Genomic DNA, 143,811 nt, shown 5'->3' with positions numbered 1-143,811 from the left:
GTAAGATTGTCCGCCTTCACGGTGTGCCCGTGTCTATTATTTCAGATCGAGGTACGCAGTTTACCTCACATTTCTGGAGGGCTGTACAGCGTGAGTAAGGCGCGCGGGTGGAGTTGAGTATAACATTTCATCCACAGACAGACGGACAGTCAGAGCGCACTATTCAGATATTGGAAGATATGATTCGCGCTTGTGTTATAGACTTTGGAGGTTCTTGGGATCATTTCTTGCCACTTGCGGAGTTTGCTTATAATAACAGCTACCAGTCGGGCATTCAGATGGCTCCATATGAGGCATTATACGGAAGGCGATGCCGATCGCCAGTTGGTTGGTTTGAACCGGGAGAGGCTCGGTTGTTGGGTACCGATTTGATACAGGATGCCTTAGATAAGGTCAAGATTATTCAGGATCGACTTCGCACAGCTCAGTCTAGGCAAAAGAGTTATGTCGACCGTAAAGTTCGTGATATTGCATTCATGGTTGGAGAAAGAATATTGCTCCAGGTTTCACCTATGAAAGGTGTAACGAGGTTCGGAAAGAAGGGCAAGTTGAGCCCTAGATATATTGGACCTTTTGAAATTCTTGAAAGGGTGTGAGAAGTAGCCTACAGGCTTGCATTACCACCTAGTTTATCAGTGGTTCATCCGGTGTTCCATGTGTCTATGCTCCGGAAATATCATGGTGACCCGTCCCATGTGTTAGATTTCAGCTCAGTCCAATTGGACAGAGATTTGACTTATGAGGAGGAGTCGGTGGCTATTCTAGCCCGGCAGGTCTGACAGTTGAGGTCTAAGAGTTATCCTTCAGTTCGAGTGCAATGTAGAGGTCAGCCGGTAGAGGCATCTACCTGGGAGTCTGAGTCAGAAATGCGGAGTAAATATCCACACCTTTTCTCCAACTCAAGTACTTTTTCTAACTCCGTTCGAGGACGAACGTTTGTTTTAGAGGTGGAGAATGTGATCACCAAAAATGTTATCTTTAAATTTAATAAGTAATTCTGTATTCTAAGACCTCAAAAAGTACCATTTATCATTCCTCGACTTGCGTGCGCAGTCCGTACAATTTTTTGGAAAGTTTTTATGTGAAAAATGGATTAAAATGTTAAATAGAGCTTTAAAAACTCAACTGAGTTGACTTTAGTCAACATTTTGAGCAAACGGACCCGGATCAGTATTTTGACAATTCCGGTAGGTCCGTATCGTGATTTAGGACTTGGGCGTATGCCCGAAATCGAATTCTGAGGTCCCTAGCTCGAGATATGGAATTTTAAAGAAAAATTAAAAGCTTGAAAGCTTAATGATTTTTAAGAAATTACTGATATTGGATTTATTGACCTCGGGTCCGTATTTTGGTTTCGGAGATCGGTGTAGGTCCACCATAATATTTATGACTTGTCTGCCGAATTTGGTGGGAATCGGAGTTGATTTGACGTGATTCAGACGTCCGGTTGTAAAAATATAAGTTTTAAAATTTTCTTGAATACTTCCTTTGATTTGGTGTCCGATTCGTAGTTCTAGGGAAAAGCCTTCGTGAACGAAAAGTAGGACTCGCGAACGTGAAAGCCACAGGCTGCTACTCAACGTGAACATGACAGGCCCTTCGCGAACGCGAAGAAGGCCTGACCCATGTGACTTAAAACAGAACCAAAACGGGATGTTTCCCATTTTTCACAAACCCTCCATTATAACTTGGCTTAGGGGCGATTTCAAATGAGTTTTTCACGATTTCGAACTGGGTGAGTGTTCTTTATCATATAGTGATTGTATTTCATAAGTCTAAGCCTATATTCATAATTTATTTCGGATTTAGATGGAAGAAAATGAGATTTTTATAAAAAAAAATTCAAAAACGAAAAATTTAGATTTGAAGGTCCATTTGACATCGGAATTGGATAATTTCTGTATGGTTGGACTCGTCTCAGAATGGGTGTTCGGATTTCGTAAGTTTTTCCGAGATTTGAGATGTGGGTCCCACTACCGAATATTTTAATGAATTTTGAATTTTTATCCGAAAAATTAGTTAATTCATATGGAATTAATTCCTATTATTCATATTGAATATATCGAATTGTTTGTGAATAGATTTGAAGATTTTGAAGACAAATTTAAAAGGAATAGCTGTGGTTGAGTAATTGATTGAAATTTATAAAGCGAAGTAAGTGTCGTGGTTAACCTTGACTTGAGAAAATAGAACCCTTAAATTATTTGTTAGGTGAATTGCATGTGAACGACGTATAGGCGAGGTGACGAGTGTCTATACGTCGTCAAATTAATTATTTTCCTGCTTACTCGAAAAATCATAAATTATTTTAAATCATGAATTAATTATTATAATAATTGTTTCTCTCCTATTCTTTGTTAAATATTAATTCTTGAATTCCTGCATTAATTGTTACATGTTATTTGAATTATGTGCCTTAATTGTTATTTGACATTTAGCATATTAAATATTAAACTGCATATTTTCTCTTTGATTTCTATAATAATTTGCTATTTGCCTTTGTTTGTTTCATAATTAAATCATAATTATTGTATGCTTGTTGTCTTATAATTTTATATTAATTGTTATAATAATTGAAAAAATTTCTTCTATAAGAGTTGGTAAATGAATATGTTGGAGGAGTGGGTTGCACACCGCAATAGGCTTATTAAAAGTTCATATTGGAGGATCGGGTTGCACGCCGCAACAGACTAATTTAAAAGTCGACAGACATATATATATATATTGGGGGATCGGATTGCACGTCGCAACAGACTTGATTAAAATTAATATATTGGAGGAGCGGGTTGCACGCCGCAACAGAACCGAATGTGAATATATTGTGAGAACGGGTTGCACGTTGCAACAGAATTGAATATGAATATATTGTGAGAGCGAGTTGCACACTGCAACAGAATTAAGGAAAATGATAATTGGTTATGACTGCTGAGTTGGCTTCAATTATTATAAATGAATTACCTGATTTATTTCTATTGTTGTTGTTGTTACTAATTTTGCGTACAGGTTAATGTAAGTGACTCGCCTTAGCCTCGTCACTACTTCGTCGAGATTAGGCTCAGCACTTACCAATACATGGGGCCGGTTGTACTGATACTACACTCTGCACTTCTTGTGGAGATTTCGGAGTTGGTCCCAGTAACGCACCATAGACTTGCTCGGATTTCAGCTACCAGAGGAGACTTGAGGTATAACTGCATGGCGTCCGTAGTTCTGAAGTCCCCGTCTATTTTACTTAAGCTGTGTGTTTATTTTCAGATAGCTTTATTTTATTTAGGCCTTTAATTATATTTATTCTAGAAACTCGTGCACTTGTGACACCAATTTTGGGATGGTATTTAGACATCGTTGTTTTTATGGGTTATTTCACTATATATCAAACTTTGCTTCCGCATTTGTCTCTTTGATTATTAATAATTTAAAATTTGTTTTAAAATTGGTTAATATTATTCTAACGTTGGCTTGTCTAGCAAGTGAAATGTTAGGCGCCATCACGGTCCGAAGGTGAGAATTTCGGGTCGTGACATAATGCAATGCATAAATAACAACAGGGAGATAGAATAACAAGTACAAACCTTACTTCAACATTGGGTTCCATAACATCAATCTCAACTTTGAAATAAAAACTTAATTATCACCAGAAAATCCGTAAACATGATAGGAACGATAAATTGAACAACACTAGTATAACACATAGCAATTAGGCATAGGAATGAGACAATATAAGAAAAACTGAGAAACATGGAAAAACAGGTAAATTGGCGGCGCATAAGTACTCGTCACCTCGCATATACGACGCTCACATGAATTTCACTTAGCAAGTAATCTAAGGTTCCTAATTCCCTCAAGTCAGGGTTAGACACAACACTTACCTCACTACGAAGGCCACTTAATTCTCAATCACAGCTTTTTCTCTAGAATTCACCTCCAAACCACTCGTATCTATTCAAAAATGGCTCAATAATATCTAATATTGCTAAAGGAATCAATTACATTGCATAAATTTAGATTTCTCAAATTTTCCTCCAAAAAGTCGAAAATCGACCCCGGGCCTGCTTGGTCAAAACCCGAGGTTCGGACCAAAATCTATTTACCCATTCACCCCCGAGCCCGAATATATAATTGGTTTTGGAATCCGACCTCAAATTGAGGTCTAAATCCCCAAATTTCTGAAATCCCTAGTTTCTACCCAAAACCCCTAATTCTACCATGAAAACCTTAGATTTTAGGTTGAAATCTTGTAAAATGTAGTGAAAGATTAAAAGAAACCAGTTTAGAATCACTTGCCTATGATTTGGGGAAGAAATGATCTTTGGAAAATCGCCTCTTGTGTTTTAGGTCTTGAAAATTTGGGAAATGAATTAAAATTCCAGTCCAAAAGTTATTTTGATCAGCTGCAGACATCGCATTTGCGACCTAAGCTTCACAAATGCGAAGATAAGTTCGTAAATGCGACCTTGAATCTTCACAATTGCGAGTAAATGATCGCATTTGCGATCACTGCCCTTCCCCGACTCCCTTCTCAAATGCGAAAGAAAACTCCCAATTACGAGAACTGCTGGCCTAGGCTTTTTTCGCAATTGCTATAAAAACCTCGCAATTGCCATACCTACTTGGTTCGCATTTGCGATGCCTGATCTCGCAATTGCGAGATCAGAGGCCTGCAACAGGTTCAGTTATACCAGCAAAATTTTCTAAGTTTAAAACATCCTGTGGCCTATCCGAAACTCACCCGAGCCCTCAGGGCACCAAACCAAACATGCACGCAAGTCTAAAAATATCATACGAACTTGCTCGCGCGATCAAATCGTCAAAATAACACCTAGAACAACGAATTTAGTACCAAATCAAATGAAATTCTCAAGAACACTTTAATATTTCTATTTTCTAAACTGGACGTCTGAATCACGTCAAATCAACTCCATTACTCACCAAATTTCACAGACAAGTCTTAAATATCATAATGAACCTGTACCAGGCTCCAGAACCAAAATACGGACCCGATACTAACAATGCCAAATATCAATCAATTCTTAAAAATAATTAATTTTCAGACTTTTAATTGTCATCAAAAATTCATAACTTGAGCTAGGGACCTCCGAATTCGATTCCGGGCATACGATTAGGTCCCATAATTCGATATGGACCCACCGAGACCGTCAAAATACGGATCCGTGCCCGTTTACCAAAAATGTTGACCGAAGTCAACTAAAATCAAATTTTAAGGCATAAATTCATATTTTCATCAAATTTCAACATAAAGGCTTTATCGAAAACTTGCTCGGATTGCGCACGACAATCGAGGAGGGTAAAATAAGATTTTTAAGGCTTAAAAGTGCAGATTCGAGTTCTAAAACATAAGATGACCTTTTGGGTCATCACATTCTCCACCTCTAAAATAATCATTCGTCCTCGAACGGACATAGAAAAGTACCTGGGCTGGTGAAAAGGTGGGGATATCTACTCCGCATATCGGATTCAGACTCCCAAGCAGCTGCCTCAATAGGCTGACCTCTCCACTGCACTCGAACTGAAGGGTAACTCTTTGATCTCAACTGGCAAACTTGTTGGGCTAGAATTGCCACCGGCTCCTCCTCGTAAGTCAAATCCTTGTCCAACTAGACAGAGCTAAAATCTAACACATGGGACGGATCGCCGTGATACTTTCGAATCATGGACACATGGAATACCGGATGAACAGCTGCTAAACTAGGTGGCAACGCAAGCCTGTAAGCCACCTCTCCCACTCTCTCCAGAATCTCAAAAGGTCTGATATACCTAGGGCTCAACTTGTCCTTCTTTCCGAACCTCATTACACCCTTCATGGGTGATACCTGAAGTAACACTCTCTCTCCGACCATGAATGCAACATCACGAACTTTACGGTCGGCATAACTCTTCTACCCGGACTGAGCTGTGTGAAGTCGATCCTGAATAATCTTAACCTTATCCAAGGCATCATGTACTAAGTCTGTGCCCAACAACCGAGCCTCTCCCGGCTCGAGCCACCCAACTGGACACCGACACCGCCTACCATATAATGCCTCATAGGGAGACATCTGAATGCTCGACTGGTAGTTGTTGTTGTAGGCGAACTCTGCAAGGGGAAAGAACTGATCCCACGATCCTCCAAAATCTATAACACAAGAGCGGAGCATATCCTCCAAGATCTTAATAGTATGCTCGGAATGCCCGTCCATCTGAGGATGGAATATTGTGCTCAACTCAACCTGCGTACCCAACTCACGCTGTACTGCCCTCCAAAAATGCGAGGTAAACTGCATGCCTCGATCAAAAATGATAGACACAGACACACCGTGAAGACGGACGATCTCACGAATATAAATCTCTGCTAACCGCTCCGAGGAATAGGTAACTGCCACAGGAATGAAGTGCGCTGACTTAGTCAGCCTGTCCACAATAACCCAAACTGCATCGAACTTCCTCTGAGTCCATGGGAGTCCAACAACAAAATCCATAGTGATACGCTCCCACTTCCACTCAGGAATATCTAACCTCTGAAGTAAACCACCAGGTCTCTGATGCTCACACTTTACCTGCTGGCAATTTAGGCACCGAGCTACATAGGCAACTATATCCTTTTTCATTCTCCTCCACCAATAATGTTGCCACGCAACTTGATATATTTTGGCGGTACCTGGATGAATAGAATACCTGGAATTGTGTGCTTCTTCAAGAATTAATTCACGAAGACCATCTATATTAGGCACACAAATACGACCCTGCATCCTCAAAACTCTGTCATCTCCAACAGTAACATGCTTGGCACCACCGTGCCGCACTGTGTCTCTAAGGACAAGTAAATGAGGATCGTCATCCTGCCGATCCCTGGTGCGCTCAAACAAAGAAAACTGAGCAACTGTACAAGCTAGAACACGGTCTCAGAAACATCCAACCGCACGAACTGGTTGGCTAAGGCCTGAAAATCCAATGCAAGCGGTCTCTCACCAATTGGAATATTTACAAGGCTACCCATACTGACTGACTTTCTACTCAAAGCATCGGCCACCACATTGGCCTTCCCGGGATGATACAATATGGTGATATCATAGTCTTTCAATAGCTTCAGCCATCTCCGCTGCCTCAAATTGATTTCCTTCTGCTTGAACAAATACTACAAGCTCCGATGATCAATGAATACCTCACATGGCACGTCGTAAAGATAGTGCCTCCAAATCTTTAGCGCATGAACAATGGCTGCCATCTCTAGATCATGAACAAGGTAATTCTTCTCGTGAACCTTTAACTGCCGCGACGCATATGCAATTACCTTGCCATCTTACATTAATACTGCACCAAGACCAATACAAGATGCGTCACAATATACTGTATAAGATCCTAAACATGTGGGTAACACCAATACCGGTGTCATAGTCAAAGCAATCTTGAGCTTCTGAAAGCTCGCTTCACACTCGTCTGACCACCCGAATGAGGCACCCTTCTGGGTCAATCTAGTCAACGGGGCTGCTATGGATGAAAACCGCTCCACAAATCGATGGTAATAGCCCGCCAAACCTAGGAAACTACGGATCTCTGTAGCTGATGTGGGTCTAGGCCAATTCTGGACTGCCTCAATCTTCTTAGGATCCACCTGAATACCCTCTACTGATACAACGTGACCCAAGAAAGCAACTGAACTCAACCAAAACTCGTATTTTGAGAACTTAGCATATAACTGGCTGTCTTTCAGAGTCTAAAGAACGATCTGAAGGTGCTGCTCATGCTCCTCTCGACTGTGGGAGTAGATCAAGATATCATCAAAAAACACAACCACAAAGGAATCCAAGTAGGGTTTGAACACCCGGTTCATCAGATCTATGAATGTTGTTGGGGCATTTGTCAGCCCAAATGACATCACTAGAAACTCATAATGCCCATACCGAGTCCGAAAAATTATCTTAGGAACATCGAATGCCCTAATCCTCAACTGATGGTAGCCAGATCTCAAATCAATCTTTGAAAATACCTTGGCACCCTGAAGCTGATTAAATAAATCGTCAATACTCGGCAATGGATATTTGTTCTTGATGGTGACTTTGTTCAACTGCCGATAATCTATACACATCCTCATCGATCCATCTTTCTTCTTCACAAATAACACGGGTGCACCCCAGGGCGAGACACTAGGTCTAATGAAGCCCTTATCAAGCAAATCTTGCAACTTCTCATTAAATTCTTTCAACTTTGGCGGGGCCATGCGATATGGCGGAATGGAAATAGGCTTAGCGCCCGGAGCCAAATCAATGCAGAAATCAATATCCCTGTCGGGTGGCATCCCCGGCAGGTCTGCAGGAAACACCTCTGGAAACTCACGAACAATCGGTACCGAATCTATGGAAGGAACCTCTGCACTAGAATCGCGGACGTAAGCCAAATAAGCTAGATACCTTTTCTCGACCATATGCCGAGCCTTCACATAATAGATAACCCTGCTGGTAGAATGGCCAAGATTCCCTCTCCACTCTAATCGAGGCAACCCTTTCAAGGCTAAGGTCATCGTCTTGGCGTGGCAATCTAATATAGCATGATAAGGTGACAGCCAATCCATACCCAGTATGACATCAAAATCAACCATGTCAAGAAGTAGAAGATCTACACGAGTCTCAAGACTCCCAATGGTGACCACACACGAATAATAAACGCGATCTACAGCAATAGCATCTCCCACTAGTGTGGACACATACACAGGAGCACTCAAAGAATCACGGGGCACAACCAAATAGGAAGCAAAATAGGATGACACATAAGAGTAAGTAGATCTTGGATCAAATAGAACTGAAGCATCTCTACTGCAAACTGAAATAGTACCTCTAATAACAGCGTCAGATGAATCAACCTCAGGTCTGGCTGGGAAATCATAACACCGGGGTTGGGCCCCACCACCCTGAACTACGTCCCTGGGATAGCCTCTAACTGGCTGCTCTCCACCTCTAATGGCCTGACCTCCACCTCTAACAGTCTGGCCTCTATCTCTGTCTTCCTGACCCCTGCCTCTGGCTGGCTGAGCAGGTGGTGCAGAAACTGGTGCCAGAACCATGGCACGAGAACTCTGATGTTGTGAGCTACCCGTTGCTAGAGGGCAAAATCTAGCAATATGTCTCGGATCACCATAAGTATAACATAACCTCGGTTGCGCTGACTGCTGACCCTAAAACTGACCCTGTCGACCCGAATATCCACCCTGATAACTCTGGAGTAGAGATGCACTAATAGGAGATAGTGGTGCACTATAGGCTAGCTAGTCGGAATAATTCATCTGAGGACCACGACCACCTGAGGCACCGTGGGATGCCCGAAGCGCTGAATGAAACGGTCTGGGAGGATGGAATCTACCAAAAGTACTCTTGCCTCTAGATGAGGCACCGCTGAACTCACCGGAATGACGAGGTCTCTTGTCAGACCCCTGATCTCCCTGAGTAAGAACTATTTCGACCCATCTTGCGACATTAGTAGCCGCCTGAAAAGAAATCTCACTCCCAATCTCCTTAGCCATCTGCAATCTGATAGGCTGAGCAAGTCCATCAATAAAACTCCTCACCCTCTCTCTTTCTCTCGGTGGGAAGCAGAAGAATGGCATGAAGAGCCAAATCCACAAATGGGTCTTATACTAAGTAATAGTCATACTGCCCTGCTGGAGATGCTCAAACTGACGGCGACGCTCCTCTCTCAATGTGATAGGCAGAAACTTCTCTATGAAGAGCTGAGAGAACTGGTCCCAAGTAAGAGCAGGCGACCCAGCTGGTCTGGTCAACAAGTAATCTCTCCACCATTTCTTGGCGGAACCAGTCATCTGAAATGCAGCAAAATCGACCCCATTGGTCTCTACTATACCCATGTTTCGTAGAACCTTGTGACAGCTGTCAAGATACTCCTGGGGATCCTCTGAAGGAGCACCACTAAAGTGAACAGGAAAGAGTTTGGTAAACCTGTCCAATCTCCATAAAGCCTCAGAAGACATAGCTGGCCCATCTCTGATCTGTGCCGCAATAACCGGCTGAACTAATCTGACTAGCTGAGCTGCTAGAGCCTGATACTGGGAAGTTATCTGCTCCAGAGCGGGAGTAGTAGGAGTCTGGGCTCCTCCTCTATCTTGAGAGAATGTGGTGCAATGGGAAATGCGGCAGTCTGGGCCACACTCTCCATAAGGCCCACCAAACGGACCAAAGCGTCCTGAAGTACTGGGGTAGCAATGAACCGCTCCGGAACCTGAGCTGGTTCGGCAGGAACAGTTTGGGTTGGAACCTCCTCGTCAAGCTCTATCTAAGGTTCCACTGCTGGGGCTGCTGCTGGGGCTCTAGTCTAAGCCCTGCCCCTACCTCGGCCTCTGCCCCGCGTAGGAGCTGTCACTGGAGGCTCTGGCTGCTGCTTAGCTGATGAAGCGGTACGTGTTCTCTCCATCTGCGAGAGAATAAGAGTAGAAGAGTTTCATAAGTATTGAGAAAGCAAAATCGTACGACAGAGAAGAATAGAAGTGAAATTTGTTCTTAAACTTCATAGCCTCTGGAAGATAAGCACAAACGTGTCCGTACCGATCCTCCAGACTCTACTAAGCTTGCTCGTGAATTGTGAGACCTAGGCAACCTAGTGCTCTGATACCAACTGTCATGACCCGGAATTTCCCACCGACGAGACCATGATGGCGCCTAACATTTCACTTGCTAGGCAAGCCAACGTTAGAGAATTATTAAACCAATTCCTTATTTCCATTCAGTAATTAACAATACTCAACTAAGATGAAATATAATAAGTGCAAAATATCATAAAAACTGTATTAATTACTACCACTCGGATCTGGAGTCACAATTCATGAGCATTCTAGAATTTACTACAAGTAATAGTCTGAAAGAAATATAATTGTCTGAATGAAAGAAACAGTAGAACAAAAAAGATAGACGGGGACTTCAAGGTCTGTGTACGCCGACAGATCTACCTTGAGTCTCTGGACAGCAGACCAAAAGTAAAATCTCGATCAACCCGAGCCGGTATCAAAATCTGCATAGAAAGTACAGAGTGTAGTATCAGTACAACCAACCCCATGTACTGGTAAGTGTCGAGCCTAACCTCGACGAAGTAGTGACGAGGCTAAGGCAAGGCACCTACAAATCAACCTGTGTAATTTAACAGCGTATATACACATAACAGAAATAAAGAACTTAACAGGAAATGTCAGGAGGGGAACATACTGAGGGGAATACAAGATAAAGGACTATAACAAAATGATCACAGGAGCAGACAATATACCATGAATTAATAGGAATATTGAATACAGTAAGGAAAAATGCACGGCATCACCCTTCGTGCTTATTCTCTCAATCTCACCATAAAATTAATAGAAACGACACGGCATCACCCTTTATGCATTAACAGTCACAATATGGCACGGCATCACCCTTCGTGCATTAACACTCACAATATGGCATGGCATCACCCTTCATGCATTAACACTCACAATATGGCACGGCATCACCCTTCATGCATTAACACTCTCCCTTACCATAATGTGTGATGACCCAAAATGTCATCTTTAAATTTAATAAGTAATTCTGTATTTTAAGACCTCAAAAAGTATCATTTATCATTCCTCGACTTACGTGCGTTGTCCGTACATTTTTTCAAAAAGTTTTTATGTGAAAAAAGAATTAAAATGTGAAATAGAGCTTTAAAAACTCAACTGAGTTGACTTTACTCAATATTTTTAGCAAACGGACCCGGATCAGTATTTTGACAATTTCTGTAGGTCTATATTGTGATTTGGGACTTGAGAGTATGCCCGGAATCGAATTCTGAGGTCCCTAACTCGAGATATGGAATTTTAAGGAAAAATTAAAAGCTTGAAAGTTTAATGATTTTTAAGAAATTACTGATATTGGATTTATTGACCTCGAGTCCGTATTTTAGTTTCGAATCCTGGTGTAGGTCCACTATAATATTTATGACTTGTCTGCCAAATTTGGTGAGAATCGGAGTTGATTTGACGTGATTCGGACGTCCGGTTATAAAATATAAGTTTTAAAGTTTTCTTGAAAACTTCCTTTGATTTGGTATCTGATTCGTAGTTCTAGGTATTATTTTGGCGATTTGATCACACGAGCAAGTTCGTATGATGTTTTAGGACTTGTTTGTATATTTGGTTTGGAAACCCGAGGGCTCGCGAGGGCTCGGGTGAGTTTCGGATAGGCTACGGGATGATTTCGGACTTAGGAAATCTGGTTTACTGCAGACTTTGGGCTTCTGGTATTTAGTTCATTGCGTTCGCGAATGTAATCTCGCGAACGCGAAGAGCAAACTGAGTTGGCCGAATTTTTCTTCTTTACGAACGTGAAGATTGGACCTTGAACGCGAAGCTATGGGGACTTTACCCTTCGCGAACGCGACCAGCTCAACGCAAACGCGAAGCTTTAGAGGCCTGGGGGGAGGGTTCAGTTGTCATTATACGCGAACGCGAGCACTGGCACGCGAACACGAAGGCCAAGGGGGAAAAAGGCTTCGCGAACGCGAAGGAGGACTCGCGAACGCGAAAGCCCCGGGCTACTACTCAGCGCGAACGCAATAGGCCCTACCACTCGGATCTGGAGTCACAATTCATGAGCATTCTAGAATTTACTACAAGTAATAGTCTGAAAGAAATATAATTGTCTGAATGAAAGAAACAGTAGAACAAAAAAGATAGACGGGGACTTCAAGGTCTGTGTACGCCGACAGATCTACCTTGAGTCTCTGGACAGCAGACCAAAAGTAAAATCTCGATCAACCCGAGCCGGTATCAAAATCTGCATAGAAAGTACAGAGTGTAGTATCAGTACAACCAACCCCATGTACTGGTAAGTGTCGAGCCTAACCTCGACGAAGTAGTGACGAGGCTAAGGCAAGGCACCTACAAATCAACCTGTGTAATTTAACAGCGTATATACACATAACAGAAATAAAGAACTTAACAGGAAATGTCAGGAGGGGAACATACTGAGGGGAATACAAGATAAAGGACTATAACAAAATGATCACAGGAGCAGACAATATACCATGAATTAATAGGAATAGTGAATACAGTAAGGAAAAATGCACGGCATCACCCTTCGTGCTTATTCTCTCAATCTCACCATAAAATTAATAGAAACGACACGGCATCACCCTTTATGCATTAACAGTCACAATATGGCACGGCATCACCCTTCGTGCATTAACACTCACAATATGGCATGGCATCACCCTTCATGCATTAACACTCACAATATGGCACGGCATCACCCTTCGTGCATTAACACTCACAATATGGCACGGCATCACCTTTCGTGCATTAACACTCACAATATGGCACGGCATCACCCTTCGTGCATTAAGACTCTCCCTTACCATAATGCAATCCATAAATAACAATAGGGAGATAGAATAACAAGAACAAACCTTACTTCAACATTGGGTTCTATAACATCAATCTCAACTTTGAAATAAAAACTCAATTATCACCAGAAAATCCGTAAACATGATAATAACGATAAATTGAACAACATTAGTATAACACATAGCAATTAGGCATAGGAATGAGACAATATAAGAAAAACTGAGAAATATGGAAAAATAGGTAAATTGGCGGCGCATAAGTACACGTCACCTCACATATACGCCGCTCACATGAATTTCACTTAGCAAGTAATCTAAGGTTCCTAATTCCCTCAAGTCAGGGGTAGACACAACACTTACCTCGCTCTGAAGGCCACTTAATTCACAATCACAACTTTTCCTTTAGAATTCACCTCCAACCACTCGTATCTATTCAAAAATGACTCAATAATATCAAATATTGCTAAAGGAATCAATTACATTGCATAAATTTAGATTTTCCAAATTTTTCTCCAAAAAGTCAAAAATTGACCCCAGGCCCGCTTGGTCAAAACCCGAGGTTCGAATAAAAATCCATTTACCCATTCACCCCCGAGCCCGAATATATAATTGATTTGGAATCCGACCTCAAATTGAGGTCTAAATCCCCAAATTTCCGAAATCCATAGTTTCTACCCAAAACCCCTAATTCTACCATGAAAACCTTAGATTTTAGGTTGAAATCTTGTACAATGTAGTGAAAGATTGAAAGAAACCAGTTTAGAATCACTTACTTGTGATTTGGGGAAGAAATGGTCTTTGAAAAATCGCCTCTTGTGTTTTAGGTCTTGAAACTTTGGAAAATGAATGAAAATTCCCGTCCAAAAGTCATTTTGATCAGCTGCAGACGTCGCATTTACGACCTGAGCTTCGCAAATGCGAAGGAGTCATCGCAAATGCAAAGCCCTTCACACTTATGTTGTCTTCACAAATGCGAAGATAAATTTGCAAATGCGACCTTGAATCTTCGCAAATGCGACTAAATGATCGCATTTGTGAGCACTGCCATTCCCCGACTCCCTTCACAAATGCGAAAGAAAACTCGCAATTGCGAGAACTGCTGGCCTACGCTTTTCTTCGCAATGGCGATAAAAACCCTCACAATTGCCATACCTGCTTGGTTCGTATTTGCGATGCCTAATCTCGCAATTGCGAGATAAGAGGCCTGCAACAGGTTCAGTTATACCAGCAAAATTTTCTAAGTTCAAAACATCCTGTGGCCTATCCGAAACTCACCCGAGCCCTTGGGGCTCCAAACCAAACATACATGCATGTCTAAAAATATCATATGAACTTGCTCGCGCGATCAAATCGCCAAAATAACACCTAGAACTACGAATTTAGTACCAAACCAAATGAAATTCTCAAGAACACTTTAAAATTTCTATTTTCTCAACTGGACGTCCGAATCACGTCAAATCAACTTTGTTTCTCACCAAATTTCACAGACAAGTCTTAAATATCATAATAAACTTGTACCGTGCTCCGGAACCAAAATACAGACCCGATACTAACAATGCCAATCAATCAATTCTTAAAAATAATTAATTTTCAGACTTTTAATTGTCATCAAAAATTCATAACTTGAGCTAGGGACCTCCGAATTCGATTTCGGGTATACGCCCAGGTCCCATAATTCGATACGGACCCACCGGGACCGTCAAAATACGGATACGGGCCCGTTTACCAAAAATATTGACCGAAGTCAACTAAAATCAAATTTTAAGGCATAAATTCTTATTTTTATCAATTTTCAACATAAAAGCTTTCCGGAAACCTACACGGACTGCGCACGTAAATCGAGGAGGGTAAAAATGAGATTTTTAAGGCTTAAGAGCACAGATTCGAGTTCTAAAACATAAGATGACCTTTTGGGTCATCACAATAATTGTTGTTGGATAAATTTACAATTAAAAAAATGCAACTGAACTAATATATGAAGAATTTGAATGAAAAGAATAAACTATTTTCTTTAATATTGAGAACAAATAATTAATTTGAATTAACTAAGTAAGAGAAGAGTTTAATTTAATTATTTTTCAAATTCATCATGTAAGGTAAATTATTTTTCAGACTGACAAAACTCTTAGAATACATTAATTTGTCTACATAAGAAAAGCATTGGTGGTGAAGGAAATTAAAATAAATAAAGCAAAATTAGTTATAATATAGTATTAAGAGTCAAATTGATAAACACACAAACTTGAAGTGATAAGGATAAAAACGTAGAGGGAAATATATATTTTAAATGAGTTGTCATTAATTATTATTACTATTAGTAGTAGTAGTATTAGTAGTAGTAGTAGTAGTAGAATTTACATTTGTTCCAACAAATGACAAATCCCTATATTTATATATGTTCAGTTATTTGTTGTAAAATGTTCACTCAACACTAGTCATTTTTAAACTTTATATTGTTACTTATTGACCACAAGACCAAATGACGCATTTCATGAGCTATAAGGCAAACCTCTTCTTTCCAAAAGACCAAAAAAATAATTTTTTTATTTTCTTTATTTACTCGTTGGTAAAAGTAATTTTTTATAATATTTGTTTGTTCTGATATTAAGTCATAAAATAAAAATAATTTTCATAAGATATTCATGCACAAGTCCTTAGAAACACAATAAGGTATATAAGAATTTATTTGGCAGGATTCCTTTCCTTATTGAGCTAACTAAATGAAATCAACATTCAAACTTCTTAGAAATTATATGTAACGACCTGGCCGGTTGTTTTACTTGCTAGAACCCCGTTCTCCTAAATAAGACTTCCCGTACTTGCTTTTACTGATTTATGACTTGCGGGGATGGTTGATTCGGGATTTAGAAGAATTTGGGGTTGAAATCGGAACACTTAGTTCCTTAAGGTTGGCTTGAAAGACCAAATTTGACTTTGCTCAATACTTTTAGTAAACGACCTCAGAATCAGGATTTGACGATTCCAATAGGTTTGTATGATTATTTTGGACTTGGGCCTATGTTCGTATTGATTTTTGGGTGATCCGAGGGCGTTTCGGCGCCTAATAGTGAAAGTTGGTTCTTGAAAGTTTTTAAAATTCTTTAAATTTGGTTTGGAGTAGGTTTTGGTGATATCAAGGTCTTAATGGAATTCCGAGATCGAGAAAGTTCTGTAATGTCATTTAAGACTTTCACGCAAAATTTGGTGTCATTCCGAGTAGTATAAGTATGATTTGACGCGTTCGGAGTGATTTAGAAACTTGAAGTTCAAAGTTTGATTCAATTTGGTTTTGGGGTGTGATTCTTGGTTTTGTTGTTGTTTTACGCATTTTGAGAGTTCGAGCAAGTCCGTATTATATTTATAGACTTGTCGGAGTAGTTGGACAAGGTCCCTAGGGGCTTGAGTGCATTTCGGAACTCCCGGAGTTGAGTTGCTACACACAAGATTTCTACTATTGGTTTCCTTCTTCGCGAACGCGGTCAGACCCTCGCTTTCGCGATGAAGGATTTGGGGTACTGTGGGCTGGGGAGTTTTTTCCCTTCGCGTTTGTGTTCTCAGGACCGCGATCGCGGAGGTCTGGGCCCTCTAGCCTTCGCGTTCGCGTGACCTGGCCCGCGTTCGCGTAGAAGAAGCTGAGCTTGGTGGGCCCTGTTCGTTCTTCGCATTCGCGAAGAAGCCCTCGCGTTCACGTAGGGTAGGCCAAGCGAGCCTTCACACTCACGTTGCTCCTGTCGCGTTCGCGATGGGTAAATTTTCCTGGGCCTGGGCCGTTTGCCTTCGCGATCGCGAGGCCTCTTCTGCGATCGCGAAGAAGGCAGACATGGGCAGTGAGTTTAAAATCGGGACTTGGGCATTTTTGGGGTCATTTATTACAATCTTGGGCGATTTGGGAGCTCTTAAGGAGGGGATTCCAACCTAGGTTTGTGAGGTAAGTAGTTTCTAGCTCATGTGAGTTTAATACATAGTTTATGGGTAGATTATGACATGTAAATTAGTAAAAATTATGGGTTTAGAGGAACACCTAGGTTTTTGATAAAAATGGAATTTTATCACGAAAATGGTTATGTAACTTAATGAGAATCATATATTTATGTTCCTAAGGTTATGGGTAACAACTTTCTTCGAAAATTTTCGGAATCCGGGCACGTGGACCCGGGGGTAAATTTTAGGAATCTTGCATTTAGAGTTGGAAAATTACTTAAATAGTAGGGATATGAACTTTTAAGCCTATATTGATTAGTTTCTACACTATTTGGATAGTTTTGGATTGTTCGGCACCAAATTGAGGGTTTGGGCATAAGCTTGGATCGGAAAGTAGGCCTTAAAGCAAGATAAGTCTCATTTCTAACCTTGTAAGAGGGAAATTTCCCCATAGGTGAACTTAAGTAATATATGATTATTTATGGAGGCAACGTACGCACGAAGTGACGAGAGTCCGTACGTAGCTACTATTCTTATTCTGTCCGGGTAGTTCTAGGCTTACACCATGCTTTATGGGTACCGTTATCTGAACATAATTGTTTATTTGCATTGAATGGAACTATGTTGAGGATTTCAAGATTTCAAAGGTTTCAAGTAAATTAATATTTTGAAAAGAATTGAGAAAACTTACGTTATATTTTGTCGCAAGTATATTCCGTGAGCGGGGTGACTATTTCCACTACTCTCATAGGAGCGGGTTGTTCGCCTCGGCAGGTTAATAGATGCATATATGGTTCGCGACGTTCGACCCTCGGTGGTGCACAGTTTACATTTTCATGTTGGATCGGGCCGAACGTCCTTGGTGGAATTTGTGTGTGATAATAGAAGTGGAAGCCCTTTTATAATTGGTATAAATTTACTGTTTTAGAAATCATTTGTTTAAAATGAAGGAATTATTTTGGTTTCTTAGATATGATGGAAGAACTGTACATTTATTTCTTATTATGAGTTTATTGTTGGTTCTGTGTATCATGCTTATTTAGAATCACATGTTATTATATTGTTGGCCCTAGTGAGTGTCGAAATCGACCCCTCGTCACTACTTCTTCGAGGTTAGACTAGATACTTACTGGGTACATATTTATATGTACTCGCACTACACTTATGTACCTGATTGTACAGGATTTGAGCCAGGTGCATCTGGCCACCAGTCCAGCGCGTAGACTGATTTCCCAGCTCGAGACTTCCCAGTGAGTTGTCCTTTTTAGTCATTCTCTAGCAATTGGAGTCTCTCTTATGTTCTTTTATTTTATGTCTATTTCCTTTCAAATAGTAGGCTAGCATTGTTTTGTATATTCTACTAGATTTCTCACATACTTGTGATATCAGGTCTTGGCACACACACTAGTAGACTTATGGTTTTGGTTTGCTCATATGATTACGATTAGTACTAATTGCTTCCATTTATTTATGTTAAAATTGCAAACTCCTAAATCTTTTTTTTAATAAGAAAAAAGCTATCGTTTACAAATTTATCTAAGCGGGAAATAACTAGTTGATCTGTGTTGGCTTACCTGAAAACGTTGTTGGGCGCCATCACGGCCTATAATGGAATTGGGTTGTGACAACATGGTGTCAGAGCACGAGGTTCACGTTGGTTTCACAAGTTATGGGCAGGCGTGTTGATTCCCAATTTTTACCTCATATTTTTTAAAAATGCATATATAATTTCAAAATGGCATATTTGAATCATCATTTAGTTTACAAACTTATACAAGCATTTTCTATAATTTTCCATAATTTTTAAAGCTCTAAATCAATTCCTTTCTACATTTTTATTATATAAATATCTAATAATTATCCTTTAAATTATTTTGTGATCACTTAATCATACAAACTTATTATTTACACCAACATGTATATTTTATAATATTTTACTTCATTTTTTCTATAATTGCATTTGCATTTTTAGGCTAATTGCATATTTTTGCAATAATAGCATATATTCATGTATAATTACATTATTTGTGCCAAAATAGTTTTTTATATTTTTATAATGTTAAGTTATTATATTCAATTATTTTAGTACACAAATAATATTTTTTATTATTTATTAATTACTTTTATAAATTATTTTTGATAAATTTTGTGTATTTAAACAACAGCCCAATTTTTAAACCAATTTCAGACCAAATGAATGGCCCAAACACTCAAATACCTAGCCCAATTACCCCCAGCCCAAAGCCAAATGACCCATGTCTAATACCCGGTCGCGACCCGCTTCTAAACGACCCACCCGTCCAATTTTTTATCTCAGCCGTTAATCTCTCAAGATCAACGGCCATCGTTCACTCCCCCCCTCTTAAATTAACCTAACCCAGAACCCTACCCATTTTCCCTTAATCTGCCGCCCCTAAACGCCCAACTCTCATATTCTCTCTTCTGGAGAACCCTAGCCCCCCTCCCCCTCTTAATCCTCTCTCCTAATCCCACTGATAATGGGATTCGACTACCATTCTCTTGCCATATTCGAATCCTTTTGGTACTGGTTATCCGTTTGTGGTGTTACCTAGGTGCTTGCCTAAACATAGCAAGAAATATCTTCCGAAATCGAACCAAAGTGGTTCGAATCTTTGATTTTGAGCACTATTTCGTCTACATACGTTCAATAATATACTATGTGAGTTCGATTTTGTTTGGATTTTGTTGATTTACACTTACCCTAAAAAAACTAGGGTTTACAGATTTTCTCTCTTAAATTGATTTCAAATCGATTTGCATGTTTTTTTACCTTGTTTGTTGCTTTAATTATTCTGTTTCCTTATACGTTTGCTCGATTTTGACTGCTATATAGACCCCTCCCCTATTCCCTTTTGGACAGACTTTTAATCAAAAAATTTCAGCTAAAAAGAAAAGATCTTCACTCTGTTGTTCGCTTATTCTTTTGTTCTACTTTGGCTCTTGGCCGGCTGAAAGCCAAGGCCACCGGAATTTCTATTTCTCTCTACCTTCCTTGGGTGTGAGCATTGCCCTGGGTTCCTTGAAGCCCTTGGTAACTTGACGCATCTAAGGTCCTGGGTTATACTGCTTTGTTGACGTTCAAAGTGATTCTGTTCTTTTCTTGTTTGTCTACTTGTCAATCAGTAACTGATGAGTTCTTAGCCTTTGCAATGTTCATTCTCTTATGTTCCTGATTAGTATATTCATGCCTCTGAAATTGCATAACCTAATGTGTTTTTAGACTATCTCTATGTGTAACTCTGCTTATGATGTGAACCTCTCTAGCATTTGCTCATGCCTAAATTGTCAGTTCTAAAATGTATTTGTGTTTAACCTAAGCAATTTAGACTGTTTGAAGTTCGTTTAGCTTAATGTATTGGTACTTTGAGTGTTTACATTTGTTATATGACATCAGTTTGTTTCCTGCCTTGTCTTGGATTTCAATAGTGATTGATTTGTATCTGTGATATGCCCCAATCCATGCTAAGATCCTTATTCTAGCTATGATTTGCTCCTGTGATCATTTTAGTCACTTAGTATGTCCTTACCCTGCCTAACTCTGTACTCTCTAGCAACTAGTTGGAACATTTTAGAATAGCTTCTTAACTTGTGTTCCCTATAACATTTGGTTCTATTTGCCTTATTGGTGTGAGTCGCATTGTTCAACCCCTGGTGCTTAGCATAATTTGACCCTTAGGCTTGAACCTATTAAATTGATGTTCTGTTGTTTGTCTCATTTGGAATAATGCTTTGCTTATTAATTTCGTAATCCCAGAAGCCATAATCCCCCTTTGCTTCTTACAGATTTACCCTGCCCCAATGTGCTAAATGTGGACTTGTGACATTAACTTGTCTCTTGAGTTTGTTTACCCTCTGTGTTGATATGTTCATTGTGTGATCACTTTTGCAATGCATGTTCCTAAAATGCAAATGCACTTCTTCAAACTCTGCTATTTGACTACTATTTTTATTATCATTGGTTGTTCACCCTATTCTGAACCTATAATTCTTGGCCGACTGAAAGCCAAGGCCACTAAAGCTTTCTCTATTAACCTCCCTAGTGTGAGCACTGTTCGGGGTCCATTTTTGAGATCCTTGTGAACTCTAACACACTAGGGCATGAGGTTCTTTAGCCATTTTCCTTATTACTCAGTTCTGTCCTACTTTTTGCCTATTGAATGTGCAAATTGACTTGTCTAATTGATTATTTCCGGGATCTTATGATCAAATCATAGTTGTTGGGTTTAGTTCGAGTTCTCCTATGGTTTTTTGGGCTATGTTGAGATCTGTGTAGAGAAAGAGCTTAGTTGAAGGCTTGTCAGTGCTGGGTATCTTTTGGGCCTGTCTTGGGCCTACTGTTATTGCTTGTACTACTTTGTAATTTATTCATTATTGGGCCTGTAATAATTCTGTAATAACAATTGGGGTGCTAGTGAAATTGGGAAATGGGTATCTCTTAATATTTGCATGAAAAAAGGTAAAAAAGCATGTTTATAGGATTTGTGTGATCTATTTGCTATCCGATTTGTTATATGTGAATCTCTTTAGGCACTATTAGAAATCATGTCATTAGGGGATCACACACTCACATAATTAGTATTTTGTCAATGCATGAGTATTCTATCTATTCTTGTGTCTACTGCTATGTGTTGCTAGACAACATGCCTATAGGAAATAATTGCTAACGACTGCTACTTAATTTGTTCAGTAGATATCACGCCCATAGGATTTTAACTAATTAATTCATTATTACAATCTCATCGTTCATCTAGAAAGCATGCCTATAGGAGCCAATTGTATGAGAATCAATTCCAATCGCCAAGCTTTAGAAATTATGCCTATAGGACATCACTACTAGCTTTTCAAACGCTTTTTTATTGTTTATCCGCACGATTATTAGGAAGCGTAATAATTTTGAGCATTTTCAATAAGTTCTAATGTTCCTTATTGTATAAATCACTTAGAAATTATGCCTATAGATGTGTCCACTGATAATTTTTAATAAGCCACTTAGCAGCATCTGGCATTTACCAATTGGTAATTTAGAAATCATTAGGTCTAAAAATGGCTTGCGCATCTGAATCAGATCATCTAGAAATGATGCCTATAGAGTTTAATAACTGCAATCCCTTCCATTCTGAAAACTGCCTAATATGTAAAATCTGTTTGCGTGCATATTTTTGCCTAATTACGGAGGCTAATGTGAGCCTTTAATTGGATCTAATTGCAGTCCTACTTGTTTTGAATTGTCGCCTAGTTTTAACATTTTTGAATATCCTAAGTCAAGTCTAGAACCACCCAAAAATAGAGGTCCAAATGCCTCATGGACCATAGGCATGGGACGGGTAGTGCACGCATAAGGCACGATTTAGAATCAACTAGTGCGCTTTAGGTAATAACTTAAAGATAGTAATCGGGTAGCAGGAAATGATAGTCTGTGCCCGCTAAATAATATGAGTAACACCCTATCTTGAGAGAGTTACGAAGTATTATTTATGTTGCACGGGGTGATCCTTTAGGCTAAAAAACTTAGGACCTCCCATCTTATCTTTGAATCAAGTGTTTCTATTTATTCAAAGTCTTTGATAATCAAACTTCCCAAACTTCTTGTTTTCTCTGTCTTTGTTTATCTGACTAATTCATATAATTCAAGTTCGGCTGGAACCCACAGTTGTGGACCTCGAAAAGTGTCTAACACCTTCTCTTCGAGGGAATTTCGAGCCCTTACCCGATCTTTGGTGATGCAAACTAGTCAAACCCGAGTCATATGCAAATAGGTGCCCTAACGTACCTTAAAAACCGTTAGGTGGCGACTCTCCTCTTTTAATACCTCCTTAAAAGAGTTGTCATATGTCGAAACCTGATTTTGCGAGAAAAATGGTGCGATGGCATGGCGACTCTGCTGGGGATGTTTAGGCTCTTACCATAGCAAACTTGGTTTATATGAATTAGTCTTCTCTGATAGACGTGTTTCCTTGTCCTTTTATTATTCTGCTGCTACACGAATATCCCGCTCTTGTTTCCCTTTTTATTGTTGCATGTACACCATTTCCCTTATTCTCCCTCTATTTGAATTCGTATTAATATGCAAATCCCTTCCCTTATTTTCCCTTCTTTGCTCAAATTGGCTCTAACATGCGTGTTCCTTTCTTAGTCGTACTTATTTGCTCCAAGTAGCCTTCTAAATTACTACACCATGTTTCTCCCCACCCTTACTCACTCGCTTACTTTTTACGATTTTCACATTGCAAGAACTAACTTCTTCTTGTTTTCCTTTCTTTTCATGTCTTTTATGTTTCATTTTAATACTGCATTTACTGTTTTCATCATACAAAATATTTGACAACGTGTTATTTATCTTTGCATAAAGCATGCTCCACATTATATTCTACTCGTGCCCAATTAATACCATAGCGGCGCTTGATGAGTGTCCGCGCTCTTTCGAAATCACCCTTTAAATTTGGAAAGACTTATTTGCGGTAAAACTAGTCGATCAACGGTGTAGTCGACGGTTCCATTCCTTTCCCTCTCAAGTTGTCTGCTTGAGGGTACCGGTCTAGACTCTTCTAGAAACCCCACTCTAATATTAACTGTGCATGCATCATGTCCAAACCTAGTATGGGTTAGAACATTGTCCGAGTGATAACCCGCTAACACAAGCCTTGTCCAAAGTCCGCTGGGATTTCCGTAATCCTAATGGATACCATTACGATATGTGCATTATTTGGAGAAAACATGCCCGTGTACCGATCATTAATGTGTAAATAGTCAAATTCGGAGGGGGAAAGGGCTAACTTTATTTGTTTTCCAGAAATGAGGCACGAAGTCCCCAGGTTCGGCATGGTTCAAAATATCCCACCTTTGTTGTTGGATTGGTGTAAAAACCTCTCACTAAGTGACAGAAACCATGTAAAAAGAGTCCTCAAGAATTTACCATGTTTATTAGACATTCAGCCAAACAATGCATTAATTGAGGCTGCCACCATGTTTTGGGATGAGAAGAGAGCCATCTTCCATTTTGGCGACATAGAAATGACTCCTCTTTTAGAGAAAATAGGAGGCTTCGCCGGACTCCCATGGGATAGCCCTAGTTTGTTGGTACCGAAAAACCGCACTTCCCGAGGTTTCTTGAAAATGATGGGTTTCAAGAGAAATGATGAGTTACTCTGTCTGAAGAAGTCTTATATACCATTTGAGTTCCTTTATGAGCATTATGGGCACAACAAGTCATATCTCATTTACCATGACGAACTTGCCATTACTTCTTTGGGTTGGACACACCGCCGGCTTTTCGTATTCATTGTCTGTTTTCTGGGAATGCTGATATTTCCGATGAAGGGAGAAAGGATCCACACTCACCTAGCTATGGTCGGTAGGATTTTAATGGAGGGAATTGAGGGGCAAACTTATACCATTGTCCCTATGATCTTGGCAGAGATGTATCATGCTTTAGACCGTTGCAAAAAAGGGTATGGGCACTTCGAGGGTTGCAATATGTTGTTGCAAGTATGGTTGTTAGAACACTTTCAGAGAGATGAATACCGTCAAGAACTTCCGCGACGACCATGGAATGACCACATAGCCTATCATCATCCGAAGAGAATGACTTTTGTCCCAAACAGGTTTGCGCAACTGGGAAATGCTATGAGTTGGGTACGTTTCTTCAGCAATTTGACTGATGAAAGAGTGCATTGGATGTTCGAATGGTTCCCTAGCAGCGAGTTCATCATCAGGTCAAGATAGACTCCTCATCTAGTGCTAATCGGGTTGAGAGGAATCTATCTTTATGCTCCTATAAGGGTTATGAGGCAAGCTGGGAGAAAGCAAGTTATACCTCGGGTTTCCAGCATGGTCCAGTACAAAACAGACTTCAAGGGGAACACCATTCCATTCAAGTTCGAGGCATAGCATATGTGGCATCAAAAGATCATTCTGGAGAAAGATACCATCGAGCCAGATCGGTATCACGCCGGCCATATGTACTTCTATCCATCATGTTTGGTAGATGATATAGCGGGAGATGTCAAGCCAGGGATTAATCTGAAGAATAGCGTCATAGACGACGCTGCTGAAGCACAAGTCAAATACAGGATGTTGCACAAAAGCGTTTTCGAGTCTAAAGCCAGGCATTTGGAACATCATAAAGTGGACATGGAAGCAATCAACGAGTGGAAAGGAATCTCTACTAAATCAACAGAGAGGTTGGAATATTTGGAGCAGGGGTTGATGGAGCTTGAGGGAAAGATGAGGAAAAGGATCTCAGACTGTCAGAATACAGAGGGCAACGAAGGAGGGCATCTAGCAAGGGCTAATCTGTTGTTGGACATGCGCGACCTGGGGAACCTTATTGATGGAGCTAAGAAGGCCAAGCATGGAGAAGGTCCCTCTGGGACCAAATAGATTAGGAATAATGTTTTATTTGCTTTCTAGACTCATTTTAGACTTTGATTGTAATAAGGCAAATGCCATTAGTAACTCTTTATAATTATTGTCGTTTTAGTAGAATTTGGTTCATTTATCACATTAATGAAATGACAAAATTATTAGCATAAATTTTCTCCAAACCTATATGTCGCTTAGGCCTACCTCGGGCACAATGAGGTCCCCAAAATTAGGACACGAATTTATAATACTACAAATATCCTCTTAATAACCTTTTATGTTTTTCTTTTCTTTTGTTTATTCCCATTCCCCAAAGATTGGTTCGTGCATACTGGCATCATCCGCATATCACACTAGATCCATAAATCATCCGCCTCCTCCTCCACCAAGTGATCCTAAAGGCAGAAGCAAAGGGAAAGAAAAAATGGACGATTTAAGCGGTATTAGAAAGGACAATGCAGAGAACGTTGAAACCTCGGACGGTCGGAATACCCCAGCACAGAACGAATTGGTCCTACGTCTGGAACAGAAAATATAGGAGCTGCAAGGGGAACTTGAGAAGGTCCGGAACTTGGCAAACCTTTCCCTCACCCTAAACGTCCCCGACCTTAACCAACAATACACAAACGCCCAAAACACATAAAATCCGCCAAATCCTCCTGCACCACATCAATACGCCACACCTCCTTAGAACCACAACCCTCCACCGATACCTATTCCTCAACAACGCCATCACCACCCAACTCAATACCCATAAACAATCACATACCACACCCATCAGAATGCACCACATCCTACTCCTGACCCGCAAAACTCAACCAATGACCACTATTACGCCCAGATTCCCGGAGTCCACCAAAGTAATCCTTTATATGTGGAAACCTTACCCCACACCCCACAACAGACCCTATATATATTCGAATCCACCGAGAAGGACCTACTCATCAAGAACATGGCAGAGGAACTCAAGAAACTTACTGGGAGAGTTCAAAGTGTCGAAGGGGGAAAAGGCATTAAGGGTTTGAATTATGAAGATTTGTGTATTGACCCAAATGTAGAATTGCCAGAGGGTTACAAACCTCCTAAGTTTGAAATGTTCGACGGAACTGGTGATCCGAAGGTGCACTTGAGAACATATTGTGACAAGCTTGTAGGAGTTAGCAGGGATGAAATAATCCGCATGAAGTTGTTCATGAGTAGCCTCACCGGAGACGCCCTATCTTGGTACATCAGACAGAACCCAAAGAAATGGGTTAATTGGGTGAGCATGGCATCAGATTTCATGGATCGGTTCAGGTTTAACATAGAAAATGCACCAGGCGTTTTCTACATTCAGAATCTCAAGAAGAGGCCAACAGAAACTTTCCGCGAGTATGCTACTCGGTGGAGGTCTGAAGCTGCAAAAGTAAGGCCAGCACTGGAAGAAGAACAGATGAATAAGTTCTTCGTCAGAGCTCAGGATCCGCAATGCTACGAAAGACTGATGGTTATTGAAAACCAGAAATTTTCTAACATCATCAAATTGGGAGAAAGAATAGAAGAAGGGATCAAAAGTGGAATGGTGACAAATTTTGAAGCACTCTAGGCTGCAAACAAAGCCTTACAATCAGGCGGTATTTCTAAAAAGAAGGAAATAGGGGCAGTAATGGTGGCCCAAGGTCCAAAGTCTCCTCTCGCATACCAAACACCCTCACCCACATATCAGCCTTTACCTCCCAGATACCAACAACCTACCGCCATTTACCATACTTATAACACCCAGCCAGCATACTACCACTCACCACCAGCCCGCCAAAACTACCAAAAACATAGACCAAATTTCGACTGCAGACCACCTAGACAATACACCTCAATTGTTGAACCTATAGACCAGTTGTACGAGAGACTGAAGGTTGTCGGTTATATCACTCTTATTCCCGTTGTTGCTATGGAAAACTCTTCCCAGTGGATTAATCCAAACAAGACATGTGTCTATCACTCAGGCATGAAAGGTCATACTATTTATGAGTGTCGTACTTTGAAGGATAAGATTCAGACATTAATTGACACTAAAGTCATACAGGCAAAGGAGGCTGCACCCAATGTCTGTAACAATCCTCTCCCAGATCACAGGGGTGGAGGAGTAAACATGATAGAGACCGATGAAGAATGGGACTCAGAGGGATAGACTCATTCGAGAAGGGGATAATTCTGAAACATCTCCGGTCACTCTCACACCTATCATGGTACAGACTCAGGCACCAATTGAAGTTGAGGTAGCTGCACCAACTCCGTTTGAGGTTGAATTAACAACGCCCTTCACCGTGATGGTAGCACCTACACCGTCTTATAAGTCTAATGATATACCATGGGATTATGTTGCGAAAGAAAGAAGGAAAGGAAAGGCAAAAATAGAAGTAACAGGTGCAGAGCAAGGCATGACCAGAACTGGTAGGATTTATACAACCGAGTATTTGGGAGGAACAAGCAAAGAAGCCGCCTCTAAACCGCCTATCATTGAGACTGGCCCAAATGATTTTTGGAGAAAGGTACAGGCAAGAGATTATTCTGTGGTTGATCATATGAATAAAATCCCTGCTCAAATATCCATGTTATCACTGCTGCAAAACTCTGATGCACATAGGAATGCCCTGATAAAGGTGTTGAATGAAGCCTATGTACCCAACAACATCACCAGTGGAGAGATGGCCAACATGGTAGGGCAAGTGTTGGAAAGCCACAAGATCACTTTTCATGAAGACGAGTTGCCACCAGAAAGACTAAGTCACAACAGGGCACTGCATATCACAGTGCAGTTTGAAGATAAGTTCATTCCCAGAGTCCTGATAGATGGGGGTTCGAGTCTCAACATATGTCCACTAACTACTCTAAAAAGATTGGGTAAAGGCCTGCACGAGATACGAGCATGAAGTATGAATGTGAAAGTATTTGATGGGTCTCAAAGGGCCACAATTAGGGAAACCAACCTCAGCCTACAGACGGACCCAACCTGGTTTGATATTCAGTTTCAAGTGTTGGACATATCTGTTACCTACAACTTATTATTGGGATGACCTTGGATACATGCCGTTGTGGCCGTAGCTGCTACTCTACATCATGTCGTGAAGTTTGAGTGGAACCATCAGGAAGTGATCATCCATAGGGACGGAGGTAATCCCATTTACACCAGTCAAACTGTTCCGGTCATCGAGAATAAAAGGAAGTTGGGTGGAGAAACATACCATCGCATTGAGCGCGTCAACGCAATTGAAAAGGACAAATTGTGGAGCAGTAAGATAGAAGGCATATTGGCATGGACAGGGTATGAGCCTGGCAAGGGTCTCTATAAGAATCTCCAGGGGATTACCAAACCGATACAGCTAAAGTGTCACGGCACAACTTTTGGGCTAGGGTATGAATACACCCGGCACGAGTATCAGAATTGGTCGCCACCGTGGCGTGATCCTTATTACCCTCTAGAGCAACCAGTACCACATTTGAGCCAGTCATTTCATCAAGCTGACATGATGTGGGAGTCCGAAGAAGATGAAGTTCTAGCTGGCATAAGGAATCTATTTTTGGAGGATGAAGACATAGATTGCGGTGCGATAGTTGAGGAGGGGGAAGGCCTCATTATTCAGACCGTGGAGGAGGGAGTTGTTCTCAAGAATTGGACTGTTGTACCATCAAGGGCCCGTCGAGTTCCTGGGTAGACTGGAAATTAGCATCGTTTATTTTGAAAGCAATTTTATGAGCATCTACGATATTTTCAGTATTTGTTTTTGAAATAATTTGCTCGAGTCATCAAGCCGTACGTGTTTGACATTTTCAAGATTTTTCTAATGCATTGTTATTTTTAGTATTTATTATTATTCCTTACATTTTTCTCTACAGCATTATTATTACCTATCCCGGTGAACCTACGCCTGTGACATGTCATGAGACAACGCAACATAAGGATAATGATTCAGAGGATCTGGAAGAGGATATAATACCCGAGGAAATTGTCAGAGAAGTAGAAAATTTTGAGAACAAGCCTAAGTCCAATCTGGACGAAACCGAGATAGTCAATTTGGGAAATTCCGAAACAGTCAAAGAAACTCGTATAAGCATTCACCTGTCACCATCAGAGAAAGAAGAGTACATCTGTTTCCTGAAAGAGTATGAAGATATTTTTGCATGGTCATTTGATTATATGACTGGTTTGAGCACATCTATAGTTGCTCATAAACTACCTACCAACCCTATGTGTCCGCCTGTAAAGCAGAAGCTCAGAAAGTTCAAGCCAGATATGAGTCTGAAAATAAAAGAGTAAGTCACCAAGCAGATCAAAGCTAAGGTTCTCAGAGTGGTTGAGTATCCAACCTGGTTGGCTAATATTGTGTCGGTTCCAAAGAAAGATGGGAAAGTCAGAGTATGTGTCGACTATCGGGATATAAACAGAGCAAGTCCTAAAGATAATTTCCCATTGCCCAATATACACATGTTGATCGACAATTGTACCAAGCATGAACTCCAGTCTTTTGTGGACTTCGCGGGATATCATCAGATCTGGATGGATGAAGAAGATGCCGAGAAAATAACCTTTATTTTGCCATGGGGAGTATACTGCTACAAAATAATGTTGTTTGATCTAACGAATGCTGGAGCTACCTATATGAGGGCCATGACAACCGTTTTTCACGACATGATACACAAAGAGATAGAGGTGTACGTGGATAACGTCATCATCAAATCCAAGAGAAGCACAGATCATATAGCAGATTTGAGGAAATTCTTCGATCGACTTCGAAGATACAACCTGAAACTAAATCCTGCAAAATATGCTTTCGGAGTCCCTGCCGGAAAGTTGTTAGGGTTCATCGTCAGCCGCCGAGGAATTGAGCTAGACCCGTCAAAGGTCAAGGCTATCCAAGATTTGCCACCTCCGAAGAACAAGAAAGATGTGATGAGTTTCTTGGGGCGTCTCAATTACATCAGCCGTTTCATAGCACAATCAACTGTGATTTGTGAACCGATTTTCAAAATGTTAAAGAAAGACGCTGCAACAAGTTAGACTGAAGAATGCCAGAAAGCTTTTGACAAAATCAAGGAATATTTGTACACACCACTAATACCGGTCCCGCCGGAACCTGGTAGACCTCTGCTACTCTATTTATCTATACCGGATGGGTCTTTCCGCTGTGTCTTGGGACAACACGACGAGACAGAAAGAAAGGAACATGCCATATACTATCTAAGTAAGAAGCTCACACCCTACGAAGCACGATATTCTTTGCTGGAGCGCACCTGCTACACTTTGACGTGGATAGCTCAGAAGTTGAGGCACTACTTCTGTGCCTACACCACATATCTTATATCAAGAATGGATCCGTTAAAATATATCTTCCAGAAACCCATGCCTACGGGAAAGTTGGCAAAATGGTAGATACTACTGAGTTTCGACATTATCTATATAACTCAGAAAGCGGTCAAGGGACAGGAATTAGCAGATCATCTGGCAGAAAATCCTGTAGGAGGAGAATACGAACCGTTAAAAATGTATTTTCCTGATGAAGAGATATCATTTGTAGGAGAAGAGAACACCGAAACCTACGACGGTTGGAGAATGTTCTTCGATGGGGCTGCAAATTTTAAATGAGTGGGTATCAGAGCTGTTTTGGTATCAGATACATGTCAACATTACCCGGTATCCGCAAAACTCAGATTTTCGTGCACCAACAATATGGCAGAATATGAGGCTTACATCTTGGGGCTCAATTTGGCCATTGACATGAACATTCAGGAATTGCTGGTAATTGGTGATTCAGACCTTTTGGTACATCAGGTTCTAGGAGAGTGGGCTGCAAATAATACCAAAATATTACCATATATGTACTATGTGCAAGAGTTGATGAAGAGATTCACAAAGATAAAGTTCAAACATGTTCCGAGAATCTAGAATGAGTTCGAAGACGCATTGGCCACCCTGTCTTCCATGATACAACACCCGGATAAGACGCACTAGGGCACTGCTTGAGGTCCATTTTGAATGAGTTCGCAGACGCATTAACCTCCCTAGTATAAGCACTGCTCGGGGTCCATTTTGAGACCCTTGTGAACTCTGACACACTAGGGCCTGAGATTCTTTGGCCATTTTCCTTACTACTCAGTTCTGTCCTTCTTTCTGCCTGTTGAATGTGCAAATTGACTTGTCTAAGTGATTGTTTCCTGGATCCTATGATCAAACCATGGTTGTTGGGTTTGGTTCGAGTTCTCCTATGGTTTTTTGGGCTATGTTGAGATTTGTGTGGAGAAAGAGCTTAGTTGAAGGCTTGTCAGTGTTGGGTATCTTTTGGGCCTGTCTTGGGCCTACTGTTATTGCTTGTACTACTTTATAATTTATTCATTATTGGGCCTGTAATAATTCTGTAATAACAATTGGGGTGATAGTGAAATTGGAAAATGGGTATCTCTTAATATTTGCATGAAAAAAGGTTAAAAACATGTTTATAGGATTTGTGTGATCTATTTGCTATTTGATTTGTTATATGTGAATCTCTTTGGGCACTATTAGAAATTATGTCATTAGGGGATCACACACTCACATAATTAGTATGTTGTCAATGCATGAGTATTCTATCTATTCTTGTGTCTACTGCTATGTGTTGCTAGACAGCATGCCTATAGGAAATAATTGCTAATGACTGCTCCTTAATCTGCTCAGTAGTTATCATGCCCATTGGATTTTAACTAATTAATTCGCTATTGCAATCTCATTGTCCATCTAGAAAGCATGCCTATAGGAGCTAATTGTATGAGAATCAATTCCAATCGCCAAGCTTTAGAAATCATGCCTATAGGACATCACTACTCGCTTTTCAAACGTTATTTTATTATTTATCCACACGATTATTAGGAAGCGTAATAATTTTGAGCATTTCCAATAAGTTCTGATGTTCCTTATTGTATAAATCACTTAGAAATCATGCCTATAGATGTGTCCACCGATAATCTGTAATAAGCCACTTAGCAGCATCTGGCATTTACTAATTGCTAATTTGGAAATCATTAGGTCTAAAAATGGCTTACGCATCTTAATCAGATCATCTAGAAACCATGCAAATAGAGTTTAATAACCGCAATCCCTTCAATTCTGAAAACTACCTAATATGTAAAATCTGTTTGCGTGTATTTGTTTACCTAATTACGGAGGCTAATTGCAGTCCTATTAGTTTTGAATTGTCGCCTAGTTTTAACATTTTTGAGCAGCCTAAGTCAAGTCTAGAACCACCCAAAAATAGAGGTCCAAATGCCTCCTGGATCATAGGCATGGGACGGGTAGTGCACGCATGAGGCACGATTTAGAATCAACTAGTGTGCTTTAGGTAATAACTTAAAGATAGTAATTGGGTAGCAGGAGATGATAGTCTGTGCCCGCTGAATAATACGAGTAACACTTTATCTTGAGGGAGTTACGAAGTATTATTTATGTTGCACGGGGTGATCCTTTAGGCTAAAAAACTTAGGACCCATCATCTTATCTTTGAATCAAGTGTTTCTATTTATTCAAAGTCTTTGATAATCAAACATCCCAAACTTCTTATTTTCTCTGTCTTTATTTATCTGACTAATTCATATAATTCAAGTTCGGTCAGAACCAACAGTTGTGGACGTCAAAGAGTGCCTAGCACCTTTTCTTCGAGGTAATTTCGAGCCCTTACCCGATCTTTGGTGATGCAAACTAGTCAAACCTGAGTCATATACAAATAGGTGCCCTAACGCACCTTAAAAACTGTTAAGTGGCGACTCTCCTCTTTTAATACCTCCTTAAAAGAGTTGTCATATGTCGAAACCCGATTTCGCGAGAAAAAAGGGCACAACAAGGCCTAGTAGAGTCTTACGGATCGGTGCGGAGACATCTGTACTTATCTTCAAGAGGCTATAGGGTGTTAGAAAACTACTCCTTATTCATCTCCTATCGTGCAGTTGATAGTATACTAAGTTTCCTTCTTCTATTCTCTCACAGATGGTGAGGACGCGTACAACGGACGTTCCAGACCCGGGGAGAGCTGCTCCCCCCATTGCTAAAGGCCGAGGCAGAGGCTGGGGGAGGTCACCGGCCCGAGGGAGGGGACAAGGGCATCCTAGAGCTGCCCCAGTAGCACCACCAGTGGATCTAGTGGAGGATCCCATCATGAAGGAGTAGGGCGAGGTGTCTATTCCAGAGCCAGCCCCGGTAGATTTCATGACAGCACCGGGCTTTCAGGAGGTCATGGGCCGTATGCTGCGGTTCATGGACACTATAACTCATGCTAGTTTATTTCCAGCAGACCCATCCACATCTCAGGCAGGAGGGGGAGCACAGACCCCTACTGCTCAGGCTCCTGGGTACGCAGCTACAGTATATCAGCCTCTGGGTACACTACCCGTAGGCGGGGCCCAGCCAGTTGCCGCAGCAGCACCTGAGCCTAAACCAGCTACGGGCGGCGATCCGTAGAAGCTACTGGACATATGGACTAGGCTACACCCTCCTATCTTCGGGGGTGAGCGGCATGAGGACGCCCAGGACTTTATTGATCGGTGCAGGGACAGACTGCATAACATGAGGATATTGGAGTCCCATGGAGTAGATTTCACCGCTTTCTAGCTGGAGGGCAGGGCCCGTAGATGGTGGCAGTCTTACCTTCTTGGCAGATCAGCGGGTTCTCCTCCCATGACTTGGGATCAGTTTACACAGCTTCTATTAGATGGGTATATTCCACCCTCTCAGAGGGAAGAGTTACGGTGTCAGTTTGAGCAGCTCGAGTAGGGTCAGATGTCTGTGACCTATTATGAGGCGAGATTTTCTGAGTTGTCTCGCCATGCACTTATGATACTTCCTACTAATGCAGAGAGAGTACAGAAATTTTTTGCGGGGTTACACCCCAGTATTCAGGCTAGCATGGCTACGAAGGTTGAGATGGGTACTGATTATCAGCTAATGGTAGAGATTGCTCGGAGGATTAAGGGCTACCGCCAGAGGGGTAGAGAGCAGATGCAGCAGGATAAGAGGACCCGATTTTCGGGAGAGTTTAGAGGTTCCCCGGCTAGGGGCAGAGGTCAGTTTGGGAGGGGTCAGTCTAGCATGCCCACATATCCAGCACCACCACCACCTCCTCGGGGTGCTCCAGCACGACCCTATATCAGTGTTATGCTAGAGAGTTCTTATCGCCCACCAGTTCATCAGGGTTCCTCCAATGCCTACTTTAGTTCCATGCTAGAGAGTTCATACCGCTCACCAGCCATCCAGGGTTCTTCTAGTGGATATTCAGGCCATTAGGGTCAGACTTTGGGACAACAGTCTATGGCACTGCGGGGTTGTTACGAGTGAGGATCCGGGTCACATGAAGAGATTTTGTCCCAAACTTCGGGGCAAGGCAGTATAGCAGGGTTATCAGCATATGATTACAGCACCAGCAATCCGACCGCCCAGAAGCGAGGGACATGCAGGTAGGGGCCGTCTTAGAGGTGGAGGCTAGGCAGGGGAGGTCATCCAGCTATTGTTCAGCCAGGCGGAGGCTAGCCAAGTGGTGCTCCAGCTAGATTCTATGCTTTTCCGACCAGACCAGATGCAGTGGCCTCAGATGTCGTGACCACATATATTATTTCTGTATGCGGTAGGGATGCTTCGGTATTATTTGATCCAGGGTCTACCTATTCATATGTGTCATCTTTATTTGCTCATTTCCTGGATAATCCTCATGAGTCCTTGCGCACTCTTGTTTATATGTCCACTCATGTGGGTGATTCTGTGGTTATGGATCGGATCTACCGATCTTGTGTGGTTACATTCTGTGGTTACGAGACTATAGCAGACCTTCTGTTACTTGATATGATTGACTTTAAGGTCATCCTAGGCATGGACTGGTTATCCCCATATCACGCCATCCTTGATTGTCATACCAAGACTGTTACTTTAGCGATTCCAGAGTTGCTGAGATTGGAGTGGAAGGGTTCCTCCTTTAGTACATCTAGTCGGGTTATCTCTTTTCTGAAGGCTCGACATCTGGTCGAGAAGGGTTGTTTGGTGTATCTCGAATATGTTCGGAATACCATCATAGAGTCTCCGGCGATTGATTCAGTGCTAGTAGTCCGGGAATTTGCCGATGTGTTTCCTTCTGACCTTTCAGGCATACCGCCAGATCGTGATATTGATTTCTATATTGATTTGGCTCCAGGTATCCAGCCTATCTATCCCACCGTACCGTATGGCTCCGAAAGAGCTGAAGGAGCTGAAGGAGCAGCTTGAGGAGTTATTGGCAAAGGGGTTTGTGAGACCAAGTGTATCACCTTGGGGTGCACTAATGTTATTTGTGAAGAAAAAAGATGGGACTATGCAGATGTGCATTGATTACCTCTAGTTGAACAAGGTTACCATCAAGAACAAGTACCCGTTGCCACGTATTGATGATTTGTTTGACCAGTTGCAGGGTGCCAGGTTGTTTTCTAAGATCGACTTGAGATCGGGGTACCATCAATTGAAGATCTGGGACTCAGATGTTCCGAAGACTGCCTTTCGTACCAGATATGGTCATTATGAGTTTCTAGTGATGTCCTTCGGCTTGAATAATGCCTCATCGACGTTTATGGATTTGATGAACCGGGTGTTCAGACCTTATATTAATTCCTTCGTTATTGTCTTCATTGATGACATCTTGATTTACTCACGTAGCCTGGGGGAGCATGACCAGCATTTGAGAGTGGTACTTCAGACCTTGTGAGAATAGAAGCTATATGCTAAGTTCTCCAAGTGTGAGTTTTGTCTAGAGTCTATGGCATTCTTGGAGCATATTGTATCAGGAGAATGTATTAAGGTGGATCCCAAGAAGATTGAGGCAGTTCAGAGTTGGCCTCGTCCTACTTCGGTGAGTGAGATCAAGAGTTTCCTGGGGTTAGCAGGTTATAATCGCTGGTTTGTGCAGGGCTTTTCATCCATTGCGGCACCTTTGACTAGATTGACCCAGAAGGGTGCTCCATTCCGTTGGTCCGATGATTGTGAGGCGAGCTTTCAGAAGCTCAAGACAACTTTGACCACAACACCAGTTCTAGTGTTGCCTTTCGGTTCGGGGATGTATACGGTTTATTACGACGCTTCACGCATTGGCTTGGGTTGTGTCTTGATGCAGGAGGGGAGAGTTATTACATATGCTTCACGTCATCTGAAGATCCATGAGAAGAATTACCATGTGCACGACTTGGAGTTGGTCACGATTGTCCATGCTCTTAAGATATGGAGGTATTATCTGTATGGGATATCATTTGAGGTTTATACTGATCATCGCAGCTTACAACATTTGTTCAAGTAAAGTGATCTCAATTTGAGATAGTGTATATGGCTCAAGTTACTGAAGGATTATGACATCACCATTCTTTATCATTTAGGCAAGGCAAATGTGGTCGCGGATGCCTTAAGCAGGAAGGCAGAGAGTATGGGTAGCTTGGCATTCATTTCAGCAGAGGAGAGGCCACTAGCTTTGGACATTCAGTCTAACAGACTTGTGAGGTTGGACATTTTAGAGCCCAGTCGAGTTCTTGCATGTGTTGTTGCCCAATCTTCATTATTGGGGAAAATCAAGGTCCGACAGTTCGATGATCCGCATTTGGCAGTTCTCAGAGAGACGGTACTACGGGGTGGTGCCAAGGAGGTTTCTATTGGCGAGGATGGTGTTCTGCGACTCCAAGGTCGCCTATGTTTTCCTAATGTCAATGGCTTGAGGGAGAGGATTCTAGAGAAGGCACGCAGTTCTCGGTATTCTATTCATCCAGGTGCTACGAAGATGTATCGTGACCTGAAACAGCATTATTGGTGGTGGTGGATAAAGAAAGACATAGTTGAGTATGTGGCTAGGTGCTTAAATTACCAACAGGTTAAGTATAAGCACCAGAGGCCAGGTGGCCTACTTCAGCAGATGACTATACCTGAGTGGAAATGAGAGCGTATTACTATGGACTTTGTAGTTGGATTGTCACGGACCTTACGGAAGTTTGATGCAGTTTGGGTCATTGTCGACAGGTTGACCAAGTCGGCACATTTAATTCAGGTTGCGACTACCAATACTTCAGAGAAGTTGGCCCAGATTTATATTCGGGAGATAGTTCGGTTGCATGGTGTGCCTGTTTCCATCATATCAGATAGAGGCCCTTAGTTCACCTCATATTTTTGGAGGGCCGTACAGAGTGAGTTGGGGACCCGTGTAGAGCTCAGCACAACATTCCATCCACAAACCGACGGCCAGTTAGAGCGGACAGTTCAGATATTGGAGGACATGTTGAGAGCATGTGTGATTGACTTTGGGGGACAATGGGATCAGTTCTTGCCTTTGGCCTAGTTTGCTTACAACAACAATTATCATTCTAGCATCGAGATGGATCCATTTGAGGCTTTATATGGTCGGCGATATCGTTCTCCCATCGGGTGGTTTGAGCCCGGCGAGGCTAGGTTATATGGTACTGATTTGGTAAAGGATGCCTTGGAAAAGGTAAAGTTGATTCAGGAGCGACTTCGCACAGCACAGTCCAGACATAAGAGCTACGCGGAAGGCGCGTGATGTATCATTTATGGTCGGCGAGAAGGTTCTCTTGAAAGTCTCGCCGATCAAGGGTATTATGAGATTCGGGAAGAAGGACAAGTTGAGCCCAAGGTTTATAGGCCCATTTGAGGTGTTGAGTCGAGTTGGGGAGGTTGCTTATGAACTTGCTTTACCTCCTAGCCTATAAGGGGTTCATCCAGTTTTTCACGTGTTTATGCTCCGGAGGTATTACGCCGACTTGTCTCATGTGTTAGACTTCAGTACTATTCAGCTAGATAAGAGCTTGGGTTATGAGGAGGAGCCAGTTGCTATTGTTGCTAAACAGGATCGCCAATTGAGGTCTAAGAGGATTTTCGCGGTAAAGGTTCAGTAGAGGGTTCAACCAGTCGAGGAGGTGACCTGGGAGTCCGAGGAGTACATGCGGAGCAGATATTCACACTTATTCAGCACTTCAAGTATGAATCTAAACCCCTTCGAGGACGAACGTTGTTTAAGAGGTGGAGAATGTAACGACCCGGCTGGTCGTTTTACTTGCTAGAACCCCATTCCCTAAATAAGACTTCCCGTACTTGATTTTACAGATTTATGACTTGCGGGGATGATTGGTTCGGGATTTGGAAGAATTTGGGGTTGAAATCGGAACACTTAGTTCCTTAAGGTTGGCTTGAAAGGCCAAGTTTGACTTTGGTCAATATTTTTAGTAAACGACCTCAGAATTGGGATTTGACGGTTCCAATAGGTTCATATGATGATTTCGAACTTGGGCGTATGTTCGTATTGGGTTTTGGGTGACCCGGGAGTGTTTCGGCGCCTAATAGTGAAAGTTGGTTCTTGAAGGTTTTTGAAATTCTTTAAATTTGGTTTGGAGTAGGTTTTAGTGATATCGAGGTCCGAATGGAATTTCGAGACCAGGAATAGTTCTGTAATGTCATTTAAGACTTGCACGCAAAATTTGGTGTCATTCCGAGTAGTATAAGTATGATTCGACGCGTTCGGAGCGATTTAGAAACTTAAAGTTCAAAGTTTGATTCAATTTAGTTTTGGGGTGTGATTCTTGGTTTTGTTGTTGTTTTATGTGTTTCGAGAGTTCAAGCAAGTTCGTATTATGTTTATAGACTCGTTGGAGTAGTTGGACGGGGTCCCGAGGGGCTCGAGTGCGCTACGGACTACCCGGAGTTGAGTTGAAACACACTAGATTTCTGTTTCTGGTTTCCTTCTTCACGAACGCGGTCAGACCCTCGCGTTCGCGATGAAGGATTTGGTGTATTGTGGGATGGGGAGCTTTTTCCCTTCGCGTTCACGTGCGCAGGACTGCGTTCGCGGAGATTTGGGCCCTCTACCCTTCGCGTGACCTGGCCCGCGTTCGCGTATAAGAGGCTAAGCTGGGTGCGTTGTTCGCGAAGAAGTCCTCGCGTTCGCATTGGGTAGGCCAAGGAACCTCAGCATTCGTGTTGCTCATGTCGCGTTCGCGATGGGTAAATTTTCCCGGGCCTGGGCCGTTTGCATTCGCGATCGCGAGGCCTCTTCCGCGATCGCGAAGAAGGCAGACATGGGCAGTGAGTTTAAAATCGGGACTTAGGCATTTTTGGGGTCATTTATTACAATCTTGGGCGATTTGGGAGCTCTTAAGGAGGGAATTTCGACCTAGCTTTGTGAGGTAAGTAGTTTCTACCTCATGTGAGTTTAATACATAATTTATGGGTAGATTATGATATGTAAATTAGTAAAAATCATGGGTTTAGAAGAAAACCTAGGTTTTTGATAAAAATGGAGTTTTACCACGAAAATGGTTATGGAACTTAATGAGAATCATATATTTATGTTTCTAAGGTTATGGATAACAACTTTCTTTGAAAAATTCCGGAATCCGGGTACGTGGGCCCGGGGTGAATTTTAGGAATCTTGCATTTAAAGTTGGGAAATTACTTAAATAGTAGGGATATGAACTTTTAAGCCTATATTGATTAGTTTCTACACTATTTGGATAGTTTTGGATTGTTCGGCACCAAATTGAAGGTTTGGGCATAAGCTTGGACCGGAAAGTAGGCCTTAAAGCGAGGTAAGTCTCTTTTCTAACCTTGTAAGAGGGAAATTTCCCCATAGGTGAACTTAATTAATATATGATTTTTTTGTGGGGGCTGCGTACGCATGAAGTGACGAGAGTCCGTACGTAGCCACTATTCTTGTTATGTCCGGGTAGTTCTAGGCTTACACCATGCTTTGTGGGTACCGTTATCTGAACATAATTATTTATTTGCATTGAATGGAACTAAGTTGAGGGTTTCAAGATTTCAAAGGTTTCAAGTAAATTAATATTTTGAAAAGAATTGAGAAAAATTACGTTATATTTCGTCGCAAGTATATTCCGTGAGCGGGGTGACTATTTCCACTATTCTCATGGGAGCGGGCAGTTCGCCTCGGCAGGTTAATAGATGCATCTATGGTTCACGTCGTTCGACCATCGGCAGTGCACAACTTACATTTTCATATTGGATCGGGCCGAACGTTCTCGATGGAATTTGTGTGTGATAATAGAAGTGGAAGCCCTTTTTATAATTGGTATAAATTTACTGTTTTAGAGATCATTTGTTTAAAATGAAGGAAGTATTTTGGTTTCTTAGATATGATGGAAGAACTGTACAGTTATTTCTTGTTCTTAGTTTATTGTTAGTTATGTGTATCATGCTTATTTAGAATCACATGTTATTATATTATTGGCCCTAATGAGTGTCAAAATCGACCCCTTATCACTACTTCTTCGAGGTTAGACTAAATACTTACTGGGTACATATTTTTATGTACTCGCGCTACACTTATGTACCTGATTGTACAGGATTTGAGCCAGATGCATCTGGCCACCAGTCTAGCGCATAGCCTGATTTTCCAGCTCGAGACTTCCCGGTGAGCTGTCCTTTTGGGCCGTTCTGCAGCAGGTGGAGTCTCTCTTATGTTCTTTTATTTTATGTCTATTTCCTTTCAGATAGTAGGCTAGCATTGTTTTGTATATTCTACTAGATTGCCTACATACTTGTGACACCAGGTCTTGGCACACACACTAGCAGACTTATGGTTTTGGTTTGCTCATATGATTACGATTAGTACTAATTGCTTTCATTTATTTATGTTAAAATTACAAACTCCTATATCTTTTTTTAATAAGGAAAAAGCTATCGTTTACAAATTTATCTAAGCGTGAAATCACTAGTTGATCAGTGTTGGCTTGCCTTACAACGTTGTTGGGTGCCATCACGGCCTATAATGAAATTGGGTCGTGACATTATACTTCTTATTTAGTATTTATTTTATAAGTCAAACACAAAGTTTAATATTTATTGACGCGAGGTACACGAACTTATACTTCTTCTTTAATATTTATTTTATAAGTCAAACACAAAATTTAATATTTATTGACGTGAGGTACACGTGCAACGCACATACACAAAAACTAGTCTCTATTTTAGCTAATACCTCCAACTAATTACAAAATAAATTTAATCTTAAATAGAATAACCTACCTAATCTCTTAAACCAAACTGCCGCCCCTAACAATATGGAAATTTAATAGACAATTCTGAAGTCAAAAGCCCTTAATTCCTTGAGGAGCTACTTTCTTAGATCTTGGTTAAATTAAAAAATATCGCTTATGTCAGTACTTAAAACTTGGTCAAACGCGTATTTTTCTAAAATACTTTCGTTTGGACATAAGAATTTTTCAACGTTTTTCGAAATTTTTTTATTTTTTTTCGAAATCAGTGTTTGATCATAAAATTTCCAATTTTCACTTGAAGGAATTTTGAAATTTTTTGAAATTTTAAAAAACTCCTAAAAGTTATTTTTCAAAAAAATTCACTCATATCAATCACAAAATTTCAAAAACAACCCAAAATTATATTCATGTCCAAACACAAATTTAATTTTCAAATACCATTTTCGCTTAAAATTTGTTTTTCACTTTTTTTTTTTAGAATTTTACAATTCTTATGTCCAACGCCCACTTAATCTTCTTCTTCTGAAAAATAGGACTACTACATTTGACCTTTTAAATGCTTGGCCAAACATGTTATTTAAATAAGATCATAAATGTAAAATTATTTATAATATATAATATATATATATAAATTATACTTATATATCAAAGGTCATTATTTACTTCTTTTTTTAATTATCTATATCTATATATCTATATATCTATATATCTATATATAAGAAGAGGCAAAAGCATAATATTAAGACAAGTAGCATAACCACAAAAAGCCAAGTGGCATTAGGACAAAACAAACTACCTTTCTAACTAAAAAACCTTTTGAATTTTAAATTTTGAATTAATTGGTTGGTTACTCTATTTGAATTAATAAATATGCATATCTTATAATTAGCTATAATAATAAAAAATGAATATATATATATATATTCCCATTCAAATATATATATATATATATAATAAAAGGAGAGGCAAAAATACAATATTAAGACAAGTGACATAATCACAAAAAGCCAAGTGACATTAGGACAAAACAAACTACCTTTCTAACTAAAAAACCTTTTGAATTTTAAATTTTGAATTAATTGGTTGGTTACTCTATTTGAATTAATAAATATGCATATCTTATAATTAGCTATAAAAAAATGATATATATATATATATATATATATATATATATAAATTTCCATTCAAATTGGGGAGCAGTTTCAAGTTGGAGTTTTAAAAATATTTTAAAATATAAAACGAAAATAAAAAATAAAAAAACTTTCAATTCAAATTGGGGAGTAGTTTCAAGTTGGAGTTTTAAAATTATTTTAAAATAGAAAAACAAAAATAAAGAAATAAAAAACTTTCAATTCAATTTGGGGAGTAGTTTCTTCCTAATATAGTAGTCTATATAAATAACTATTTTATTATATATATATATATATATATATATATATATATATATATATATATATATATATATATATATAATAAAAGGAGAGGCAAAAATACAATATTAAGACAAGTGACATAATCACAAAAAGCCAAGTGACATTAGGACAAAACAAACTACCTTTCTAACTAAAAAACCTTTTGAATTTTAAATTTTGAATTAATTGGTTGGTTACTCTATTTGAATTAATAAATATGCATATCTTATAATTAGCTATAAAAAAAATGATATATATATATATATATATATAAATTTTCATTCAAATTGGGGAGCAGTTTCAAGTTGGAGTTTTAAAAATATTTTAAAATATAAAACGAAAATAAAAAATAAAAAAACTTTCAATTCAAATTGGGGAGTAGTTTCAAGTTGGAGTTTTAAAATTATTTTAAAATAGCAAAACAAAAATAAAGAAATAAAAAACTTTCAATTCAATTTGGGGAGTAGTTTCTTCCTAATATAGTAGTCTATATAAATAACTATTTTATTATATATATATATATATATATATATATATATATATATATATATAAGAAGTAAATAATTAAATAATGCCAAGTGGTATAACCATAAGACGATATTTTTAGGACAAAGCTCCAACAAAGTTGGAGTTTTAAAACTATTTTAAAATAAAAAATGAAATTAAAAAAATTTAAAAATGAAATTAAAAAAATAAAATTGCCAATTCAAATTGGGCATTAGTTTCAAGTTGAAATTTTAAGACAAAATAAACTTCTTTTCTGACTAAAATAACCTTTTGAATTTTAAATTTTGAATTAATTCGTTATTCTATTTGAATGATATAAATATAGATATCTTATAATTAGTTATAATAAAAAAATAAAAAAATAAAAATCAAATACCCATTCAAATTGGGGAGTAGTTTCAAGTTGGAGTTTTAAAATTATTTATATAAAAAAATTAGATGTAAAAAAAAGAGGAAAAAATATATATTAAAAAAACTACCCATTCAAATCACGGAGTAGTTTCAACTTGGGGTTTCAAAATTATTTTACAATAAACTACATTTCTAACTAAAAAATCTTTTGAATTTTTAAATTTTAAATTAATTTGTTACTCTATTTGAATTAAAAAATATAAATATCTTATAATTAGCTATAATAAGAAAAAAAAAATACCCATTCAAATTGGGGAGTAGTTTCAAGTTGGAGTTATAGAATTATTTTTAAAAAAAATGCCAATTCAAATTAGGGAATAGTTTTAACTTGGAGTTTTAAATTTTTTTAAAATAATTAAAACGAAAATAAAGAAATTAAAAAAAAAACTTTCAATTCAAATTGGGTAGTAGTTTTTTCCTAATATAGTAGTCTCTCTCTCTCTCTCTCTCTCTCTCTCCCCGATCCCCCAATATATATATATATATATATATATATATATATATATATATATATATATATATATATATATATATATATATATATATATATAGTTTTTTTATAAAATAATAAAAAGGCTTATATCTTTATACTTTTGATGAATTTGAAATTATAATTTAGTAAAAATATTACATTATTTAAATTTTCAGTAAATTTCAAAATAAGAAAACTAATCAAATATTATAGTAGAAAAGAATGTACGAAAAGATGGGGATGAAGACAGTTTCATGATATTTTTAGACTTAATTAATAAATAATAAATAAATAACATTCAATGAAATTATTGATAAATTTAGACAATTGAAGATTTTTGAACAGTATAACATAAGTTTTTAAAAAAGGATATTTTCAGAGTAATAAATATATATCTATATTATAATAAAATCGAATTAATTACAAAATATAAAAATAATTGACAAGTTACTAAAAAGTCATATTAGTAAATATATATTACTAAGTACTTGCTAATTTAATAATAATAAAGAATAATAAGGAATAAATAATTTATTCGATTACTATTTAATGTGTATTCTTTTATTTTGTATAGATTTTCTAATATTTCTGTACACTACATGAAATAATAAAATAATTACTAATATTTATTAAAATAATTTAATATATTAAATCATACCTTTATAAGATTAATATTTTGTTAAATTATCATCGCTGCTTTTAACACTAGCTTAAAAGGAAACAAAGAGAATACTTAATAAATCTGATAGTCTAGAAGGTTCTAATAAATTACTTGGCAATAGAAGAGTCTAGAAACCCAAAACAAACATCAATATAAACACCCTCCCTCACCAATCTCTCTATCTTTGCTTCTTCTACTGTTCTCTCGCCGTCCTCAACCCTAATTTCTCTCCCCTTTGCTTTCTACAATCGTTGACGTAGCAGCAGCATCGCTAGATCGGCAATGGCGGATACAGAGACCTTTGCTTTTCAGGCTGAAATTAACCAGCTTTTGAGTCTTATTATCAACACATTCTACAGCAACAAGGAGATTTTTCTCCGGGAACTTATTAGCAATTCTTCTGATGTAAGTCAAATCTCTTTTCGATTTTCTATTTGAATTTGTAATTACATTGTCTATTTAACGCGATAAGCTCCGTGTATTTGATTCTGCTCATATATTAGGTGCATGATTGTTTGTTTGATGATTTGAGTTTTTTTTAATAATAATTTTTAGCTTTTGTTTTTGATGATTTGCGATTTGTCCGTACTCTGATAACTAGATCGTTTAGTTTAGGTTCTGTTTGATGATTTGAGTCTTTATTTATTTATGGTTTCAGTTTTTCTTTGATGATTTGAGCCTTTTAAATTCATGATTTTTGTTTTTTTTTTTTTTTCGTATTCTGATTACTAGAGCTATTGACAATTTAGGTTCTTTTTGATGATTTGAGCCCTTTTTATAGATTAAATCACACAATTGCCTTGGTCTTAAAAAGAACTGGTTGATAAGTGCTTGATATGTGTCTGTATTTGGAGTCGCATTGTCTTTTTGTACATTGAGAATTGTTTGTGAACGCTCCCTATAGTTGATTCTGCTCTTTTATTAAACGCAATGATTTTTTCTGACTTAATGTTAGTTGTTTGATTGCGGACGCCTCTATAATTGATTCTGATCGTATATAAAGTGCATGATTTTATTTTTTATTTTTTATTGTAATTTAATGTTAAAGTTTTTTGATCGTGGGCGCTCTCTGTAGTTAATTCTGCTCATATTCTAGATGTATCTGTGTTTGTGATTTGATGTTAGTAGTTTGGAGAAACAACAGAGCTGGCTCAATGGATGTGATTAGGGGCTATAAACCTGGGGTTTTGAGATATTTTTTGTACTCTGAAAACTAGATCGTTTGTCAGTGTCCTGTTTGATGATTATAATATTTTTTTTAAGATTATAATCACGAAAACTGCCTTGTTCCTTACATGAATGGGTTGACAAGTGCGTAGAATTGTTTGTTCTGTTATTCATGAAACAGATATTGGCATGTGCAAATTTAAGATGTAGATATCATTACAATGTTGATCAGGGTGTTGATCTATTGTTTTGTTAATGAGTATGCACTAACCGCAGCTGGTAGGAAAATTTTGTTTATGAATCATGTGGACTCTTTGTTTAGTATTTTGAGGCGTACATTAAAGAGTTTTGTTTATAAGGGAAATCTTGGAGCCCTAGAAGCTGAATTTGCTTGTTCCAGATCGATTAAGCTGAAGGGGATGTTGTTCAATGTATCAATTAGTAAAACTTTAATCTTGAGTCGATTCTGTGCATGTCTTGGAGTGTCTTACAAATCAGTGTTACTCTTGTCAAAGACTTGTTGTGTGTCCGTGTATGTTATATTGTATGATATGATGAACGATTCATTTACTTATGTTTCAAATATGTATGAAGAGTCTGATTATGTTGTGATAATTTATGAAAGGCTTTGGACAAGATTCGCTTTGAGAGCTTGACCGACAAGAGCAAGCTTGACGCTCAACCTGAACTCTTTATCCACATTATTCCTGACAAGACCAACAATACCTTAACTATCATTGACAGTGGTATCGGTATGACCAAGGCTGGTAAGTTAGAGTAATTTGTGGAAGTACTTGGTGCTTAAATAGCATTATATTGCAACATACTCATCCTGTTTGTGTTACTGCAGATCTGGTGAACAACCTTGGTACAATTGCTAGGTCCGGGACTAAGGAATTTATGGAAGCTCTTGCAGCTGGTGCTGATGTTAGCATGATTGGGCAATTTGGTGTTGGTTTCTATTCAGCTTACTTGGTGGCTGAGAAGGTTATTGTGACAACAAAGCACAACGATGACGAACAGTATGTTTGGGAGTCTCAAGCTGGTGGTTCATTCACTGTCACCAGGGACACTTCTGGGGAGAACCTCGGTAGGGGTACTAAAATGACCCTATATCTCAAGGAGGATCAGCTTGAATATCTGGAAGAGCGCAGGCTCAAGGACCTGATTAAGAAGCACTCGGAGTTCATCAGCTACCCAATCTCTCTTTGGGTTGAGAAGACAATTGAAAAGGAAATCTCTGATGATGAGGATGAAGAGGAGAAGAAAGACGAGGAAGGGAAGGTAGAGGAGGTTGACGAAGAAAAGGAGAAGGAAGAAAAGAAAAAGAAGAAGATCAAGGAAGTCTCTAATGAGTGGTCCTTGGTGAACAAGCAGAAGCCCATATGGATGAGGAAGCCCGAGGAGATCACAAAGGAAGAGTATGCTGCATTCTACAAGAGCCTGACTAATGACTGGGAGGAACATTTGGCTGTGAAGCACTTCTCTGTTGAGGGCCAGCTGGAGTTTAAGGCTGTTCTTTTTGTTCCAAAGAGGGCTCCTTTTGACCTCTTTGACACCAAGAAGAAGCCCAACAATATCAAGCTGTATGTTCGCCGAGTGTTCATCATGGACAACTGTGAAGAGTTGATTCCTGAATATTTGAGCTTTGTGAAGGGTATTGTGGATTCTGAGGACCTTCCCCTCAACATTTCCAGAGAAATGTTGCAGCAGAACAAGATCCTTAAGGTTATTCGCAAGAACTTGGTAAAGAAGTGCATTGAGCTATTCTTTGAAATAGCTGAAAACAAGGAAGATTTTGACAAGTTCTACGAGGCCTTCTCAAAGAACATCAAGCTTGGTATCCATGAGGATTCACAGAACAGGTCTAAGTTTGCTGAACTGCTGAGATACCACTCTACAAAAAGTGGTGATGACATGACCAGCTTGAAGGACTATGTGACCAGGATGAAGGAAGGTCAGAACGATATTTACTACATTACTGGTGAGAGCAAGAAGGCTGTTGAGAACTCACCCTTCCTCGAGAAGCTGAAGAAGAAGGGCTATGAGGTTCTCTACATGGTTGATGCTATTGATGAGTACTGTATTGGTCAGCTGAAGGAATTTGAGGGTAAGAAGCTTGTTTCTGCTACCAAGGAAGGTCTCAAACTCGATGAAAGCGAGGATGAGAAGAAAAAGAACGAAGAATTGAAGGAGAAATTTGAGGGCCTGTGCAAGGTGATTAAGGATGTGCTTGGTGACAAGGTTGAAAAGGTCGTTGTTTCAGACCGTGTTGTGGACTCTCCCTGCTGTTTGGTTACTGGCGAGTATGGCTGGACTGCAAACATGGAGAGAATCATGAAGGCGCAAGCACTTCGGGATTCTAGCATGGCTGGATACATGTCTAGCAAGAAGACCATGGAGATAAACCCAGAGAACGCCATCATGGATGAGCTTAGGAAGAGGGCTGATGCGGACAAGAATGACAAGTCTGTCAAGGATTTGGTCCTGTTGCTGTTCGAGACTGCTCTTCTCACCTCGGGTTTCAGCCTCGACGATCCCAACACCTTTGGTAACAGAATTCACAGGATGCTGAAACTTGGGCTCAGCATTGATGAGGATTCTGGGGATGCTGATGTTGACATGCCAGCACTGGAGGATCCGGAAGCTGATGCTGAAGGCAGCAAGATGGAGGAAGTCGATTAAGCTTTTAGTCTATAGTAGTTTTTTTTGGTATTCTCTGTTACCTGCAGTAGTTACATTTTTCGTTTACCTTACCATATTGCACTTTATGTGCCTTTTTTTTTCTTTTTCTTTTTCTTTTTAACAATAGTCCCAATAGAATAGTTAACCTGTTGAAGTTCTGTTGCCCTCAGCTGTTGGTTGTGTTTCTGTGAATGAACTTTTTTAGCCTATGTCTAAAACTTGCGTCCATTATCATTAGGAGAAAGTTTGCGTATGAACTCGAAAAAATCCAGGAAGTAAAAAACCAGTACTCCCATGTAGTAAAACTTTCTTTTAGCTGCTCGTCTTTTTGACTGTCAAAACTCAAAAGTCCTTAGTAGCAGTGCAATCATCAATTCTTATAATTGGGAGAGCTTGAGTCGCTCAAATCCATGTCTATCATTTCCTCAAAATGTTAGAGCAGAGCTTCATAGTTTGTGATCCTCACTACAATTGATTCTTCTTTTACGTGTGTAAGATGGTCTGATGGCAAATTCTCATACTTGGAAGTTTGCTCTTTTCTTTTTTGAGTTGCTAAGGATCCATTAACGCTGGGGCTGCCTATTTCCAGCTTTTGCAAGAAGAAGTTTCTAAAGCATACTATGAGAATTTGAGAATCACTATGGGTTGATTACCTTTTCAATCATACCACAATGACCAACTCCAAGAAGAAAACCTATTGCAATACCCCGAAAAAGTAGATGTTTTCTGGTAAAGTCAGATCGAGTTGCAAATACAACTTGTGGATTCTATCGCAGTACTAATCTTTATTAAGATTAAGATGTCTGAATTGAAATACACATTAATCAAGCAAATTAATAATGAGCAATGACCAACAAATTACGAGGATACTTACACAACATTTATTAAGTGGCAACAAAAGTACACAAGGACTACTCTCAAAAAGAATAACAAATCATGAAAATGTTGGAACTCAAAAATATATGAGCAAAATAGATATATAGTTTCACCGCGAACTGCAGCTCTAAAGAAACAAAACTACTTCCGTAAGCAAGTCCGTTTGCCAATTCCATATCAGGTATCCGGGACTCTTGAGTGAAAGACGAAACTCGGGAATGTAGTTGTAATGTCCCTGTTTAAGTGAAATATGATATTTCAGGTCAATAAAAACGTGCTACTAACAGAAAATCTGCAATATGTGATTCTATTTGAAGTGATCACATTATTCCACGTGCTACTTACTTAAGATACTGAAGGGTCATATTCTTCAGAAGTGAAGGATGTCGCAGGACCAAATTTCTCCACTCTTCCTTATCAATCTTTCCGTCATGTTTAGTATCAGCTTCTTCAAAAGTCTGCCCAAATAAAGCAAACATTGGTTAAGCAGTAAAAAGCTAAATCCTGCAATTGCTACCATCCGAACTGCGCCTTCCGCTTCCCAGGGAGAAAAAAGGGATTTTGATAAGGATGAACTATAACAAACATGAGAATGTCCAGGTCTTTGCAAACATATAATTAACATAGAATAACCAAAATCAAAAGTCAAACAAACGAGCATATTCCCAATATAGAATATTTATACTAACCATTTTGTGGCACAATTCAGGGGAGACTTGAAAGAAGAGACTCCAAACTCAGAAGTCGAGTGGTTTCTCAACCTCTTTCTTTCTGACACAATTGGTATAAAACACTGTCGGTACTAGTTTATGGGAGGAACAAAGCTAAAGATGGTTCCGTCCTTAATTTCTGCTCACACTTTAAATCACTAAATTGTGGAGGTCGAGGATTAAGGTAGAAGGTTAGTAGGTAGTTGAGTGTGTTTCCTGACAATTCCAGTGTTATAATTGTCAATATTGTATTCTATTATTGTTAGATTTCTATTACTACATGTTGTTCCTTTCGCCTCGTTTTCTTATTATCTTGTTCTCGTTATTACTTGTTGCTACTGCTTTATTTTCATTTTTCCTTGTGCCGAGGGTCTATTAACAGCATCTCTACATTCACGGTAGGGGTAAGGTCTGCGTATTTACTACCTTCCTCAGACCCCACTTATGGGATTATAGTGGGATTTTTGTTGTTGTTGTTGTTGTTACTTTAAAATCACTAAATTGTCTCTACGAATATGATGTGGTTCTGAGAGCGAAAGACTTAAGCATCACCCCCTCACCAATTAAATAAGCTGTTCACCAACTAATCAGTCAATTACCCTGACGTTAAACGAATTAGGTCTTAAGAAAATACAATGTCATGTTCCTGTGACCACTGGGGATTGGAAGTGCTACTTTTCCCTACAGTTCTAAGCAACCGAGACAATTCACGTGCCCCTAAACTTTAATGAGATAGACAACAAACCAAATAATCAAGGGAAAGTAGTATTGTATATGTCGCTTACTAAGTAGATATAAATAAGAAAACCACTCCTTCAAATGAAAACTTGACCAAAAATAGTATTTATTTGTAGGTTGTTGAAATACCTTGTCGATTATGCTCTCAATAATTTCATCTGAAAGGTTCATACCAGTCTCAGCAAGGGTAGCAACCACCATTTGCTTCACCTGCATAATAGATGCCGTTATCTTTTTATGTCATGCACTCCATAATTAACATTCAGAAATAGTAGGAAAGAAGAGAAGAGTAAGTCAACACATTAAAATAGACTGACGTTTACATCTATAATTAACAACTTCATATTATGAAAGGTTTACCTCTTGCCTCTCGATGAAGCCTTGTTGTTTGAGATCATATAGCTGAAAAGAAACTACAACAGTAATCTATCATTAGAAGCTGATATGCACAAATTGGAGGTAATCATTGTTATTCATGTAACCAATTAACATACACCCAATCTTATCATCGATAGGAGCATTCGGATGGAAAACAGAGAGTGCACGGGCAAACTCCTCAAAACCCAAGAGTCCATTGTGCTTTGTGTCAAACAAGTCAAACACCTGCAATAAAACGTGTCGGAGTAAGAAGAAATGAAGACAATAAAAACTTGAAGTATCATGCAGTAAAGCTAGATAACAATGAAAGACTAATGAATGTACAGAGAACTTACCCTGTCAGCAAACAAGCTCTCTTTTTTGCTTGTCTTGAATAGCGCCAATTGAAACTCTTCCTATAACATAGTGAAATGTTCAAATTCAAAAGCAAAGCTGGATACAAATATATTAAACATCTATGCTAAGAAAAGTAACTAAACTTAGCGATCAAAAGTTGTAATCTATACTATATTAAAAGCACGAAGGCCCTTAGCGTAATGTCGATCGTCTTTTTTACCCTTTAAAAATAGAGTTCACACTAGACAAAATAGTCATTTAATTATATTTTTAGGTATTTTAAATCTACTATGTTTTGTTTACCAAACCCTTCCTTGTTTGAACTATGTACAAAATCCTGATATTTAAACTTTAAAATCTATTCGGATTTTATCACTTCAATTAAACACAAACGTAGAATAAACACATAAAATCGATCACTAACATAAATATCTCAACTTTTATGCAAGTTACTTTACATATATAATCAATTGACGATGGGATAATCATTAAAAGATAACGAATACTTACGTAGGCCTACTTATATGATTAAATAAGAAAGTATATATAAATATTCTAGCTATATATATATAGGAGTAAATAAAAATACACTCATGTACAAATTGAAAATAGGAACATATCGCGTATGTATAGAAAAATATCAGTACAAATTGAAAATAGGAACATATCGCATATGTATAGAAAAATATCATACTTCTTTAGATAGAGTTTCTTACTTTATTGAGTAATTAAATTAATAAGATCGGTAATTATTATTTCTAAAAACTTATATCTTTTTCTTTAATTTTTCTTTTACGATAACTCGAACATAATTTTTAATATAAAATTTATGTAATTCTTTTATAGTATTCTACTCATTAGTACGAAGTACACGCGTATCCGAAAGACTAGTCTTATAAGAAAATGTGAGACCAAACCTTGTTGATCAGACCATCATCAATCACTGCGCTGCTAATCTTCACAAAAAGCTCATAAAGAGCTTCGATCTCACTGACGCTAACTGCCACAAGAAGGAAAATTGAAGCATATATGCAAGCAACGAAGTCATACAACACATATACATATGGTTAGAACGTATATGTCAGAAATCTATATTCTAAACCTTTTACATATCGACCAGTGTCATTGAGAGGCATTTAAAATTGAAGCTAGGTAAGTGGATTGCTTCCCTTACGCGAAAATTTAGGGCATGCATCGAGGCGCTAAGGTGTATACTTAAACACCTATAGATTCAGTTTTGAAGCAGGCATAAACAAGAAAAATAATTAGAATACTTAGAATTAGAATAATTAGAAAAATAACAACCAGGTATATGAAATTAGAATTATAAAATGGAAACTAGTATAACTTTGCATTTGAACCAAATACTTAAAATAATTTGATTCATATGGTTTTATATATTTCATTAGTTACCATTCTTGCAATCCGTTCTTCGTTGAAGTACACGCTTTAATTACACTTTGCACTAGCTGCTTTTGTCGCCTATGACAACATTGGCATTGACAGGCATTAAAAGAGAATAAAACATATTGTGAAATTAGAGAAATTTATAATTGTAATGATCTTCAAAATCAAAATCATATTTCCCGAATGAGGCAATCATTAAATAAGACAAACCTAGAACCAGATAACATCGCTTATGTTTGATCGAAATGAAGAAAAATACTAAAGTTTATATCCTCCGTGGTTTCATTTTTTATGCTCTACAAATGGCAGATAAATATGTATAGATAGATGTGTTCAGATAGCATACAAACTGTCTCTCGTGCAAGAATCTCGGGATCTTCAAGGCCCGTGGATTGCCTATCACAACACTGCAGCAGGGAAGCACCTAAATGCTTGATCCCCTCTAAACAATGCGACATGGTATTCCCCTGACTTCAGAGCTCGCCATAGCTGTTCAACCAAAAAAGCAGGTTTGGAATGAGGGTGAGGAGGAGGAGGCCACTTTAATTGGCTCTAGAAAAATCATTGAAAACCAGACAAACATGAAAATTGAACAAACCTCGTGACCATTCTTTGCTATTTTTGACTATGTGAATGCAAAACGCCAAAAGTTCTTGAACTTTGGAGCTATACACCTGCCAAGGAATCTATGTAAGTACATGCTTAAAAATTCATAAATATCTCCCCACATCAATAAACGAAGCAAGAGACAATGCCCGCTAATTCTGTCAGCCAATGCAAAACATATCAAGGAAAGAAGTTACACTAAATATCTCTATGACTACTCTATCCTCTTCTCGTGCAATTTAGAATCATGGTAAATCATTCATCACAAGCAAAACCTGGAGTCTCATTTACATTAGAAACCGCTCTTGCTGCTTCAGCCTAACAACAAGCAAAAAGGTGTACTTCCAGCTGTGAATAACAACAGAAAACAACAGTGGTTCGCTTTCTTCAAAGTCCTCAAAATGATAACTAAAAACCTGGAGTTTCATTTACAAGCAAAACCTGGAGTTTCATTTACATTAGAAACCGCTCTTGCTGCTTCAGCCTAACAACGAGCAAAAAGTTGTACTTCCAGCTGTGAGTAACAACAGAAAACAACAGCGGTTCGCTTTCTTCAAAGTCCTCAAAATGATAACTAAAAAGATGTTAATAGGGTGTATGCTTCCTTCTTTAAGTAGCTATTCTTTAATCCCTACGAGCAAAGTATCAAAAGCACTGATATGTTCCACAAAAGCTAACACCTCCAAGCAAAAACCCAGCCCCAAATTAAACAAATATAAAAGATTTGAATACTCCACATCTTATGCCAACTTGTCAATCAGTTGTACTAAGGGTAGAACATATTATATCTTAGGCCTTCATGATTAATTAGTCGGTGATAACTAGCAAAAGTTAAACTTGATTTTGTGCACGATTCAAAATTCTTTTCACCTACTGCATATCTCATTAGCAATTATATGATTCATGATGGCAAGATCCAAGTCATGCAGCGTAAGTGAATTTTAACTCGAATTCCCCAATTATAACAATGCCCAACAAACAGAAGAATGAATCAATAATTCAGAATTAATATGCAACAAAGTCATCAAAAGGCAACAACTAAACAGAATCTATTAACAAATTAGTCAACTGTGCTTCAATCCCATATTAGCTGGAATCAGCTATATGAATCCTCTGTATCCATTCCACTCTATTCAGGTAAATATCTTGGAGAGCTTAGCTAAACGGAAAAAAAAAAATCAGAAAAAGGGCATATTTAAAGACACGATCTTTATACTTGTTTTTCTTTTTTTAATCAAACAATGTTTATACTTGTATTTCAGGTCAATTTGGTTCTGAGTAAACTGAAACTGGAAAATATCTGAGAGAACTTAACTAAAAAGGAAAAATCAGAAAATGACATATCAAAAAAGACACAATCTTTATACTTGTATTTCAGGTCAATTTGATTCTAAGTAAACAGGTACTACTAGAAAATAACTTGGAGAACTTAGCAAAAAGGGGAAAATAAAAAAATGGCATATATAAAGACACAATCTTTAGATGGATTAAATCAAGAATTCAAAAAATGATAAAAACCATTAATTCAACATGGATGATTACTGCAAGTGGATCTATTAATTTTAGAGAATAGAAAAGCATCAAAATACAATGAATTAACATTGGATTAGCTGATATGTAAAGAAAAAGAAGAAGAAAAAAAAAATTACCCTTTTGAATTTAGACAGAAATATGATGAAATTCAGATTGAAGATACGTTCGACAGATAGAATGAAGTTGATGGGGCTTCTTCTTTATCTTCTATAACTGTAATTTCTGGTTGCTGTTCTGTGATTACGTCAATATCAGATATTAGTAATAATTTAATACAATGAAATTTAATCGTGGCCAATATGTTGATAATTTGATATAGACATATGTTTCGCCAGTTGTACAAGTATATACTCGTTTTCTGCACTATACGACGTCGTTTTAGAGCTAACCAATTTAATTATTTATCTGAACTTTCAACTGTTTGATTATTCAATTACCGTTATAAGAAAAATTAAATTATGGTGTATGTCTACTCTTCCGCGTTTATCTTCTCAAATGTTTAATGACATATTCAATGACATATTTCTATGCTTAATGACATATTCAATGACATATTTTTCTTCACTTTTCATGCATATATAAAGGCCTTGTAATATATAGGAAAATACATACAATTGAAGAAGAAAATCTCTTCATTCTCTCTATATCTCTATTTATTGTTCATATTTTACTAAATTAATTTTATTTCATAACACGTTATCAGTACGAAATTCTAACCAAATTGAAAGGATAGTCATTTCATGATGGAACTATGAATAACCAACAATGTAGAATCAATTTGGTTGAGTCAAATAAAACCTGGGCATTCCGTATATCATATCAATATTGAGTTTGCTTCTTACTGTCCAGCTATGAGTATTATTTTTAATTATTACCATAAATTGTGTATTTAGCTTATGTTAAAATTTAAGATTTGTAGTTGTTTTGGTTAGACAACAGTAAGCTTTGATTTTAAGTTTTCATGCCTGTATGGTTGTATATGCCCGCTAACTTTGTTCCTAGTTCTAAGATTAATCTTATACAATTATAACATTATGCTATCATTGATTTGCCATGATATTAAAAAATCTTTGTGAAACATTAAAAAAAACATTCTAGTCATGTTAAGTGTAATGTAACATTTGGTTTAGAATCATCTTCTGTGTGAACGAGGACTTTAAGATCAATGGCCTAATCTGATTAGATGCAATATTTTTTTATATTGATAATTGACAAAATGATATCATTATGTTTTACTAGCCTATTTTGGCTTCTTCTGTATAAAAATAGAATATGCTAGCAATAGTTATTACTTAAGATTGTTTGCTTTCTAAGGTTAAGTATATTTAGAGATGTGTTTCAATTCTTGTGTACATTTTATGTAACTATCATGCATTAGTTTGCAGTAACACATCACATAGTAATAACGCTACATGGTGACTCTCTGTTTTGACATGTTTATATGTAGGATACTAGTACACGAGTTTGTACTCCATCATTTTTTAATTGATAATAGTTCTTATCATTTCTATTTACTTATTTTTATGATAGATTTTACTATGTGGCTACATAAAATTATGTTCCATTCCTAAAAGTGAATGATATAATTGGTGATAAATATTATACGAGGGTAAGACGGTGGATTCAAGTTCCAGCGCACCATGAGAATAAGACATCGGGTTTAAGTCCTGGTGCACCATGATGATAAGAGTTGGATTTGAGTCCCAACTCATTATGGTCTAACGTGCCTTTATATGGGTAAGGCATTGGATTTAAGTCTCAATGCACCACATCGATGATATAATGATGACTAAATAAGATAATGTATTTTTCATGAAAAAGCATGAAACTTGTCACACTTGATTTGCTCCATTCTTGAAGTGAATATGATAGCAATGCATAATAAGTTTAAATGAAGACAAGTGATTGATGAATGAACACTTGTGTGGCAAATGAAAAAATAATAATAGTCATCATTATAGTAATTATAAAATAAAAAAATAATAATGATTCTCAAAATATATCCTTCAAAAGGTGAAGGCAATGATTACCATCAAACTGGTATAGAAAAATAATAAAGCACGTCGCTACGACTATACTCCATTCTTTGAAGAGAATATGACTTGTGACAAAACATTGAGAATGCAGACCCATTCATGAAGGTGAATGCAGCAATATATGATAAAAGTAATGAATAAATATATGCAATGCATAATTGGATGAATACCGCACAACTCACCTCTAAGGGATGTTTGAATGAAATAAAGAGAATTAATATTATTATGTGGTTACATGAATATGTCATTGGTCGCGTACATGTCATACGCTGTGATAACCCAAAATATTATCTTTAAATTTAATAAGTAACTATGTGTTCTAAGACCTTGAAAAGTATCATTTATCATTCATCGACTTGCGTGCGCAGTTCGTAAAATTTTTCGAAAAGTTTAAATGTGAAATAAAGCTTTAAAACTCAACTGAGTTGACTTTGGTCAACATTTTTAGCAAACGGATCCGGATCAGTATTTTGATAGTTCCGGTAGCTCCGTATCATGATTTGGGACTTGGGCGTATGCCCGAAATTTAATTTGGAGGTCCATATCTCAAGTTATGACCGCTTAACAAAACTAGCAATTTAAAGGCTAAAGATTCCAAGTTTGACCACGGGGTTGACTTTTTTATATCAGAGTCGGAATCTGATTCTGAAAATTTAAACAGCTCAGTTATGTCATTTATGACTTGTGTGACAAATTTAAATTCATTCCGGATTCATTTAATATGTTTTGGCACGAGGTTTGCAAATTGAAAAGTTTAAAACTCAAAGTTTGAATCGGGGTGTGAATTGTAATGCGTTATTTGACGTGATACGAGACCCCGAGTAAGTCCGTATTATATTATTGGACTTGTTGGTATATTCGTATGGGGTCCCGAGTACCCCGAGAGTGATACGGATTGAAATCGGATCAAGAATTGGACTTAAGCAAAATCTGAATTTTTTTTTCTTCTATTGCAATCGCACCTGCGAATTTTTGCCCGCAGGTGTGAGATCGCAGATGCGAGCCTTCCATCGCAGATGCGCCCAGGCGTGTCAAGGATTCGATCGCAGAAGCGGACAGCTTCTCGCAGAAGCGTGTCCGCATATGCGCACCAAATCACGCAGATGCGGGACTGGGCTGGCCTGGGGTCTTCGCAGGTGCGGTCATTTTGCGCAGAAGCAGGTGTCGCATGTGCGACCGGAGTGTCCGCAGATGCGGAACTTCACCTGGCAGCCTGGCATCGCAGATGCGAGCTTTGTCTCGCAAATGCGAAATTTTTATCCGCAGATGCGAAAATGACTGGGCAGAGCCCATAAATTCGGAAGTCGCCATTTTTACTCATTTTTGAGTTTCAAGTCTCACATTTGGGCAATTTCAAGGGGGGATTTTCATAACTTTGAATTAGGTAAGTGTTCTTTAACCAAAAGTGATTATATTTCACAAATCCATGTCTATATTCATCATTTATTTTCGGATTTAGATGGAATAAATCAGATTTTTATAAAATCTTTCAAAAACGAAAAGTTAAGATTTGAAGGTCCATTTGATATCGGAATTGGACAATTTTTGTATGGTTGAACTCGTATTGGAATGGTTGTTCGGATTTCGCGAGTTTTTTTGGGATTTGAGATGTGGGTCCCACTGTCGAATATTTAAATGCATTTCGGATTTTTTATACATAAAATTAGTAAATTCATATGGAATTAATTCCTATGATTGGTATTGAATATATCGAATTATTTGTGAATAGATTTGAAGCTTTCGGAGACAAATTTAAAAGGAAAAGTTGTGGTTGAATAATTGATTGGAATTTGCAAAGCGAGGTAAGTGTCGTGGTTAACCTTGACTTGAGGGAATAGAACCCTTAAATTATTGGTTATGTGAAATGCATGTGAACGACGTATAGGCGAGGTAACGAGTGTCTACACGTTGTCAAACTAATTGTTTGCCTACTTACTTGAAAAATCATAAATTGTCTTAAATCATGAATTAATTATTATAATAATTATTTCTCTCTTATTCTTTGTCAAATATTAATTCTTAAATTCCTGCATTAATTATTACATGCTACTTGAATTATGTGTCTTAATTGTTATTTGACATTTAGCATATTAAATATTAAACTGCCTATTTTCTCCCTGATTTCTATAATAATTTGCTATTTGACATTGTTTGTTTCATAATTAAATCATAATTATTGTATGCTTGTTGTCTTATAATTTCATATTAATTGTTGCATTTATTGGAGAAATTCCTTCTATAAGAATTGATAAATTAATATATTGGAGGAGCGGATTGCACGCCGCAACAGAATTGATTGAAACGAATATATTGGAGGATCGGGTTGCACGCCGCAACAGACTTATTAAAAAGTCCATATTGGAGGATCGGGTTGCACGCCGCAAAAGACTTATTAAAAGTCCATATTGGAGGATCGGGTTGTACGCCACAACAGACTTATTTAAAAGTCGATATATATACATATATTGGGGGATCGAGTTGCACGCCGCAACAGACTTGATTAAAATGAATATATTGGAGGAGCGGGTTGCGCTCCGCAACATAACTGAATGTGAATATATTGTGAGAGCGAGTTGCACGCTGTAACAGAATTAAATGTGAATATATTGTGAGAGCGGGTTGCACGCTGCAACAGAATTGATGAAAATGATAATTGGTTATGACTGTTGAGTTGGCTTCAATTATTATAAATGAGTTACCTGATTTATTTCTATTATTGTTGTTGTTACTAATATTGCGTACATGTAATGTAAGTGACCCGCCTTAGCCTCGTCACTACTTCATCGAGATTAGGCTCAGCACTTACCAGTACACGGGGCCGGTTGTACTGATACTATACTCTGCATTTCTTGTGCAGATTTCGGAGTTGGTCCCAGTGGCGTGCCATAGATTTGCTCGGATTTCAGCTACTCGGAGGAGACTTGAGGTATAACTGCATGACGTCCACAGTTCTGAAGTCCCCGTCTATTTTACTTTAGTTGTGTGTTTATTTTCAGACAACTTTATTTTATTTAGACATTTAATTATATTTATTCTAGAAGTTCGTGCACTTGTGACACCAATTATGGGATGATTTTTAGACACCGTTATTTTTTATGGAATATTCACTATATTTCAGACGTTACTTCCGCAATTGTTCTCTGTTATTAATAAATTTAAAAATTATTTTAAAAATAGATAATATAATCTAACGTTGGCTTGCCTAGCAAGTGAAATTTTAGGCGCCATCATGGTCCGAATGTGAAAAATTCGGATCGTGACATACGCCAAAAGATTTTGGCATGCCTTATAAAAGTTATTAAAGGCAAAATTAAAGCAAGAAATTATTTTGCTTATGATGATTTTGACCATGACAATTTATTATGATATAACTTTCTCCGTGAAGGAGACATTTACCATATGAATGGTGTGACAAAAGATCTTGTAGTACAAAAATTGTTAAGAGATCCGAAAAAATTAATTTGTTACTATCCGAATGAATAATATTATTAACGACATTGATATTGTAAAGTCTCAAAAGAAACTTTTTGAGTTTCAAATGTATAAGTCAAAGCGGTTAGCATATTGAGACTATAAATGAAAGGAATATTGAATATCTTCATATTTCTATAATCATAACGGATAAATATGAAAGGTTACCCAATTTTCTTTCTATTTGTACTACACAAATATAAGTATGATGATGCAATCATATGCCACAAGTAAACTAGAGGTTTACTGAAATAAATATTAGTTGACATGACCGGTTGACCATCCGGGTTCAATTATGATGCGAAAAATTAAGGAAGAATAACATTGGCATATATTGAAGAAATAGAAGATTCCTCAAGAATTATCTTGTGTTGTTTACTCTCATGGTATACCAGTTAAGGTTGGGATTGAATCTCTTGATTTTTGGAACGAATAAAAGGTGATAAATATATGGGCCTTGTCACCTGCCATGTGGACCGTTTACTATTATGTGATTTTAATATATGCATCTATTCTATGGTCACATGTGCATTTGTTATGAACTTGCAGTTTGGCTTTTGCAAGATTGATTGCTCAAATTATTAGAGCACAATTCCAGAATATAAATTATGATGATTTATCTTGATAATACTGGTTTAAATCCAAGTTGGTTTAACAGAAATTGTATGCCTCCAACTATATCAAAACCATTGGTTATGAGAACAAAACTGCCAAAATAAAATTTGGTATTTGATGTATTATTTAATATACAACATCACTTGTACGCATCTAGCCAAGTTATGATAAGTTCTCCCTATCAAAATCGGTTCAGGGTCAGGAACCAAATAATTTCCATCTAGAAATATGAATGTGTTATATGATTTAATTATTCCACCACAATGCACAAAGATGGATCCCCAAATAAGGCTAGGGATATATGTTGGTGATCCCAACAATAGGGGAGAAAATGGGCAATTGAAAAAGTAATGCATGTAATGAATTATTATGAGTATATCTAGAACCTCGTACGAGAAAATATGAACTTGAAGTTCAAGTGATAATTCATTTGTAAAATATTGCCAGACGTATTTGCTGACCCAAAGCTAAATGTCATATTTAACTCCTAATGCTCCAAATAAAATAAAGTTCATAATGAATAAAGTTTATGGCATGCACGAAGCATAATAGACTAATCGGTTCCAAAGATAAAACTCCTTGAAGAATGAGAGGGGCAAATGTTCAAGATGGTCATAATATGGAGGCAAGTGCTCTAGAAGAGCACCACGACATAACACTTCATGTAACACTTCATAAGATAAAGAGATCTCAATAAGTTATGTCTTTATTGGGTAATAATAGAATCGATATAAAATGATCGTCGACAATATTGTTAATATAATGTAGCGCTCAATATTATTAATATTGACGAGGATCTTGAGCTCAAATCTGTCATGAAATTTGGACAGATAAATGATTGGCCAAATAAAAAAATACGCAATGAAAATTGATTTCACCTGAAAAATATGAAGTTGGACGGATAGACCCAACACCTGAAAGTATAAAACCAGTGGAGGTATAAATGTGTTCTTGTGCGAAAAAGAAAAAAAAAGGTCAAGTCGATAGACATAAAGACGACTTGTATCACAAGAAAATTTGTAAATATCCTGGCATTGATTATATAGAGACATATTCTTATGTGGTATATGCCGCCATTTCAGGTTTTAATCTGCAATACAAGAAAAATGTGATATGCGTATAATGGAAATCATTGAGGGATTTAAATTATTCTGAAGCATATTAAGGTTTCCAAGAACTTTATTAAATAAAGCTTCAAAAATCCTCATACGGATTGAAACAATCATGGCGCATGCGGTATAATCGCCTGAATGAGTACATGTTGAAAGAATGGTACAAGAATGATTCAATTTGTCCCTGTGTCTTTATAAAACGATCTGGATCTAAATTTGTTATAATCGCCGTGTATGTTGATGATTTAAATATTATTGGAACTCCTAGGGAGCTTCCTAAAGCAGTGGACTATTTAAAGAAAGAATCTGAAATGAAAGATCTTGGAAAGACAAAATTTTGTCTTAGTCTACAAACTGAGTATATGAAAGATATATTTTTTGTCCATCAATTAGCATACACTAAAAAGATTTTAAAGAGATTCTATATGGATAAAGCACATCCATTGAGTACCCCGGTGGTTGTGAGATCATTCGATATAAATAAAGATCCATTCCGACCTCATAAAAATAATGAAGAGCTTCTTGGTCCCTGTAGACACTGGAATTTTAATAGATCAAGATAAATCCTAAATTCAAGACGACTCTTGAAATATTAGGAGTCTATTAGGGTTACTTGGTGGCTACTCCACCCAAACCCTAATTCATGCCTATAAATAAGGCTACGTATGTCCTTAAAAACGGTCTCAAAAATCCCATAAACTCTTGGGATATTCACAAAGAGATCAAAATACGACCGGATACTTCTTGACAATCAAATAGTTCAAGAAGCTGGGGATCAAAAACATCCCTATGAGGTCTGCATCATCCTACATTCGAGAAATACACTGCTTCAGCCCTCGAATCACGGAGATAATCAGGAGAGAAGAATAAATAAAATTGTACTCACAATTAATTAGTAAAAATATTTTTTTTCCTATTTTGTGATTGTAGTTTATTTTTCATATCTTGATAATTTATTGCAAATAAATTGGCACACCCAGTGGGACCAGTTCTGTCCTTCGTCTCTTCCTCCTGTAAATCGAAAACTCCAAGTTTCAAAATCATTTGTTGCGATGGTTGAGTACTTAAAGTCTCGTCTTCAAGTTTCGGCAAGCCTACACCCCAACAAACCTTGAAGCAGGGGGCATTTGTAGACATCAAAATTTTAACGGATCAAGCCAAATCATAAATTCAAGATACTACAAGACTCTTGAAATCCTAAGAGTCTATTAGAGTTTCTTGGAGATTACTCTACCCTAAACCCTAACGCATACCTATATTAAGGGATACATATTCCCTTGAAGAAGGGTCTCAAAAATCCCATAAACTCTTGGGAAATTCACTGGTCCCACTGGGCGTGCCAATTTTTTTGCAATAAATTTTATGCAGAAAAATAAGACTGCAGCCACAAACAACTATAAAGAAAAAAGAATTTTATTAATGAACATTGCAGGTTACAACTCTGTTTATCCCTTGATTCTTTCCTCTTGTTTGTTATCCGTAATTCGAGGGCCTTAGCGGCGTATTTCTCGAACGTAGGATGATATACATCTTCTTGATGTATTTGATGATCAAGAAGCATGTAACAACACTCCATTTGGATCTTGAATGTTGCTAAAACTTTGAGCAAGACATATTTGACATGATCGTATATTTGATCTCTTTGTGTCTATTTCGGGAGTTTATGAAATTGCTGAGATGATCTCCCTTTTCGAGATATTCTTTAAGGGAATATGTAACCCTTTTTATAGGAGCAGCCTAGGGCTGAAGTTGAGTAGCCTCCAAGCTAGGGTTTTGGTAGAGTAGCCTCCAAGCAACCCTAATAGACTCGTAGAATATCAAGAATCGTCTTGTAGTATCTTGAATTTAGGATTTGGCTTGATCTGTTAAAATTTCGATGTCTATAGTTCCGAAGTACCATATCTTAGTGCAATTGGTGCACTAATATATCTTTCTAACATCACAAGGTCTGACATAACTTTTTCACTTAATGTCTTAACAAGATAAAGCTCTGCTCCCTACAAGGAGACATTGGAATGGAATCAAACGCATATTGCGATATCTAAAAGGGACTATTGAGTACTGATATGGGATTATTTTATGGCAATAATTGCAGTTCCGATCTTGTTGGTTATGCCGATGTTGGGTATTTATCTGACCCACACAAGGCTCGATCTCAAACAGGCTATGCGTTTACATATGGAGTCACTGCCATATCTTGGCGATCGACTAAGCAATCAATTGTGGCTACTTCATCTAATCATGCTGAGATAATTGCTATTCATGAAGCAAGTCGAGAATGTGTATGGTTGAGGTCTATAATATAATTTATTCGAGACAAGTGTGGTTTGAAGTATGACAAACTACCCACAATTTTGTATGAAAACAATGCATCATGCATAGCCCAACTGAAGGGAGGATTCATAAAAGGGGATAGGACAAAACACATTTCACCAAAGTTATTTTTCACACATGATTTCCAAAAGAATGGTGATATCAATGTGTAACATATCCGTTCAAGTGATAATATGGCTGATTTGTTCACCAAGTCTCTACCGACGTCAACCTTCAAGAAACTAGTGTACAAGATTGGGATGCGAAGGCTCAAGGATGTGAATTGATGCTCTCATCAGGGGGAGTTAATACGCATTGTGCTCTTTTTCCCTTACAAAGTTTTGTCCCACTGATTTTTCCTTGCAAGGTTTTTACCGAGGCAACCAAAAGGCGTATTTCTAAACATGTGTACTCTTTTTCTTTCACTGGAATTTTTTTTCCCATAGGGTTTTTTCCTAATAAGGTTTTAACGAGGCACATTATTTATGGACATCCAAGAGGGAGTGTTATAAGAAAAAATAAATTATGATGGATGTCTACTCTTCCTCCATGATCTTCTCAAATGCTTAATGACATATTTTCATGCTTAATGACATATTCAATGACATATTTTTCTTCAATTTTCATGCCTATATAAATGCCTTGTAATAGATAGAAAAATATATACAATTGAAGAAGAAAATCTCTTCCTTCTCTCTATATCTCTATATCTCTATATCCCTATTTATTGTTCATGTTTTACTAAATTGATTTTATTTCATAACAAGTAGTAATTTTTTGTTTAACTTTTTTCTTATTCCAAATTCACTAGTCGTATTAATTTATAAAATGAATGGAAATGGGGTGCTTGTGTTGTGATTCTCGTAGTTGCTATAATTTCTTTTTGATAAAAGGTCTCCCCCTTCAATATCGTAATTGGGTCGACCAGGCCAGATAATGAGTGTATAAAAAAAATAAAGTTAGCTTAGAATAATAGAATATCATATTAGCTTATGGAGGAATGAAGCAAGTATAGTCTTGAAAGCGATTCAGGTTCATGTGAAGATTAAAGTGAGATGAAGTAGGCACTATCTTTTAGGAAAAATAATTCATAAGCCTTCAATAAGATTTGCGTCACGCAGAACCTATTAAATCAGAAGTGCTCCCTACTAGAAATTTTTCTATTGATAGGGTTTGAACATGAATTTTCTGATTAAGAGTGGCGAGTTCTCACCCATCGTAACATTACTTTGTGGGTTTTGACAAGCCAGGGACATGTAAGGGCTACTTTCTAGCACTAAAAACTGCAATTGGTAATTAGGCTAACTCAGGGAGAAGAGATTTGCTTAAAATTACGCTAGATGAAAATTTTAAACTACACTTGTATTTTGACCCTTTTAAGAATTCTTTTGCAGAAATAAGATCGTGCCAGAATTTTAAAGTATGCTCCTGATGATCGCCAAAATTTAAAGCATCAGGAGTTCTAACGATCACCTGAAAAATCTTGATGATTTGTAAGGATTTGTGCTAAAATTGTGACGACCATCATAACTTGATGTTAAAGGAAAATCCTGCCCAACACGAATATGAAATTCTAGCGATCGCCAAATGCTTGCTTTAAAGTTTTGGCTCGATTTTTCCCTCAAAACTATTATTATCGGGGTCGAAAAATCAATAGTGGCACAGAAGTATCATATTTGTGTTATTCCCCCAAAGGTTTATGGGCTTCGTAGCACGAATAATTCAGGCCCAATTCCACAAGGCCCACAATCCTACCCACGAGGAAGGATTGGGCTTTTTGGCCCATAGCCACAAACTCTCTTTGCTCTCTTAGCCTTATTCAAATCCAGTTATTAAAATAAAATACCCAATTTACAATCTATTCGTTATATATTGAGCGCCATAGGGTTTTACTCACATTGAAAATTACATATCAAATTTCTTCTTGAAATCCTTCAATCTCAAATTCCGAATCTGTGAAATTCAATCAATGGGGAGGAGAAAAGAGCGTAAACTTGCAGCTAAGAGTGCCGCCGGTCGTCGAGTTAAGCTCGATCTTTTCGCGGAACCCTCTGGTAATTTCAATTTCTGAATTTATGCTTTGCTAGGTTTTCAAGGTCAATATATTTTCTGTTTAATAGCCATAAATTTCACTAGTTGTGTTCGAGATTTAATATTTATGTATAAAAAATAATATTGCACCTATATATAGTGGCGGAGCTAGAGCTTGGTTGTTGGTTCGGCCTAACCTAGTAGATTTGGTCCAAATTCTATATTTGTCTTAAATAATTCCATTGAATATGTATAAATTATTAATTTAGAAGCTAGTAACTTAAAAGTACTAGAATCCCGAACCCATAAGTTTCAAATACTGGTTCCACCTACATTGAATAATTCCATTGAATATGTATAAATTATTAATTTAGAAGCGAGTAACTTAAAAGTACTAGAATTCCGAACCCATAAACTTCAAATACTTGTTCCACCTACATATGCACTGTATAGTTTACGGTAGCTCAGCCCTTGGCTGATTGATTGATTTTATTTTGGATTATAAACTTGGTGAGCTGTCGGAAGCATAGTCGGTTCTAAATCCAAATTAAGAACAGTTGCATAAGTTGAGAGCCAATGAATAATAGAGAAATTTTGAGGAATGCTTAAGGATGCAGAAGTTTTTGTATAATTAATGCAGTGGCTTGGCCATTTAGATTGATGCGTAGTTGATTGGTTGATTGATTTTATTTTGTCTAGTAAAGAGAATAATGTTAAGAACATGAGCTTTAAGTTTTGAGCTTTTTCAATTTGTGCTGCAAGTTTTGTTTTTACGAATCTGGTAAAACTTTTTTCCATCCTTTGACCTTTCCGGATATATTGGTGGAACAAATTTGGAAGTGTTGAATCAACTAGAATCATAAATTTGTAAGGAAAGAGACATATATGTCCTCTTCATAAAAAAACAATGGCATATAAGTCCTGTCCAACTGTTGGGTACCTGCATCCACTTGAGTTACTACCTTATGATCACTTTGTGCTTCCTTTTTTAATTTCAAACTTTTCGTAACAATGGATGTTGATATTTGAGCAATTTGATATAATATTTAGGAGATTTGGGTGGCTCCTCTATCCAAGATGGAGTTGGAGGGGAAGAAGAATCCAAGATTCATGCTGAGCTACCTAATTCACCATCGTCTTCAGGTGGGTTCCGTCAGTTTTCTTCAAAAAGGACTCATCTTTGTAGAGAAGGCATGATGTGACCGATAATGTTGGTGGAAATTATTGATTTACTTTGTACAAGACATCTTGTTTGTACCACAAAAGATTATGTTTTCAGAATTGTAGCCTGCTGTGGTATTGGGAACTTTCAATTGATCATCAGTTACCGTCAGCCCCTGCCACAGTCAATTATTGAATTACGTCTTACCTATCATGCCCTTTTTGGCGGCATCAAAGGCGTTCCAATTACAAGAAGAGTATTTCCTCTCCTCGGTTCGTATGTTTCTGTCTTCATTTGTTTTATGGCTTTCTGACAGTTTGTGATGTGCTACAGGTGGTGGTGAACTGCATATATCTTAAATTCACCAGTCCTCTTCTTCTAATATTGTTATATTTGTTTCCTAAATTGTATACTGGCATTATCATAATATGTATTAGGTGTTCGAATCACTTGGCTTGAACTTCTCTTACATATATCCTCTTTGGCCATCAGGTAAACAACCGGAAAATCCACTTATGCTGCTTGGGCAATATAGTGATGATGAAGTGGATGAGGAATCTAGTGAAGGATTTAAACGTGCTGCTTCAGAAGATTCTTCTCTTGATCGCGAAGACCAGGTAAGCTGTAGGTAATGTATTCACTTGCTGTTGGCCACACATTTTGTAGGTCGATGAGCCAATTATTTTGGCAAAGAGGATTCTTTTGCTTGCGTTCTGATTTGACAGTGATGGGAAGGTGAATTGTAACCTTAAAATTAAAAAAAAAATTGTGTATTTTTTACAAACTTTGAAGGTCATCGACCTACAACGACCGCCAGATGCACCCGTCTGTAGATGTGAAACCATGGTGTGTGAAGGTGCTAAAAAGGGGACAAGGTAGGTCTAAAATCTCGTGGAAGTAAATTTTCTCGAAGGACATCCATACAGACTAAACGAAAGATATGGCACATTGGAAGAAAAAGATCTGAATAGGAGTACCTATTGGCTGAGAATATGTATTTGCATGTTATCATTTTTGCTTTACATCCTATGCTTTTCTAGGAGCTGCTTAGCCTTTCAAAGATTTATACATCAATAGAAAATATAAAGAACTTCTAAGATGAATTTAAATGGAGGAACATGGTAAATGAGGATTCATATAGCCGACCATAACTTTTTTGGGACCGCGGTGTAGTAGTAGTAGTTGTACTCGTTACGAACTTCCTATTTTTGACTCCCACTTATTTAGGTTGTGCTTCAAGTAGTTATTCTCCTATTAGATCTCAGCTCCTCTTACTACTCTGCAAATATCATTTCCAATAAGTGATTACCTTGCCTTCCAATTACTAGCACTCTATTGAGACGTAAATTCTGCTGTTTCTTTGAGATGTTTTCTCTGAGTTATTTGTTATGTTAATGATTTTGTTCGTTTAGATTATTATATGAGATTTCTACTCTGTTAGCCTAACATTGCCTCTACAATGCAATCCGATCTCTATTCAGCTTTTCATTCCTAGATGAATGGAGTTACTTTCATGGAGTTGATCTAATAACTCTGTTTTGTGGCCGTTCTGCTCAGGAAAAACAAGCTGGCGGAGAGGAAAATAATGTTAATGGGGAAATTGGTTCTGAAGTTATGGAAGTTGAAGAGCAAGCTATTGACAATGGCTCTGATGTACCAAGTCCTTCAGATAGACCTGCAGAAGATAGTACTACGGAAAACCATGCTTCTGAGTCAGTTGATTTGCACACTCAATTGAGTGCGACGGAGCAAATTACTGCTTCTGCAACTTTGGATGCACAAGTTCTTGGGGATGCAAGTTCAGGGTGGAAGATGGTGTTGCACGAAGAGAGTAATCAGTATTATTATTGGAACATAGTAACAGGAGAGACTTCATGGGAAGTGCCCAAGATATTGGATCATGCAGCTGAACCGAGGTTCGAAGAGAAAATTACTGCTGATACTGAATGCACGGGCAGTGCCACCTCAGGGAACTTAGAATCCTCTGCATTAGACATTAGACAGACTGGCGTCAGCTATAGCAACATCAATGAATACAGGCAGCCAATAGATGATACCTTACATGATAAGAAAGTAGACAATGATGAGGACCAAAATGGCACAATAAATGACTCTGAACAAATTGATTCACAACACAATGAACCATCTTCTCCTGGTGGATCTCTTTCTTCAGGGCAATCAGATCAAACTCTTGCAGGTCATTTGAATGGCTCAGGTGAAGATTCTACAAAGCATACAGATGCAGATTATGTTCCAGAAGATGAAACTGAGGCAGACTTTTCCTCTGACCTTGTAAAACATTGTGAACGCTTGCTAGAGCAATTGAAGACGATGAAAGGGTATGCCATTGAGATTCCTATGTGCTTCTCCTCGGAGCTTTATTCCAACATCTCTTCAGTTTTTCTTGTTGTATGTCTGAAAAGTTTTTACAAGGATCTTTCCTCCTCTCACTTTCTTCTTTTCCTTCCCCTGTTTGTTTTTACTGATTATTTCTTGTTCAACAGGTCCAATTATTACGTGCAGTTGCATGATCAAATTTCAAAATATGCATTGGAACTTGAGATTAGGCTAGCTGATATTAGGTCCTTAGCCTGTAATGGGTTGTCATTGCTTCCCTTCTGGGTGCACTCTGAGAGGAAGGTAAAACTGCTAGATTCAGAAATAAATCAAATTCGTGGGCAATTCCTGTCCGGACAACACAGTGATGTTGAGGCTGGTCATGAATCTCACAAAGACAGTGATCATGTACCCGATGCAACTGGAGAGAGGCCAAGTCATCCTACCACTGGGTATGCTGGATTTACCTTGATTATTTCGACTATAAAGAACATGATAAGCTTTCTGTTTCTATAGTGGTGCTACTTCTGGGTTTGTTGTTTTATAGTGGTGCTACTTCTCATCTAACTTGCCTTACACATTTTCTTTCAGTGATGCAAGTGAGAAAACTGGAGCCACTGGAGTCACTGTACATGAAGAGTTAACTCCTCAAACAGTGCTTCATCCGGCTGAAGAAGTAGACATGGATGTGGATATGGAAGTTGAAGACGCAGAACCTTCGAGCAGCTTAACTGTGGGGGATGTACTACATGCCCCAAATCATGCCCCACTGGACGTACCAAGTCTTTCTGCGCTACAGACAAAATTGGAGTCCTCCGTCCCGGAACAAACACCTAATGTTCTTCCTCCACCTGATGAAGACTGGATTCCTCCACCTCCTCCTGAAAATGAACCTTTTCCACCACCACCACCCGATGAACCTTTAGATCACACACATGCTCTTCCTTCAGATATGGAATCGGTTCAACCTTTTTCTTATAACTTAGCTTATCCAGGTTCGACATTTGAATACTATGGGCAAACTAATTCTGAAGTTGCCAGTAATTTATATGCAACTTCGGACGGTCAGATAGCTGTTAGTCATCAACCATTATATTATCAAATCCCGGATACGTATAGTGCTGCTCCTGTGGCAATCAACCATGTTGATCCCATTGCATACTATGGCTATCAGGATGGAGCACTGCAGCCTGTTTCCGTAGTCAGTGGTACAGAGTCTTCTGGTCTTCCAGCTATACCAGTTCATGAAAATGTTACACCTGATGCAGTTCCATCCTTAGATGTCCAGGGGGGGTCACGATCTGATTTGTTAGCAAAAACTGAGGCCGTTGTACCTGTTAATTTGGAGACTGAAAAGACATCTTTTGATGTTCCTGCTACACAATCCTCTTTGCATGCTACAAGAAGTGTATCAGTGATGGATGGTGGTGCTGTGTCTTCAACATCTATGGTCACTGGCTCTGTTGTTGCTGCTTCAACTGCCCCCTCAAAGGTTCAATCGAAAGGTAAGTTGGGCAATCTAAACTTTCTTTGCTTGGTTGAAAGTTGCAGTTCTTGCATTTTTAGTATGTCATTAGTATCCGGAGGCATTTTCTACTGCAGTAACATGTGAAACTCTTCCTCATGGAGCTTTTTCCAAAGTATATGAAGCTGAATATTCTTATTTTGCTTTCTTTTTCTCCTCAGTTTCACGTAATAAAAAGCGGACTACTGGTGTGGTGTCCACATTAAGGTCTAATAAGAAAGTCTCGAGCTTGGTTGACAAGGTAACTGCCTTCTCTTTGGTGCTCCCATTAGGTCTTTGAAGATTGTTTATAACGTTTTGGCAATGCAGTTTCTCTTAAATGATTTCGTAATGCTTATTCTTTTCATAATTTTCATTAGTGGAAAGCTGCCAAAGAGGAGCTGCATGCAGGGGAAGAGGAAGAACCCGAAAGTGTTCTGGAGAAGCTGGAGAAGAAACGACAACGAGAAATAGAGGTCTGATGATGCTATGTGCAGTTTGATGTTGATAGGCATAGAATCTAGTGTATCTAACTTTATTTTGATTGTAGGAATGGCGTGCTAAGCAGATTGCAAGTGGGGAGGCCAAAGAAAATGCTAATTTTCAACCACTTGGCGGTGATTGGTAGCACTTCTGATCATTTAGTTTTAGTTTTCACTGCACTATATCTGTATGTTATATCTTATTATGTGTTGTCCTTTGTTGGAATAGTGAACTTGTCTTAAGATCCTCCCTCCTCTCCCAGCCCTTACCGATCTTAGGGGAGTTAGGTGTTCTTTGTTTTACTCTTTCACTTGATATGTGCTCTATTTCAGCATGTATGTATTGCTTGAATCATATGGATGCACTCTTAAGGAAGTGACGCTACAGTTGTGCATGCGGTATCATAATCAATAAACGTAGTAAATTATAGTTTCTCTACATTTTGTCTTGACTATATTGATGTTGCAGGCGAGAGCGTGTGAAACGAAAAAGAGCTGAAAAGATGAGGGAGGCTGAAAAGCAACCATCTGAAGAAAATGAGCAGCCTGATCTGAATGTTCTTTCTAGAGGTCTTCCATCTGGATGGCAGGTATACTTCTCGGCTCAGGTGTTTTATACCCTTGCATGGAAGATGAAATTTTATTTGTGTGTGTGTGATACACGACCCTTGAGCCGAGGGTCTATGAGAAACAACCTCTCTACCTTCACAAGGTAAGGGTAAGGTCTGCGTACACATTACCCTCCCCAGACCCCACTTGTGGGATTACATTGGGTTTGTTGTTGTTATGATACACGATCCAAGTGCCCTCATTCTCTTCCTTCTCTAAGAAGTTGAGACTAATTTTGAGCCACGAAAATGAATATCATCCTAATCTCTATTTGTGAGTATGTGTGGAAGCATTGTGTATCTAATCATGAAAAAGAACTGATGTTGTCTTCGTTGAGGTCTCTAACTCATGAATCACCTACTTATGGTATCAAAACCAACCTTTTAGTGGTATTAAAAACAACCTTTTAAGTTGGAAACCCAAAATTAATAGAAAATTTAACGTGTTTGCAGCTTTAACTTGTTTGTTTGTCTGTGGATCAATTTTCCTTGTTAGTCTGTTTTTTCCTAATGTCCAATTAGCCATTAGCTTGGCAAGGGCAGAAATCAGGGTAGATTGCTGAAAGAATTCAATAATACTCCAAACTCTGTACATGCCACAGTTTGGTGGAGCATACTAATTAAATCACTTCAAATTTTGGCATTGAATACCTTTAACTATGTTCCTTGACATAGATTGGAGCTATCAGTACCGATCAAAAATATTGGAGTTCTCATTTTGATTTTGCTTGTTCTTAGTAGAGTCAATCATCATTTATATTGAGCAAGGTCAAGTCCCTTGGGGGACATCCAATAAAAAAAAAATGGAACGATACAGAGATATTGAGCAAGGTCAACACTTGTATAATAGCCTCGTGGCGGCCGTGTTGAAAAACTGGCAATCTAGCAGAAGAGAATATATTCCAATCATCAAGGACTAATAGCTACTAGTGTTAAAAACATGAGGTCATTCAAAAGGTTACAAAAGCCATTAGGGTGGTAAAATGAATGTAGCCAGAGAGGCGGTAAAGGGTCGATATTCAATTCTGTATCTATTAGATCAAAAACATTATCCGAGTAGATCAATTTATTATCTTAGTTATACCTCTTGAAATACGATTCAATTAGGGGTTAACTGGTTTCAATTCCTACTTGCTTACTAGTCTTTCAATTTAAGCTCGTATGCTGATAATTGTGTTCCCCAGTGACTCCAATCTTCTATAGGCTATAACCTAGTTAGCCCCCTACCCTACAGGCTATAACTTAGTGAAATCAGTTGAAGGGGACCATAAGTTTCGATAATTTGTGGATGGTGAAATCCTCGATTTTTTCCCCCCCAAAAAAATTGTGGATGGCGCTGCATCTCATGTGACTTTGCACTTTTTCTGCCATTTCTGTCTTGTCTAATGGTGCTCTCTTCTCCAGGCTTATTGGGATGACTCCACAAAGCAGGTCTATTATGGAAATGCCGTGACATCAGAGACGGCCTGGAATAGACCGACTAACTGAAGATTGATACGGAGAATTCCTACCTAATTGATATATTCATTGTAACGTTTCCTTTTATAAAAATTTTGGTTCAAACATCGTTAGTTACTGCCTTGTATATATGTAGGGGTGTAGTGACGTGATCAAGTGGCAACTTGCTTAAGCTTGATTTAATCTCTTAATGAGTTCTTAAATTTTGTTCCAGCTCAAGTGCCTTTAGTCAGGCTGATCCACAAGTCAAGCTCGAGTTACTGTGTGTTGAGTTAACCAAATTCCTTGTTAGTTAAGTTGAGCTTCTTAGCACTGAAAAATGAAAAAGGTAAAAGTTCAAGCTTGGATCGTTTGTTTGATGTATTAATTTGCATATATATTGGAACTGGCATTTCCAATTCATTAAAGGGGAAAGTCGCTTCTGCCTATTCATGTCCTTGCCGCTAGCAAATCGTATTTGCCTTTGCCATTATTGAAGTGGTTGGATTTCACGTGTCTAAATTCTTTGAGAAAAATGTCCAGATCTGTCGCTGACTATGGGTTAAAATTATTCTTAGGTCGGAGTTTTATTAGGTGTTGAAGGGCAAAAAGGGGATTGTCTTCTAATTTTGGGGGGGGGGGGGGGGGTGTTATTGCTCAATTTCAAATAGTATACGGGTAAATTTGAGTCTTTCCCTTAAAAAAAAATGCACAACAATAATAGATGCGCAGAGCATTAAACCCTTTCGTGTTAATGCTTAAAGCTGAGGTTTTACTGGCATTTAGATTTAAGTTTCTGACTTAAAGAGGGATAACATTCAACTAGAAGAATTAAATTGGTCACAAATTATTAAAAGCTTTACAATGCAAACAGTAAGATAGGTACTAAAGCAAACAATGAAACAGGTAGTAAACCTATATCATACACATCTCAACAAACTAATCAATTAACCAGTTTGCCAATTATACATTTTTGAAATACTTATATACTGGTCTGCGTAATTTAGTTAAATAACCCGTTAACTAATACAATTAAATAATATTTTTAATGGATGTACTAAAATCTTAAACAACAACTAAAATGGACCGGAGATAGTATTATTGGAAAATAAAATAGAAGATCATGGAAGCCATACAAGAAAGTAGAACAATCCATGAAATACACAAAGGCGGAGCCCGATTTGAAGTTTATGGATTTTTAATTTGCCACCGAACCCATACGCCGTATGGAATACTCTAGCTCTGCCCTTGAAATACATACACATCTTCTCCATTGGAAGAAACACAAATAATGCTAACCATTAAACATTAAAATTCAGTAATTCATTGAGTTTCTACTTCTGCCTCTTATATATCTTTGCCAAAAATGACTTCAGAACTGCTTGCACTGCTTTGCTTGGTTGAGCTTCAATAGAGTTGATCAGCTTTTCGTACGTCTTCTTCTCATATTCCAGGTACACATCCTACAAAATTTCCCAAAAAGAATAGGCCAAAGTCGGGGGCGGATGTAGCTTATTAGCTAGGGGTTCAACCGAACCCATTATTTTGTACACGAACATGGATATATATGTGAAAAGCCACTAAATATCAACAAATATTATATTTTGGACCCATAATTTTAAAAGTATAATAAGTTTAGTGCTAAGAACTTTAAAAGTTAACCCATCAAGTTTAAATCCTGGATCTGCCTCTGGCCAAAGCTATGTTGCTCAAACTCTTCGCCGCACCCGTGTCGGATCTTTCAAAAGTGCACTATCTTTGGAGGATCTGACATGCATCCGGTGGCACTTTTGAAGAGTCCGAGCAATTTACTAAGAAAAGAATACAACGTCATGACTACTTTAAAGGTTGACTAATCCAGTTTAAATCCTGGATCAGGCTCGGCGAAAGTACCATATTTGAGATGACTGTTTATGAAAAAGAGTACATTTTCATGACTACTTATTGAAGAAAGCAGAAACAGTAAAGTAAGGAAGGAAGAATACCTCAAGTTTGAGATCATTGTAAAGGGCTTTAACTTTAGCAACACAAGCAGGATCATCTTTTCCATAGTTCTCCTGCAAACAAAGTTCTTCCATTTAGCATTTCCTCAAACTAGCTAGTTGTTTGAGAGAATGTAAATAAGGAATGACAACTTTTTTAGGCTCACATATAATAACTTCTTTTGCTCCTCATTGCAGTGTTCGAGGGCTTTCACTACCAACCAAGAGCACTTGAAATCTTGAATATCCGTGCCAATCTGATAGCAAGACAAATACTCGTAAGATTTATACTTTTTTCAAAGTTAAAAGAGCACAGTGATTAATCTTCAGGATTTTGTAGTGTTAGCTTTCTTATAAAACCTACCTTACCCAGCACCTCGGGGTCAGCAAAGCAGTCCAAGTAATCATCCTACAAAGTACCAAAAACTTTCAGTCAGAATTTGTAAATGGGATATTATTCTTAGGTAATTTGGCAAACAAACCAAATTAGATGGACAATACAAAAAGGTTATCACCTAATCCATCCAAAAATTTCATTGCTTGACCACATGATACACGTATCTTTCACGTGTCAATAAGGTGTCTCAAAACATTCGCACTTACATTGAAAGAGAGCGAATTTCAAACCTCCCGTTAGGGGGTAATAATATACAGGTTTTTTTACAAGTACAGGAAGGTTCTTAGCATATTCAATAAGTACAGGGATGTAATGTGCAACATTTTAAAAACCGCAACATTCAAGTCTAAAAAACAAATGCTAACTATAAGAATGATTTAGTCTATTTTATTTCTTTTTTTTAATAATTGTTTATGTGGTGTACACATCACGTACAGATAAATGAGCGGTTCAGTTACAATTGTTTTGTATGTCCAAAAGGGAAACCAACTCTTCTTTTTTTTCTTTCAGAAAACTAAACCAGGTTTTCTCAAAACCAAATCCTATTAGATTTCAAAGACAGAAGAAAACTCAAACTCTGTTTTTCAAAACCAAGTTAATTTGGTTTACCAAACTGAATGCTTCAATTCATGGAACTATTACTATAAGCCGGTATTCCCTTTCAAGCAACATTCTGAAGTGGAAGTTTGGCGACACAACAGCTAACCTCTGAATCCTATCTTCAAAAGCATGAATTCCAAACACCCTGTTATGCGTACTCTCTGCCTCAGCTGTGATCTACTAACCATTTCTTTTTGGAGAATAATCTATAATCCAAATACATCCAACACTAATTCATACACACACATATTTTCCTAGCATATTTATAAGCTAATTGTTCCAATAACTAAATTAAAACCAAAACCAAGCCCCCTCTTAAAAGTTTATGTGTTACTTACATAGAACTCATGACATCTATTAGAAGATAGAATATGAACTAATGGCACGGTTAATCGTAATTCTCACCTGAACTTGGAAATAGATTCCCATTTCGATAAGTATGTTCTTGACATTAACATGATTGTCAAGACTCTCTCCTGCCATAAGAAGTGCACATGCCACCTGAAAATATTGATAGTAAGTATTCGGCTGTACTTTATATCAAATGCACATTAATCTCGAGGTAATTCTTATTAATCTGGATAGTGAATTCGTTAAGAGGAACAGGAAGTTTAACCACAAACTGAGCATGCACAGAAGTTTTAAAAGTCATGTTTACAATCTAGAATCTAGAGAAATAAAAAAATAAAAACATTAAAAATAGATTGAAGGGGAAAGTGCAAGGTTTAGCTCAGATGGAAATCCACATAAGAAGCTTGGGCATATTTTTGCAAATAGCTAATTGACTTCAAGAGGTTTAGACTTTGAGATTGTTTTAAAACATCTATACTCAAGTTAGAAAAATGACATGTCTTCCATACAAATTAAATATTCAGAAAAAGAAATAGATATTAAGACATTCTCATAATAGAATAGCAATTAACAAGCTATTAAGTCAATTCATACTCACTGGGAGATAGAATGAGTAATAAGCAGTTTTATACTGGACAATCCGCCGATGACTGCATGAAAAATCACATCACAATGAGTTAAATAATGCAAGTAATACTGAAAGCAGCAAAAATTGCGCAGTACTCTCAACGAAGTCTCCTTACATAGGCAATGAGTATTTTGATAAATCTTTCTCTCCAACAAGTGTAGTAATCAAATCTATCATTTGTCCAGAGGCAGTCTGGAATTCCACCTGTAAAAACATGTCGGCAATGCCAAAGAGGAAAAAAAGGAAAAATGTTCAGCATTATAAGAAGTTTAAATTAGAGGCCTCCTTTGCGCTTAAAAATTTTCACCTCATTAAACAACTCAAGAAGATCGACATAATAAGGATTTCCTCTAAAGTGGTTCTTCAGTATCCTTGGGATGTGGTTACGAAGAAGTATGCCATCATTAGCAGCAATCATGCCAACCTACAAGAATTAAAAAAATGACTGAGTAGATGTAATTGCCGATCAATTCAAAGAGCAAAACAGCAGTCTCTTCGCATACACACACCTTCGGTAATCTGAACCAACACGGTTGACCTCGGCGTGTGTGAGAGCCATCCATTATATCATCAAGAACAAGGAAATATGCTTGAAGCTGCAGCACACAATCACACCATACACTCAGAAGAATTTAAAAGAAAAAAATAAGGTTTATTCGGGGTTAGAAACCAGGATAGGTGTAGCTTGAAGAATGCTAATGTTGCATACCCATTCAATGCACCAGCCAAGGGAAGATGTTTGAAAGATTTCCTCGCTGGTTAGTTCTTTCCCCTCTTTCAACAAACTGTAGCTATCAATAACAGAGATCCCCCGATTCAGCTTTCCTGTAGTATGAAGTACTTAAATCAGAGGCGATCAAGGATTTTAAGAAGATGGGTGCACTTAATTAGAGGTGGATCCGTGATTTACATTTGATGGGTTTAGCCTTTAGGTCCTTATCATTAAAAACAACAAGATAGACGTGGGCTTTGAAACCCCGACTTCACTTGTAAAGGTGCACCCAATAATTATTGCACCATAGAATTCTTTGAGCTTGGGCGCACACATATATATTTAAATAATTTTGAAGAGATACAACATTATTATACATAATCTAGGGAGAGAAGCATGGGTTCACGTGAATCCATGCCCTAAACCATAGATACGCCCCTGCTTAGAATAAAAACCTCTAGCTATTAAATATTATGGAATTAGTAGAAAATTTAAAATAGCTAGAAGTAGAACTTCGTTCTCACCTCCAGGTACATTGTAGTCCAACATCTGAAACAATTACGAGAAAGTATAAATTAGAAGCATAAAAAAAAGAAAAAGTTATACACTGGCTGTCCAAAAGATTCAATAACTCAGGGGAACAATTAAAAATGAATAGAACCAGAGACACCGGCCATAATGAAGTTCAAAACTTGTCACAACAAATTTCCTCTAGCTGTAATGAAGTTAGAAATTTTGTTATATCAAAAGTAACGAACTGCTTTAAGAGAATAGTTAATTTATATCGCATTAAGCATCAGGAGATAACCCAAACAGACCATTTTGAACTCTATTTTTTAGTAAAGTGGATACAGTTCCCCCGTTCTTCATAAAGCAATCACAAAGCATGGGTGGAAACAGAATGTTAGAAACGGGCGCAATCACCATCACATCCACTTCAATTCCACCTACTCTAAAATCAAAACTTAGATCCGCTTCTATCACAAAAATATTAGTTAATTCTCTATTTATCTCTTAACAGATCCGCAAGCATTCTACACTTCTTCTCTCCAAAAAGCATAACACCCAGCAAAACTGCATATACTCTCAATTAATGAGATGCTGGATTCCACTTAGTGTATTTGGAATAAGTTAGACGCAAGGGCGGAGCTACCACTTTAGTTACGCGTTCGAATGAATACGGTAACTTTTGCTTAGACCCTATATTTGCATAAGGAAATTCATAAAACATGTATAAATATTCAATTGCGAACCCAGTAACTAAAATGAGTTATGGGTCCTGTGGCAAGTTCAGAACCATAAACTTCAAATCCTGGCTCCGCCTCTGGTTAGACATCCTTTTATAACATCAAAATTTCTACTTAACACGCATCTTCTTCACTGGATGTTTGGAGCATATGGTAAAAGGGTGTAAAACTAATTCTTTTGCAGTCTACATTCCATTATCAATCCAGTGTCATCTTCGTTTCATTATGACAGTTGAGAATAGTTTCTTTCTGATGCTGCGGACACATTCTTATGTGCTCATATCTTTGTTCAGTTGATAAAAAATGAGGTTTACAAATGACTTAGTTCAAGCACTACCAAATAATGAAAGGCAGTTCTTCTGAACCCAGATATGTGTTAAAAGAATTCACGAAATAAGTACAAATTAATTAATTGTGGTAGAATCTTGAACTCGAACCCATAAACTAATTCTTTTGCAGTCTACATAAAGTCCAATCATCTAATTTACTCCATATTAGAAATAAAAGATGAAGCCTTTATTTTACCTCATGTTAATGAGCTCAATCACAAACAAAGTATTCCTTTCTCGCTTATGAGACTAGCAGATCACTCATGATATGATAACATGTCAAGTATAACTAGCTGATCATCCTTTATAATATGGATTCAACATACATCAAAAATCTTTTAGATGAAAGAACAGAGGATCACCAAATTAAAACATGATACACCAGTAGAAACGAACCACATCAAAATGCAGCCAAATAATAAATTCTACATAATTCACATAAAATAAGAAGGTTCTGCCACAAAAAAAAACTCCATAAAATAAGAAGGGAAAGGAACATATCAAGATGCTTCAAGAAGCAAATATAGTTTTTTTTTAAAATTATAATGGTGGTGTCTTTGAATCCTAGCGGAGTCAAAAACATTAGGTGATTTCTTCCCATTTGTCCAAACCTTGATGGACATAATTACTCGGTACCTGAGCTAGTGGTAGGTAATAGGTAAAAGAGGCGGATTCAGAATTTTAAGCTTATGGGTTCCTACAACGATCTCGAGTTAATATGCATAATAATTGGATCAACGAAGTGGATTCCAAGCTAAATATATACTTTTAATGAATTTTTTAGTATAAATACATGATCTACGGCTCTACGCAAAATTTACTGGATTCACGGGAACCGTAAACCTTGCATTAGATAGGTAACCCGAGCCGAGGTGCGCGCAAGCTGGCCTATACAGCGCCGTTATAAAAAAAAAATATAATGGTGGTGTCAAGGCCAGCTTCTCCGCACTGCAGGTACCTACTACCTCTCATCATCACATATACTAGCTAAATTCAATCAATCAACTACAAATCCCAAACTAATTCGGATCGACTATATGAATCTCTAATATCAATTCCTAATCCACTATATGAATTTTTATGTCCATTTTCTCTATTAGAGTCATTTTAAAAACTAAATATCAAAAATGGGAAATCAAAAAAAAAAAATTTTAAAAAAATAAATTTACCCGTTCGACCCATTGACGAGCCTCATCAGTAAACTCGAAATCAGGATCATTAAGAAGCTCAGATTTTAATACTGAGTAAACCTCCAAAAACTTGGATTTAAGATCACTCATATTGTTGGAATGAATGTTCGCTAGTTTCAGAGTAGGAGAATTGTTGTGTTCGTTTGGTTCTTGAAATGGAATATTTTTATATATACAAAAACCAGCGCTGTATTTTGTGGAAAAGTTGGAAAGAGCACTTATCAGCAGCCTCCCCCTTTTTGTTGCAAGTACCAAATACATTATTGTTGATATCAAAATCAATTCAATTTATCAGTCAATTTTGTATCACTTCCATACTTCATATATTAATTTTTTGGAATCTTTACATAAATAGCCTATTGGATTCCCTATTTACTTTTCCTAACCTATATACATAAATTATACATGTTTGTACATATATTATATATGAATTACACATATATTGTATGATACATCTGTCGGCTATTTTTAGTTTAAGCAGTTGAGTGGACGACTATTTAGGTTAATTCTTCTTAATTTTTTAAGCAATTTCACCTCATGTTATTAAAACATGATGAAGTATGTGTTGATATTCATGTTTTGCTCGTTAAACTTCTTATTTGATAGAAACGATTATTATATTAATAACTAATATGAACGATAACAAAAAATGCATGTCACTAGCATGGAATTTAACTTGTAAAATTTAAAAGCATTAAGATAGTGATAATTTTGTAAGAAGAATTAACGCAAATAGCCATTTACCTAACCGTTTAAATTAAAAATAGTCGGTGAAGGTATAATATTTGAACATATATATATAATTATATATAATTAATGTATAATTAATATATATGACTAAAAAAGGTAAATAGTGAATATGACCTGCTATTTATGTAAACTTCCTATTTTTTAAAGACACGATCGACAAATGTGGATGCTATTTTTACCTCCCCCTCCCACTCAAACAACTTACAGGGTGCCCCATAAAGTAGAGATTAGAGAATGTGCTATTTTGTTCAAGAAAGCCCAATAATCTAAATATTGTATGATGATTTTAAATTGAAAAACTAACTTAAATAATCGTCCATCTAATTGCTTAAACTAAAAATAAATAGTGAATGTATAATATATGTATAACTCATATATAATATAATATAATATAATATATATAATAATATATAATCAATGTATAATCTATATATACGGAACAAGAAAGGTAAATAATAGTAGCTATTTGTGTAAAGATACTGCTAGATTTGCAAGGGCCCAAGCCTTTATCCACTGGACCACAGTCAAAGAAGACGATGGCAAATATGTAATTTTAGGGATTGATAAATGTTTTAATCCGTTGAAAGCGGAATCCATAGTTTCTTCTCTCTCAATTTCGTGTCGAAGCTCCGACTCCCTCTGATTCTACGATCACTTCTCGTCGGACGTTAGGTAATGGAAAATTTTGTGTATTTTTACTTCAATTTCTCATTTGAACTATCATAGGATTTCGTCAATCAGTGCTTAAGTTACTGCAACGATGTTGTTTTTCTAGGGTTTCAGTACATGTTTTTTTTTTTGTTTCTATGTATTTTTTGTACTTTTTCTGAAAAATTCCTTTACCCTAGCTCAAGCCAGAGATTCCTATGGTTGGTTCTTTCGATTCACGTTTATTTTCACTTTTTCCACCAATATTTGAGCTGCCTGCTCTTAAGCAAGAAGGTCCGATTCAGTTCTTGAGTTTATAGTATTTATTAGTATTATTGTTGTTGTTGTGGTTGTTGTTACTGTTGTTGTGGTGCTGATCATCATCAACTCCAACTTAATCCCAAACTAGCTAGGATCAACTATATGAATAGTCTGCAACAAATTCTGGGCTGTTCGGCCCCATTTCACTCCAATTTCAGTTGATAGAAAATAATAACAATAATAATAATTATTATAATTGTTGTACCAATGTCTTACTCCCAGACTAGCTGGGTTAGTACTATGAATCATCTCAATCCAGTCGACACTACTTGGGCCCATTTTGTTTCAATTTCGTTTTATGAGTAAGTGGTTACATCTTTCTTTTTGATAGATTTTGTCTAGGAGATCTAGAAGGTATGACGACTGCAGCTAGACCTACTTGGGCACCTGCTAAAGGTGGCAATGAACAAGGTGGAACTCGTATTTTTGGTCCATCTCAAAAGTACTCTTCCAGAGACATTGCAGCTCACACTACCTTAAAGCCCAGGTTAGTAATCTTGCCCCGTCGTGTGCTTTTATTTTCACATTTGTTTTAATTTTATGGAGCTTTCTATCTTATTCCATGTGCATGAAGAAATTTTAAACTAGGTGATGTCTTACCGAGTTCAGGAGATATGAGCTTTGTGCAAGTCCTTTGAATTAGTAAATATAGTTGACGAAAGTCACGTCATTGAGTATGTGTTTTGAGCGGTTGGACGATATAACCAAACAATGTGATAATTCAGTGGTTAGAATCAAAATGATGTTCCTTTGGTGATGTATCTTTAACTGAGAAATATGAATAACTCCGTGATTTTACTTTAACATAGAGTTGTCTATCAAGCTAGTCGATTTTGTTTAGCATGTTCCATAGGCAGTAGGATTCTAATATTATTAGTAGAAAATATTTGGGAAACTTATGTCATAAAACCAGGGCTGAGACTTAACTTTATCAGAGTGTTACTGAGAAGCAAAGGAGCATGGCTTTGTTCTGTTATTCTGTGTTAGACATATTTCATACAACCCCCTCTAAAATAAATTTTGGCATGATAAACCTCAATGAAGTAATTTGTAGTTTTTTCTCCCTTTCTTATTGTTTTACCTATCTACTTGGGGCAGGGGATCATGGATGTTTCCAAAGTTCAAATACAAGCTTTGGCATTTCATGGCCCAGATAACCTGTTTCAATATAGATATTTAAGTTGAGTATAGATATCTAAGTTGCATTGTGTGCTTTTTAGTGTGTGTGTATTATATGTCCGATGTTGACCTCCGTGCAATGGTTCGTAGGTGTGAGACCATGGTGAGTGAAGGTGTTAAAACGGGACAGGGTAGACCTAAAATTACATGGAAGGAAGTTATTTCAAAAGACCTATAATTTCTTGGAATCCATGCAGACTTACGAAAAATAGAGCACAATGAAAGAAAAAGATCTTTATAGGTGGATAGCAATTAGTTGGGAATATGCTTAGTCATATTAGCATGTTTGCATTCCTATGCTTTCGAGCAGTCTTTTAGCCGTATTAGATATTTATATGCCTGTAGAAAAGATATAGATAACTTCTAATACCTTTTACTTTTTTATTTGATATAATGTTGGTCTGAGATGAGTTTAAATGGGAAACCATGGTTAGTGAGGATTCATATAGCCGATATCGACTTGTTTGAGACTGAGGCTGAGTTGTTGTTATTGTTGTGTGTGTCTGTGTATATACACACATAATATACAGAGTGTGTGTGTGTGCACGCGCGCGTTGCATTTTAATGACGTGAAATAGATAACAGTAAAATGCACTGATCACTATAGGGAGGTTGTCATGAGTCAAATTATACCCGTCAACGATGAACTGTGTGTTTTTTAGAAGTAGATTTTCCTTGGTAGTTGTACTGGACTACTGGATATTTTTCTACTGTCTCTTATTATTCTAGTTTGAAATTGAGGTAGTGTCCTAATTAGCATCTGGTAAGATTGCTCCGCCAACCTTAATGAGTAAGACATACATGATATTAACTATAACAAAGCATTGTTAATGACCTTATAAAAACGAAGCATTGTTAATGACCTTATAAAAACGAAGCATTGCTAATGTGCATCCTGTATCAGGAAAATGGTAAAACTATTCTTCATTTTATCTGTTGGAACATCGTGAGCGAAAATTATGAGAAGGATACCTATGTGTATCATGAAATTTCGAGAGAAAAAGATGATCAGTTTAAATCACTCAATTTATTTAAAAGCTGAAAAGATAACATGACTTATCTTTGTAGGAACCAGGTAAAATGGCTACTGAGATTACTTATTACGTCGATTGATGAAACTCTAGTCGTCAGTAGTATTTCATGTGTTGTTCTCTAAATTATATCCTGATTCCAAGTTGTTAATCCCGTTTCACATTGTCATGTATGGAAACAGAAAGGAGGGACAAGACACCCAGGATGAGTTGCAGAGGAGGAACCTCCGGGAAGAGTTGGAGGACCGTGAGCGGAGGCATTTCTCTAAAGATAAGGGTTATACTGGTACTGAAGTCTGGACATACTCTCATGCCCCCTGCCTCAACCCCCCCCCCCCCCCCACAAAACAGAGAGAGAGAGAGAGAGAGAGAAAAACATGCGTGCCTCATAGACATGTTAATACGTTGTAAAGTGACTGCTTTATGCCTGATTTTCTGTTGTTTTGGTTGCAGATGACAGAGATCGTAGGAGAAGTAGTCAACTCCTTTTGGAAGGTAACTTGCTGTTTGTTTTTGGGAACAGTCTAGGATTCCTAACAAGTCACTCATGAAATTTCTCCATTAATTGTCAATGTTGTTGTTGCAGGGGGTAAACGAGAGATTGAAGATCGTATTGTTCCACGGAGTGCTGATGCTGATGATGCTGATGTGGATGTCAAAAGTGGTGATGAGAGGTCTGTAACTCATACCGTATTTGTATAGACATGATAATTCAACCATAGTGGATTATTTGCCATTGACAACTTAAGGATTAAATTCCCAGAAAGTGCACTTCTTTTGAATGAACATCTTGTTATATATGACCATATTGTTAGAATATGTCATGTTGTCATGTACCAAGTAAATATTACCATTGGTTTCTTGATGTCGTTTCTTCTCTTGTCTTATAGAATATGCTATTGAACGTTATAATACTGTGGGTTGAGGAACTTATGAGTTGTTAACCTATTTTCCCTGAGTTCAGTGATGACGACGACGATGAAGATGAAGATGATACAGAAGCTCTTTTGGCAGAGCTTGAACAGATAAAGAAAGAAAAAGCAGAGGAGAAACTTCGAAAAGTAAGTATAACTAGATGCTCATAGTTTATTTACTTGTAACCTTTTACATCAATTTTGTGGTTGCATAGATTTCATTTCTCGAGGTTAATATTATTATATAGTTGGAACTCTATCTCTCTTGGAAGAGTCTTTATTTGAAAATTGCATATTTTTGCCTGCTGCCATCCAAATATGACATTATGTGATTGGATTTTATGCTAATCTAGAAGGGGAGATACTAATTTCACATTCATGTTAAAACCAAACTAGTCATCTGATGTACTGTGACTTGTTATCACTTTGAAATTGTGTGATCTTTGGCAGGAAAGGCAAGAGCAAGAAGAAGAGCTTAAAGCAAAGGAAGCAGAACTATTGAGAGGAAATCCTCTGTTAAACCACCAAGCCCAACCGACATCTTTCAGTGTGAAGAGAAGGTTTATCCTCGAGATCTGGCTTTTATAAGATTCTGTCTATTTTTTTTTTAAACATGCTGTAGCTAATGTTTTTCGCCTGATCCATTATATGTTGCTCTATCTTCAGGTGGGATGATGATGTGGTTTTTAAGAACCAAGCTCGTGGTGAAATGAAGGCAGCCAAGCGCTTTATCAATGACACTATCCGGAACGACTTTCATAGGAAGTTTCTTCAGAAATACATGAAGTAACAACATGATGTGGGTGAAATGCTCCAAGATTTGGCAAATATTATGTGCTCATTCCTTCTTAGAATGCAGTGTACCATCAATATAATCAAAGTCAGCTGGACTATTTCGTTATGTTATCATACTGTGTGGTTCTGCTGTGTCTGTATTATCCTGTTAACAACCATCAAGCGATGCTTAAGTTTTATGTCAAGATAAGTACTGTGATATTGCTATTTTGGTTAATATGCATTTATTGTGATTAAACCGAATGACTCCGTCTCCTTTCATTCTTACTATTAGAAATCCAAAGTCCATAATTTACCTAGCCTTTGCAATATGCTTACTCAAGGCTTTCGAGTTTCCAAATTGTTCTGCCATTGATCTTCAAGAGATGATTGCTCTATAGCTGGCACAGGTTGCCATTTGCTTCTAGTTCAAGGCAGTCGTGGTTTGCTTTATATGGCCACGCAGGGGAACTTCTATACATTGACGACAACAACAACAATCATCCAGTAAAATTTCACAAGTGGGGTCTGGGGAAGGTAGAATGTACGCAAAACTTACCCTTACCCCGAGGGAGTAGAGGTGCTGTTTCCGGTAGACCTTCGGCTCAAGAAGACAAAAAGAGAGACAATATATCAGTACCATCAACATAAAACAATAGAAATAATGAAAGCAACATAAGAACCAGAGAATAGATGAAAAAAAATTGCACTGTCAGACATCTAAAAGGAAATAATGAAAGCAAAATAAGAACCAGAGAATAGATGAAAAAATTTTGCACTGTCAGACATCTAAATGAAAAAATTTTGCACTGTCAGACATCTAAATCAGTAGTAAGCCGGAAAATAAGGCAAGTACCCGATGTATTAGTGGAGTTAAAAAGAAAAAGCTCTTCGATAGAAAGAATTGGCTAAATGCTTCAGTGCCAAGCTGCTAGTAATGTACATTAGTAAAGTATACTCAACAATAATAAAAGTTAGAAGCAGTGGAAATGATAAATAACTCTTTTCACACAATCAAACAAATATTTGGAAAAATGATACACATAAATATACAGTAACCAATGAGCTAGCAACTTACATACACAAATTGACAGATTCTGCATACATACATAAACCTCGAGCCAATTTGCAGAGGACAAGATGGTTGAAACCGATTTGCAGAGAACAAGACGGTTAAAGTCCATGACATGGAGAAACTAAGCCAAGCGTTGATCCGTGAAAAAGGTTCAGTGCTGTTGTCACACTCTCCATCAAGCTAAGTTGCAGCATTTCTTCCGATCACTTCAAAACTTTTCCAGAAGGTATTAGAAATACGGATTTGTTCTACTTATTCCTTCTGTCTTTCCAATACAAACTCAACATACAAATCTTTGATTCCAATCACAATAGTAGTTATTAGTGGCCCCATTATTGCTCCCTGCAGAACATAACCATGAACAATTAATATCAAGCAAAGCAAAATTTTAAACGAAAAGATAACTCATTCTCTTTCTAATAGTTCGAGGAAAATCACATTTCGTAGCTAGCTAGCTGATCGTCGACTTATCTTTTCTTGCTTGGAAAAACAGCACCTGAAGTGCCACTACATAAAGAACACCGCTAACTACTCTATGCATACGATTTTTCTCTTCTTTTGCTTCTTCTCTAATACTTCTTTATAGTGTCATTTATATCGGAGATAAGATTTAAGGTATTCTATTGAACTGCTGGAGATCTTCTCAAGGTAGCACCATTTTCATCTAAAGTAAACCGAGCAGACTCTCCCTCTTAGAGTAATATAAGGATCCTAGTTATGCATTGAATCAGCAGTTCGTGAAAAACATAGGCATGACTTACACTAAAGGTTGACATAGTGAAGAATAAAGTTGTAGGTGAAGGCAGTGAGTTTCTTTCCTCGGGGGAATTATTTGTCCTTCCCTTCATGTTGTTTTCACAGCTTTTGAAATAGAAAAAGGAAATTAAAAGCTTCCTTTTTGTCTAATACTGGAAAGGGAGCCTTGGCGTAACTAGTAAAGTTGTTGCCATGTGACCAGGAGGTCATGCGTTCGAGCCGTGGAAACAGCCACTTGCAGAAATGCAGGGTAAGGCTGCCTACAATAGACCCTTGTGGTCCGGCTTTTCCCCGGACCCCGCGCATAGCGGGAGCTTAGTGCACCTGGCTGCCTTTCTGTCTAATACTGGAATAGTTTTCTTATGCACTTTTTCTTCTCATGGTCAAGTAGAGGAACAAGAGGAGAGAATGCGTCCAACATACGGACTATGGTACCAAAGAAATGCAACTATGCGAGGAAATTTATGACAGAAATTCAAGAGATGACAGAAATTCAAGAGACAAAGATGCTTGCTATTTACCTCAATTGCTGAAGAAAACAATGTCATTCCACCAATAACGCTGAGACCAGTGAGATATACACTATAGCCAGTGTTATCCTCTTGAATTTCAGAGGTACCATAATCCATAAGCACAAGATGAATAATGGATAAGCTGAACGCCAATATATACCGACCTTCAATCACTAACTGTAATGCTGCTGGAATAGTTGAAAACCACGTAGGGAAAATAGGAAACAGAGGACTGATAAATGCAAGGACAGTCGACATGTACAAAAAGTGTATCGAGTATAATCTGAACAAGAGCCAAGTTAAGCATCCTTGAAAGAGCGCAATCTCCGCAGTCGCTAAAAGAACTCCGGAAATAGCTTTGTCAAGAACTTCCACGCATCGAATCCTTGCCGAATGTGATATTGGAAGCATACATATTACTTGTTCTGTTGCTCCTCCTGACTCCGATGTGATAAGATAATAAAGTACCCAGAAAAACACCATTGATTGAGACAGAAAATTGAAAAGACCTGCAGCTCCGGAAAGTATAGAACTCCCGATTGAAAACATGACCTGCAAACTACTACTTAAAAGAGATGTGCTAGTAACAAGTACACCCTGCATCACATTTGCTCCTTGAACGGCAAATCCTTTTGCCTTAACAACCAAGTCCTCTCTAGTGGTCAGTAATTCCCGGAAAATTGCATCGACTTCTGTGTACATTTGTCCCCACTCACAATCCTTAATCCTCCTTTTTAGGCTCAAGATCTTCGCAGCATATCGAGAGGGGGATGCCAAAGCTGTTGACCGCCCTAAAGAGTTATTCATCGGGGTTGTGATAAAATGTTTGATCCCACTAACAAACTCGGTCATATTATATTGGATAGCATAGCTATCTATCTGGTCGAATACAGTCTCGTACAATTGAGTAGTGTACTTATCCACCATCCCCGGGACATCATTTTCATCCATCCATTGTTTGACACCAATTTTCTCGGCATAATTACTCTCTTCTACGTGGGATTTCAACGCAATAACAGCGTCTTTTCCCTCCACTCCAATCTCATAAGAGAAGAAAATCGTACCCCCCAAAGAACCCACGCTCAACCCAACGATCAGTCCTACTGCGACGATAGTTTTCAATCTTTTCAATATCCCTCTAGTGAAGAAAGCACATATTGACAGTCTACGAAAGCTATGACTCCTAAAAGATGTTACTGCATTCATAGTAGACTCCACACTGTTAGTCGGAAACATAAATCCCAACGCAAGAAGCGCTACTGATCCAAAGAGACCAATTAGCTCATAGGCCATCACAAAAACCCAAAAAGAAACTAACCACCTTAACAACATAAAAAATCCACTTCTACTACGCTTCGAGGCATTACCTTTCTGTCTCCTAAGAACAACCCTGAAAATCATTTCCCTAATATCAACAAGGGTTCCGACGAAAACTCTGAATACAGCAATCGGGACAGCCAAAATGGTTTCGGTAAGGCCTAGTTCTAAAGGTTCCGACCAGAATGCAACAAGGGCTTGCTGAATTCCTCGTAATGGTATTGAACAAAGCACTGCCCATAATATAGGCCTTAAATATTCTTCAAGCAATTTGCCCACGGCATAAAGAATGAAAATTGTGAATGCAACACCGGCATGAGCCATGGCTATATAGAGGGCCAAGCGTACCTGCTGCGATATAATATAATTTTGTTATTAAAAGCGTCCAATATCTAATAACTTAAACTTTTAACTGAAAATGACACTTCAATATGGTACCAGAGAAGTTAGAGGTCTTAGATTAAAGTCTCACTGAGGACTGAGGTCTTAGATTAAAGTCTCACACCCACCCATCCTAAAAAGAAGAATTTCCACGTGTGTGGCCATGAAAAAAAAATCAAACCCACACGTGAGCAGGGGCGGAGATAGAGACCAAGGTGTCGGTCCAGCCGAATCCAGTAACTTTTGTCCAAATTCCATATTTTCTTAAGAAATCTATTTAATATGTATATATTATTAGTTAAGAACCCATTAACTTAAACTGACTAGAATCCTAAACCCATAAGCTTTAATCATGGCTTTGACTGTGCGTGTGAGGGGCATGTTGAGACCAGTGAGCGGAGCGCCCAAACCAGGAAGTGGAGTCAAAATATAAAGAAGTAAACACATGAAGAGCTAAGGGGATTCAACGTAAAGTATATATATAAATAATTCTTTTATCTAGCTCTAGAGTGTAATTTTTTGGACCCCTAGACTAAGGTGGCTCCGCCACTGGTTGAGACATAATATAATTAAGTAATTAAAAGTATACTCTACCTACCAGCTTAAGCTTTTAAATGAGATATCACACACTTCAACCGTACCTGAGATTCAGCTGATAAAAAATTATGATCTTGATTCTCTTTGGTTTCTGGGGTTTTTGGGAGAGTTTGTGGGGAGCCATGGTTCTTGGATTGTGAGTCATTTTTCTTCATTGAGGCAGATCGAAACATTTCTTGCCAAGGTGGACTAGAGCTGCTTGATTCAGTCTTGGGGTCAGAGTAAGGTACCAACTCCATTAGCAAGATACAATCTCTCTCTCTCTCTCTCAAACTTATGGGATGTTAAGTTAAGGTGCTGAAAATTCCAAGAAAGTTGGGAATCTGACAGGGAAAGAATGTTTGATTTTCAGGAGAATATGTAATATGCTGACACAAGTTGCAGAGTTAATGAAGCAATGAGGAATTGTGCTGTCCTCAAATGGGAAAGTGTAGTAGACTTCCAGATACTGACCATAAATTATTGACAACAGTATCTACGACTTCAACTCAAGTAATGGGACCTCAGCTATAAGAGGTTTAACTTAATAGCACCTTAGTTTAAAAAGGAGCCTCGAAGGATTGATAATGTTATTTTCGTGTGACTTATATGTTAGTTCAAGTCATGAAATTAACCATTTGACGCTTGCATCAAGGTAGGTTGACTACATCATACCCCTTAGGGTACAACCATTTTCTAAAACTTGCGTGAACGCGATATACATTGTGTACAAGGCTGTCCTTCCCCATTATAGTTTAAAAATTCTAAAAAATGGCCAAAAAGTGGAGCATGATGCCGCCATTTTCATTTCATGGAAGTCCACGACAGTTTAGAGGGCTATATGTGATGGTGCGTTCTGTATATTATGTGTAGAGGAGCGTTGCAATTTTTTTTGTTGGTTCTTGTGTGGAAGCTGGTATAAATAAGAAGAATTAACCTAAATAGCCGCCCACCTAATCTCGTAAACTAAAAATAGCCGACGGATATATAATATATGCATAATTCATGTACTATAATATAGGTATAATTGTGTATAATTAATGTATAATCTATGTATACCGGCTTGAAAAAGTAAACATTGAATCTGGTCGGCTATTTGTGTAACAATCCCTATAAATAGTGAAAGACGACTGTTTTTTTCAGGGCTTTCATTGAGGTAGAGATTACACCTGGTAGCCACTTTGAGTACTCCTATTTAAAACAAACATTGTTTTAAAAAAAACTATTTAAAATTTAGCCAATTTTAACTACTTTAGACAACTCATGCTATTGCTGTTTCTTTTTCTTCGGCGGACCTTCAAGTCAACTTCAGAAGTGAGGCTCTGCAAGGGCCTAAAGTCAGACAAAATACAATCACGACGTTAGCAAAGTCTAAAGGTGATTATGAGGCGATTAAACTTCAAAAACTTTATAGATTTAGGCTATTCATTAAATAGGGGTCCTAAAATGGCTATTTGTGCACTTCTCCCTTCACTGAATAGGCTTCAATTCGGGTGAAATTAAAAAATAGTCAGATTTACAAGTGATAATTGAAAATAGCCACAGTTTCAAAAATAATCGAATTTTAGCCACTTTTCATGTAAAGATAAATCTGAACGAAAACACTGTTCAAAATCTGAAAATATTCCAGCATAATATACTCGAGTTCGAATTTTTTACATGTGAACTTCCAGTATAATATGCTGGAGTTCCAGTATATTTATGCTGGAACTCCATCATAAATGTACTGGAGTTCCAGCATAATATACTGGTCCAACATAATATGCTGAAAGTTCATACACATGTGCACCAATCTCCAATATATTATGCTGGAACTCTCTGTGTTGCAGCAAAATAGTGGCTATTTTTCAATGACTTTGCAAACGCTGGCTATTTTTTAATTAGCAGTCTGAAAACTGGAACTCTCCGTATTACAGCAAAATAGTGGCTATTTTTCAATGACTTTGCAAACGCTAGCTATTTTTCAATTACCAGTCTGAAAACTGGCTAGCCCGTGCTATTTTTACCTTCAATCTTCATATAAGGCCCAATTTACAGCCCAAGTGATTATCCGTTTCAAAAGGTTGGGCCCAAAAACCCGCCAAAAACGTCAAAAATGTGAACTATAAAACAGATACTGGAATTTGCTCTGCTTGTGTTTGTTGTAATGGGGATCGAATCAACGTACGGGATTCACCAAAACGCCTATATCAAGCTGATCCTCCACGCGCTGAAGCACAAAACCTCAGCCGTCAACGGCGTTCTCCTCGGCCGCGTCTCCGGCGATGACACCGTGGAAATTGTGGAGTCGGTTCCCTTGTTCCACTCCCAAATCGGGGTCCTTCCTCCCCTCGAAATTGCCCTAATTATGGTCCGTCACCACACTTTATATTTCAACATTCACTGCGTTCAGCTGCAACTGTTTATATTTTTTTTAACATCTTATGTGAATATATATATATATATATATATATATATATATATTTACACACACACACACACACAAAATCGATTTAAGTTAGAGTTTAAGTTACTTCTATTTAAGCATTCATTGGTAACTTAGAATAAATGGTAAGTAACATGAAGAACATGTTAAATTGCAGTGATGGCATATAAATTCATTAAGTTGTCAGTCCTTTAACTTATACACATTTGACACTGTATTGAATTTTTTACACCAATTACGTTTTAAGTCACCTATAGAAGGGTGTGGAGGTTGAAGATTAGGGTAGAAGGTTAGTAGGTAGTCGTGCGTTTCTCTTTGACTTCTATAGTTCGATAGTATTAGTGCTAGTACGGTACCCTTTTTTCCTTAGTGTGCTATATTCACATGTCTTGTTCTGTTATTACTTGTCATCATTAATTCCGTAGTTTGCTGGCTGTACTTCGTTCATATTCTTGTTTGCTGCCTTGGATTTAGTTTTCTAAATATATTGTCTTGTTATTACTTGTTATCGGTATCTCTGTTGCTATCTTCGATTTAGTTTTCTAATTATTTGTCTTGCTATTACTTGCTATCAGGGTTTCTTTCATCTTCTTTAGCCGAGGGTCTATCGTAAACAGTCTCTCTGCCCTGCCAGGGTAGGGGTAAGGCTGTGTACATTATACCCTCCCAGACCCCACTTGTGGGATTATACGGGGTTGTTGTTGTTGTTGTATTTTTTGCTCTGTCAGTTCGTAGAACTTAAACTCATATGCGATGGATTTAAGTTATATACGATGACAATATATTAAAATTTCACACCAGTGTATGTAATTTAACCTGTTATAATATGTTATTTATCATTTATTCTAGGTTATCGATCAATATTGTTAAATAGAGTTAACTTAAACTCTACGACAACTATACATGCTCTAAGTTGACTTAAAATTTTGGATCTGCCCCTGAGCATATGCGTGTTTGTGTTTATATATAAATTTGTATACATATATATGAAATTCGAACCAATTGCCACAAAGGAGCAGTGGATATTGTGATACTTCGCACTTGCTGACTGAAAATCTTTTTGATCTGCCTCTAAGTCCTGTGTTTAATTTTAGGATTGTAATTTTGTTTTATTTGGACAGATAGAGGAGTATTATTGTGATAAAGGTTTAATTATTGTTGGTTATTTTCATGCCAATGAGAGATTTGATGATTCTGAGCTCGGAAATGTTGCTAAGAATATTGCAGATCACATCTACCGGTATTTCCCTCAAGCTGCTGTGCTCCTGGTACTTTTTTGTCGACTGAACATCCTTTGTTCTTCTTATGTTAGTTGAAAAGTTTGGATATTTGAATTGTTGGTAACAAAATGCTTAAGCTTAGAGTTTTATCGTTTCAGTTGGATAACAAGAAGTTTGAAGCTTTATCAAAAGAGGGGAAAGACAGGAGTCCTGTAATGCAGGTCAGTACGTAAGTGTTATTGAGCCATTGGGTTTTTTGAATTGAAGCTTAATCGCATGGATTTTAGCATTTCTTTCCTCCTTCTATTTGATTGCAGATGGTAATTACTCATTTCCTTGTGCTGTATTACTTTTGATCATTTCCTAATTGTTCCCCTCAAATGTTTTTACGGATGATGGACAAGTAACCATTCTGCCATCTAACATGTGGTTTCTGGTGAAGAGTTCTAGTTTGTATCAAAGTTTGTTATCCAAAAGAGTTCGAGTTTGTTGTGTCAAGGTCTCCCTGGAATTTTCATCTTGGGTTATTCTATGTTCTTGCACATAAGGTGTACCTTTTATTTTGAGCATTCTGGGATCAGTATTTTGGTTTCGATTCTTAGGTTCTTGGGATTATACTGAGTTTGTTGTTGTTCTTAGGTTCTTGGATCATCGACACATTACTGATTATCTCTTTCAAATATGAAAATATTATTCTTCTTATTAGCACTTAGTTTTGGATAGAAATAAAAAACCAGCTCCTCCGTTACTCGGCATGTATAATTGAAGTGGAATGGATACCTTTCAACGTTGTAGTTGTGACTGATAGGAGTTAGTGATTTAGGGCACATGTTGCTAGGGGTGCCTGATCTTTAGGTACCATGAAAGCTGCATCTTATCTGTATTCTTCTACAGATGGTGGTTCATCTATTTCAATCTTGCTGTAGTTCGACTTGTGCGACTTTTCGGTGAAGGCTAGTTTTTTTGGTTATTGAAGTCAGTAAATAAATGGCTAACGTGCTAGATTCTGAAATTTGGTGGTTTTTCTAAATCCTCTGAAGCAGAACTATGGTTCCCTCGGGATCTCTTGAATTAGCTTACCCAGATATGATTGAATGGGTCTTCATGCACTTTGTTCTGGCCTTTCAGAAGATTTAGGGTGCTAATAGTAGGCATTTTTGGTTACATAACCTATTTTTGTGGTTCTTGCCTTGCTGCTTGCATAGACTATGAGTTATATTGAGACAAGTTGTGGCCTTGTTGAATCTGACAATATTCACATATTTGTTTTTAATTTCTATAAAAGCTAGTATAGTTCACACAAATGTTGAATAATCATAAAAGCTACTATCATCACATACTTGTTGTCACCTTGTTGACTTTGAAAATATTCAACTTTGAGCTGTGAGACTTGTGAGCACGTAATTTTTGCCCTAATATCAAATTACTCCTAAAAAAATCCAAAAATAGCTTTAAATTATTTTTCTATATTTTTACTTAGTTAGCTTTGTACGTATTCATGTTTGATACATTTTTAAGTTGCATTTTAAATCCTAAAGAAAATACAAAAATATTTTGAATTTTTACATTTTATAATTAATTGCATTTGTAAAACACTAAAATATCAAAAAATATATTAGTAACTCTACATGCATTTTTAGGCTAGTTAATTAATTAGGTCATTAGTCAATTAATGAGTAAAATATATATATTAGTTTAGCCACACAAATTGGTTTAGTCAAGCCCACCCCTTTAGAAGCCCAATTTCCATGACCCACCTGGCCCAACCGGATCCCCCCTCTTTAAAACACCCATTTTCCCAAACCCTAAAAGGGAGAAGAGACCAAATTAGACCTCTCCCGAACCCGAATTCATATTCCGATTCGTTTCCCACATTTTGTCAGCTTAGCTTTTTTTTATTCCTGGAGTTTACTGACTTTAGGTCAATGACATTGTTGGGAATTCTTCTTAATTTTCTCGAAAAGATTCTTGGGCCTCTTTTTCCGGTTTTAATGTCCAGATGAGTTCTCTCTCCCTCTGTTTCTATCTGTGTCTATGCGGCTGTGTGTGAGTATGTCTTTTTAATTTTGAGAGAAAGAAGATGGAGAGAAGAACCGCCTTTCCTCAAATCGTCCTCAGTTCAATGGGAATCGATTGAGTTGAGATCTCAATTTGGTCGATATTTCATTTCTGCTGCTAGAAGTGGTTTTGGTCTCATTTGCTGTTCGTTGCTGTTTCAAGTAGTTGTAGCTGTTTCTTATTTCTGTCTATTTCTTCTCCAAAGCCAGAGATTTATTTTCCTTTTGTCTGCTTTGCTGCAACCAGGTATTAAATCATGACTGCAAGCCTTTGGATCTGTCTAAGTATTGAGCTCATTTATTTTGTAATAAAATATGGATTGGTGCATTAACATGTTTGATTTTCTCTATGACTATGTTTGTTTGGCTTGAATCATGATCAATAGGTTCTGTTCCTAGAGTAATGAATTAATTGTGTGCTTAGTTTACAGTAGTACAATTGCTCTAGTTATTCGATTTCCTGCTTGTTAACAGTATATATATTGGAGAATGGAATTGGAAGTGGCCTATTACTGACATTTTGCTCATTTCGTCTTTGCTGTAAATGTTGAAGCTAAAAATGAATGAATAAGTTAAAACAAAAGGCACGAGGGGTATAAGTCTATTAGTTGATATTTAGTTTGTTGTACTGTTGTTTGATTTGAAAGAATAACATACCAGTTAATAAAGTTGGTTGTGATGTAAGAATCGACAGTCAATCTTTGTAATGAAGCAATATTAATAACGTTAAAATTTGTTTATCATGTTTTCCTGTTTGAAATGATTCTTTGTTAAATTCATTTTCTCCTGAGGCATGTGACTCAATTTGGAAGGTTGTTTTGCGTATTCAAAAGCAATGAATCATCCTCATAAACCAGTAAATTGAAATGAGAAAACCATTTTCTGTTGGATAAAATCTTATGGAACATTGACACAGAATTTTGTGATTTTCTTGGATAGATTGTACGAATAATTTATTAGTAATGAATTCAATTGTAACGTATTTGGTTATACTGACATTTAGTAGTTAAAGTCACACATCTTCCACAATAACAAAATTTTTTTTTCCCTTTCCATAATTCTTAAACCTTCACATTTGATCTCAAACCTTAGGAAAAATTAAGCAACTTATAAACATTCGTAGCTTGCTTTAGGCGTGAGTAATAAATCATCGTGAATATGGGTACGGTTCCCGTGGCATAGTCATGATACATAAATTCCAATTCGAGTGTGCGTTTCACGTTACTCGATCAGAACTTCAAACAATAATAAAAATAAGCATGTCGTCAATCGCGGGTGCATTTCATGTGGCGCGGTTTGCGACGTGTGCCAAAACGACAAGTGTACGACATCGTGACTTGTTCTATAAATAATTAAAAGCGGTTAAAAAGTAAAAATGCACAATAGGCTTTAAATATGTAATAAATCAGATAATTAGGCCAAGTATTAATTGTTAAGCGACCGTGCTAAAACCACAGAACTCGGGAGTGCCTCACACCTTCTCCCGGGTTAACAGAATTCCTTACCCGGTCTTCTGTGTTCGCAGACCAGAAATAGAGTTAAATTTTCTCGATTTGGGATTTAAAATAAACCGGTGACTTGGGACACCATAAATTATTCCAAGTGGCGACTCTGAAATAAATAAATAATCCCATTTCGATTCATGTCACTTAGATTGGAAAAACTCCCTATCCCATTGCGGAAAAAAGAGGTGTGACAGCTCTGGTGACTCTGCTGAGGACACGAACCCAGAATCTCTGGTTCAGGGTTCAAAATTCGAGCTTAGAATAATTGTGATACTTGGTTTTGTTTATAATCCGATTTTTACGTGTTTGAGCCTAATGTGCTAAATAAAAATGTGCAGGATGAGCACTGTTGAAAATATACCTTTTCGAGTCGTAGACGAGATTCCACTAGGACTCCACATGTGGTTGAACGACCTGGGGGAGGTCGCCAAGCGTTCTGTGACAAAGGCTTTATGTGTGACAAAGGCTTTATGTGGGCTCACTGGTCTTCTGGAGATTAAACCAAGTGTTGATATAATCGAAGCTTTGATACCGTTTTGGGACCCGACACACAATGTTTTCTACTTCTCTGATTTCGAGTTGACCCCTACACTAGAGGAGATAGCAGGTTATGCTGGTTTCGAAGGGAAGCTAAGGCATCAATATCCAGTAGTACCAAGAACTGTAACCCCTCATAAGTTTTTGGACCTCTTGATTATTAGCCGGCAGGTTAAAGATGAAAATTTAGCCGGAGGATTCTGCACATTCCGTTTCTTATACATCCGGTATGGGGACCCCCACGGATTTGAGGCTCCGGACACTGGTTTGAATCATCAGGGAAATAAAGAAAAATGGGAAGCACGTAGGGGTTTGGCCTTTGTGGTGGCATTTTTAGGCACTCTGATATGCCCAAGGAGTGACAGACATATAGAATTGGGGCTCGCAGGAGTGGCCGACTTTATGGTCAAAAAGGCCAATGGCACTATCATACCGATGATTCTCGCAGAAATTTACCGAGCTTTAACCGTTTGTCGAGCCGGGACAATGTTTTTTGAGGGTTGCAACTTGCTTTTACAAATATGGTTGGTAGAACATCTTTGTCATCGCCCAGGTTACATGAACTACGGTCTGACCGAACTCAATTGCATCGAAGAATATGAAAAACGAGTAAACGGTCATGAGTTGCCAGAAGGTACTAAGGCATGGTTCGAGTATTTGGGTTCTTTAAACGCAAATCGAATTGAGTGGACTTTCGGTTGGCTCCCGGTCGATGAAGTTATTTACATGTCCGCCGGAGTGTGCTTTCTTTTATTAATGGGTCTTCGGAGTATTCAGCCATATGCCCTGCATCGGGTCCTACGCCAATTGGGCAGATACCAAACAGTCCCCTATGACGAAGATTTAAGTCCACAGATTATTGAACTATGCCCAAAAGCCACATTTCCAGAAGAAAGGGTTCGCCTGATTTGGCACCAATGTAGGTTCCTGGAACCACAGACTCAAGTACGAGATTTGTCCATGGGTTAAGTAGGATCCAGCTACGCCACATAGTATGGTAAAAGAAGTCGGGTCGATCAAGAGCCAGAACAGCCCGCCAAAAGGCCCCATGTCCAACAATTCACCGATGGAGCTCGAGAGCAATGGGTTTGGTTAGCTAAAGAAAAGGAATACCGGACTACTATAAACAAACTAGAAGAACAAATTGAAAAAATCAAATTTGATAGTAGTTTGCAGGCAGCTGAAGATGAAGGGGAAAAGAAGAGGTTGGCTAGGGAAAATGAAGCCCTTCGAGCCCAAATCCAGAGAATGAAAATAGCCGCCGAGACACCGGTAAGAAGTGAGAGAGATAGAGAAAATTATAACCAACCTAAGGCGGAAAGTGCATGATTATGGCTTTGACTTGACAAAGGCCGAAAGGGACTTGTTAAATGCTCAAGCAAAGTTGGCCAAAAGTGCAGAAGAACATGCTAGATTAGCCCAACAGTTGAAGCAGAAATATGACAAAGAAGTAGCAATTTTACAGAAAAAGCTGGTTGCCCTGAAAAATGAAATGGTCAAGCAAATAAATGATTTCAAGACAGAAAGAGAGCATTGCTATGCATTGATTTACCAACTACAAGAAAGCCTGCAACAGTTACAAGACCAAAACAACACAGATACACAAGTGTTAGAGGCTCGGGCCCAGCAGATTGGACGTTTGCTTCAAGAAAAACGTTGTCATCAGAATGAGAATTAAAGAGATAGCTAATTATGTTGTAATGAAATGCCATGAATGTGAAGACATGACCAAGTCTATGTTTTTTGCTTCTGTAATGACATTCGTTCGACAGGTGATGGTTGACCTAGACCACCTTCAAGAAGATATTGCCTGTAGGCCCGTGCGGAGACCGGCTTATGTCCCGCAAGCCCTCGGAGTACCAGTGGAGGCTCTTATGTATTTTTAATTTTTTTTAGTTAGTTTTTGAGTCTGTATTTTACTTTCCTCGAGTTTTGTTCATCCTTGTCAAGGCTGCTTATTGCTTTATTTCGAGTCTGTAGATTTTTCTTTTGTAGTCATCACTACTTTTAAGTCCTTGTAATAGAAAATCCAAAAAGATGTCTTTTATTAATGAAATATTGAAAAAAAAAAATCATTTCGCATTTATTTCCCTGAACTAAAAAAAATCATTTCGCATTTATTCTATTACAAGGACTTAAAAGTAGTGATGACTACAAAAGAAAAATCTACAGACTCGAAATAAAGCAATAAGCAGCCTTGACAAGGATGAACAAAACTCGAGGAAAGTAAAATACAGACTCAAAAACTAACTAAAAAAAATCAAAAATACATAAGAGCCTCCACTGGTACTTCGGGGGCTTGCGGGACATAAGCCGGTCTCCGCACGGGCTTACAGGCAATATCTTCTTGAAGGTGGTCTAGGTCAACCATCACCTGTCGAACGAATGTCATTACAGAAGCAAAAAACATAGACTTGGTCATGTCTTCACATTCATGGCATTTCATTACAACATAATCAGCTATCTCTTTAATCCTCATTCTGATGACACCTTTTTCTTGAAGCAAACGTCTAATCTGCTGGGCCCGAGCCTCTAACACTTGTGTATCAGGCTTTCTTGTAGTTGGTAAATCAATGCATAGCAATGCTCTCTTTCTGTCTTGAAATCCTTTATTTGCTTGACCATTTCATTTTTCAGGGCAACCAGCTTTTTCTGTAAAATTGCTACTTCTTTGTCATATTTCTGCTTCAACTGGTGGGCTAATCTAGCATGTTCTTCCGCACTTTTGGCCAACTTTGCTCGAGCATTTAACAAGTCTCTTTCGGCCTTTGTCAAGTCAAAACCATAATCATGCACTTTCCGCCTTAGGTTGATTATAATTTTCTCATCTCTCTCACTTCTTACCGGTGTCTCGGCGGCTATTTTCATTCTCTGGATTTGGGCTCGAAGGGCTTCATTTTCCCTAGCCAACCTCTTCTTTTCCCGTTCATCTTCAGCTGCCTGCAAACTACTATCAAATTTGATTTTTTTCAATTTGTTCTTCTAGTTTGTTTATAGTAGTCCGGTATTCCTTTTCTTTAGCTAACCAAACCCATTGTTCTCGTGCTCCATCGGTGAATTGTTGGACATGGGGCCTTTTGGCGGGTTGTTCTGGCTCTTGATCGACCCGACTTCTTTTACCATACTATGTGGCGTAGTTGGATCCTACTTAACCCATGGACAAATCTCGTACTTGAGTCTGTGGTTCCAGGAACCTACATTGGTGCCAAATCAGGCGAACCCTTTCTTCTGGAAATGTGGCTTTTGGGCATAGTTCAATAATCTGTGGACTCAAATCTTCGTCATAGGGGACTGTTTGGTATCTGCCCAATTGGCGTAGGACCCGATGCAGGGCATATGGCTGAAGACCCATTAATAAAAGAAAGCACACTCTGGCGGACATGTAAATAACTTCATCGACCGGGAGCCAACCGAAAGTCCACTTAATTCGATTTGCGTTTAAAGAACCCAAATACTCGAACCATGCCTTAGTACCTTCTGGCAACTCATGACCGTTTACTCGTTTTTCATATTCTTCGATGCAATTGAGTTCGGTCAGACCGTAGTTCATGTAACCTGGGCGATGACAAAGATGTTCTACCAACCATATTTGTAAAAGCAAGTTGCAACCCTCAAAAAACTTTGTCCCGGCTCGACAAACGGTTAAAGCTTGGTAAATTTCTGCGAGAATCATCGGTATGATAGTGCCATTGGCCTTTTTGACCATAAAGTCGGCCACTCCTGCGAGCCCCAATTCTATGTGTCTGTCACTCCTTGGGCATATCAGAGTGCCTAAAAATGCCACCACAAAGGCCAAACCCCTACGTGCTTCCCATTTGTCTTTATTTCCCTGATGATTCAAACCAGTGTCCGGAGCCTCAAATCCGTGGGGGTCCCCATACCGGCTGTATAAGAAACGGAATGTGCAGAATCCTCCGGCTAAATTTTCATCTTTAACCTGCCGGCTAATAATCAAGAGGTCCAAAAACTTAGGGTTACAGTTCTTGGTACTACTGGATATTGATGCCTTAGCTTCCCTTCGAAACCTGCTATCTCCTCTAGTGTAGGGGTCAACTCGAAATCAGAGAAGTGGAAAATATTATGTGTCGGGTCCCAAAACGGTATCAAAGCTTCGATTATATCAACTCTTGGTTTAATCTCTAGAAGACCAGTGAGCCCACATAAAGCCTTTGTCACAGAACACTTGGCGACCTCCCCCAGGTCGTTCAACCACATGTGGAGTCCTAGTGGAATCTCGTCTACGACTCGAAAAGGTAAATTTTCAACAGTGCTCATCCTGCACATTTTTATTTAAGGCGACTGGTTAAAAACAAGTGATTTTTGATTTTTTTTTTAATTGATTTTTGAACCGAAAAGAAAGTTTTTTTTTGCAAAATAAAACTCAAACAACTCAAGGCCACCTTTGCAAATACGGCCCTCCCTTCAGAAATGAAGATTTTAAAATTGTGCTTGCTAAGTGGTCAAAATTAGGAAAAGAGCCATAGGTGGCTATTTTTGCAAAACAAGCCTTTCGGCGTCCCGTCGGGACGTTCCTGGTTATTTGGACAGAAAATGGCATCCCCTAAATTTATTTATGACAAAATGATGCATTTTTTGGTTATTTTTGCAAAAACGAGGCCGTACCCGATGAGGGTTGCCTACGTATCTCACATCCGGTGAGAATCAAACCCGCGTAGTTCGGTCAATTTTGATGCACAGACAAATATGATTTGTTTTGAAATGCTTTTCTCTCTTTATTCTTGAAATTTTGACAGAGTTTTTTTGAATACTGGGATTGTCAAAACCAGGCGTTTTTCTATCCTACCTCACTCTTTGGTTTTTCTCTTCTATTGTTTTTTATTTTTATTTTCTAACTCAAGAAGCCGGTCAACATACAAGCCAAGCAAATTAATGCACAAGTAGCACGTAAAGAATGCATCAGGATGGTCCTTTAATTTTCGGTACACCTATCCTAGACGGACTCAGCCCCTGTGTTGAGTCCCCTAAGTCAAATGCACGTGATGCAAGCAAACGTACCTACTAGGGATCCGGCATGAGGCTGTGTTATTCTAAGCTTAAATCCTGGGTGTATTGTTCTAGACCTGGCTTACCCGAGCGGACAACTCGAGCCGAGCGGGGGCAGCGTACCGGGAATACAGAAGCTTCACCGGCTTTGCAACTTGTCCGAACCTCGTTCTAAGATTAGGATATGACTCTAACAGAAAAGAAGCCACGCGAAGCGCACGCTCCCCAGAAGATTTAGAAGACTCGGAGAGAAGGAGGGTTTCGTAGCAATTTATAAACAGTTCAAACGGTTAAAAGCGGCATTTAGCACATTAGGCTCAAACACGTAAAAATCAGATTATAAACAAAACCAAGTATCACAATTATTCTAAGCTCGAATTTTGAACCCTGAACCAGATATTCTGGGTTCTTATCCTCAGCAGAGTCGCCAGAACTGTCAAACCTCCTTTTCCGCAGTGGGATAGGGAGTTTTTCCAATTTAAGTGACATGAATCGAAATTGGATTATTTATTTATTTCAGAGTCGCCACTTGGAATAATTTATGGTATCCCAAGTCACCGGTTTATTTTAAATCCCAAATCGAGGAAATTTGACTCTATTTCTGGTCTGCGAACACAGAAGACCGGGTAAGGAATTCTGTTAACCCGGGAGAAGGTGTGAGGCACTCCCGAGTTCTGTGGTTTTAGCAAGGTCGCTTAACAATTAATACTTGGCCTAATTATCTGATTTATTACATATTTAAAGCCTATTGTGCATTTTTACTTTTTAACCGCTTTTAATTATTTCTGGAAAAGTCACGATGTCGTACACTTGTCGTTTTGGCACACGTCGCAAACCGCGCCACATGAAATGCACCCGCGATTGACGACATGCTTATTTTTATTATTGTTTGAAGTTCTGGTCGAGTCACGTGAAACGCACACTCGAATTGGAATTTATGTATCATGACTATGCCACGGGAACCGTACCCATATTCACGATGATTTATTACTCACGCCTAAAGCAAGCTACGAATGTTTATAAGTTGCTTAATTTTTCCCAAGGTTTGAGATCAAATGTGAAGGTGTGTGACTTTAACTACTAAATGTCAGTATAACCAAATACGTTACAACTGAATTCATTACTAATAAATTATTCGTACAATCTATCCAAGAAAATCACAAAATTCTGTGTCAATGTTCCATAAGATTTTATCCAACAGAAAATGATTTTCTCATTTCAATTTACTGGTTTATGAGGATGATTCATTGCTTTTGAATACGCAAAACAACCTTCCAAATTGATTCACATGCCTCAGGAGAAAATGAATTTAACAAAGAATCATTTCAAACATGATAAACAAATTTTAACGTTATTAATATTGCTTCATTACAAAGATTGACTGTCGATTCTTACATCACAACCAACTTTATTAACTGGTATGTTATTCTTTCAAATCAAACAACAGTACAACAAACTAAATATCAACTAATGGACTTATACCCCTCGTGCCTTTTGTTTTAACTTATTCATTCATTTTTAGCTTCAACATTTACAGCAAAGAAGAAATTAGCAAAATGTCAGTAGTAGGCCACTTCCAATTCCATTCTCCAATATATATACTGTTAACAAGCAGGAAATCGAATAACTAGAGCAATTGTACTATTGTAAACTAAGCACACAATTAATTCATTTCTCTAGGAACAGAACCTATTGATCATGATTCAAGCCAAACAAACATAGTCATGGAGAAAATCAAACATGTTAATGCACCAATCCATATTTTATTACAAAATAAATGAGCTCAATACTTAGACTGATCCAAAGGCTTGCAGTCTTGATTTAATACTTGGTTGCAGACAAAAGGAAAATAAATTTCTGGCTTTGGAGAAGAAATAAGAAACAACTACAACTACTTGAAACAGCAAATGAGACCAAAACCACTTCTAGCAGCAGAAATGAAATATCGACCAAATTGAGATCTCAACTCAATCGATTCCCATTGAACTGAGGACGATTTGAGGAAAGGCAAAAACCGAATTCATATTCCGATTCGTTCCCCACATTTTGTCAGCTTATCTTTTTTTGATTCCTGGAGTTTACTGACTTTAGGTCAATGACATTGTTGGGAATTCTTCTTAATTTTCTCGAAAAGATTCTTGGACCTCTTTTTCCGGTTTTAATGTCTAGATGAGTTCTCTCTCCCTCTGTGTGTGGGTATGTCTTTTTAATTTTGAGAGAAAGAAGATCTGAAGGGGGAGGCGCCGCTTTTTGTTTTTCTCTAGGGGAGGTCTAATTTGGTCTCTTCTCCCTTTTAGGGTTTGGGAAAATGGGTGTTTTAAAGAGGGGGGATCCAGGTGGGTCATGGAAATTGGGCTTCTAAAGGGGTGGGCTTGACTAAACCAATTTGTGTGGCTAAACTATTATATATATTTTACTCATTAATTGGCTAATGACCTAATTAATTAACTAGCCTAAAAATGCATGTAGAGTTACTAATGTATTTTTTAGTGTTTTACAAATGCAATTAATTATAAAATGTAAAAATTCAAAATATTTTTGTATTTTCTTTAGGATTTAAAATGCAACTTAAAAATGTATCAAACATGAATACGTACAAAGCTAACTAAGTAAAAATAATTTAAAGCTATTTTTGGATTTTTTTAGGAGTAATTTTATATTAGGGCAAAAATTACGTGCTCACAAGACTTAATCTGCAGGAACGTTGTTCTGTGTCATGGCTCATTTGATCACATGCTTAATAATAATTGGATGTTAGCTCATTTTTTGTTGAAGATTTTGAATTTAACTGCTAAAGTAATGTACCAATAAAAAGAGGCACCCATGCTAGTTGCCCAGTTCAAGTAAGCAATCACATTATATCTTCCTTGATATGCAAAAACCTTTATTTTTCTCTTCCTCTCAAAGTCAAAATGTTTGTTTGTGTCTCCATGGTTAACATATGCTTATCGATGAAGAAACTGGATTATTTGAAGTTCAGTGGAACAATGATATTTGGATAGCTAGACCCTTGGCATGATATTTCCTGTCTGACCTTCTCCACATGGACTTTGTTTCAACCCACCTAGGTTGTTTGAGGATTTGGAATTTGAATTTGAGGTGGACCTCATCATGCTAGGTAGCATAGGAGAAGAAAGTTTCTTCAATCATTCATGAATTCTTGAAAATTGCCTTCTAATTTTGATTCCTAGAATTAAGTCTTGAGGTGGTTTTATCTGCATGTGAAAATAGAGAATGGTCTGGGTTGAGTAGCTTAAAGTTTCTTGCTAAAGAGTCCTAAAAATTCTTTTAGGTCTTTGCCCGGAAACTCAAGCTTTAGATTTCATTACATTTACATTTTCCATTTGTTTTAGCATAGTTTAGGAATCCTTGGTGAAATAAGTAAAATTGAGCTCACAAATTTTATGCTTTACCATACGTTGCAATTAAATATATTCGCGGCAACCAGTTCACTAATTTGTCTTCCCAATTAATTGTTTTTTTATTGGCTTTTGTTAGTTAATGATTAGTATTGAGACACTCTATGGTGTCGATTTAACATGTTCTCCATCTTTTTGATATTGCTCTGTCCCTATGCAAATCTTAATAGTATCTCTTTTTCCCTATGTGTCCAATTTTCATGTAATTCAAGCAATAGAGTGGTCTTCATTTATTCTCCACAGTGGTTTTGGTTCCCCATAAATTTCACGTTTTTCTTGATAGTTATTTGTGTCTTGCTCATTTACTTGTCCTGCTAGTATACTATGATCCTCTTGCTAACGTTGTAATTATGTCCTCAAAGAGTTTTCGGTGCCTCTAACGTGGTTCTTTTAATGTATGCCTTTTTGTTTAGCTTTACTCCAAGGATGGATCTAGGAGTTGGAAACTAGTGGGATCAGATGGAAGCATCCGTTTGAAAATTAAAGAGCCATCAGCAAATATAGTCCTTCTAGATTACATCTCATCAGGGAAATGGAAGGATATTATAGATTTCGATGACCACCTCGATGACATTAGCAAGTAAGAGCTTTACACTGTAGACTGATTGAACTCGCCAATATCTGCATTCTTCTAAGAGGCGCGTGTTTTCTGCTTTTGCTCTTATATTGTCAGGGATTGGGTGAATACAGAGCTCTTCAATTGAAGTTTCTATGTGGAATTGGCTATTGTCCTGTTGGTGCTGTATCATGGGTGGTATTATTCATTCCAGTGCAGTTGCTGACTGTCTGAAGAAAAGGACATAACTTCAAAAATCACAAACGCGAGAAAGATTTACCATTTCAGTAATGGCTTTGTGATCCAATAGAAGGTAGCCCCGGGGTTTGATTCTCACAAATGTGCGCGCAGTAGTACCTGTGCATGAAACTACATATCATTTGACCTTGGTGATGACTGAGGATGAAGTTTACTGAACTTTGCTTTCTGTCATAATCCAGAATGATTTGAATTTAGTTGTTTTTCTTTCAAGTTGCAACTATTTATCTGCAACGAGGAAACTAGTAAATTATCAAAGTTTAGCAAGTCCAAGTGAAAAACTTCAAATTTACTCAAGCGTGATTGTGGAACTTATGAAACTTGTTTTTTCTATTTGAAAACATGATTATGGCTTTTGGCTTTCAGTCTGAATAGTGTTTGTGTTTCACTAATTCCATTTAGTTGCCACGGCCCTCAGTCTACAGTCTTTAGGCTTAGACTGTTAGAATTATGGTCAATTTGTTTTGTGGCCCATTACAAACTTGTATTTTGTTTTATGATCCCATCTCTTTTTTTTTTATACATGAGAGATTTGTTTTTACACATAAGAGATCTTTCTTTTACACGTAAGAGATCTAAAAAGGACATTTTCTTAAATTTAACATTGTAAAAGGCCATTAAGGCCTAAAACCTCGTAGAATTATTACATAAGAAAGTAGGATACAGAATAAAATAGAATTATTTAATAATAAGAAAGAGCCAGATGAGAGAAAAAAATAAGGTAACGACACGATTACACCAAATCAATCGTTACATGAAGTGACACTTTTTGTCGTTACGTAGCAATAAATTTAACAATACGATAATAAAATTTGAATTACAATAAAAACAAACATTGTATTTATAATAACAAATACGATACAATATAATAAATAATCACCCTACAAACAATGTTGTTAGACTGTACACCCATTAAACAAATCCATGCTTCAATAGTGCTTTGTTTCTTCAGCTTCGTCACGCTGTGTTCTTCTCATAATTATATGCTTTGGATTATGCTTGTTGAGTCACTTAGAGATTATTCCAAAACAAGTAGAAAAAAATGAAAAAGAAAGAGGCAACATGATGACGTGGTATTCCACTTTTATTTCATAGATTAGAAATAGTTGGTAGTGGATCCAAAATTAAAAGTCTGTAGGTTGATGGTGAGTGTGTAAATAGATGCGCACATATTTTTTTTAAAATTTAAAAGTATATATACTTGAATTGAAGATAGAAAATGTATTTGTATGCAGATAAAGTAACAATTCGACGTTTGAATCATGGATATGGTCACGCAGCAATTCTAATTCCAATTTCGTACATCAAATTGTTACTTCGTCCTTTTCTTAAGAAGATAAAATCGGTTGAATCACATATCAATGTAGTGATGGAAAATTGGTCTTTTTATATGATCGATGCTGTTGAGTTTCTAAAATAGACTTATTTTTTTCACTAATATTGTATATAAGTTGAACTCATTTTACAAAATTCTTAGAAATGGCGTTGCCTACCGTACCATTTCAGCTGCATTCAAGTTCAGACGATTTGGTTGCCTCAACAATACTACTTTCTTGGGTAGCATTTGAGTGCACACTTGGAAGTTACTCAAATAATTATTTGAAATTGTTCAGTTTTGCCATTTATAATACTAGAGGCGGATCCAGAATTTCAACAGGATTGATACATTATTGTGAAGAGATGGTTTAGAATTCACATTTAACGGGTTTAACTTTAGTTTTTTACCTTGAACCCACCATATTTTTAAAAATTATAAGTTCAAAATTATATTCTTTTTGAAATTTTAGTGATTTTAACATATATATCTATACTCCATGCCGAAAATGGTCGTCCCGAGTAGGATTTGAACCGTTAATTTCACTTGTAGAGGTGCACCAAATAATTATTGCATCATAGGAGTCTTTGAGCATGCGTGTGCTCACACATATTTAAGTATTTTTGAAAAAATATAATATTATTATACATGATTTAGGGGGAGACACATGAATTCAAGTGAACCCACGCTCCTTAATCTAGATACGCCCCTACATAACACTTTTGATCCAAGTAGCAAATTGTCTTGTATTTGTCCTTTCCATTAACGGAGTTCTTACGTAACGTCGACGGATTTTACGTGTTCAAATTCTTAGAGAAAAAAGATTCATATTTATCTCTTGACTTTTGGCTATGGTTTAATTACCTCTTATTTTAGGGCTCCGTTAAGGGTCAAGTACTAAACGAGATGTTTCCTATCAATGAAGATAATACTCTTTCCGTGCTGCTTTATATGCCACAGTTGGGAGTACGAGGGTCAAACTATTTAGTTTTTTTTATCTGAATTGGTACATAGAATCTTCAATTTTTTAAAATATAATTTACATATTTAGAAACTACGTAAAAAATATTATATGTCGTAATAATTAACAATTCAAAATTTTTAAAAAGACATATGAAAAATTATAATTAAAGAAAATCTTTTTGACTCTCTAGATAATGATTGTGTTACATAAAATGAATTGGACAGAGTCCTAAATTTAAAAATCTAACAAAATTGATAAATTAAATAGTACATAGCAATTTAATCCGTTTCCATTTTCTTTAATCCAATGGTCAACATTTCGTCTGAATGTTTGGCAGACCATTATCATTAATTTAAAAAAATATTAGGTTGAAGGCGAATCTTTGGATAAAGTGGATAGTGGAAAAGATGGAGTTTTTTCCTTAAATAATTAATTAATTTATTACATTAATAATCTGAAACTGAAAGCATGAGATACAGGTTGGAGACTGTGGTGTCCCACATGTCGATTCAGACTCTTGTGTTTGGGACAAAATACAATCAAATAATTGAAAGCAAAAAGCTAAAACTCTGGAGCCAACATTTAAAATTTATGAATTTGAAATTATAGTATATTTAAGTTGTTAAATTTTAAATTCAGCCGAACTCGTAACTGAAATTGGTGGCAGAATAATAAGTAATTTTTCATCATTGAAGGTTTCGTGTTTGAACAATAGTATGAAGTCGCACTTGATACATAATATGTTACTCCCCAAAGTGAGACTATTCGACGTGAATCCGGTTTTAGTTGGAACTCAAAATAGGACTTTCTAATGCAAAATTGAATTAGTCAGGTTCCAAAATGAATAACAAACATTAAGAGCCCATTTGGACATAAGAAATTTTTCATTTTTTTTCGAAAATTTTTTACATTTTTTCGAAATCAGCGTTTGGTCATAAATTTTTCAATTTTCACTTGAAAATACATTCATTTGGACATAAGAAATTTTTTATTTTTATTTTTATTTTTACTTTTTTCGAAATCAGCGTTTGTTCATAAAATTTCCAATTTTCACTTGAAGATACATTTTGAAATTTTTCGAAATTTTGAAAAACTCCAAAAAACTATTTTTTCAAAATTTTCACTCAGATTACTTACAAAACTTCAAAACAACCCAAAATTATATTCATGTCCAAACACAACTCTAATTTTCAAATACCATTTTCACTTGAAATTTTTTTTCACTTTTTTTTTTTGGACTTTTACAATTCTTATGTCCAACAACAACAACAACCCAGTAAAATCTACTAATGAGGTATGTGGAGGGTAGTGTGTACGCAGACCTTACCCCTACCCCAAAGGAGTAGAGAGGCTGTTTCCGAAAGACACTCGGCTCAAGAAAACAAAAAGACAAAAGGACAAAAAGAGACAATATTAGTATCACCACAACAATCATAGGAAAAATAGTAACACCATGAAATCCAGAAGAAAGATGCAAAGCAAAGAGAGATAATATTAGTATCACCACAACAATAATAAGAAAATAGGAACACCATGAAATCTAGAAGAAAGATGTAAAGCAAAAGCGATAGCTAGTAAGTAGGACCTGCACTGAAAAGCGAAATAGTGAGACACAACATTGCCACTAACTATCTTAAACAAAACCCCTACATTGCTAGTCTCATAATGGTACGAAGTAAGGCACAACTCAACTACCTCCTAACCTACAACCCTAATACTCGACCTCCACATCCTCCTATCAAGTGTCATGTCCTCGGAAATCTAGAGCCTCGCCATATCCTGCATGATCACCTCTCCCCAATACTTATTAGGCCACCCTCTACCTCTTCTCGTGCCCTCCACAACCAGCCGATCACATCTCCGTACCGGAGCATCTGGGCTTCTCCTCTGAACATGTCCGAACCATCTAAGCCTCGCTTCCCGTATCTTGTCATCAATGGGAGCCACGTGCACATTCTCCCGAATATCATCATTCCTAATCTTATCTATCCTAGTATGCCCGCACATCCACCGCAACGTTCTCATTTCTACTACTTTTATATTCTGGATATGTGAGCTCTTAACGGGCCAACACTCAGCCCCATACATCATGGCCTGTCTAACCACCGCTTTATAAAACTTACCTTTGAGTATCAGTGACACTATCTTGTCACACAGAACTCCAGATGCTAACCTCCACTTCATCCATCATACCCTAATACGATATGTTACATCATCGTCGATCTACCCTCTCCCTGGATAACCGAACTAAGGTACTTGAAGCTGCCTCTACTCGAGATGACCTGCGAATCAAGCCTCACATCCACGCCCACTTCCCCTAGCTCAGCGCTTAACTTACACTCCAGGTATTCCGTCTTCGTACTGCTCAGCTTGAAACCCTTAGACTCAAGAGCCTGTCTCCAAACCTGCAGCCTCTCGTTAACACCGGCTCGTGACTCATCAATCAGAACTATGTCATCGGCGAATAGCATGCACCATGGCACATCCCCTTGAATATGGTGTGTTAACGCGTCCATCACCATGACAAATAGAACGGACTGATATGTCCAAACGCCAACAAAAAATTATTTTTCAAAATTTTCACTCAAATCACTCATAAACCTTCAAAAACAACCCCAAATTATATTCATGTCCAAACACAACTTTAATTTTCAAATAATATTTTTACTTTTTATTTTTGAATTTTACAATTCTTATGTTGAAACGCCAACTAAATAGGAAATTAAAAAAAGAACTCTCTCTCCTCCCTCTCTCTCTTCCCAATAAAATTGTTAAAGTCCTAAGCTTCTTTACACTCTCAAAAGCAGTTGCCACCTCTTTTCTTTCTTCTCTCTCCACACATTTTTTCGTTAGAGGTCCCCTCTCTTTATCTCTGTCAACAGTAGTGCTTCTACTTCCCCATTGCTAAAGCAAAAAAACAACCCTAAAGTTCTGATCTTTTTGACACTTTAGGTACTATTCTTTAGTCTGCTTTTCTTTTTTCCCTGCACTTTTCAAATGCTCCTAGATGAACTTTATTTTTTAGCATCTGGGTCTTTCTGGGTAAGTTTTTTTGATCCTTTTTGTAGGGTTTTCTTGAAAAAATTTTAGGTCTTGGCAAAAGATCTGTGTGCTTTTTCATTGACCCTTTTATACTGCTTTTCTTGTTTATCTATGTGGGGTTGTTCTTACATTATGCTATGTTGCTGAAAGTCTGCTTTGTTTGATTTGGTATTATTAATAAAGATTTGGCCTTTTGAGGTAATCACTGGGATTTTAGCTGTCTTAGGCATTTTATTGCTCTACTTATGATTTGGGTAGTGACAATGACAATGACATGAGTTGAGCTTAAATGGAAGTGAGGATTCGTATAGTCTACCCCAACTTGTTTGGAACTGAGGAGTAGTAGTAGTTGTTGTTGTTACTTATGATTTGTGTAATGACGATGATATGAATTGAGCTTAAATGGAGAAGTGAGTATTCATATAGCCGACCCCAACTTGTTTGGGACTGAGGCGTAGTAGTAGTTGTTGTTACTTATGATTTGGATCTTTGAATAAATTGCTTGTTGAATGTGGATTAGGAAATTGTGGACTTTGAGGTAATTATAGAAATCCCAGTTTGATTGCCCTGTTACTTAGTGTAGATCTATTTTCTTTCTCACAAGTATCGTTGTCGTTTATTAGTTTCTTTTATATGTTTTCCACTTTATAAGAGTTTTGAAGTTATCTTAATTTATTGTCCTTTACTTGATCCTATCGATAACCTGGCATTCAAGTTCACTTCATGTCTCTTGATTGTGTTTATGTAGTTTCATACTTTCAATCTTTGAACTTTCATGCTGTTGTTGGAAGCTGAGTAATGGGTTTGGTCGGCCTGGCTGCATTGAGGAATCGTTGTTCATTTTAATGGCGTCAACACCTTCTGTCAAGAGTTCACTGGAAAAGCTGAAGAAATCAACTGGAAGTCATGCAGTAGAAGGTAATTCTCGGACGTCAGCACCTTCTCAAGTTTCAAAGAGTGGCAAGTCCGAGAGCACAACATCCAAAGAGCTACGAAGCGATGATCGAAAAGTTGCATCCAAACAGCTTACGGCAGAAGCAGGATCTGCTGACTTATTGGTTGATAAGCTTAATTCGAGCTTATATTTGGGAAATCTGAAACATGCTCCAATTGGTGCAGTTTCCATGCCTTGTGACACCAAGGGCTCAGAAAATGAAACCGTCAATGATTGCTCAGCATCAGCCAAAGTCAGTGATGGGGCTAGTAGCCTTGGAAAAACAAGTGGAAGTGCCAAAGTTAGTGACCGGGCTGATTTTGTTGAGAGTGGAAAGAGCAGCATCTGTAGGGGAAGCACAAGCACCGACGTAAGTGATGAAAGTTGTTGCAGCAGCTTGAGCAGCAGTATTAGTAAACCTCACAAAGCTAATGACTCGAGATGGGAAGCCATTCAATCTATCCGAGCTAAAAATGGAGGGTTGGACTTGAGACATTTCCGGTTGCTAAAGAAGTTGGGAAGTGGTGATATTGGAAGTGTTTATCTGTCGGAGTTGTGTGGAACAAAGTGTTATTTTGCCATGAAAGTTATGGATAAAGCATCATTAGCTGGCCGTAAGAAATTGCTGCGTGCTCAAACGGAGAGAGAGATTTTGCAGTCCTTGGACCATCCATTTCTGCCTACGTTGTATACCCATTTTGAGACAGAAAAATTTTCTTGTCTAGTAATGGAGTTTTGCCCGGGAGGTGACTTGCATACACTTCGGCAAAGGCAACCGGGAAAGCATTTTTCTGAACAAGCTGTGAAGTATGATTACTTGACCCGAAACTTCTTAATTAATTAATTAATTTATTTATTTTCTTGATAATTACTTGATCTAAAACCTCACAAACTTCGGCAAGATTTTCTTGTTTCTATTATTATAGAGATAATTTCTACAACTTGATAGAAATAGCTTCCAATGCAGTATTATAGTTATAACAGGATGTAAAAGCTTTGAGTACTGTTAAACTTTCTTTGTTAGATTCTGAATGCCGTTGCTCAAGAAATTGAAACTTCTGCCTGCTGCTCAAATATCACAAGGTCCTAAAAGTTCTTGGATTATGTAAAGCTTTGAATTGTGTACACTATCAGTTGAAGCAATGACTACGTATTCTTGTCCAGTACTTTGTGTAGTCCTGGACATTCTGTCTTCACATTTGACGCTTCAGTTGAAGCAATGATGTAGTCCCTTCCATTCTGTTTATTTTCTTTGATCAACATCCGGTAAGTGTTAATGCTAATAGAAAAAGAGGGTTCAATGCTAACCAAAGGTAGATGCAATCTTGAGGGAACCAGTTCAACTCGGATTCTTTGACTGTGATATTACTCCCTCTGTCCCAATTTATGTGACACTTTTAGCTTTTCGAGATTCAAACTTCTTAATTTTGGCTGTGTATTTGGAGATAGAATCCTAAAGTTTTTCGAAATAAAATTTACATATTTGGGAACTACGTAATAAGTACTATAAGTCACAATAATTAATAATTCAAAATATTTAAAACAACAACATACCCAGTAATATCCTACACCGTGGGGTATGGGGAGGGTAGTGTGTACGCAGACCTTACCCCTACCTTGCGAGGATAGAGATGTTGTTTCCAATAGACCCTCGGCTTAGCAAAGCAATTCAAAATATTTAAAAGACATGAAAAATTTACGGTCAAAAAATAATTCGTTTTGACTCTACCAGTAGAGAGCAGGTACTTAACTCCTTTCTTGAGGCACTTAAACTTGTACACGATTTCTCTAACTTTGCCTTTGATTGATTTACAAAGCTCATTAAAGAAAAAGAGTTGTTTTAGACTCTGTTGGTATTATTTATGAAGTATTAAATTTATCTCAAAATTGCAGGTTTTATGTCGCAGAGATCCTCCTTTCTCTGGAATACCTCCATATGCTCGGCATTGTCTACCGCGACCTCAAGCCAGAAAATGTGCTTGTTAGAGAAGATGGACACATAATGCTATCTGATTTTGATCTCTCCCTTCGCTGTGCTGTGAGTCCAACACTTGTCAAGTTGTCGTCTCTTGACGCAGAGCCACTCCGGAAAAATTCCGGTTACTGTGTTCAACCGTCTTGCATTGAGCCCTCCTGTATCCAACCATCATGTGCTGTCCCTACAACATGTTTTGGTCCTCGCTTCTTTTCTAGTAAGTCGAAGAAAGAAAAGAAATCTAAAAATGATACCGGGAACCAAGTTAGTCCATTGCCAGAACTTATGGCCGAGCCTACTGGAGCACGGTCAATGTCTTTCGTTGGGACCCACGAGTATTTGGCACCTGAAATAATCAAAGGCGAAGGGCATGGAAGCGCAGTGGATTGGTGGACTTTCGGTATCTTTCTCTACGAGTTATTGTTTGGTAAGACGCCGTTCAAAGGATCAGGAAATCGAGCTACACTTTTCAATGTTGTAGGTCAGCCCCTCCGGTTTCCTGAATCTCCAGTGGTAAGTTTTTCAGCTAGAGATCTTATACGAGGCTTGCTCGTGAAAGAGCCACAGCATCGATTGGCATACAAACGAGGAGCTACAGAAATTAAGCAGCATCCCTTCTTTGAAGGTGTAAACTGGGCTTTGATTCGTTGTGCAAGTCCTCCCGAGATCCCAAGGCCTGTTGAATTCGAGCGAATCTCAGCTCCGCCAACATCGACGAGTGAGAAACCTGTGGCTGTACCTGTCCGAAACCAGCAAAATTCTGATAATTATCTCGAATTTGATTTCTTTTAATATTTTGTTTCTTTGAAAAGCCAATTGTCTTCTTTTTGTTAGTGAAACATACAGAGTTCTACAACCTTTGGAAGATGTCGAATCAACAACAGCAACGACAAGCCCGGTATAATCCCACAATCTCACCAGTGGGGTCCGGGGAGAGTAAAGTGTACGCAGACGTTACCCCTACCTGGTGAAGGTAAAGATGTCAGGATCAAATCAGGGTCTTTTTCTTTTTGGTAGTTTGAGGATTATATATGTTTGTTGTTCTTATTAAACAGTTACCATTTGTTGTATGGCAAATTGTTGTAAGTGTTGAATGTTACCTACTGATAATGTGAATTTGACAGTTAATAAGCTGTTCTTATGTATATGCTTGTGCAAATCTTACTTAAAGAAGATCATTTCTCATGTTTGACTTCCCAATTTTTTTAAAATGTATTTCATAAATTATCAAAAGTTTTCCAAGTTCATATTTTGGGTCGCCGGACGAATATATAGTGTTAGTAGAAGCAAGTTATATGAAGTTAGAAGTCAAACTTCGTTGTTTTGGTAACCGAACATTAGAAAAATGACTTTCTCATGAAAATGTTTTCTTGAAAAATGACTTTCATCGTACCAAACACACTAATAGGGAAACGTGAAATGTTTTTCATAAAATGCTTCTAAAAGTAGTTCTGACCCCGATCTTGGTTATTACACGTTTTGCCATTTATTTTCGATGTCTTTTACCTTGTTGTTGATATTAATTAGTTATTGCTTCCTTTCGCTGTTCTTTAGTCGAGAATCTATCGGAAACAACCCTTACACCTTCATAAGGTACAAGTAAGGTTTTGTAACGATCCGGTCGGCCGTTTTGAGTATTATAACCCCGTTCCCCCATTTACTGCTCAATTTATGCCTTAAAGTTGATTTATGACTTATCGGGTTAGTTGGTTCGAGTCCGGAAGGATTTCGGAGTGAAATGAGACACTTAGTCTCATAATTAAAAACTTAAGTTAAAATAGTGATCGGATGTCGACTTATGTGTAAACGATCCCGGAATGGAGTTTGGATGATTCCAATAGCTCCGTATGGTGATTTTGGACTTAGGAGCGTGTTCAAAAAATTATTTGGAGATACGTAGTAGAATTAAGCTTGAAATGACGAAAGTTGAATTTTTGGAAAGTTTCATCGGGGGTTGACTTTTTGATATTGGGTCGGAATCGGATTCCGAAAGTTGGAATAGGTCCATTATGTCATTTATGACTTGTGTGCAAAATTTGAGATCAATCGGACTTGATTCGATAGGTTTCGGCATCGAATGTAGAAGTTGGAAATTTCATAATAGACTAAAGTCAAGTGAGTTCGCACAAGACCAAACTTCAAATGAGCATAACTCTCAGTACACGAAGTGTTATATGGTGTATTACCTATCAAATGAAAGATCTTTGAGTCTAGTTTCTAACGCTTCAAACCGTTTGTCATTTAGACATTCCTACAAGAAGTTATGGCCAAATTACCAAAGGCTGAAAAAATGCAATTCTGCGACCAATTATGCGATCGCAAAACAGTTATGCGATGGCAAAACTGCTTCTGCGACCGCAAAATGGTCGCAGAATGGACCAGAAGAGCCCAGTTCCGGGCACTGATTTTGCGATCAATTTTGCGGCCCGCATACCCCTTATGCGGTCCATTATGCGACCGCAGACCTACTTTCGGAGGGTTAATTTTTTTTATTTTCATAAACCAACCTCATTTTGATAAATAGGCTTTGGGGCTTATTTTGGGGCAATTATCTGATGATTTTAGAGAGAGGAAGTAGATGAAGTGTCCTGTTCATCAAATTCTTGTCCAAGCCTTGAAATCCAACGAGAAATCCCTCAAGTTCTTCATCAAAGAGGTAAGGTTCTAATCCCTAATCTTCAATTTCGAGTTTGGTTAATGATGGATGATTAGGAGTATGATTCTTGGGTGTAAGAGTATTATTTATACGTATCAATAAGGTTTATGGAAAGAGTCTTGAGTTCAAATGGGTAAAGATTGGGTTGAAAATGGTAGAAATCTTCATAGACTTCAATTGAAGATTTGAGGGTCGAGTTGATGTCGGAATTTGGTGAAATTTGTATGATTGGACTCATGGTTGGATGGGCGTTAATATTTTGTAACTTTCATCGGGTTCCGAGACGTGGGTCCCACGGGCGATTTTTGAGTGTAAATTCGGATTTTTGTAGAAAAATTAGTATTTTGATATGAAATAAATTCCTATAATTTGGGTTGACTGAATCAAATTAATTGTGACTAGATTCGAGCCGTTCAGAAGTTGTTACGTGCATAATGGAATTTCTGGAAGCATTGTTTAGCTTGCTCGACATTGGATTCAGCTTGTTCGAGGTAAGTAACTCTTCTAATCTTGGAGCTGGGGGTATGAACCCTGAATATACGTATTATGTGAATTGTTTGGAGGTGACACACATGTTAGGTGACGGGCGTGTGGGCGTGCACCGTAGGAATTGTGACTTGGTCAAATTCCATGGGACTGTATAGTTGAATAATCTGTTGATATCCGTACATTCTCTACGTGTTAGAGAAAATTGAGCTGAGACTCGTATTAAAAATCATGCTTAGACATATGGTTTTATTGTTGGTACCCATTGGGGTCATTTTTGTGGTTGAATAATATGTTTAAATTGTAATTTTTCACTTAGTCATGTTTATTCATTTCATATCATACCTCAGTCTTTCTTATTTATTGTTGATGCATCATATCATTGTTGTTGGACTGCTTATCATGATTTCTGAGTGCTCAAGAGACTGGAGAGGTTGATGACTGAGTGAGGCCGAGGGCCTAATTGTGAGGATATTTATGGATCGGGCTGCACGCCGTATCATGTTTATTGATTTATGCCATGATTGGCTTGATATAGCGCTTGAGTTGAAGGAGCCTCTCCGGAGTCTGTACACACCCCTAATGAGTGCATGTACCTACTGAGTGCGAGTCCCGAGTGATTTGGGAGGATTGAGTGACTGTGAAGACTGAGTGAAATGATACTCTAAGAGTATGCATATGATTTTATCACTGAGTTGCATCGCATTGACATGCACACATGACATACAAACATAGAGATGGATTTTTCCTCATGCTGTACAGTATCACATCATTCATAATTTCTCACACATGTTGACAAATGGGCATAGTGATGTAATTATTTTATACGGGTTATTTGGAAAGAAAATGAAACATCCCATTTATTATTGAAAAGATTTTGGGAAAATCACAGTTTTCAGACTTACTCATATTTTTGGTGATTTTAGTGAGAAGAATTGAGTTTTACTATTATATTTGAAAATAAAAATATTTATTTTTTCGGAACTGTGAAGGAACTGAGCACTTTATTACTGAGTTATTCATTGTGCTGCCTCAATTATGTTGTTATGAGAATTGTTTTCTGGATATGGTTGTGGACTATTGGTTTTGGACCCGACCTTGGTAAAGGCTCGTCACTGCTTTCAACCTAAGGTTAAGTTTGTTACTTACTTAGTACATGGAGTCGGTTGTACTGATACTACACTTCTGCACCTTGCGTGCAGATGTTGGCTGCTGATATTGCTGTGTTCGATGGGAGCTGGATTTGAAGATGTATCTGCGTTCCGGTTGTAGCTGCCTCTTGTTCATGGTAGCCTTAGATTCATAAAACTCTGTTTATGTACTTCTCAAGCAGATGATGTATTTATTTCAAACCAGTTTTGTAAACTCTATTCTTAGAAGCTCATGATTTGTACTACCAGTTCTTGGGAAAAAGTATTGGTTTAGGATATTTTATTTTAATTAATTACCTCGTTAGTTTCATTGGAATCAGATAATTGGTAATTGGCTTACCTAACGGGTTGGGTTAGGTGCCATCACGACTAGTTGGATTTTGGGTCATGACAAGGTGGTATCAGAGCACTAGGTTCATAGGTTCTACAAATCATGAGCAAGTGTCTAGTAGAGTCTTGCGGATCGGTATGATGACGTCCATACCTATCTTCGAGAGGCTATAGGGCATTTAGGATAATTTTCCATCTTTCTTTATTTATCATGCATAATTGATTCAGCTTGAAATATAACTCTTTGAATTCCTCCCATGCATTCGTATGCGTACATGAGCGCTCGGTATCAGCTGTGTATCGCCGGCTTGTGATTTCAGGGATGATGTGTGAGATGTGTATTCTGTGTTTTGGTGATGGGCCAGTCTGGAGGACTTGAGGCCATGGTTAGACCGCAACTTAAGCTCAGTAGTTTCAGTTATAACTGATACAACTGGACTCATATGTCCAGTAATGACCCTACAAGTGGAATTTATGGCTCGATGAGTGGTGAAATAGCTGTGTGATGGGTATGATGTGACCGTGGGATGTGTTAAGACGATTTGAATATGACGAGAAGTGTTTTCTTGAAATGTAAAGGAAATTCCATTAGAAGTGCTTGATTTTCGATTTGATGTGACATACAGTCTTGAGTATAAATATTTTGAAGGATCTTTCATGTTGTTAAAATTTGGGACAAATTAAATTCTCAGGTCTGGTAAATGAGTTTGGACTCAGAAAGATTAAGTGATTTCATAGTAATTGTAATTGCGAAAGGGTATAACAAGATACCAATTTGAGGCTAAGGAAGTGGGTTATCCCCTGCGAAGAAATCTACGTAGGTGTGTTCCTTATAATGTGAATGGAGAGTTTCTTTGCTACCAACGGGGTGTATGTGTTGAGATATGAATTTGAATCTGGTTGAGAAAGTTGACTTGAGGGTTGAGAGAATGAATGCGAACTTAGCAGACGATTAAGGTATTTTATGGTTGGTGTTGCACGAGTTTGAATATAATTTTTGTTGGACCGACTGCGGTATTATGACAGTAAATAAGTCTGGGTATTGTGAGTTATGGAGTGTTTTAATCTATGGCTTTGAGCCAAGTGGGGGGAGTTTGCTATGGACAAATCAATTCATTGGTATGTGTCAATTTATTTTTGGTCTGAGTTTTACTTGGGAATCAGTGATGACTTGCAGAGGTGGAGTTCGAGAATGACTCTAGTAAGAAAATTTCTGGATACGGGTTATATTGCGCTTTATGAGTATATAAAAAAAATCGTGGGATGAGTGAGTTGTTATTTGTGAATGATGTAGTGCCCACGGAGTATGAAATTGATCGGTGGTATTAAAAAGTAAAGTTAATTCTTTAAGTGTTATTGTGCTTTTGGGGCAGGTGTCTCTTGGCCCATGTGGGCGGTGTAATTTGGATTTGAACAAAGGGGGAGACTCTCGAGAAACTCCAATAGGTTCGAGGAGCATATATAGCAATTGAGAATGTGTCCAGACTTGGGTATGGATAAAATCTGAGATTTGCATTTAATGGCGACTGGACTTGCGAAAATTCTGTATGACTAGGGACTCTATGTTTCAGTATAAGAAAGGTAAGAAGAATAATTTTAAATTCACATAAGGTATTTTCAGAGTGAGTGTTACAGTTGTGGTATTTATGGAGGTGCTTAAGAAGAACACAGTTTCTTAAAGGCCGTAGGGCGTTGTGGTTCTATGCTAAGGTTTGTGGGGTGAGTGTGGCTAAAGATCGTGGCCTTTTATCAAGGAGAAGTATCAATCAGAAGGCAAATTCGGAAGGGACTCGGAGAAATAGGACAACTGGGTAGTAGGATGGACCAGTATGGTAATAGTAGGATCGGTCCTTTGGATAATTACGATGTGGTAAGACTTTACAGATGTTTTGGTGGCAATATTCTTGGGTTTTGGTGACCTACGTGGTTTGGTCAAGTTAGAGGAATTTAGTTTTAATAGCTTGGTTATGTGTAGATGGATTTCAAAGTGTTCATGATGGTTTCTACCATGGTTTGAATCAGATACTTTTCTACCGGTGTGGAGAACGTGTTGTGTATTGTGATTTCCTCCTGGAAAGAGGCAAGAGAACGGTTTCTAACTAATAGGGTATGTAAATTGTTGGTGACTCAAAGTTGATAATAAGATTCTTGTGCTTTTCACATGATGGCATAATAGATGTGGTGTATTGTGCGGGATTAGGATTTACATGTACAGGGTGACAGTTCAGTCTTGAAGAGAAGATAACGAATGCTGGACAGCATGGTCAGTTTCAGATATTTCGATGAGTGTTATACTGCTTGGTAATTCCTGAGAAGGGTGCGTATTTCAGAAGGCGCGTTGTGTTTTGACTTACGGATGTTCATTGGTATTACAATACTCACTTGGTTGATAGACTGTTGATATTCGAATTATTGCTATGTGGCACGGAAGAATTATGAAAGTATTCCTCATGGGATTATCGTGAATGGAAGATGTGTTAGTCATTTTAGTGCTGGAGTTGGGATCAGTTACGGTGATTCATGTGTTCAATAAATTTGGAGACTGAGAGTTCTCAGAAGTATATTATTTTGGGTTGTGGCCTATTTTAGGCGAGCATTTTATTTTGACTCAGTGGATGCACTAGTTGCGTTGATTATTTGTGACAGCTATGCGCTATAAGTGTGCATATATGTGAGGTTTGAGCCAATGTGCGGGCATTGGGGCAGGTATTTATACTCGAAAGAATGCTTAGGCTATGATTTTCCTAGAGTTGACTGTTAAGCATAAAGTTATAACGTTTCTCGTGTTCTTACCTTTGTTGAGAACTATCAGGGCTACACTTATGGTTTCAAAGAGGCTAATTCTCTGAATAAATGGGGTAGTTACTATTTCTGCATTAAATTGCCGATTTGAAGTGTGATAACAGACTTTGCACATGCTTACACTATGACATTTATACCAGTCTAGGAGCATAAAAATCTTATTTCATTAGCATATACACGTGTACTTGTTTAATTGCTCCTGTATGATATCCCGGGACTAGAGGCATGTGACCATGCCTGGCGATTCATATTATTGGCACCTGAGTCATCCGTGCCGTGTGTGGGAATTTTATTTCTATGATAATTTATCTGATTCATTAATTTCCTTCCTCTACAATTGTGCACATGCGCCTACGGTTATCCTCGTCACAAAATTTGAGGAGTTGGTTGTAATATTGTGGTTGTGGTGGTGCTTGTTGAACTTGCAATATAGTTTTCTTCCTTGAGACATCTCCCATATTTGGGTACACGGATTGCGCAGTGGTGGCTGAAGCTATATTTATGTGGCGTGTCTGTGGGATAGTTGTGTTTAATATATAAGGTCATTGGACCTAGAATGAGTACTATCAGGTTTGAAACGCTATATTCGGGAAGATAATATTGAAATTCGGCTTAGAAAGTCATTATGGTTCTGGTTGGGGCGAGAGAGCTGCATTACTTGTTGATCTGATAAGGGGTCTTGAGCTTTCTGCGTGTTTCTTTCATTATCAGCAGTGTGCAAAAGTTTTAGAACAAGGGTTTGTTTGATATGGGGTTTAATACTATTACCGGGTTACTTTGGAGTGGTTAATGTGATAGAAAGTGGTGCTGCGAGCATGCGAGCGTGCGAGTTGTGTAGTATGTTAAGTGATTATATCTGGGGTTATGGTTATTGCTCAATACAACTTGTTAAGACTTATACGGCGTGTTGATGTGAGATTCAGGTCTTGAAAAGAAATTCTGAATGTTGGAAATAGAATTCCAAGGTTTATGGGCTAAGGTTGAAGTAATGATTTTTAATTATGTTGTGTTGTCAGGCCTATACGATTTACACGGAATAGGGTGGTGTGGGATCACCCCGGGTACATGCGTGGTAAGATGGAATAGTGATGTGGTGGCTTGGAAACAACTCATGGCACGTTCGAGGATGGACGTATGTTTAAGTAGGGGAGAATGTAACGATCCGGTCGGTCGTTTTGAATATTATAACCCCGTTCCCCCATTTACTGCTCAATTTATGCCTTAGAGTTGATTTATGACTTATCGGGTTAGTTGGTTTGAGTCTGGAAGGATTTCAGAGTGAAATGAAACACTTAGTCTCATAATTAAAAATTTAAGTTAAAATAGTGACCAGGTATCGACTTATGTGTAAACAACCTAGGAATAGAGTTTTGATGATTTCAATAGCTCCGTATGGTGATTTTGGACTTAGAAGCGTGTTCGAAAAATTATTTGGAGGTCCGTAGTAGAATTAGGCTTGAAATGACGAAAGTTAAATTTTTGGAAAGTTATGACCAAGGGTTGGCTTTTTTATATTGGAGTCGGAATCCGATTCCGGAAATTGAAATAGGTCCGTTATGTCATTTATAACTTGTGTGCAAAATTTGAGGTCAATCAGACTTGATTTGATAGGTTTCAGCATCGAATGTAGAAGTTGGAAATTTTATAATAGACTAAAGTCAAGTGAGTTCGCATAAGACCTAATTTCAAATGAGCATAACTCTCAGTACACGAAGTGTTATATGGTGTATTAACTATCAAATGAAAGATATTTGAGTCTAGTTTCTAACGCTTCAAATTGTTTATCATTTGGACATTCCTACAAGAAGTTATGACCAAATTACCAAAGGCTAGAAAAATATAATTCTGCGACCAATTATGCGATCGCAAAACTGCTTCTGCGACCGCAAACTGGTCGCAGAATGGACCAGAAGAGCCCAGTTCTGGGCACCAATTTTGTGATCAATTTTGCGTCCCGCATACCCATTCTGCGGTCCATTATGAGACCGCAGACCTGCTTTCGGAGGGTTAATTTTTCTATTTTCATAACCCGACCTCATTTTGATAAATAGGCTTTGGGGCTTATTTTGGGGTAATTATCTGATGATTTTACATAGAAGTGAGAGTGTTCTAGAGAGAGGAAGTAGATGAAGTATCTTGTTCATCAAATTCTTGTCCAAGCCTTGAAATCCAACGAGAAATCTCTCAAGTTCTTCATTAAAGAGGTAAGGTTCTAACCCCTAATCTTCAATTTCGAGTTTGGGTAATGATGGGTGATTATGAGTATGATTCTTGGGTATAAGAGTATTATTTATTCATATCAATAAGGTTTATGGAAAGAGTCTTGAGTTCAAATGGGTAAACATTGGGTTGAAAATGGTAGAAATCTTCATAGACTTCAATTGAAGATTTGAGGGTCGAGTTGATATCGGAATTTGGTAAAATTTATATGGTTGGACTCATGGTTGGATGAGCATTAATATTTTGTAACTTTCATCGGGTTCCGAGATGTGGGTCCCACGGGCAATTTTTGAGTGTAAATTCGGATTTTTGTAGAAAAAATAGTATTTTGATATGGAATAAATTCCTATAATTGAGGTTGACTGAATCAAATTAATTGTGACTAGATTCGAGCCGTTCAGAAGTTGTTACGCGCATAATGGAATTTCTGGAAGCATTGTTTAGCTTGCTCGGCATTGGATTCGGCTTGTTCGAGGTAAGTAACTCTTGGAGCTGGGGGTATGAACCCTGAGTATATATATTATGTGAATTGTTTGGAGGTGACACACATGTTAGGTGACGGGCGTGTGGTCGTGCACCGTAGAAATTGTGACTTGGTCAAATTCCATGGGACTGTATAGTTGAATAATCTGTTGATATCCGTACATTCTCTACGTGTTAGAGAAAATAGAGCTGTGACTCGTATTAAAAATTATGCTTAGACATATGTTGTTATTGTTGGTACCCATTGGGGTCATTTTTGTGGTTGAATAATATATTCAAATTGTAATTTTTCACTCACTCATGTTTATTCATTTCATATCATACCTCAGTCTCTCTTATTTATTGTTGATGCATCATATCATTGTTGTTGGGCTGCTTATCATGATTTCTGAGAGCCCGAGAGATTGGAGAGGTTAATGACTGAGTGAGGCCGAGGGCCTAATTGTGAGGATATTTATGAATCGGGTTGCACGCCGCATCATGTTTATTGATTTATGCCATGATTGGCTTGGTATAACGCTTGGGATGAAGGAGCCCCACCGGAGTCTGTACACACCCCTAGTGAGTGCATGTACCTACTGAGTGCAAGTACGTGTGCCGAGTGATTTGGGAGGATTGAGTGACTGTGAGGCATGAGTGAATGTGAGGACTGATTGACTGTGAGGACAGAGTGACTTGGAGGACTGAGTGATTGGGAGGACTGAGTGAAATAATACTCTGAGAGTATACATATAATTTTATCACTGAGTTGCATCGCATTGACATGCACACATGACATACATGCATAGATATGAATTTTTTCTCATGTTGTACAGTATCACATCATTCATGATTACTCACACATGTTGACAGAAGTGCATAGTGATGCAATTATTTTATACGGGTTATTTGGAAAGAAAATAAAACATCCCATTTATTATTGAAAGGATTTTGAAAAAATCACAGTTTTCAGACTTACTCATATTTTTGGTGATTTTAGTGAAAAGAATTGAGTTTTACTATTATATTTGAAAAAATATATTTATTTTTTCGGAACTGTGAACGAACTGAGCACTTTATTATTGAGTTATTCATTGTGCTGCCTCAATTCTGTTGTTATGAGAATTGTTTTCTGGATATTGTTGTGGACTATTGATTTTGGACCCGACCTTGATAAAAACTCGTCACTGCTTTCAACCTAAGGTTAGGTTTGTTACTTACTCAGTACATGGGGTCGGTTGTACTGATACTACACTTCTGCACCTTGCATGCAGATGTTGGCTGCTGACGTTGCTGTGTTCGATGGGAGCTGGATTTGAAGATGTATCTGCGTTCTGGTTGTAGCTGCCTCTTGTTCATGGTAGCCTTAGATTCATAAAACTCTGTTTATGTACTTCTCAAACAGATGATGTATTTATTTTATACCAGTTTTGTAAACTCTATTCTTAGAAGCTCATGATTTGTACTACCAAATTCTTGGGAAAAAGTATTGGTTTTAGATTTTTTTTTTAATTAATTGCCTCGTTAATTTCATTGGAATCAGATAGTTGGTAATTGGCTTATCTAACGGGTTGGGTTAGGTGCCATCACGACTAGTTGGATTTTGGGTCGTGACAAGTTTGCGTACATATTACTCTCCCCAAACCTTACTCGTAGAATTTCACTGAATTTATCGTTGTTGTTGTTTGCTTCTAAAAGTAGTTCCGAGTGATGATACTTCAATTCTTGTTGTTGGTTTCAAAGTGTTCCCGTATGTTTATAGCCAAATTGATTTACAAGAGATTCTTAACTCAGGCTGTACAAGAAGCTTCAATTGATAATTCTAAATTCTACTGGTTGTGTTAAAATTACAGGAGATAAAAATTACTCATAATGACATTGGAGTATACTTATAGTACTCAATTTTAAGGCAAAGAACTAGATATAGTTACAGATTTAGGGGTTAATTGATACACAGGATAAAAATAGTAATCTCGGGATAAAGTTTAATATTAACTTTATCGTGTTTGGTTTGGGATATTAGCTAAACCCGAGATAACTTTTATACTAAAATGGCTGGATTAGTTATCCCATATAGAAGGTGAGATAACCAAAAAGTAAAATATCCCACCATTGTACCAAACGACCTCTTACAATATAGAGGCCTACATTGTATTCTTTGTGTACATGTATGAAAAGCAAAATACTATTGTTAGAGGCAAAACTTGTCCCAATTCTTTTATTTACATTATGCTTAAGATAGTTTGATCCTGTCCTACATTAAAATGTATGAAATTGTAAGTAAACGTGTTAAAAGGGACGGGGTAGACCTAAAGTCCTAAACTCGCATGGACGTAAGTTTACCCAAAAGGCCTACAAATATTTGAAAGCAATGTAGGGCCCAAAGAAAGAAGAGATTTATTTAAGTGATATTAAAAGACTTGGTGCTCAATTTTCAAAAAAGGCTGTTATACTCAGAAGTTAGTATTTATTTATTTAATAAAGGAGAAAAAGTGGAAAAACTTGTTAGATTGTGCGGTGAACGTGGATCGAACACGTGACCTTCAGATCTTCAGTCTGACGCTCTCCCAACTGAGCTATCCCCGCTACATCTTCTAAATAAACTTAGACCTAATTTTCATTTAGTTATCTTCCTTTTGATATGTAGTTGGTTTTGCACGATTTTTTAAGTTAGGAATATGATATTATAGTGATGGAAAAAAGACTTTTTTCACTTTTAACTCGCGTCAGAAATTATTTACATTCGGTAGTCGAAAATATATATATATATAATTTGTATAATTTTTGTATATAACATATATATATATATATATATATATATATATATTTTTTTTTTCGGCTATAATTTGAGAGCGGTTATATAGCGTCATTTTTTCATGAAAAAAAGATTTTTCTTGCTGCCCAATTTTCCGAGACAAGAATCCAAGTGCACTAGGAAAAAGATTTAAACTTTACAACCAATAAATAATTAGCACATTGTTCCCAAAATAATTCTAATCGCTTTACTTAACTTTTTTTCATTATTTTCATTTAGGAAAACGGCTATTTTTAGGAAACACGAAATCCTACTTCTACTAGGTTTATGCTTATGAAATATAAACTACAAAGAAGTCTTTCCCAAGCTTCTTCTGAAATTCACTTTGTTTCCTTTTCTAAATTTCATTTATTTTCTGTTCCATCTCATCAATTTGAGTTGCCAAAATCATGGCAGTGTATGTTCCTTCTACCCACAGGCAGAATACTTATTTTTTTTTTTTATATTAGTTGATTTTTCCTCATCAGTTCGACAAAATCATCTCATCAGTTCGACAAAAGTGATGCATCAATCTATATTAGTTGATTTTTCCTCCTTCGGGGTTTATCAAAATCAAGACTGACGGAAGTTTCATGCCTAATTCTAGGTTAGCGGGATTTGGATTAATTGCTTAAAAATTGATATTAATTTCAATATTATTACAAAACTAGTGACCTATAGTCAAATCTAAATAAGAAACCTTTTCTTTTTCTATGTATTTTTTTTGTTTATAGCACAATACTTTTATAAGATATAAAGCATTTAAGCTTCCAACAAACATCTAATAGTAATGTTAAATTTATATTGTTAAGGGTCAATTCAAGTTAATAATATATTAGCCATGTGTTTGCAATTCGTTACCTTAGATATTACTGTAAAAAAGTATTGCAGGCTCTAAAATATTTTTTTACTGTTAAAAAATAATCGGTCTTTATATCTTTCTTAATAAATATTATTTATATTTTTCTACGAATTTTAATATTGTTTTAAGTCAAAATAACATCTATAAGAATTTTTGGGCCCCCAAAAGTATGGACGCCTAAAGCTAAAGATTTACTAGCCTTTCTCCTGAGCCACCCATAGGAATATGACAAAAATATAAAGTTAATAATTGTATATATTAAAGTAGCTTGCATTAATATTGAAATTAATATCTATTTGTTAATGTTTTTTTTTTCTTTCAGGAAGATGATGATATGATATTTATTTTTTTTCAGTTATGTTTTTCTAACGTCTTATTTACTCAAGGGGAAAGGCCTAAAAATGCCACTCAACTAACATAAATGGCCTATCTATGCCATACGTTAAAAAATCGCCAAATTCATGCCACTAACGTTATACTTTTGACCTATTTATACCACTAACGTTATACTTTTGGCCTATTTATCCCATTGTCTACTAACAGTTCTATTTTCTGGTTTTTAAATAATAAGAATTAATTTTTCGACCCCATCTTTGCCATGTGTCTTTATATTAGTGGTTCTTCTTTACTTAACCCTACATTTCTTTTAACCCTGATTATGTATAATTAATCATGCCCAACTCGATAAAATCCAACCATCTTTTAACCCAACCCCTAATTCTTTGTCACAACCTAAAATCCAACTAGTCGTGATGTCACATAACCCAACCCGCTAGGTAAGCCAATTAACAACTATCCAAGTTAATGAGATTTGTTTTAGACAAATAAATGATAAAATAATTGAACCTTAATAAAATAACTTGGAAAATGTATTAAGGTTCAGTTATTTTATCATTTATTTGTCTAAAAAAAATCTCATTAAATTGGATAGTTGTTAATTGACTTACTTAGCGGGTTGGGTTAGGTGACATCACGACTAGTTAGATTTTGGGTCGTGACAAGGAATTAGGGATTGGGTTAAAAGATGGTTGGATTCTATCGGGTTGGGCATGGTTAATTATACATAATCAGGGTTAAAAGAAATGTAGGGTCAAGTAAAGAAGAACCAGTAATATAAAGACACGTGGCAAAGGTAGGGTCGAAAAATTAATTCTTATTATTTAAAAACCAGAAAATGGAACTGTTAGTAGACAATGGTATAAATAGGCCAAAAGTATAACATTAGTGGCATAAATAGGTCAAAAGTATAATGTTAGCGGCATGAATAAAGCGATCTTTTAAAGAATGACATAGATAGACCATTTATGTTAGTTGAGTGGCATTTTTTTAAAGCCTTTTCCCTTTACTCAATAGCATTGTTGTTATTTTTCTGGGCCGACGACAATACAAATACAATTAATGGTTTTTCTTTAATGTTTTAGCAAAAAATTATACCAAGCTCGATTTTTTATTTTCTAAAGTCTACTTGTTTTTATAAACTTTTTATTATTTTCCTTTTTAAAACTTTTGTTTTTTAAACTTTGCCTTTCAGTAGTTGATGCAATCAGAAACATAAATCACTTTCTAAAACGAAAATCTAGAATATAAGATATATGTTATAAAATAAAAACCGTAAAGTAAATAAATCGAAAACAAGTATAGATGGAGATTGATATTTTTATTCAACTTCAAACTGATGTACGTAATGAAATGAAAATTTCTTTATTTATAGAAGAAATGAAGCAGCTGCGAGGCTTTTCTTCAGCTGCTTGTAAGCTGTCTGCATGAGCTGCTTGCAACCTGCCTGTTTAATAAGAAACTGCTGCAAATCATTTCATTGAGTTGCTTGCAACCTGCCTGCATCAACTGTTTGTAAATAAATTTCAATAGAGTACCAAACGGATAATCTTCTTCAGGAAGATTATCTATATCGGAGTAATAAATGGACATCCACATTATAATTATTTTTATAACACCCCCCTGGATGTTCATTAAAAGATATTGTACCTCGTTAAAATCTTACTAGGAAAAACCCAGTGAAAAAAATCTTAGTGAAGAAAAAAGAGTACACATATTTAGTAATACGCAATTCTAGCTGCCTCATTAAAAACCTTACAAGAAAAACCCATGAAAAAAATCTTAGTAAGGAAAAAAGAGTACAGCGCGTATTTCACTCCCCATTGATGAAAACCTTGTTCCAAATATTTAAGTCTTCGCATACCAATCTTGTATACCGTCTTCTCAAAAGTTAAAGTTGGCAAAGATTTAGTGGACGAATCTGCTGGATTGTCACTTTAACGGATTTGTTGCACATCGATGTCACCATTTTTCTGAAGATCATATGTGTAGAATAATTTTGGTGAAATGTGCTTCGTTCTATCTCCTTTTATAAATTCTCCATTTGATTGGGCTATGCATGTAGCATTGTCTTAATATAATATTGTGAATTTTTTACCACATTCCAACCCATATATTTCTCGAATAAAATGAATCACTGATCTCAACCATACGCACTCCCTACTTGTTTCATGAATATCTATTTATCTCAGCATGATTTGAAGAAGTAGAAACTATAGATTGCTTTGTGAAGTGCCATGATATGACAATACCTCTATATGTAAACACATACTCGATTTGAGATTGAACTTTATGGGGATCAGATAAATAACCTGTATCTGCATAATCAATATGATATGTACCACCTTTGTTAGCATTGGCAAGATACATAAGTGCACTAATTGCAATGAGATAGAGTATTTCAGGACCAAGGAGTTCCTCATCCTCTTCTGGAGGTCAGAACGGATCCTTATTCACTTCAAGTGACTGAATACCCATTTGGTGTACTTGATGGGTAAGCTTTATCCATGTAAAAGCATTTTAAGATATTTTCTGTATAAACAGATTGATGGATAAAGATCTCATCTGCTAAATATTCAATTTGTAGACTAAGACAAGTTTTTTCCTTTGGAGCTCTTCTGGAGTTCCTATGAGATTCATGTCATTAACATAAACAACAAGTATAACAAACTTTAATGCTATTTTCTTTGTAAAAATATATGGACAAATGCCATCATTTATATAACCTTCATTCATCAATTCAGTAAGGCAATTATACCACATGCGCCCTGATTATTTTAAATCATACAAAGATTTTTGTAATCTGATTGAGTACATTTCTCGAGACTTTGAATTATATGCTTCATGCATTTTAAATCCTTCAAGGATCTTTATATAAATTTGATCAAATGAGTCATATAGGTTATGACTTGCATCTAAATGGCATGACATCTTCAGGTGTCTGGACTACAGGTCTGATCCTCACAATCTTTTATAATATTGTGCACTATATTATATCAAATATATCGTCGACGATCATTTTGTATCGGTTCGCAAGTGACATAACTTGTTGAGATCGCATCACTTTCTTTATTTTCAGGTACCCGAACTTCTTCTGGAGTTTCATGAAATGTTATGTCGTGGGCTCTTGTAGATCTCATTTCCTCCTCATTATGATCATTTTCTCCTATCCTTTTCAAGGATTGTTACCTTTGGAACCGATCGGTTTATTACACTTCATGTGTATAGTAAACTTTATCCTTCAGGGACTTTAATTTTAATAAGAGCATTTACAGCTGAAATATGATATTTAATATTGGATCAGCAAATGCTTCTGACATTTGACTTGAATTATGTTCTAAGTGAGGATCATATTAATGATAATTCGATTCATATAGCATATTTTCCAGCTGTTTTATTCCATCCCCCAAATGTTAGAAAAACTAACTCATATCCCCAATCTTCTTTGGGAAACATATCTTTATGCATTGTGGTAGTGAAATTAATCATATACCACATATCAAAAGTTATTAGATAGTAAAAATATTTAGTTTTTGATCCTAAACAAAGTGTGAGGGGAGGACTTATCATATTTTATTGGTCTGATGCATACAAGTGCTGCTGTATGCAATTTAGAAAATCTTAGACCAACACATGAGGCTTTATTCTCATAAGCAATAGTTTACCCATTAATAGGAGGTATTCAATGCTAAACTAGCTTGAATATAAACCAACATCATCAAGATGAACTATCTTGATTTCATAATCTAAAAATTATGCTCTTAATTGATAAAGACAATTTCAAATGCCAAACTGCAGGTTGACAATAAACATACATGTAACCATCTTATATATTGATGTGTGGCTATAATTCTTTAGTTTCGTACATTATTTACCTTATATTTTATATGCTATAATGATAAACTACACTTTAATTATGCGTAATAGAGTCTATTTTATGTGTAAGTGAATTAGAGATGAAAGTAGAGCAAAATGAATACTTAAAGTCTAAAGTATGCTCGAAAACAGCTAAAAAGAAGAAAGAAAGAAGTGAGCAGCCTACGAATGAGGAACCGGCAAAGCCATGCCTAAAGTGGGCGTTAGAGCTTGCGACGCCAGTCCTGGGGCGAGCTCAAGCTGGCGGTAGACCTCGTGAGGCCAGGTCTGGGCATGCACATTCCGAGTTTTAAAGACTTATTTCGTCTCCTGGTTTGACTAGAACTTGGCCTACACGTTTAGGTCTTTTCCTACACATATAAATAGACCTAAAAATGCCACTTTTGAGGATACTTTTTCAACCGGAGGCAAGGATAGCTCGTGGAACAACCGTTGAGAGTTAGACTCATTGATTTCTACATCCCTTTATCCTTACTTTGTAATTTAATTATGCAAAATACTTTGGATATTGTGACTATGAGTATGAGTAGCTAAACTTCTAATCTAGGGTTTTGATGGAACCTATTGGAGGATGATTTTCATGTTATGTTAATATAGATTTGCCGTAGTATTTTCTCTATTTGTTCAACTATATTATTATTGTTGTTGATTGAAGGGCCCTCAATCGACTGTGCCTATTTAGTGTGTATTACTCGGGTGAGAGTGCATATTGAGGTAGTTGTTGAACAAAATCACTCTTAACGTATATGAGGGATCGATACGAAGGGTTTAAAGGTGGGATTAGGGATAACGAAATATTGGTGCGATCCGAGTGAGCTGTAATTAATGCCAGCTAGCGTAATTCAGGAGAATATGTCTACTAAATTGTGGTAATTACTCGGGAAAGAGTTACGACAGTCAGAGTGCTCATGATTGATAGAGAACGTAGCGAAAAAGGATTCCGACAATAGGGGAAATCATAACCTTAGATCATTCCAATTCTTGTCTACAAACCGTAGTAGTTAGTTATTAATTATTGCATTTTTATTACGTAATATTTAGTTAGTAAACATCCAAATTGTTACTTAAATATTTCTAAAGATTGATTGCGTGAGTTAGTGCGAGTCTAGTAGCTTTGCTTGATAGGTTAATTCCCTGTGGGATTCGACTCCGGACTTATTAGTCGGAATATATTTGCAACGACCGCTTAGTCCTTTTTATAAGGCATAGTTGGGCGTAATAAAATTTTGGCGCCGTTGCCAGGGATTTAACAGTGTATTAATTGCAACTAAAAGAATTGCTAGAATTCTTAGTGTAGTCAATTTTCTTCATATTTTTAAAACCAAATACATTGAAATTTTAACGTTTGTAGCCTTGGGTGTTATAGGTGCATGCCTAGGAACTCCTTGAGAACTGGTGAATTGCTCGAACCATTATCAGATCCTGAGAAAGTTTTCAAGGCATTGAATCGTGCAAACAAGAAGGACATACAACAACAGAACTCAACAAAACAAATCTAACTAGACATGGATGACGTAATAGAAAATCCAAATAATAGAAATAATGACCCGAACAATCAGGGTGTGGCGCCTCTTGTGCCAGAATAGCCTTGTATGATTGGGCATAACCCACCGCCGAAAATTTGGCAACCGCAATTGCAGTCCCTCAAATACAAGCGGAATCATTTCAAATCACAAAACAACATGCTACATTTGTTGCAGAACAAGGGAATGTTTTCAGGGTCTTACATTGAGGATCCTCAGCAGCATCTAAAAATTTTTCTGTCGATATGTGTCACACAAAGGCAACCTAATGTGACACCGAACGCAATAAAACTATTATTGTTTTCATTCTCTGTGACGGGAGAAGCTCAGACTTGGCTTAATTCACTGTCCATAAACTCCATCACTATGTAGGAGGAATTAGTCAAGCAATTTGTAAACAAGTTCTACCCACCCAATAAGACTGCCAAACAAATTGATGAGATATTGAGCTTCAGGTAGAGACCAATAGAAACACTACAAGAAACGTGGGAGAGGTTCAAGAGTATGCTTGTTAAGTGTCCACATCATGGAATTTCAGTGCAAATATTGGGGCAAAGGTTCTATATTGGATTGGCAGACAGCTTAAATGCTAATGTTGATGCTTCAGCGGGTGGAGCATTTTTGAGCAAATCATTCAGAGAATGCAAGATCCTACTCGATAAAATAGCTCAAAACTCAGGATTGATGACAAGAGACTCTACAATCACTCCTGTAGTTCACTCTGTGGCTTTGGATCCAAACAACTCTATAGCTGAAAATATGGCTACTCTAATGACGCAAATGAGTATCCTCACCAAAAAGATCGATGAATCAGGCTAGAAGCAACATGTACACATAGTTGACGCAACTAATGGGGGCTTATGTACACCATGCATTAACCAACCTTATGTATACTCGTGGAGTGCATAAGGTGACCACCAGTACTATCAGGAAGATATGAACTATGTAGCTAACTATGGGGGACAAAGGCAAGGTGATCAGAATTTGGGTCAACAGAATCAACAATATAGACAAGAACAACAGTAGTACAATAACAACAACAATCCTGGAGCTATGCGACCACAGGGTCAAGTGGTGCCTTACCAAAGGCACCATGGTTACAACCAGCAAAATCAACAACTAGCTTATCAACAACCTCAGCAACAACAGATTGTGAGACAAGATGATGGGTTTGCTGAACTTAAGGGAATGCTGCAACAACTGATTGGGTCCACCGGAAAAATTCAAGAGAGAGTGGACTCATATGAATCAGCGATAAAGGGTATTGAGGTTCAATTAGGACAAATTTTATGGCTCTAAACAATCGTCCCCAAGGGACGTTACCTGCAGACACACAAATCAATCCAAAAGATCAGGGCCCGAAACAACTTATGGCAGTGAGTCTACGAAATGGTAAAAACCTAGATCTGGAGCAAGAGATTGCTCGCGAAAGCCAGTACAACATGAAAAAGAGAGCACAAGCAAAGAAAAAGAGGTTGTGAAGGAGACTGAGGTAGCACAAGAAACGACAGTAGAAGTAGTACCTGAGCAAGATAAAGCTCAAATCACAGGAAAGAAGTGACCTCCAATACCATTCCCGTAGAGATTGGCAAAATATCATAAGGACGAGCAATATAAGAAATTCATGGAGATGTTGAAACAAATACAGGTGAACATTCCACTGATTGATGCATTGCTAGAGATGCCTGGGTATGCCAAAATGTTGAAAGATTTAATGTCTCAGAAATTCGACTTCCAAAACCTGTCCAAAAACCTGTCCAATATTACATTGACACAGACCTGTAGTGCAGTCGTAACGAGACTCATACCTGAGAAGTTATCAGACCCAAAGAGTTTCACAATCCCATGCACGATAGGCAACTATGCTTTTGCTAAAGCATTATGTGATTTAGGGGCAAGCATAAACTTGATGCCCTTGGTTATCTACAAAAGGTTAGGCATAAGAAGAGCTAGACCCACGTCCATGTTACTACAGCTAGCTGACCGGACAGTGAAGAGGCCCTATGGTATCCTTGATGATGTATTAGTCCAGGTTGGGAAGTTTGTGTTCCCAGCAGATTTTGTCATTCTAGACTGCCGGGTTGACGAAGAGATTCCCATAATTTTGGGAAGACCATTCTTGGCCACTGAGAGAGCTTTAATTGACTGTGAAACTGGAGAGCTCAAAATGAGACTAAATGATGAAGAGATAACATTAAGCGTGCAGAAATCTATGCGGCGACCAAGTGAATTTGCTAACTGCTCTCTAATAGAAGCCGCGAATGTAATTTTGGAGGAGGAAGATGAGACCTTGAACACTAAAGACCTTCTAGCAGCCTGTCTCTTGAACTTAGATGAAGTAAATGGAGAGGACTTGGCGGAGTGGGTGCTGGCTCTTGAAGGCCAAGGGTTTTGGAAAAGAGAGCTCGAATTTGAGCCTTTGCACTTAGAAGAAAGAAAAATTCCTCCAGCTAAGCCATCGATAGAAGAGCCACCAAAGTTGGAATTGAAACCGCTACCACCTCACCTCGGGTATGCTTTCTTGGGACCTAACTCAACTTTACCTGTTATTATCTCATCTGGTTTGTTAGATGTAGAGAAAGAACATCTTTTGTAGGTGCTGAGTGAGTGCAAAACTGCAATTAGTTAGACCATTGCAGACATTAAGGGCATCAGCCCGACCTTCTGTATGCATAAGATTCTACTGGAATATGGCTACAATCCTTCCAGAGAACATCAAAAAAGGATGAACCCCAACATGAAGAAAGTTGTGAAAAAGGAAGTGATAAAGTGGTTAGATGCGGGGATCATTTTTTCTATCTCCGACAGTAACTGGATCAGCCCAGTCTAATGTGTGCCTAAGAAAGGTGGGATGACTGTAGTACAAAACGAGAACAATGAGTTGATATCAACAAGAACAGTCACGGGATGTCGAATATGTATGGACTATAGAAGATTGAACAAGGCCACCCGAAAAGACCACTTTCCCTTGCCGTTCATTGATCAAATGCTAGATAGATTGGATGGGAAGTCCCACTTTTGCTTTCTGGATGGATACTCGGGGTATAATCAAATCTTTATTGCCCTAGAAGATAGAGAGAAAATATCATTCACCTGTCCATATGGCATTTACGCCTTCCGGAGGATGCCGTTCGGCCTATGCAATGCACCCGCCACATTTCAAAGATGCATGATGGACATCTTCACTGATATGGTAGAGGACATCATGGAGATATTTCTGGATGATTTCTCGGTGGTGGGAGACTCATTCGATGATTGCCTAAGGAATTTGAAAAGAGTGCTGAAAAGATGTGTCGAGACTAATCTGGTACTCAATTGGGAAAAATGTCATTTCATGGTACAAGAAGGTATAGTCTTGGGGCACCTAGTGTCGAGTAAGGGCATTGAGGTAGATCGTGCAAAGGTCGATGTGATCGAAAAGCTTCCACCACCCACTTCCATCAAAGTAATAAGAAGTTTCCTTGGCCACGCCTGGTTCTATAGACGGTTTATAAAAGATTTTTCCAAAATTGCTAACCCTTTGTGTAAATTGCTTGAAAAAGATCACCCTTTTGTGTTTTCTGATGACTGAAGGGTAGCTTTTGAGGAATTAAAGAAGAGGCTGGTGACAACACCTATCATAGTTGCACCTGACTGGGAGCAACCATTTGAGCTGATGTGCGATGCAAGCGACTATGCTGTGGGAGCAGTGCTTGGGCAGCGCAAAGATAATGTCATGCATCCAATATATTATGCAAGTAGAACTTTGAGTGGTGCCCAACTAAATTACACAATGACCGAGAAGGAGATGTTAGCAGTGGTGTTCGCGTTTGACAAATTCAGCTCATACCTGATAGGCTCGAAGGTAATTGTTTATACTAACCATGATGCTCTCAGGTACCTAATTGATAAGAAGGAGTCAAAGCCGCGCCTGATTCGATGGGTGCTACTGCTGCAAGAATTTGACTTGGAAATCCGTGACCGAAAGGGAACGGAGAACCAAGTGGATGATCACTTGTCTAGGCTGGAAGGAGCCGAAAAGAAGGTTGGGGGGGAAGAGATTGTGGAGACTTTCCCGGATGAACAACTACTAGCCACGAGTCTTGAGGTAGCGCCATGGTATGCAGATATTGCAAATTACCTGGCAAGCGGTATTGTTCCCTATGGCCTTTCCTCCATTCAAAAGAAAAAGTTCTTTCGTGACTGTCGCATGTATTATTGGGATGAGCCTTATCTGTTCAGGATTTGTGTTGATAACATGATCCGGAGATGTATCCCCGAGATAGACCAATCTTCTATTTTGCAGGCTTGTCATACGTCACCATATGGTGGCCATTTCGGGGGAGTAAGGACAGTTGCGAAAGTGCTGGAGTCGAGGTTCAAAGATGCACACTTATGGGTGAAGGGTTGTGACGAATGCCAACGAACTGGGAATATTTCCCGCCGACATGAGATGCCTATGAACCTAATTCAGGAGGTAGAAGTGTTTGATGTATGGGGAATCGATTTCATGGGGCCTTTCGTCAGCTCATACGGCAATAAGTACATACTCGTAGTTGTGGACTACGTGTCAAAATGGGTGGAGGCTACAACGCTCCCTACAAATGATGCAAAGGGGGTAATTGATTTTTTGTGAAAGAATATATTCACCCGATTTGGCACTCTAAGGGAAATAATCATGACGGAGGCACTCACTTCTGTAATCGAGCCTTCGCAAAGTTGTTAGAAAAGTATGATGTATGCCACAAGGTTGCCACCCCATATCATCCACAAACGAGTGGGCAATTAAAAGTCTTGAACAAAGACATAAATAGTGTTTTGACAAAGACTGTGAATGCTACCAGAACGGATTGGGCGAGAAAGTTAGATGATGCACTCTGGGCCTATCGTACCGCTTTCAAAACTCCGATTGGCATGTTGCCATATAAATTGGTGTTTGGGAAGGCGTTTCACTTACTGGTGGAGTTGGAGCATAGAGATTTATGGGCATTGAGGCAGCTTAATCTTGATATAGAAGATGCGGTAGAGTCACAGAGTTGCACGAGCTTGATGAATTTTGCTACCATGATTTTGAGAGCACAAGACTATACAAGGAGAGAATGAAGATGATGCATGACAAACACATCCTTGAGCGGAGTTCTAAACCCGAAGATATGGTATTGCTATACAATTCAAGATTGAGGTTATTTCCGGGCAAATTAAAGTCAAGGTGGTCAGGACCATTTCGTGTGGTAGAGATTCACCCCACTGGTGCCATAGAGATTGCTGCGGAAAATGACTCTCGCACGTTAAGAGTCAATGGGCATAGGTTAAAATATTATTTGGGCATGGATGACGCGAAAGTAGTGTCGGTGACTCATTTGCTCGCACCACCAATGTTGAGCGAGCCTTAAATGCGCTCACCGGCATCGTGCCGCGACGTTAAATCATGCGCTTCATGGGAGGCAACCCATTGTACTATCCATCGTGCCACGACGTTAACTAAGGTGCTCGTTGAGAGGCAACCCAATTCGTAGTTGATTTTTAGTGTAGTTCGAATTTTTCTTTTCGTTTTTAGGTACTAACAAGTTTGCAGGTGATTTTGGGAAAGTCGAGCAGAGTTTTCAGAATCACATAAAGGAAACCAGGCGCTTAGCCTGGCATCGCATGGGTTAAGGCCAGGTACTTAGGACGATGATGATGAGGAGAAGGAAGCACATGATGAAGAGTGGAGAGCCTCAGATGATGAGGACGCAGTTTGATCAGGGAGTTTACTTTCACCCTACTCATTTTTCTTGTTTTGTCAATTTGTGCATGCACTGAGGACAATGCATGATCTAAGTGTGGGGTGGGGACTTGTAGAAATTACTTGTAGTTGCTTGTTTTTGTTGTTTTAGTAAGTATCATTTTCGTTAGATAATTGTTTTAGTTATTTGTTTTAAGAATTTGTTTTAGTGATTTGTTTTTGTTATTTGTTTTAGTTATCAAATAATAAAAATATATATAGAAAAACTGGACTCTTCCTGACGATGGATCTCCTAGACAATTTTCTTGAGGGAAGTAAGTCTAGAGAAAAATACCACAAAGATTGTTTTTAGGTAGTGTAGTAATTCCCCCTTGGTTTTTCTTTGGGTCGCGGTTCTTTTCCAAGGGCTTTTAGTTGAACCGGGTGTAGTTAGTTTTAATATTTAGGAGTAGGAACTACGGGGCTATACATTTAATTGCAGCAATATCTCTTAGCTTTGTTATGCATTGAGAATAGTTAGTACTATGATTGTGACGCTTAGGCTCGATTTTTGACTCTAATATAAGTACCTTAAATCATAGATTCTTAATTTTGCTTAACTGCTTGGACTGGAGTGTTGCGATGAAACCAATCCTGAGTGAGTTTTTGTATGTATTCTGTGCATTACATTTGATGTCTAGAACTTGCCCCGTGTATGTGCAAAGAGAAAAAGTAGTCTTGTTCAGTCTAGGAAGTGATATAGGCGTTTCTTTATTAAGCTATATATATATAGTTTACCCACCTAAAAGTTATGTATCGTAGTTAACCCCTTTGAGCCTATAATCCTGTTTCTTTGGTAACCACATTACAAGCCGTACCCCTTTGTTTGAATCGACCATATATTTGAACCTTGTCATCTCTCATGAGCACTTGAATTGTAATGAATTATGAAAAAGTTAAAGTGTGGGGTGGTGGGTTGGCTTTTGAGTGGAACAATTGAAATAAGGAGAAAAGTGCATCGTTTGAAAAATAAATGTCAATAAAAGCCACTTGGATTAAGAGAAAA

The 143,811-nt window shown here is 37.6% G+C and overlaps 9 protein-coding genes and 2 non-coding genes across 20 annotated transcripts; 6 read left to right on the top strand and 5 right to left on the bottom strand.

The window, feature by feature from the left end:
- The first annotated feature begins 34,561 nt into the window (after positions 1-34,561).
- LOC138897040 (uncharacterized) lies at positions 34,562-35,908 on the top strand. Its single transcript, XM_070182993.1, has 2 exons — positions 34,562-34,718; positions 35,307-35,908. Exons 1-2 carry the CDS (start codon positions 34,562-34,564, stop codon positions 35,906-35,908), a joined length of 759 nt encoding a protein of 252 aa, XP_070039094.1.
- Positions 35,909-45,243: 9,335 nt separating this feature from the next.
- LOC104090619 (heat shock cognate protein 80-like) lies at positions 45,244-49,200 on the top strand. The gene is made up of 3 exons (XM_009595759.4): positions 45,244-45,544; positions 46,932-47,073; positions 47,157-49,200. Exons 1-3 carry the CDS (start codon positions 45,422-45,424, stop codon positions 48,989-48,991), a joined length of 2,100 nt encoding a protein of 699 aa, XP_009594054.1. The 5' UTR covers positions 45,244-45,421; the 3' UTR covers positions 48,992-49,200.
- Positions 49,201-49,849: 649 nt separating this feature from the next.
- On the bottom strand, positions 49,850-55,892 carry LOC104090618 (calcineurin B-like protein 3). 3 transcript variants are annotated; one of them, XM_070182024.1, is made up of 12 exons: positions 55,692-55,820; positions 54,500-54,556; positions 54,334-54,390; positions 54,035-54,110; positions 53,783-53,925; positions 52,947-53,029; positions 52,029-52,088; positions 51,810-51,918; positions 51,676-51,728; positions 51,445-51,525; positions 50,213-50,325; positions 49,850-50,102 (listed from the first exon to the last, which is right to left on the bottom strand). In XM_070182024.1, exons 5-12 carry the CDS (start codon positions 53,892-53,894, stop codon positions 50,045-50,047), a joined length of 669 nt encoding a protein of 222 aa, XP_070038125.1. In that variant the 5' UTR covers positions 53,895-53,925; positions 54,035-54,110; positions 54,334-54,390; positions 54,500-54,556; positions 55,692-55,820; the 3' UTR covers positions 49,850-50,044. The 3 variants fall into 3 exon arrangements, with proteins under 3 accessions (XP_070038125.1, XP_009594053.1, XP_070038124.1); XM_009595758.4 differs by lacking the exons at positions 54,334-54,390; positions 54,500-54,556 and having other exon boundaries at positions 55,692-55,892; XM_070182023.1 differs by lacking the exons at positions 54,334-54,390; positions 54,500-54,556 and having other exon boundaries at positions 53,783-53,903; positions 54,014-54,110; positions 55,692-55,849.
- Positions 55,893-66,995: 11,103 nt separating this feature from the next.
- Positions 66,996-74,917, top strand: LOC104090617 (uncharacterized). Of its 2 annotated transcripts, none has more exons than XM_009595757.4 (11): positions 66,996-67,176; positions 68,204-68,296; positions 68,808-68,932; positions 69,873-70,654; positions 70,820-71,104; positions 71,244-72,157; positions 72,339-72,418; positions 72,537-72,632; positions 72,707-72,780; positions 73,108-73,228; positions 74,651-74,917. In XM_009595757.4, the coding sequence occupies exons 1-11, from the start codon at positions 67,092-67,094 to the stop codon at positions 74,732-74,734; spliced, it is 2,739 nt and encodes a 912-aa protein (XP_009594052.1). In that variant the 5' UTR covers positions 66,996-67,091; the 3' UTR covers positions 74,735-74,917. The 2 variants fall into 2 exon arrangements, with proteins under 2 accessions (XP_009594052.1, XP_033510540.1); XM_033654649.2 differs by having other exon boundaries at positions 67,120-67,176; positions 68,204-68,587.
- An 831-nt stretch (positions 74,918-75,748) lies between these two features.
- LOC104090613 (farnesyl pyrophosphate synthase) lies at positions 75,749-82,369 on the bottom strand. The gene is made up of 12 exons (XM_009595752.4): positions 82,099-82,369; positions 79,878-79,902; positions 79,351-79,466; positions 79,151-79,237; positions 78,949-79,065; positions 78,757-78,845; positions 78,612-78,663; positions 78,068-78,163; positions 77,030-77,074; positions 76,833-76,922; positions 76,669-76,740; positions 75,749-76,146 (listed from the first exon to the last, which is right to left on the bottom strand). The coding sequence occupies exons 1-12, from the start codon at positions 82,207-82,209 to the stop codon at positions 76,018-76,020; spliced, it is 1,029 nt and encodes a 342-aa protein (XP_009594047.1). The 5' UTR covers positions 82,210-82,369; the 3' UTR covers positions 75,749-76,017.
- Positions 82,370-83,384: 1,015 nt separating this feature from the next.
- On the top strand, positions 83,385-88,000 carry LOC104090615 (uncharacterized). Of its 2 annotated transcripts, none has more exons than XM_009595753.3 (8): positions 83,385-83,541; positions 84,170-84,325; positions 86,231-86,334; positions 86,502-86,543; positions 86,635-86,722; positions 87,013-87,109; positions 87,413-87,522; positions 87,629-88,000. In XM_009595753.3, the coding sequence occupies exons 2-8, from the start codon at positions 84,195-84,197 to the stop codon at positions 87,750-87,752; spliced, it is 696 nt and encodes a 231-aa protein (XP_009594048.1). In that variant the 5' UTR covers positions 83,385-83,541; positions 84,170-84,194; the 3' UTR covers positions 87,753-88,000. The 2 variants fall into 2 exon arrangements, with proteins under 2 accessions (XP_009594048.1, XP_070038123.1); XM_070182022.1 differs by having other exon boundaries at positions 86,635-86,726; positions 87,008-87,109.
- A 143-nt stretch (positions 88,001-88,143) lies between these two features.
- Positions 88,144-92,834, bottom strand: LOC104090616 (uncharacterized). 3 transcript variants are annotated; one of them, XR_011410176.1, is made up of 4 exons: positions 92,419-92,834; positions 90,089-91,747; positions 88,815-89,153; positions 88,144-88,334 (listed from the first exon to the last, which is right to left on the bottom strand). XR_011410176.1 is itself a non-coding variant. In XM_009595754.4 (3 exons), the coding sequence occupies exons 1-3, from the start codon at positions 92,611-92,613 to the stop codon at positions 89,064-89,066; spliced, it is 1,944 nt and encodes a 647-aa protein (XP_009594049.1). In that variant the 5' UTR covers positions 92,614-92,834; the 3' UTR covers positions 88,727-89,063. The 3 variants fall into 3 exon arrangements, 2 of the variants coding, with proteins under 2 accessions (XP_009594049.1, XP_009594050.1); XM_009595754.4 differs by lacking the exon at positions 88,144-88,334 and having other exon boundaries at positions 88,727-89,153; XM_009595755.4 differs by lacking the exon at positions 88,144-88,334 and having other exon boundaries at positions 88,727-89,153; positions 90,089-91,744.
- A 1,642-nt stretch (positions 92,835-94,476) lies between these two features.
- LOC104090612 (ER membrane protein complex subunit 8/9 homolog) lies at positions 94,477-109,699 on the top strand. Its single transcript, XM_070182021.1, has 5 exons — positions 94,477-94,703; positions 95,900-96,046; positions 96,157-96,219; positions 108,934-109,100; positions 109,194-109,699. The coding sequence occupies exons 1-5, from the start codon at positions 94,500-94,502 to the stop codon at positions 109,222-109,224; spliced, it is 612 nt and encodes a 203-aa protein (XP_070038122.1). The 5' UTR covers positions 94,477-94,499; the 3' UTR covers positions 109,225-109,699.
- A 4,704-nt stretch (positions 109,700-114,403) lies between these two features.
- On the top strand, positions 114,404-118,709 carry LOC104116700 (serine/threonine-protein kinase D6PK-like). Of its 4 annotated transcripts, none has more exons than XM_009627609.4 (3): positions 114,404-114,565; positions 115,404-116,396; positions 117,483-118,709. In XM_009627609.4, the coding sequence occupies exons 2-3, from the start codon at positions 115,501-115,503 to the stop codon at positions 118,354-118,356; spliced, it is 1,770 nt and encodes a 589-aa protein (XP_009625904.1). In that variant the 5' UTR covers positions 114,404-114,565; positions 115,404-115,500; the 3' UTR covers positions 118,357-118,709. The 4 variants fall into 4 exon arrangements, with proteins under 4 accessions (XP_009625904.1, XP_009625905.1, XP_009625906.1 ...); XM_009627610.4 differs by having other exon boundaries at positions 114,404-114,655; XM_009627611.4 differs by lacking the exon at positions 114,404-114,565 and adding an exon at positions 114,693-114,853.
- An 11,475-nt stretch (positions 118,710-130,184) lies between these two features.
- On the bottom strand, positions 130,185-130,257 carry TRNAF-GAA (transfer RNA phenylalanine (anticodon GAA)). Its single transcript has one exon. It is a non-coding gene; the product is annotated as a tRNA-Phe (tRNA).
- Positions 130,258-137,488: 7,231 nt separating this feature from the next.
- On the bottom strand, positions 137,489-137,595 carry LOC117281583 (small nucleolar RNA R71). Its single transcript, XR_004512220.1, has one exon. It is a non-coding gene; the product is annotated as a small nucleolar RNA R71 (small nucleolar RNA).
- Between the last annotated feature and the right edge of the window lie 6,216 nt (positions 137,596-143,811).

This window comes from Nicotiana tomentosiformis, chromosome 8 (assembly GCF_000390325.3).
Source record: "Nicotiana tomentosiformis chromosome 8, ASM39032v3, whole genome shotgun sequence".
Taxonomy (NCBI): Eukaryota; Viridiplantae; Streptophyta; class Magnoliopsida; order Solanales; family Solanaceae; genus Nicotiana; species Nicotiana tomentosiformis.
The sequence above is the reverse complement of the archived record's forward strand: the minus strand, read 5'-3'. Positions and strand labels throughout refer to the sequence as shown.

Bases quoted from the DNA above. Each gene is read 5' to 3' on its own strand.
- LOC138897040 (XM_070182993.1), top strand. From the start codon at position 34,562: ATGGCTACGAAGGTTGAGATGGGTACTGATTATCAGCTAATGGTAGAG. The intron at 34,719-35,306 runs GTCAGTTTGGGA...TATTTGATCCAG, and splicing joins TTCCCCGGCTAGGGGCAGAG to GGTCTACCTATTCATATGTG.
- LOC104090619 (XM_009595759.4), top strand. From the start codon at position 45,422: ATGGCGGATACAGAGACCTTTGCTTTTCAGGCTGAAATTAACCAGCTT. The intron at 45,545-46,931 runs GTAAGTCAAATC...AATTTATGAAAG, and splicing joins TTATTAGCAATTCTTCTGAT to GCTTTGGACAAGATTCGCTT. The intron at 47,074-47,156 runs GTAAGTTAGAGT...GTGTTACTGCAG, and splicing joins TATCGGTATGACCAAGGCTG to ATCTGGTGAACAACCTTGGT.
- LOC104090618 (XM_070182023.1), bottom strand. The intron at 53,030-53,782 runs GTATGCTATCTG...TTCTTGTGGCAG, and splicing joins TCTTGCACGAGAGACAGTTT to TTAGCGTCAGTGAGATCGAA. The intron at 51,526-51,675 runs GTAAACCTTTCA...TCTATTATGCAG, and splicing joins GCTTCATCGAGAGGCAAGAG to GTGAAGCAAATGGTGGTTGC.
- LOC104090617 (XM_033654649.2), top strand. From the start codon at position 68,362: ATGTTGGTGGAAATTATTGATTTACTTTGTACAAGACATCTTGTTTGT. The intron at 68,588-68,807 runs GTTCGTATGTTT...TTTGGCCATCAG, and splicing joins AAGAGTATTTCCTCTCCTCG to GTAAACAACCGGAAAATCCA. The intron at 70,655-70,819 runs GTATGCCATTGA...CTTGTTCAACAG, and splicing joins CAATTGAAGACGATGAAAGG to GTCCAATTATTACGTGCAGT.
- LOC104090613 (XM_009595752.4), bottom strand. From the start codon at position 82,209: ATGAGTGATCTTAAATCCAAGTTTTTGGAGGTTTACTCAGTATTAAAA. The intron at 79,467-79,877 runs GTGAGAACGAAG...TTCATACTACAG, and splicing joins GGACTACAATGTACCTGGAG to GAAAGCTGAATCGGGGGATC. The intron at 78,664-78,756 runs GTAAGGAGACTT...TTTTTCATGCAG, and splicing joins TCAAAATACTCATTGCCTAT to TCATCGGCGGATTGTCCAGT.
- LOC104090615 (XM_070182022.1), top strand. From the start codon at position 84,195: ATGACGACTGCAGCTAGACCTACTTGGGCACCTGCTAAAGGTGGCAAT. The intron at 86,335-86,501 runs GTACTGAAGTCT...TTTTGGTTGCAG, and splicing joins TAAAGATAAGGGTTATACTG to ATGACAGAGATCGTAGGAGA. The intron at 86,544-86,634 runs GTAACTTGCTGT...TTGTTGTTGCAG, and splicing joins TAGTCAACTCCTTTTGGAAG to GGGGTAAACGAGAGATTGAA.
- LOC104090616 (XM_009595754.4), bottom strand. From the start codon at position 92,613: ATGGAGTTGGTACCTTACTCTGACCCCAAGACTGAATCAAGCAGCTCT. The intron at 91,748-92,418 runs GTACGGTTGAAG...ATTATATCGCAG, and splicing joins TTTTATCAGCTGAATCTCAG to CAGGTACGCTTGGCCCTCTA. The intron at 89,154-90,088 runs GTAAATAGCAAG...TATGTTCTGCAG, and splicing joins TGTTTTCTTCAGCAATTGAG to GGAGCAATAATGGGGCCACT.
- LOC104090612 (XM_070182021.1), top strand. From the start codon at position 94,500: ATGGGGATCGAATCAACGTACGGGATTCACCAAAACGCCTATATCAAG. The intron at 96,220-108,933 runs GTCAGTACGTAA...CTTTTTGTTTAG, and splicing joins ACAGGAGTCCTGTAATGCAG to CTTTACTCCAAGGATGGATC. The intron at 109,101-109,193 runs GTAAGAGCTTTA...TTATATTGTCAG, and splicing joins CACCTCGATGACATTAGCAA to GGATTGGGTGAATACAGAGC.
- LOC104116700 (XM_009627608.4), top strand. From the start codon at position 115,165: ATGTGGATTAGGAAATTGTGGACTTTGAG. The intron at 115,194-115,403 runs GTAATTATAGAA...GTGTTTATGTAG, and splicing joins AGGAAATTGTGGACTTTGAG to TTTCATACTTTCAATCTTTG. The intron at 116,397-117,482 runs GTATGATTACTT...TCAAAATTGCAG, and splicing joins TTTTCTGAACAAGCTGTGAA to GTTTTATGTCGCAGAGATCC.